The 129104-nt window shown below is 37.5% G+C and overlaps 1 long non-coding RNA gene and 1 pseudogene across 5 annotated transcripts; one reads left to right on the forward strand and one right to left on the reverse strand.

The window, feature by feature from the left end:
- Positions 1 to 44066: 44066 nt before the first annotated feature.
- LOC149912916 (uncharacterized) lies at positions 44067 to 45308 on the forward strand (annotated as a pseudogene).
- Positions 45309 to 74219: 28911 nt separating this feature from the next.
- LOC149912917 (uncharacterized) lies at positions 74220 to 110506 on the reverse strand. Of its 5 annotated transcripts, none has more exons than XR_016462191.1 (5): positions 110404 to 110506; positions 109660 to 109685; positions 76929 to 76993; positions 75451 to 75584; positions 74220 to 74928 (listed from the first exon to the last, which is right to left on the reverse strand). It is a non-coding gene; the product is annotated as an uncharacterized LOC149912917 (long non-coding RNA). The 5 variants fall into 5 exon arrangements; XR_016462189.1 differs by having other exon boundaries at positions 109594 to 109685; XR_016462190.1 differs by lacking the exon at positions 110404 to 110506 and adding an exon at positions 110003 to 110103 and having other exon boundaries at positions 109594 to 109685.
- Between the last annotated feature and the right edge of the window lie 18598 nt (positions 110507 to 129104).

Genomic DNA, 129104 nt, shown 5'->3' on the forward strand with positions numbered 1-129104 from the left:
GTCATATGTGCTAACTCTATGAAACACACAGTAAAATCAAGGATCTTTCTGATTAGTAATGTTATCTCTCTGAATTGCAAGATTCCCAAAACCAAGGCTCTTCTAAAAGTATGTTCATTTTTTTCTACAATATCTCTTGAAAATATGCAAGCAAATGGCACAGCTGTGTGAGCTCAGTCTAAGCTCAGTGCCTCCCTTTTGTTATTGTGAAAAATAACAAAAGAGGAAATTTCATACTTGCAGATGTGAAAGAAAAAAATAATTTCCTAATTTGTATTGAGATTATAGATACTTAAAGGGATGATCTTTTAAAATAATATAATAATTGAAAATATTTTGAAATAAGAAAATATTAATGTTTATCCTAGGATATATGTGTTCTTTGAACAAAAGCATTTATTGTAGATGGAGGAGTAAAAAAAAAAACTTTATAAGAGCTTATCTAATACTTCAAAATGCTTAATGTTTTTTCTTAACAGTTTATAGACATTACCTAAAGCAATTAAGGAAGACTTTCTGAGTCAGCTCAGTAAAAGCAGGGACCTGGCTAACATTTACAAAGAAGACCAAAATCTTTTTTCCTTGTTCTATAGACCTCTCTTGCTAGAACAAAATGTCAGGGAAAGAGGGTGCCCTGTTGTATTGAGACATCTATCAATAATTGAAAAAAAGCCCCATCTAACATTGTTCATAAATGAGTGGTGTATGTAAAGCCATAGTTTTAATGCAATCAAAAAACTAGTCATCCAGAATTTGAAAATGCTCACAAGTTAATATTTATTTAATTTACTTTTAAATTAATTTGGTCTCTAAGACAATTAGTGTAAAGAGTTAGAGGTACCACCCAGGACCTGTGAGTGTGGTATTTAAAATTCAGCAAGTTCTATAAAACCCCCAGGATAATACATCCACAAGTATACCACAGCCTGACTTAGCTGTTAGAGTAATTTTCCTGTATTCTCATGCACTGTGAACAGTTGATGACTTAGGGCTGAAATTAAAACATTGGTTTTTCATCGCTATGACTTTTATTCTTGTTTTTATTAATGGTTATTTTCTTTTAAATGATGTAACTGTTTAGAATTTTACAAGATTTTATTATCTGAGGCTAAAACTTCCATGCTCATTGGTTTTATTTTGCTGGTTCTAATAAATTAAATGATTTTTCCAACCTCTAAATCTAGCTCCAACTCGTCCCCAGTGCTGTCTGCCTCTGTAATAATCAGGAACAGAACAAGACAGTTTTATTTCCATTATGCTTTTGGTGTGGCTTCAGATCCCCCACATTTAATGCTATCCTGATCCCATATGCTGGGTTTTTAATAAAGACGATCAACAAGGATAAAACAGCATTTGTCAAAAAGGAAAAAAATCGCCAACACTGATGAAACTGGAGCTGTTTACAGAATGCTGCAATGTGCTATAAACTCACCAATAAAAAGGATTGGTGGAGGAAAGAAACATGAGAGTATTTTCTACATTTTTGTTTTTATTCAAAAATAAGGTTTTCATTTATATTTCTTGTAACAAGGAGATTTTTTTCCACTTCATGTTTTCACTGTCAACATATTGAAGCTCTAGCAGCATTTTCCCAATTACGCTCCTTTCTCAAGAACATAGGTTAAATACTGAAGGAAATATATCATGCTGGTATCTATAAATTTTTATCAAAAACATTTATACAGCTGTTTTTGAGGTATCATATTGGTTTGTTGACTACTTCAGTGGATAAAACTAAAGAAGAATATCCTCCCTTTGGTTTTCAGTTTGCTGCTTAGAGGAGTGGGTCCTTTACTTAGAAGTTATTATGATTCAATAAAAGTAAGACGTCACAGCGGCATCATTCCTTCAACTTTTAAATGTTGCTATTTTTTTTATCTCAACCCAGTCATATTCAAAATTAAAAAGAACTGCTGTGAAAGTAATGCCTCCTGTTTTGTATGTTCACTCATGATGTCAGAGGGGAGTGTCGTTGGAATAGCAATAAAGGCTGAACATTCCCACCAGTATTCTGTTCCATGTTGTTGCCATGGGACAGACAGCAGCAGAGCGTCAGTCTGACAGAATGGTGTCTGTCAGAACGGCATGGAAGTGTAGATGAAGCAAAGGTGTCTCAGTGAATTCCTACATTCAGAAAAATTTGCACCCATTTAAAACTATTTAAAAAATGAAGCAAGGCTGCTGCTATTTTTCATGTGTATTTTTGTTTTAACTTGATCATATTGCTACCATCTTGACATGTTCAGTTGCTAAAAAATAAGAATTTGTCTTTCTGAATCAGCACATCATCTGTATTTCAAACACTTGGAAAACTTTCATCACCATACAAATACATGGAAATATCAGTAGAGCTGTGACAATAACTAAACCACCTGTAACACTGTGATGACTTAGCTTTAATGTGCAAGTATAAGTTACACAACCAGAGAATACAGCTGTCTAACCAGCCTTCCCTCCCCCCCCCCTCCCACCCATATTTCTTGTTTCCAGTATTTGGTTTAGAAAATAAATGAATGTGAAATCTTGGAATAATTAAGAATGATTTACCAGCAACATATGAGATCTGTCTTAAGATAATAAACAGACAATGAGAGAACAGTTACTTACTATTTGTCTTCATTTTATAATGTCTCATTTTCTTCTATACAAAGCCTTCTTGCATACATCAAGATGAGAGAAATCTGTGTTTTACCACCTGGGTGTATGATGTGTATTTGACCTATGCAGAGGCCAGGTATTATATATCCAATATACTGATCTGTCTGAAAAAGACAACAAATTGAATTTTTCCTCTTAAAATTATTTCATTTATTCACCAGTTTTAATATTAAAAATACTCTGTTTCTTTGAAAGCTTGACCACAGTAAAAATCACATTGTTAGTATCAATGGTTTATTGATATTTCTTGGTAGTTGTGTCACAACTACCAGCTTTACAAAAATATTATATTTTTAGTTAAAAGACAAAGTAATTCAGTAGAAATATTAACTATTGCACTAGGATTCTTCTTCTTCTATTGCACATTCTGCAGATTACAAATATTTTTTCTCCTTGCACAGCTACAAAATGGCTTTCAAAAATATACATTTTTGTCAGCTCTCTATTTCAGAGCAATTTATAGTTAAGAAATAATGCTTAGTTTTTCTGCAAGTGAGACTAGCAGATGATTACAGCAAGTATGTAGGTCGCTCTGAATGTAATGCCTCCAATTTATTTCCATGGAAACTTCAACAGATATAAAGAGCACAATAACACTATTTGATAGAGAAAATTCTCCACTACAAAAAACTCATTAATATAGTCACCATTAGCTGTGCATTTTTGCCAGTGATGAACATGCTCAATAGTCCAGGCTCAGGCTGAATTCTCAATGAATCACAATCTATTTCACAGTTTTGCAGTAGCATGGTACCTAAGGACCAGGCACTTGGAGCAGAGAGACACAACAGTTTATATTTCCTACTTCCTGGAGTGAATTCCTTCCCATTTCCTCCTTGGTCGAGTACTCCAGAGTTCAGAGTCTATATGATGCTTCCAGTTCCCTCAGCAGATTCCCCTGTTTGCTGCTTGATTAACCCTCCCCTATTCTCATTCTATTCTTGTATAGTTTTTACCTAGTATGGTATGCTGGGATAACTTCTCGCAGTTAACATTCTCGTCTGGCTAGCATTCAAACCACAGAACAGGTTTGTACCAGTACATCTCCTGATGTTACACAAAAATGCAGGTCTTCTTTTTAGCAAGCAGAAACGAATCTTGTATCAGAGTTCCATGGCACCTCCTTGGATCTCTTTAAAGTCATGACATCTTATTGTTATGCAAAAACAGCATTGTTTTCCCCACACACATTCTCATGCCAGACACCATTCAGTCAGACTGCCCCTCCACTTCCATCTGTCGCACAGCAACAAAATGTAATGGAATAATCCTGGTACCACCAACATTCACCTCTGACATGATGGGTCAACATAATAAAATAGAAAGCATTACTTTCAGAGCAGCCCTCATATTTGAAATAATAAAATTGAAGATTTTCTGTTGATTAGAATGTATTGCCATCTATAAGTCCGCATTTGAAGTGCCAAACTATGCTTCAAGACTTGCTAGTGGACATAAAATGTACACATCTCCAACCTACAGAAAATGAATATAGGATATACAATTTCGATGCTGACAAAGATAGTGAGGCTATTAGTGTTCTCATAAGTGCTATCTGATGGAAATGCCTGCTCAAAAAAACCATGCCATATATCCATTTCAAATAAATTTTTTGTTGTTATTCTTCATCTTTTTCATCTTCCAGCCTTTGAATATTTCCAAGGATTGCAAATGCAGTCTGTCTGAGTAAAGATGATTACATGAAAAATTGCTTACAACAAAGGAGTAGTGTCATCCTATTAATAGAAACTTACCACAGTAAAGTATACATATGAAGATTACACAGAGGAGAAAAGCATCTTAAGTGACTCTTACTTAACTGGTACAATAAGTTATTCTGTATGGTTTGGGGATACGCTCAAAGGTCTCCAAATGTCTTTCTGTATTACTCTTTCCAATAGCTAAAAAGTAACTCAGACTAGCATTTTGATTTAAAATTTAATGTAAGCCCAAAAAAGTGGACCTTGAAAGATGATGGTATCTGGCTGTAAAACAGACAAAACCTTAGCACTTTTATCATTTAATTTCCTTTTAACTATTTCATCATCTATCTGTCAATCATATTCCTTGCACGGTAACAGGAAGCAATTTTTTTTCCATAACAGATATTAAAAGTGCAAAAGAACAGATTATTACTTTTTGCAGCACAGGAAGTTACCTACAAAAAGCAAGTAATAAAAAAGAAAACTTTAAATGTTGCTGTCTAGCATGCTAACAATGTTGCTGATTCTTTTTATAAACTGTAGTGCAAATAAAGCATGAAGGATCCAGAGATAAAGCAATGGGATTCGACAATAAGGTCACACTGTTGTTATCAATCTGAAGTCTAGCAAAGTTCAGTACTTCATCATAAGAGAGTCCGGTCTTTCATCATAAAATGGACATCCTAACTATAAATATTACAACCACAGGTATATTTGATTGGAAGTCTTGTTATCATTGTTGTTTTTTTTTTTTTTTTTTAATTTATTTTCTTCTTCAGCAGATCCAAATAGGTTTGTTCATGGCTTGGTGATCAGAAAGTATGCAACATAAAGCTAAATCTATGACATGGGTGGTCAAACAACATATGATTAAAGGGACAGCAAACAAATCTTTCAGATGTGCAAATCAAAGAGACGTGAATACCTGAAAAACACCAGTGAGACAGGAATACGTGCAAAATATTCTGTTTAACAGTGTCTTCTGGTTTCTTGTGGATACAGTTTCACTTACAAGCTGAAACATTAATAATTGATATAGATGCCACTCTTTGTTATCTGCTTGTTATAATTTTGAAAACACTTAGCAAAGATTTTATTGCATAAAATTATTTATCCAGAATAATTTCCAGACTTCAGTTATGTGATTGGAACAAGGCTACAATGGTCAGCAGTTAAACTAAATATGCAGGTAAAATGAGGGTTGGAATGGAATATTAAAATGAAAGAGAGGCTATGGGTGAAGGAGGAGACAATGGAGAAAATATTAGTAAAAAATAGCTTACAATAAAATTAATATTAGTGCTTTTTTCTAAGTATCTGCAGAAATACCAAGGAAAATATACAACTCCATGCCAAAGGGCAGCACACTGTAATGGTTAGTCTGAATTAAGCAACCTAACATGAAAACAGGAATAGCGTAAACCATAAAAAGCCATAGAAAAGAAGTATTCTGTAATTACTTTCCTAGAATAACACGAACTATTGTATAATGTGACTTTTACATGTGGTTTTTATGCTAGAGGTTGTATCCTGCTTTGGGGAAATGAGACAATTTTGTCTTTTTCAGATGTAAATATTTATTTAGAAATTTCCATTTTTTAGTAGAGGTAGTGATGTTTGTAGTACATTAAAACCCAGGAAATTCTCTCCATTTATGAAAACTTTATATGACAGGGGAAAGCCACAGATCTGATTATCAAATCAATTAGATAGATTGGTTTGCATTATCAAAAGCTATTTCTAGTATTCATCAGTCACATGAGTACAAAAGCTGTGCAGAGATAAAGAACAGTTTATTTCTGCACAAAGAAGAATAGAAATATGTCGTCTTGTTATGCTCAGCTGGACTCTCTCACAGTTGCCTGATGCCTTCTGAAACAGTATTTATATCACAAGTTTCTGAGCAGTATCAGTTGTATCCTAAGTAACATTCTTATTGTTACATCTCCAAAACACTTGCTGCCACTTCAGCATACCATGCCACAGGCAAAACATTACTTCAGCTCTTTTTTTCCCCATGTTTTTCTGGAAAAATTAAATAATCCTTCTTCTCACCTCCTCCTAAGCAACACTAACATGGAGAGAAAAATATTTAAAGTGGCTTGAAGTTAAACTAGACAGCAGCAACCTTGTTCTGAAAATATTAACAGGTTTAGCAGTCAGAATTCTGTCAGAAAATTCAGTGACAGGAGGCACTTGATATCAATATCAATGTAAACTTTCTAACAAATTAGAAGAAAAGTGTTTTGAGTGCTTGTTCTGGATAGGAAACATTGCTACTCTGCCTAGACTCCATATATCCCAGTGCCTTGGTTTGATATTACTAAATTATGTCACAATAGGAAAATATTTTCAAGTCATTCTGAAATTGCAGAAGTAAGAGTTTCTCATCGCAAGATCATTTTTAATCCAGATCATTTACATCTCGTTTGCAATATAATTCCAGAAACAATGGGAGAACAAAGAAACAACTGAAGAACAGGTAGCAAGTAGACGCAAGTCCCTTAATTCCACCTTCACAGAGTTAAATCCCTCAGCAGCTAAATCAACAACACTGATTGCAAAAGAGGATTCATTTCAGGCTGAAGCTTTAAATGTCCATTTACCTTTGAGGCATGAGTGTAGGAAAACAACAATAACACGGTCTTTGTTTCTGCTTTTTCTGTGGCCTGGCTAGGTTATCTCGGAGTGAAGGAAGAAGAGCAAAAAGTTCAGAGTGGGAAAAACCTAAAAATCAGAAAGATATTCCTGAGATCTTCTCCTGGTGTGACCAGGAGACAATGAACTATCAGGTATTTAGACCTTATCCCAAAATTCCTTTGGGATAGAAATGTATACCTATGGCAATAGGTCACGATCTTACACAAGGTTATCACTTATAATAGTAAATATCTGCTATTCTCTGTGAGAAATATTAGCTGTATAACAGTAAAGTGGTACCTTCATATAGCAATAAACTATAACAAAAGAAAATATGCATTCTTTGTGTCCTAAAATACTGCAGTCTATTAGAACACCAACAGTTCAAAACACCTGACAATTCAAAACAATTCAAAACAATTCAAAAATCCTGAATCTTAGGCAATGTACTGTTTCACAAAGGGCAGATCATTCTGACCAATCTGATGGGCAGCATCAGTGGACAAAGGAAGGGCAACTGATATCATCTGACTGGACTTGTGCAAGGCTTTTGATGTGGTCTCAAGCTTGTGTGCTTGAGCCAAGACAATCCCTGATATAAGTACAGACTAGGAGAAAAATTCTTTGAGCTCAACCCTTCAGAGAAGGACTTGGGTGTTCTGGAGATTGAGAAGAGAACGTGAGCAGTGTGTGCTTGCAGCCTGGAAGGAGAGGCCACCAGGGCAAGCTGACTGTCCCCCTCTGTTCTGCCCTCCTACGGCCCCATCTGGAACACTGTGTCCAGGCCTGGGGCCCCTAGCACAACAAGGATGTGTTGGAGCAGGCCTAGAAGTGGACCACAAAGACAATCAGAGGGCTGAGCAGCTCTCCTATGAAGAAAGGCTGAGGGAAATGTGCTTGTTCAGCCTGGAGAAGGTTTGGGGGAGATCTCATTGCAGTCTTCAAGTAATGGGGGGGAGAGGCCAACTCTTTATGCACTCTGAAGGTGATAAGAAAAGGGGGAATGGCTTTAAACCAATAGAGGTCACTTGCACTTAAAGGTCACTTCCAACCTAAGTCATTCTGCAATTCTGATTCTATACTGGGGGCAATGAAGTAGGCTATATAATAAACATAGGTGAAAATGTTTACTGGCATTTATTGTCAAATAATTCTCTCCAGAGTCATTTAGCCCTCACCATCCTGTTTTAAGGCTAAAGAATAGATTTGAGAAAGATCTGTCAGAAGATATACTATGCCACCTTATATTAACATTAGAAAAAGAGTAAATCTCTAGTTATTGAAGAACATAAGTGGAAGTATAAAGTATAAGGTGTTCTATAATTTCTAACAATAAAGTTTTTAAAAGTATTCAACTAGAGCTAGAGAGACAGATAGGTGTTGCTGAGGTAAACACAAAGGAAAAGTGCCCAGAAGATCCATATCAAACTTGAAGTATTAGGAAAGAAAATGACAACTCAGAGTCTCAACAAGGGGTGAAAATTAAGAAGGATTGGAAATAGAATTGTTATTATGCTAAAATACAACTAGTAGTAGACAAGAAATTCCAGAAATACCTCTTGGTTTCATAAGTCCATCATGAAATCCATAAAAAATTATTGCAATTAGATTTGCATGTTTTCTTTTATAATATTTTGTTTTGTTTTCTTCTCAAAATATCCCAGCAAAAGAAGAGAGTATCTTATGCGAGATGGAGATGACTGGAGACTCAGTAAGTCCAACTAGGGTGCCTAGTAACTTGCTATCTTTTCAAAGAGAAATTTGCTAGCAGCTGTCACAACTGTCTCCTCTTGACACTGGTAATATTCACTTGAAGGATAGAGTCCTGTAAGTTGTACTACTGCTATCAACACATCCCTAGATCTGAAATTTTCAAGAAAGGCAGAGGAAGGAATAATTGTATGGAGCTGAGTTACAGAATCTTTTCAGCAGTTCTACAAATGCATTTATTATTAAATGAAAAAAAAAGAAAAAAACAAACATATTAAATCCCAATGCATGCAATCCAGTTCACAGCAGCAATCCTGATTTTGAGTTCCTTTACACATCTTAATTTCATCCTGCACAGTGTGTATATTTCTGGCATGACTAGCATATGCTCTCAGGTAATCTGAGAGGCAAACACCTGGAAAAGTTCTTTTTCTGGACTGTATTTCTTTAAGTTCTAATCTAGTAAAATAGATGAGCACGAATAGTCACTGACTTCACTGACTTCAGACTGTCCATCCACCTACTCAAATGCTTTGTTATAATAGAAGCTGTGCACTTAAAAGGAAATTCTTAAAGATAAAGGAAAACAGATGATTGATAGGGTGGATTGTAACTTCTGTAAAGTTGTAATATGTCTAGTGCTTTATGAAGTGTGGCACATTGAATATTTTGTCCTTGATATGTACAAGTAGAATAGGAGTAGATTAACACTTTTGCTGAGATTAACATAACAAAATGGAGCACATTGTCAGATATTTTATTTCTTCATTCATTTCTATCATTGGCTTCCATTTTATTCTTTGTTGTAAAAACTTCACAATATGTGTGCAAATCTCAAGATCTGAAAATCCATAATATTACCTAGAAATTATAGAATGAACTGAAAACTTTAACAGTTACTAGGGGACTATTCCAGAATACAGTTTGTTGTTCTGGAGAGCTCTATAAATGGATTCCCTAATAGACATTGACCCAGATCACTGAAATATCAGCAAAGTTGAGTTAGAGTTCAAGGGAAAAAAAAAATTTTTTAGAAGTCATATGCCAGTGATGCATACTAATCTATTACTGGGCGTTTTTTTTATCTTATAAAACTGCTTTATCAACTTTGATGTTGATTTTTTTCTTCCCCTTCTTTGTTTTGACATGCTAAAATGTCTATAAATCTGACATTTGTAAATTCACATTTCATTAATATGCCGCTAACAGGACATAGAAGTTTTCTCTAAGAATAATTGCATCACCTTCCATTCTAATGAACAAAGCAGAGGAGTTCATCTCGAAACCTTCCTGTTTCTGAATTAATACAATCCCATTCACATTCTGAAGGTATTAAGCATGACAGTAGATGGATTATATTGCTTCTATACATAAGGCTTTTTTTTTTTTTTTTTTTTTCTCATTTATATGTTCAGCTGTAGTTGTCAGTTGATTTTGGTCACACATCTAATAGTATTCTATGGAAAAAGGCTGGATAATATCTCAGCAGTGAATGCTACAGACTTTTCTAAATATGATTATATTATACAGAGAGAGAATAAAAGAATAAAATAAAAACATAAATCAAACTTTATGAGGATGAATTCCATAGCAAAGTCTACACCTACCAAATTACACTGAAGAGAAGGCTTCATACATTGATTATCTTGGTTTCTGAAGCATTTTCTATTCATTTATTTAATATAATTAATATACTGTGTACTTAAAAAATGCTGAGCTGCTTCACCTTGTGAAGCAATATTTTGAATAGAAGTTCAGTTTAGAGGCATTTGTTTACCTGCGCAGAGGGATTCAGCTATTGAATTTATTGCACTCAGTATACTGGGAACATTTATCAACTTATTGAATGTTATCTCCTTCTACACTTGAGACTAACTGTCTCCAGCTGTTCTGATATAGATTGCAGAATTGTAGTTGGAAATTTCTCTCCTATTTTATTATTGTGGACTAGAAAATATGGAAACTTAATTTAAAGCATCTATATGATTCACCAAATATGTATACTTTATTAATTCAGTCAAGAGAATTTTAAGAATTGCATTTAGGAAAGAATGATCTTGATTTTGCCTCTCATTATTTATACTGCTGTGCAGACCTGCTGAGACACCAGATTCATCACCTAGGCCTGGATGACAAAAAATAATACCTGTATTTTAAAATAATAATAATAAAAAAATGTCACTCAAATTACACATTCAAGTACAAGGTAGCAAAAAGACTAAGGCTCAGCAACAGTTTGCATCCAGACTTTACATCAATATAAAACCTTTTTTCCTTTTACTACATGTTAGCAATCCTGGTATCACTGGTATGAAATAGTTTCCGAGAGGGAAGGACCATCTGTATGACTGCTAGAAATCCAGGTGCTTATCAAGATGAGTGATGTAGCTGAGGCTCATTGGCTAACATGGCACAAAATTTTTGGGAGCAAGCAAGAGAAGCACCGATTGCACACTTGGAGGGTGGTGGTTTGAGATTTTATTATTATCTTACCTAGCTCTAGATGTAGTAAATACAACAGGACGTTCTTCTTCTGTGAATTATTGCTTCACAAATTAGGCAAAACTGAGCTGATACAGGTCCAAAACCTCAGGTCACCCTTAATTCTGTTGTCTAAGAATCTTACTTTATTGGCACAAACACTTCACACATGTATACAAAATTATATTATTTTCCCCAAGGTTATTTTAGTCCACTTGCTTTTTCCTTCTCTTCTCTTCTCTTCTCTTCTCTTCTCTTCTCTTCTCTTCTCTTCTCTTCTCTTCTCTTCTCTTCTCTTCTCTTCTCTTCTCTTCTCTTCTCTCCTCTCCTCTTTTTTTTTTATACCTATTCTGTTCTTTTCTAGGCAGATGCATGCTGCAGTTTTATGATCCTGCATCTTGAGAAAGGCAAGTGTTTCAACTCCTTATTCTCACATTTCAAACCATACTGAATTGGAAAATGAACAGATTTTGATCCCTTGTTGCTTATATAGTACGTAAGACCACATTCCAACCATGGTATATGTGGCACACTAGGGATGACACAGCTGTACTCTATCATGATGAAGAGTCTGATGAACAAATCATACTACTTTCAACTGTTTTAATTCTATCATTGCAGCTGCTATGTCAGGTATGTTGAATTCTTCCACACAAATGCAAGACAGAAGATGAAACTTCAGAGGGAATCAAATTAGTAAGAGCACTTGCTAACACAGACATCTCTTGATATAATTCAAGAACTACAAAAGATTGGTGCACTGTTCAACATAATAATGGTTTTTACTGATATAAAGATACACATACATTGAAAGTATTTGACTTAATGGCATTACATTTATTTCTCCAGTAGGGTGTTTTACAGACTTTTCACTGGACCCTGGAAGCTAAATCAATATGGCCACAGTAAAGTTTTTTTTCAATTTCAAAGTACTGTACTATGGGTAGAATGGATGTGGTCAGTCTGTAGCTGTTCTCCAGAAATAATTGATCTCTTTGTTTTTCAAAAGAACAAAAATAAGATACTTGTGGGTAGTGAGAAGATAAATGGAATTTACACTCATTGTTCATTGCTGTAAGTGTTCTTAAGATCTTCTTCATAAGAAAACAGAAAATTCCAACCTCAAGAAACATTTTCAACTGTAAAAGTCTGCAGTATGCACTACAACTTGCATATTGTCAATGAGTGCAGCTGTATGCTATGATGCATTTATACATCTACTGGCAGAGTATAAATCTGTATTTTTGAGTTCTTCTACTCAGACGTTGACCTCATCTTCATCTATTTAGGTCTCGTGCATAAACATGTAAACCTACTAAAAATACAGGAGTAGGTAGAAGAGATGGCACTAGCAGGCTACAGATTCTGTAAGCTGTTGTGAAAGGCAATGTGGGAATAGGCTGTTGAGGACACCTGCTAACCCAGTGCCTGCAGAAGCATACAGTGTTGGAAGGAGGTAGGGCAACAACTGGGTGTGTAAGGTTCCTTGAATAATACCTTTCTTTCTCAGCAGTGTATCTTACCAGTCACCATCATCATTGTCATTACATGCAGCTCATGTTCTCTATCACTGTGAATGTATCTGATTATGAACTTACTTCTTGGAAATTGAGAGTACACAGCTCTCAGAGAAACAATGTGCAATCAGCAACCCCAAACAGGCCACCTTACTAGTTGTAATCCATGAACAAACAAGTCTTATAGGAGATAACCTGGGAATCCAAAGAGCACTAAACAACGCCAGTTTTTATGGATTACAAAGCCTTAATGCAGGATTATGCAGGATAAGTAAACAATTTCATGTCAAACTTAAATCTGCTTCAACACATTAACTCCAAGGGCCCATTAGGAAATAATTTCTGACTAACACGACCTCTGAAGCAAAAACGTGTTTAATGAGCATGGCTTAACAGAACAAAAAAAACTCATTTGATTCTCAGCCACTTAGTATAGAACCATAGAAATATAGAATAGTTTGATATTGTCCAGCTCACTTGCCATGAGCTAGAACATCTCTCACTAGATCAGGTTGTTCAAAGACCCATCTAGCCTAATCTTGAAACCTTCTCACAATTTCTCTGGACAACTTGTTCCACTGTCTCACCACCATCATCACGAAAGAATCCTTCCTTACGTCCCGTATAAATCTCTTTTAATTTAAAATCATTTCCTTTTGTCCTGTCAATGCTGACAGGTGAAAAGTCTTCCCCTATATTATAACACCCTGGTAAACATTGATTCCTGAGTAACACCACTAGTAACCAGTCACTACCTGGATTTAATTCTATACATCAGCACTCTCTGGGCCTAGTGAAGACTGCAGTGACACTGGCTATCCTTCAGCCTTCAGACACCTCTCCCATTCCCCAAGACCTTTCAAAGATCAAAGAGAGAAGTTTAGCAATCATTCCTGCCAGCTCTCTTAGCACATTTCAGTGAAAGCCATCAAGACCCACTAATAATTTTTGACTAGCTCCTGCTCAACCATGCAGAAATCATCCTTTCTCCAGACCCTCTCCCTTACCTCCAGAGTCTGAGATTTCCAAGGTGCAATCTCATCAGTAAAGACTGAAGCAAAGAAGGTTTTCAGCATCTCTGCCTTCTCAGCATCCCCAGTTCCCAGGACACCAACTTCATGAAGCAGTGAACCCACATTTTTGCTAGTCTTCCTTCTTTGTTGATGCACTTAAAGAAACATTTCTTATTATCCTTCTCCTTACTTGCCAAACTTAATTCTAAGTTGGCTTTAGCCTTCCTCTTTGCATAAATGTTCCAGTGGCTGAAGTCCCCCATAAGAACTAATTCTTGCAACTGTGAGGCTACTTTCAGCTATGTGTAGAAGGCCTTATCATCTTCCTACACCTGATCAGGTAGCCTGTGGTAAACACCCATTATGATGTCATGCACAATAGCCTGCTTCTAAATTCTCACCCAGAGCTCTCCACTCATTCATCCTTCATCCCTAAGTTGGTCTCAGTTAAAGAGCAACTCCACTACTTTGCCTTGCTGACCTGTCTTTCCTAAAAATGACATAGCCATCCATGACAGTGTTTCAGTCATGTGAGTAGTCCCACCATGTCTCTGTGATTACAATGAGATCATGGTTCTGCAATAGCACACAGATCTCTAGTCCCTCTGTTTTATTCCCCATATGGTGTGCATTGGTATACAGGTACTTTAGAGAAGAAAAGGAAGCAGAGATTGTTGGTATCCTTAAAGGCATGCAAGAGGACCCCCCCCTAGCTATACTCACTCATGAGCTCTCTGGCCTTCTGACTTCTGTCATGGGAAGCATCTATGAAACATTTATCCCTGTGCTGATTGCCCTGGCTCATTCACCTGTCAACTGCAATAGCATAAGTGTTGCCATTATGGACTATGCCCCACAAGACTTTCAGTTTAAAGCTCACTTTTTGAGGTTAGCTGGCCTGCTGCCAAAGATTGCCCTGTCTCTTCTAGACAGGGGGATTCTATCCTTTCCTAACAGACTACAATCTTCATAGAAAATTCTACCATTGTGAAAAGCAAAACACTCACGCAAGTACTAAATACATACTCAGGTGCTGATATTAAATATATGTCTGTTTCTAGTTTCCTTCTTTTTTCCACCTGGCAAAATTGAGGAGAAAATAACTTGAGCTCCAAAATTTTTCACTTGTGCCCCCAAGGCTTTGTAGTTTTCTTTGATTTGGCCTATGTTCTGCCTATCTGCCTCATTTGTGCCTACATGAAAGAGCACCAGAGATAGTAGTGCATGCACCTGACAATCTGTGGCATCCTCTCAGCAATGATCTTGGCTACTGGGAGGAAGTAGACCCTCTCAAGACTCCCTGTCAGGATGGCAGAGGGGAGCCTTGATACCCATTAATAGGGAGTGTCCCACTAGGAGCATGCAGCCTTTTTCTTTACAATATCCATGCAGGCTGCCAGTGTGATTTCTTCCTGAAGATGTAGGTCCTTGGTGTTAGGCATCCCTAAAGCTGCAAGAGTTTTGTATCTGTTTTTGATAGTGAAGCTGGAGGCTGGGGGCCAAAGCGGAGTCCTGCTTTTGTGCAATAACAGGGACCAATGTGGCTCCTTCTCAATATTCCACCCTACTGGAACGTAACTATTAAACAGCCTATTGATCTCTCTCTCACCATCTTGAATATTATGCAGCCTTTTAACTGCTTATTGTACCTCAGCAACACATCTTAAAAGATCATCCACATGCACACATCTGATGCAGGTACTTTGTCACTAGAATGTTCAAGGCACACAGTACAATCAATCACCTGAATCAAAGTCTCCTTTCTTTCCAGTTCTGTCTGGGTGGATGCATTAGACACCCCTGGGATTTCCCTGTAGAGCCACTGCTCTTAGCCCTCAGAGGAGTGTCCAGCACCATAGTGATAGAAGTGAAGGACACTTCCCCTGGTTCCAAATATGTAAGGTAGTTGCTGCAATGGAATCCTGCTTCCAACAGATCTGAAGCAGGATTCCTGTTCACCCTGTCTATGCAGACTGCCATGCAAACTGCTGCACCACTCTCTCATGAGAGTTTAATCTCTCCCAAGTCTGGCCAGCTTGTTGGTGAAGACCCTCCTGCTCCTGTTCATAAAGCTGTTCATGAATTCCATCAGCTCCCAGAAAACCTGGCTTTGCAAAGGTAGATCTGTGAATACAGATGCCAAAACTTTGAATTAGCACACAGCCAGACATTCACCTGATCAATGCATCTTCTCCTGATTCATTTCCGACTTCCCAAACTCATTCCTCTGACTAAGAAAATAGAAGAGAACACCATCTGTGCTCTTGATTCTTTTAGCAGTGTTTCAAGGAACATATAGTTGTCTTGTCACAGTATAATTACAACCTACATGGAAAAATAGGAGCAGATGATAATCTGCAGGACTCACTAGGCTGATGGCCTTTCAGATAATGTGGATATGAGCTCCTGGTAGACAGCAAGGTTCTCTAGACAAATTGTCTCACCAGTATGAAAGAGAACAAGCCACAAAAACAGAAAAACAAAGTCATACATTGACGTCACATTCTCAAATGTGTCCATCTGTTGCTGAATCCCTAAAGTCAGTCACTGAAGGCTTTGTTATCAGAAGTTCTCACTAGTCTGCAGTTCTAATTGGAGCTAAATATCAGTCCAAATTAAATCTTTGTAGAAGTCAGGTCTAGCTTTTAGAACACAGGGAATGAAAGGTGATGACAACTACTGAATATCTGCAAAAATAGAATAATTCAAAATATACTGAAATCCAAGCTTGTCTCCTTCTCTCATTTTCCTCATATGACCCTCTTCTGAAGGGTCATATGAGGAAAAAGAGAATTGTTGTGGAACAAAGCTTGTGATTTAACTACATGCCACATGTGTCTATCTCACTGATGGTGGAGATGCTTGCTTTCTCTGACCTTACCATTATTATTATTTTAACTATTTTTTTTTTTCCTTCTTTCTTAAGGAGTAAGAGGACAAGAAGCACAAGCAATTGTACCATGTTTGGACTTTTGGCCAGGATGGTAACACTTCTACTGTGCTATAGGGATTAATTTGGAGTACTCCGAGCAGTACAAATGACATACAGATATTTGAAAGAGTGAACACGCTTTTCATATCAGATGCACACATCAGTACTAGCTGAGCTTCAAATTTTGTCATGCTGTGCAGATTAAGTCTAACCCTTGCATAAACACATTGCTGCTACTTTCCAACTTCATATACTGTCATTTGACAACTTAATTTTGTTCTTTGAATACCATCTAATTCAGGCACTTCTAAAAGTCAGCAACATGGAGAGTGAAACACTGCCAGCAAGCTAGAGGAAACTAAACAACTCACAGGATACTTTAGTACATTATTTAAATTCAGCGTCTATGGAAATGTCACATTATTCCATGAGAAATTGCCATAGTGATAAGAAAGAGAAAGAGAAAAGAACATGGCATGCAATTAATTAAAATCTTATGAGATAAACTTCAGGAAATTAACTGAAAATGTTGGGAAAAAAAAAGGCAAAACAAGTCCATATTTTCTCTTTTTTTACCTAATAACTATGATCCTACAAAATGCATAAAAATCAGCCATGGAAGGGATTATCTATCCATCTGTAAAGTAAGTGCTATACTTGTAAGAGTCAAAAGCACTTATCACTACATGCAGTTTCAGCCAAGATTTCACAAAGGACCTCCCTGATGGATTGAGTTGCTTCTACAAGGAAGAGGAAACACTGTTAAGAAGAGTGCACATTATCTGCTAATAGATGGTTTAGAAATACATACAATCTGCATATTTCAATAGCAGTATATATTATTTCATTAACATAATTTTTGAAGTATTCAACTGCTCCTAAGAAAAATTTTTATTGATATTCTTTGCTTTTGTTTCTTTTCTTTTTCCATTAGAATCTTTGACCTGTAAGAACTGTGAAAATAAACTGTCATTCACAGAATCACAGAATTGCCAGGGTTGGAAGGGACCTCAAGGATCATGAATCTCCAACCCCCCTGCCACACGCAGGGCCACCAACCTTCTCATTTAATGCTAGACCAGGCTGCCCAGGGCTCCATCCAATCTGGCCTTGAACACCCCCAGGGATGGATGGTGCATCCACAACCTCTCTGGGCAACCTGTTCCAGCATCTCACCACTCTCTCTGTAAAGAATTTCCCCCTGACGTCCAACCTAAATCTCCCCTCCCTCAACTTAAAACCGTTTCCCCTCGTCCTGCAGTTATCAACCCTTTCAAAGTGTTGATTCCTCTCCTGTTTGTAGGCTCCCTTTAGGTACTGAAAGGCTGCAATGAGGTCACCCTGCAGCCTTCTTTTCTCCAGGCTGAACAAGCCCAGCTCCTTCAGCCTGTCCTCATAGGGGAGGTGCTCCAGTCCCCTGATCATCTTCGTGGCCCTCCTCTGGACCCTCTCCAACAGTTCCCTGTCTTTTTTTACCGGGGCTCCACACTTGGATGCAGCACTCCAGATGGAGCCTCACAAGAGCAGAGTAGAGGGGAACAATCACCTCCCTGTCCCTGCTGGCAACCCCTCTTTTTGATGGAGCTCAGGATACCATTTAAAATTATGAATAAATAATGTAATTTAAAAAAATTATAAATAATTTAAATATATGTACAGATATGACCACTTGATCTGAAATACATTTACAATTTTTCACATTAAATATTTAACAGAGAATCATATCATAGAATTATAGTGTCACAGAATGGCCTGGGTTGAAAGACACCTCAAGCCCCAACCTCCCTGCCACATGCAGGGCCAACAACCAACATCCACATTTAATACTAGACCAGGCTGCCCAAGGCCCCATTCAACCTGGCCTTGAACACCTCCAGGGACAGAGCATATATAAAGTTAATCTTATAAGATTGGTTTACCCTTTGTTTCATTTCATTTTATTTTTTATTTTTAACTTTGACTTCCAATTGAGAAAGAATCTGTAAAAGCCCAGATGAAATTTTTGCCAGTATATTTGATGTAAGTAACTGTTCCTCAATCTTTGTGGGATCAAGAGAAAGAAAACAAAATATGTGCAATGATTATCCACTATACTTAATTACCAAAATGTAGGTCTGTAACAAGCAGCATAAGGAAGCTAACCTTCCTCCTTTCAAGTAATATATTTCTTAAGAATGTGATGCATAACAGCCTTCTTATGAGTCTCCCTTTTCACTGTCAAGGAAAGGTTTTTCACTCACATAACCATTATTTAGATTCTGAGCTGTTAAAATCAGGTATCACTTCTATTTTATTTAGAACATCAGAAAATACAATGAAATCATAGTCACATTGGTAATGTTTTGCACTGATAAAGTAGATATACTATAAAGGAATTATAAGTGTTAAAATGCTTAATACCTTTACATTTTCACAAATTAATATATGTTATTAAATGCATTTATGGACGGGATGACTTGATCCAAAGCATATTTATGATTTAACATTACAAATTTCAAATGGAAATATATATAAAGTATAACATTTTTTACATATGTGCCGGTCCATTAAAAAGTTCCTTTAAATACCAGTAATTGGCAATTGAAATCAACATGTTCTACTAAGAAAATCAATGTGCCACTAAAGGCTTTATTAACCCTTTCTTAGCTCCAGTACCTTTTATATGATGCCAGATCTTTTTTGAAATGTGTAATGAATATTCTTCTACTTTTGAAATAAGTAACTGATTCAAGACAAGACTACTCCTCTAAATGCTTTTCCTGAAATATATTTTATGGCTTTGTCATACCTAGGCTGGATAAACAAATAAGTAAAGGCATATCATTCTTATGCTAAGAAATGACTCTGGGTTATTACAATATGATTTTCACTAGTTAAACCTATGCTACAAAACTTAAGCAAAACAGAAAAGAGGATATTTCTGGTTCAAAGATGTTAGCTACTGTATCAACAGACAGACAGATATTTCTCTTTCAACTTACAGATAACTTAGCATAGTTGTACATCAGACAGACATCAAAGAATCTAATCAGCTTTAACTTCAGTTACTCTTCACAGAAGAGACACTGTCCTGAATCAAGTCCATGTTATAAGTCAGGATACTTGAATCTAAAGAAAAGGAAACTATTTTGAAATGAGTTTGGCACCAATTCAATTATGTCTTAAAATCATGGTATGTACACTTAATAACAAAGCCAAAGAACTAAATGGCATGTTATTACAATTCAAATGACCTTTTATCTAGATTAATTTAATTACATTAACTCAAATAAGATTTTATTCTCCTTGGTTTAATTTCTCAAGTTTAGAAAGCTTACAAAAGGAGAAGAAATTGTACAATATAGTGAATTCTTCTTCAGAGACACCCCCAATCAAAGAAATATTTACTAGAATATTTATAGATAAAAATTTAATTTTACTATAAATGCAGTTAACAGCTCCAAAATCATGACCTGGATATCATGCATCCATCCTCAAAATTCCATTCCACAAAGACAGTTTTCTCTCATATTACTCATGTTTGAGTCCAAACTCAAAACAACTTTCTTTGTCATTGGTTTGCAGATATAAATTCACCTCCCCTCAACATTAAAGCAGCTCTTGACTAACATTTTCCTGCTGTGGTCTTACCAGCAGACTCACTCTGTAGGAAGATTTGCTCTGTGACCACTCTACTTCACTACCAACCAAAATCAATTTACCTTAGACATGACGGAATTTCCTAGTGGAGACTGTGATTTTTCTCTCTCTTTACGGTCAGGAACAGTGATGCTTCACCTCATTGTTCGAGATGACAACACAGTCATATGGGTCATGTCATATTAGAAATAAGGGAGGGAAAATGCAAGACGAGGCTGCCAGATGGCATGAGAAGAATAAAATACTTTTTCCTGCTGAAACACATAACTTTTAAGAATTGTTAACTTGTAAGTAACGCATTATGATATTGATATGAGGAAAAACTACACTCCCTTAAAATTATGGCACAAAGCACATTTTTCATTATATGGGAAACTGTGGCCTATTTTAATTTGTTTAAAGCTTACATAACCTGGGGGATATTCCTAATTGCGTGAAGGGACACACCTTATTTTGAACATATAAGATCATGACTTTACAGATAACATTTACCATCATTTTTCATGGAATCACAGAGTCACTAAGGTTAGAAAAGATCAGTCAGCTCATGTAGTCCAACCTCAGTGCATCACCACCATTGACTAATCCATGTCTCTCAATGCCACATCTGTATGCTTCTTGAATACCTTCAGAGACAATGACTGCACCACTTTCCTGAACAGCCTATTCCAATGTTTGACAACTCCTTCAGAGAAAAATTTTTTCCTAATATCCTACCTGAATTTCCCCTGATGCACATGGTAACAATGCATCCCATAAAGGGATGGCCCTCCTCTTCTGGCATATATATTTATAAAAAAATATTTTTTATTATTTTCAACAATGGTGGCCAGATTAAGTTATTGCTTTTGCCTTTCTAATTTTTCCTCTGAATATTCGGGTGACATCCTTGTACTCTTCCTGACTTGTCTGACCCTTCATCCAAAAATGATTTTTTTCTGGAATTTCAGTGGAAGTTCTCTGTTCATCCTCACTGCTTTTCTTCCTCACAGATTTATCTTATGGCAAAAGGGGTAGGCTGCTCCTGCACCTTTAATATTTCCTTCTTGAGGAATGTCCATACTTCTTAGACCCCATTACCTTTCAGGACTGACTTCCAAGGCACTTCCACTTTAAGATAGCTTCAAGGCAATTATTTCTGACTCTGGCTTGGCATAAAAAATAACACCATATCCCAAACTCTTGTTTTCCTCTTGAAAGAAATAGTCTAAGGCAAGTATAAGCCACTGAAGTGATAAATAGGGCAACAGGTAAATTAAGCTCCCCTTCATACAGACCTATTCATGTATGTTCTCTCCTATGTTTTAAAAGTCAAAGAATATCCGAAGTTGAAATGGACCCACAAGGATCACTGAGTCCAACTGCTAATTAATTTGATCTCTGTTGAGCTTGCTCAGAGCTTAAGCAATTACCCAGTACTGATGTTTCCTGTCTCAGTTCCAGCCATTGCAATTTTCCTGCAAGTCACTACAAATGGAAGCTGTTGACTTTCCTGACTAATTTTCACCCTTCGTAATTTCACTACAATGTTGTAGCTTAGTGATGTTCCACAGAACTTCCTGCTGCTTTAAGCACCAGGCTTCTTTTAATAACATGGAATTAAGCCAGCTGAAGAATATCAAGTGTCTTTACTTTTGTTCAAAATTCTGTGCTTGTTAAGAACTCTTTTCCTTTTTTTTTTCCTTTTTTTTTTTTTTTTTTTTTTTCCTCCTGAAGGCAAATTCAACCCATTCAGCTCAGAATATTAATCTTAGAGCAGTACATATTTTCTCACTTTTTAGTGAGGACCATGTTAATCTTTCACATGAATATGATCTCTTTGACTTTTATACTTTCTGAAAATTTTAAACTATCAATTAATCTCTATTTCCATTTAGATACAAATAAAAGGAACCATTTCCAGCATACATACATAAAAGATTTATTTTATCTATGTAAGACTTACTTTTACTGAAAGTAAAAGAATAAACATGTTTTAGTCTCCAAAGATCATTTTCTTGTCCCAGTGTCATAAATTCTGCAAAGGCAAATTACAAAATACTTCTTGTTTCTGATAGAGCACAGAAAAGCTTCTCATATCTTCCACTGTATCACTTTATTTTCCATACAGAAAGATATTGTAGAGAAAGATACAATTCTTAACCTCAAATATTTCAGAATCAATTTTCCTTCATAAAAGATTATGTACAACAATGCTTCTGCTTCATTAAATGATGTGTCTGTAGACATTGAAAGACTGCGTAGAAAATACATTTATTTGTGTTGTGATTTAACCCAGCAGGTGGCTATGTATCACACAGTCCTCCCACTTCCCAGTGGGATGGGGGACAGAACCCAGGTAAAAAAAAATCAACAGAGTAGAACTGCCAAGATGGAGAAAAAGAAAATAATAGTAGTTTTGACTATATTTATATCTATTATACATGTATGTATCTAATAAGTGCACTAGCAATTGCTTACCACCCTCCTCCCCCAGCCCACCCCTTGAGCAGTGGGAGAATGAGATGAACTCCCATCCCCTTCAAAACTTCTTCTGCATGATATCTTATTGTATGGAATAAAATCATTAATTGCAATAAGAATGCATTGATGCCCTACCGAATGGCAATGAAGGTTTAGATAGAAGAGTGTTATCATTTAATCCAAGTATTTTCTATTGCTACTTGGTACACTTTTTCAAGTACGTGAGGCTTAAAAGTTAGATTGTTCTTTACACAAAGTTGACAATAACATGACACAAAGAAGAAAAAGATTTCTCAGATCTACAAAGTGAAGTCTGACTCCACTTCTTTCAGAAGTCTGACTTCTTTCTTTCAGCATCAAAACCATTGTGATTTGGATCGCTTGTTTAACTACAAGCCTGTGCAAAGGATGCCAAGCAAGAAAAAGTGCATGTAACTTTTAACTGGAAAAATAACTTGTGAAATAATAGCCAGAAAAATAATCTGCAGAACATTATTTGAATGATGATGCCAATGTTCTATGAATACCTCTTTTGTAAATCATAAGAAATATTAGAAGTTACTAAGGAATTAATTCTCCCTATAGTTAATATAATGAAAGTTAAAATTATGTTCAATCTATACTCTCATTATGACCAAATTTGATGTAACAGAAACTTTAGGTCACATTAAAAGTGGTATTAACACAGAAAAAAAAAAATCTGAATATATTTATGACAGAGACTATTTAACATAGTTCCACTATGTATTTTATTCTTCAAAGTAAATTGATTTAGAAACAAAATCTTGCACCATGACTTCAGACTTACAAAGAAAGTAAGTGAGAAGATGTCAAAGAAGCACAGTTCATATATGTCCTTCTGAGATAAGACTTGGAAAACCCAGCATCTGAAGAAAGGAGGTAATATGCATACACATAAAGGAGATTTTGCCCATATGGTCTTGAAAGGACATTTAAAGTACGTTGCCATGAGCAAGTCAAAAGGAGATTTCTTAGATTGAAACATATATGGTTTGGGTTGGAAGAGATCCTTAAGATCATCTAGTTCCAATGCTCCTGCTGCACGGTTGACCTTCTGGGCTGCAAGTTCACATTGCTGGCTCGTGTTCAGGCTTTCATCAAATCCTTCTCCTCAGGGCTGCTTTCAAGCCATTCTCTGTCCAGCATGTATTTATGCTTGGGATTGCCCCCACCCAGGTGCAGGACCTTGCACATGGCATTGTTGAACTTCATGAGGGTGGTATAGATCCACCTCTCAATCCTATCCAGGACCCTCTGGATGACATCCCTTCCCTCTAGCATCTCAACTGCATCATTCAGCTTGGTGTAATCTGCAAGCTTGCTGAGGATGTACTTGATCCCACTGTCCATGTTGCCAATAGAGATGCTAAATAGCATCAGTCCCAGCACTGATCCCTGAGAAAAGTTACTCGTCATCAGTCTCAGTTTGGATGTTGAGCTGTTGACCGCAAACCTCTGAGTGCAGCTATCCAGCCAATTCTTTATCCAGTGAGTCCATCCATGAAATCCATTTTTCTCCAATTTGGTGACAGGGATGTCATGTGGAACAGTATCAAACACTTTGCTAGGTAGATGATGCCAGTTGCTCTTTATCCACTGATGATGTAACTTTTCATTATCAGGCTTTTTAAAATTTTAAGTCGGTGTTTATAGAGTTTGAAGCAAGATGCAATGAATTCAATAAGAAAATATTCATCTGTTAAATACATAAATTAAAATATTTTCAGTAGACTCCCTTCTTATTGGTGCCATTGTCAAACATATCATAGAAACATAGAATCATAGATTCATGGAATGGCTTTGGTTAGAAGGGACCTCAAAGATCATCTTGTTCCAAGACACCTGTCATATCAACTGCACTATTCAACTTGGTGTCGTCTGCAGTGTTGATGAGAGTGCAACTTTAACCCATCTCTATGTCACTGATAAAAGATGTTACAGACGTACACAGAGCCGTTGACAGCAGCAACCTTCTAACTAATTCCTTATTCACCAAATAGTCCACTCTATGAACCTGTATCTCTCCAATTTAGAGACAAGGGACCATATCAAAAGCTTTACAAAATTCTGCGTAGACAATAAAATTTGCCTTTCCTTTGTTCACCGATGCTGGTTCACCATAGAGAACCTTCAGATAACTCAGGCATGCTCTGCCCTTGGTGAAACCATGTTGGCTGCCTAGGATCATCTGCTCACTCATCACCTGCCTCAACATGTACCAGGAGGATTTGTTCCATGCTGTTCCCAGGCACAGACACAGTGCTCACTGGCCTGCAGTTTACCTGGTCTTACTTTCTCCCTTTCTTGAAAATGAGAATGATGTTTCCCATTTACCATTCACTGAGGACTTTGCCTGACAGCCATGACTTTTTGAGCATGATGGAGAGTGGCTTGGCAACCATATCAGCCAGCTCCTTAGGGACCCTGGGATGCATTGTCACTGGGCCCCATAAACTTGTACAAATTCATCCTCATGACGCTATCTCTGACTTTCTGTCAGTGAGAGGGATTTTCTTCCCCTGGCCTCTACCTAAAGGTTGAGGGTGTGAGGTTCAAGGAAGTGAGAGACAAAAGAAGTCTGACTGACAGTGACGACTGAGGCAAGAATTCCTTGAGCACTTCAGGAAGGAGTGATAATGAAATTAGAGAGTTTATCTTCCTTTATTTGTACGAAATGCAAAATAACTTCTTACAAACTTTCAGAAAAAAATGGTTTGTAACCAGGTATGAAACCTACATATGATCAACAGTAGGAAACCCAACACCACCAAAATAGCATCAAAAAGCACCCAAACACACAGGGCTTTACCTAAATATTTATAGGATAATTTTGCAAACTATATCAACATGACCTCAACAGGATAAATGTTTTTTCTTTAATTTTTTTTCTAAATTTTCCAGGGTCATTTCAAAGTTAGATCCAGTGTTCTTGCCCAAATTGGAAGTATTAGCAAGAAGAAAAAGAGCATTTGGAAATCACTTCAGCATCAAGTGCCTGAGTCACTATCCCTGGATGTGTTTAAAAACCATTTGGATGTGGTGCTCAGGGACATGATTTAGCTGAGGGTTGTTAGGGTAATATGGTTAGGTCATGGTTGGACTTGATGATCTGTAAAGTCTTTTCCAACTTCAGTGATTCTATGATTCTATAATTCTACTATGAGTAAAGATAATGGTGCTCTGGTTTCCTTCAGTAACAGAGCAGTGAAGCCTTTCAGGGAAAGACATGGAATCTCTCATGGATCTTCACATAGATGTTTGTTTATTCTTGCTCATCACAATTGGGGAACAACCACTCTGATTTTCTTTGCTAAAGGGCTGTAAGTGACTCAACATACTGACAAACAAGAATACAATTTTGTCAAATCCTCATTAGATGTTCAGCTGACCACTTTACCAAGAGATGAAGGAATTTGTTGCAGACCAGCCCTTAGAGAACTTCAGCCTTTTGGCTTTCAACCCTTTATAGGCAGGAGAATAGCAACTATATTTGCAACAATACTAGTTGCAAAAACTAGTCTTGCTAATAAGGAGAAGCTGGGAGGGGTTTTGTGTGGGATCTTTCAAGGTGAACTGTACTGTTGCCACAAACTGTGGAGCTGGTCTCACTTATTTTAAGTCATTGCTTCAGAGACTTTAATTGTCCGGTTCAAGGACAGATTATTTTTCCCTGTTTTAAAGCACAAATGAGAAAGGCCCTAGTGAAGACAACTCCTCCTTGGACAAAATAAAAATATGTATGAGCTCATTTATGAAGGAAAAGGAGGTACATAGTTCAAGCCCTGTTGGAACGAAATCGAAGATTCGGTTTCCTATGAAATCCTTATATGTCTCTCAACAATGAAAATATAGTGTAGCATACAGCCTTGTTCCAGTTTTTCATGTTTCTGTATCTTTTTTGTCTCTTTCCCCTTACACATTTTTGTTCTGGTAATGGAGGACATCGAGGAGTTACCAAATGCATTCTTTGCTTCAGTCTTTATTGCTAAAACTGCCCCTCTGTAATTCCAGACCCTGGAGATAAGAGAGAGAGTCTGGAGATGGCCTTTCTCTTGTCCATTGGGGGGTCAGAGATCCACTAGAACAACTTGATGCGCACAAATCCATGTGTGCCAATGGGATATACCCATGAGCACTGAGGGGGATGTCAGGATCAGCTGCTGAACAACTCTATCATCTGTGAAAGGACATGGGGAGCAGGAGAGGCACCTGAGGCTTGGAGGAAAACCAGGATCACTTCAGGAGGGACAACAAAGATGATGTGGGAAACTCCAAGGCATTCATCTTAACCCACTGTGCCCACTAACCACATCCCTTAGTGCCACATCCACACATTCCCTGAGCACCTCATGGTCATGGTATGGTGACTCCACCACCTCCCCATGCTTCCAGTTCTAATGCCTCACCTCTCTTCCTGGGAAGAAATTCTTCCTAATATCCATGATGCCATGCTCAGGGTTATGGATACTGTGATCCTGGACACAACTTCAAGATACTAGGCGTATTGATGTTGGATGAAATGCAGCTGAACAGAATGGGCAAGAATTCTGGGCAGCACTCCGGCTGTGTTGATTAATGGAGTTTCAAGCTGGATTTGGTGAGATAAGAGAGTCTATTTCCAAGCGATAGAGAAGAGCCTTCCACTGTCACCTTTGGAAACAGACAAGGGAAACCTCAGATTTATAGCAGAAAAATTCTTCACAGCTCCTCCAAGAATGTAACAGAGCTGATAGCCCAGCTGAAGAGTCTTCACACCAACGCATGCAGCATAGGAAATAAGCAGGAGTCAGAAGCTACAGTGCAATCAGAAAACTATGACTTAATTTCTACCAGTGTGGTGAGAAGAACCACCATGCTGGGACACTACGATGGAAGGTCACAAGGTTTTTTGAAGAAAGAAGGAAGGGAAGGAGAGGCAGGGGAACTGGCCTTGATGTTTAGAAACGGGATTGCAAAGAGCTGTCTCTGAAAAATAGCCAACATCATGTTGAGAGCTTATGGGTAAAAGCCAGGCTCTGACCGATGTTGTTATGTCAGCCCATAGCACCAGAGACAGATGCTGGAGGTAGGGTAGTAGAGGCTGACATGCACCCACATGGTGTGACAGTGTGCTTCTTCCTCTCCCTTCCCCCCTGCCAGCAGTTCATTCTCCAGCTTCCTCTATTGGCCTACCCAGTATAGATCCTCAGTAAGTGCTTCATGGTTTGCTCAGGCTTTGTTATCTTTGCTGAGATTTTAGCTTAGATTATTGTGCTCCTGTGATCCCACAGACACAAACTGATGACCAGCTCTGTGAGTAGGATTCAGCCAGACCTAGAGGCTTCTTGCCCTATGGTTCAAGGAGAAAGCAGCCTCGTGACTCAAAGGCAGTGTTAAAATCACTGCATGATACCTACACTGCATCAGTAATATAGACAATGTTTATTTTGTACCAGTAAATAGATGTAAATATAGTAAATACAAAAGCTTCCCTAATGCAGGTCCAAAAAAGGGCAACAAGGCTTGTGAAGGGCTTGGAGAATATGCCCTATGAGGAGAAATTGAAGAAACTGAGGCTGTTCAGTCTGGGGAAAAGGAGGCTGAGGGGTGACCATATTGCTCTCTTCTCTCTTGAAAGGTGCTTAGAGCAGAGAGGGGGTGGTGACACCTGGTGACAGGTGACAGAATGAGGGGAAATGGCCTCAAGTTGCACCAGGGTAAGTTTAGGTTGGATATCAGGAAACACTTCTTTACTGAAAGGGTTGTTAAGCACTGAAATGGGCTCCCCAGGGAGGTGGTTGAGTCACCATCCCTGGATGTGTTTAAAAATTGTTTGGATGTGGTGCACAGGGACATGATTTAGTAGAGGGTCGTTAGAGTTAGGGTAGTATGGTTAGGTTGTGGTTGGACCCGATGATCTTTAAAGTCTTTTCCAACCTGAGTGATTTTATGATTTTATGATTCTATGATCAAGTTCCACAGGATTTCTGTGATTTGTTGTTCATTTATCCCATGGTTATCAGAAAGTATCAGAATGAGGAGTTATATCTGTGCCAAGTGTGAAAAGAGGGGTGATGAAAACTCTGGAATGTGTGTTTGCTCTATGTGTAGGTTTTGAACAGAATTAAGTACATTTTACAGGAGGTTTTCTTGACAGTTTCCACATAGGTAACAGAAGTTTTAATTAGCGTTTCCCGTGTTGTGTTAGAAAAACACAACGTTTGGAGAAAACGGCTTATGTAGTTTCCAAACCAACATGATCTGGGCAGGGAGCAGAAGGTCAGAAAGCATTCCTGGGCTTCTTTGCTGATCTGGAACTTTCTGAATCCCATCCTGGGCTGGAAAAGCTGCCCAGAGAGGGTATGGATGCCCCATTCCTGGAGGTGTTCAAGGCCAGGTTGGATGGGCCACATGCTGGGCAGCCTGGTCTAGTATTAAATGGGGAGGTTGGTGGCCCTGCACGTGGGGGTTGGAGATTCATGATCCTTGAGGTCCCTTCCAACCCGGGCCATTCTGTGATTCTGTGATTCTGTATGATTCATGAGAATTCTTAGTTCTCATCTTTGTATCTTATTTAATCCCCGCTGTTTATCATAGTAGACCTACTCATAGAAAAATCATGTTTGTTTGTTTTGCTCTTAGATTACTGCAAGAGAACTATATAGTGTCAATTTGTCTACTACATAGTATTTCAAAATCAGTGAGACAGCTCAGAATACAAATGGAACTCATATTGGATAAATTTATTTGGCAGAATGAGGTGCTGTAAAACTAATTGGAGAGGAATACAATAAGTGCCAAGTGTAGTTCACTTACAGGACAAGATTTTCAATAGCCTTGAGTTCCGAAGGGAGCTTTTTATATTCAGATGGGTGCTAAAAATTACTGGATGGTCTTGAATAACCTATTTCATATTGATTATATAAGTCAGGAGGGAAAGATAATGGATTTTCTCAAATGCCATGCAGATCTGGATAACAAGATTATTGAAATGCCAGCCAGTCATATGAAAACCAAACCAGCACTAGCAAAGTCATGCCTGCCCTTCATATGCTTATAAAACAGAATTTATCTTTCTAGGAAAATAAATGGTGTAGGAACATCATAAATTGAAAATAAACAAAATTTTCACACAGCGTAAGTATTGCATCTTTAATTATCCTTGTGTGTTTAGAGAACCAACTCTAGCACATCTTCTCAGCTTCTTCTTTGTGTCGCTAAGACTCCCTGATAGAAGCCTGTGCCAGAATTTGGAGGTTAGTATATAAAAAATGTAGCAAAAACACATATATAAACATTTGTACTTCACATAAACACTTATAGTAGCCTGAGTAACTAATGTACAGCATTATAGGGGTAGACTTTGAAGCTTATCAGTTAAAGTAATTGTGGTCACAGAATTTTCAAAAAGCTAAGCACATACATTACTGTCCATCTGCTATTCCTTCCTGGAATTCAAGATTCACACAAATGTATGACAAACTATAAGTTCATGCTACTCTTGTCTTACTACATAAGTTATCAAAATTATCATATTGATTTCAATCAATTGTGCTAAATTTTGTTTTTGTTATAGCATGAATAGCATGAACAAGAAAATCAAGTAACGTATATTTTTTTAATAAAAATAAAACAGGACTGGAAGAGTACCAGACCTACCTTTTCTCCCTAAAACAAACTTATATTACTATTTTGGGTATTAAAGTAACATATAAGCCAGTAATTAAACTGGAATTTCTGTGATTACAGATCAGATTCATGCCTAAGGTGGAGCTGAGAAGTAAAAGATAGCACACCTAGTTCCTCAACATGAAATATCCACCTTATATTTGATTATCTTAATGTTCATGATTATAGATTCATGACATTACAGGGTTAGCAAATCTCTGGATTAAAATCTCACTTTTGAAAAGCACTGAAAATCCAGAAGTTGGAGGTCTTTTCCTAAATCATGATAAGACTTCTTTTTAATGGAGAAATAGATTAAACTCATTAGCACTTTCCATCCCGATGAAATGTAAAAGATGTAAAAGATCTCTATCCAGTCCAAATCTAACAGCATTATATCCAATATTCCAGAAGAATAGGATCTTAATCTCTTTTCACTTGGCCTATATTCCCTCAGCACTTGTCAGCTTTCCGTGGTCATCTCAGAAATGCAGTCTCAAAGTTAAGGAACCTTCAGGGCAATGTTTATTGTGACATAAAATAAATAAAAGAAATACAAAGCCAGCCCTGTAAGTGCTCTAACAATTCTAGCTGCTACATGGTTTGATGCAAATACAAAAGAGAATACAAATACAAAATGAAGATTTAATAGCTTCTGAATTTTATCTATCAGATATCAAGGCCAGTAATTCTTTCTGGCTGCAGTAAACTGTAAGACTTCCAACTCATGAGGTAGGTTTTGGTCAGCTTTATCCAATAGTGATGCTGTTTCTGTATTTGTCAATGGATTCTGATGAACAATTACTCTGAGCTTCTTATGGCTCTTGCTTTGTGTGAGAAGATACAGAATAGAAAACAAAGGCAAAACTATATATTTCAAAATATTATTTTAGTACAAAATCATAATATTTTAAAAATATCTTTTAAAAAAAATGTATTATTTTTTAAAGAGTATACAAAACAAATTATACATAACACAATTGCTCAACAGACAGCAAACAATGCCCAGCCAGTCCCCAAGTGCCCACTCCCACCACCAAGCACTAGCTAACTTCCTACACTTTTATTATTCAGCACGATGCCACATGGTATGGAACATCCCTTTGGACAGTCTGGGTCAGCAGACTGTCCCTTCCTAGCTCCTTGTGCATCATCCTCCAGTCTTCCCACTGACAGAGCACCTTGAGAATCAGAAATGTTCTTGACTTAGTGTAAGCACTGTTCAACAAAACTAAAATATCAGTGTTATCAACATTATTCTTAGACAAAGAACTCGTATGTCTTTGTAGAAAAGAAAGTACATAAAGGAACTTCATTCTGTTTTCTTCTGAAAAATATAGCCTGATATCTCAAGGTACATTTTCAGTAGGTAAAATCTTGATATAGTACATAGATTAAGAGCAGCAAATTTAGTTGTTTTTCTAATATTACTATTCTTTTGCCACTAACATATGTATATATCTTGGATGAAATCATTTTCTTACTGATTTCTGCATTAAAAAGTACTAGACAGAGAAAAGATCAAACACCATTATACTAGCAAGCAAGAATGTACACTACACCCAAGCGTAGTAGGGATATTTCTTATGGCAGGTGGACTATTCAAAGAATAATAAACTAGTAGCTCTTTTGTAAAGTTTTGTTTTATTCTATATTTTTTGTGACAAAAAAAAAAAAAAATCAGGCTAAAAGAATACAGGAAGAGAACGCAAAAAGTCAGAAGCTCAATCATAATTGTTTTATTATATAGTTCAGACTTAATAGTGGGGAAGCGAGGAAATAAAATTTCACCAGGTTAGAATGTAAGGGTGAACAACTCAAGTGCATTTTACTATTTTCCATGGCTGCTTGATAAATAAGCTAGTATTTTAGAAAACTTATGACTACTATGCCAACAAACTCCAAAGACACTATTCCCAAAAATACCATCTTGTCCATCGCAAAAATTGATTAATTGAACATAAAAATAAGAATATGTAAATGTCTTCCCTTCCCTTCCCTTCCTCTTCTGAAACCCATTTTAGAAAAGTGCTTTTTTAGTTAACAAAGCAAGAAAAATTGTGTAATGTTCAACTCATATATACTCATCACTTCATCCAATGGCGGCAGGATTCCCATTAACCAGTCTAAAAGACATTATAACAACTTGCTGACTTAAAGTTTAATATATTTGACAATGCCTAAGTATAACTATAATTATGTTTAATTAGATGCACAGCCCCAAGTATTTTCTCCATATGATATAGAAGAGAAATATTTTGCATAAGAGTAGCTTTCAGTTCCACAGAACAAAACCCACCACTACAGACAATTTTGGAAATCATAGTCTTTCAACAAGCAGGTTGAAGCCATTTTTTCTGTTCACTCTCCTAAGAGCAAATATCTGTTAATATTTAAAATTTCAAAAATATTAATGATTTATTGGATGAAGAAGACAGAGAATGACTCCAAAGCTTGATGCTTACAGTATTACCTAGGAGTCACAGCTTCAGTCCCAACACCAATAAATAAATCAAGATTTTACAGCAGGTAGAAATAGGTTAAGAAAAGAAAGTGACAGCCATTTTCCTGAACATATTGTAATTTATTGTGTTACGAACCTCCTCCAGGTGGTAGGAGACTGGCTTAAAACCCAGAAGAGACAGAAGAGATCTCAAGTCGGGGTACCTGCATACTAATAAATATAACAATATTCACAGTATCCACAGAAGGAGGCAAGGATCATCCTGCTAATATGGTGGTTTTGTTCCTTCGGAATATTTATTCCCTTTGTAAGAAAACACCTAGATATTCTGGAGAAACATTACTCCCTAAAAAATGTCATTCACACAACCCTGTAGCATACATAGATAATTTACATATAAATTTTACTTACATAGTTATTTATATTTTACATTTTTATATAAATAGTAAGATTTTTTTTTAAGTGATACCCCAAGATAAACATTCAAGATGGGAAACTTTGAATGGAGAGCTGCAGTTATAAACAAATGTTTTTAACTGAATACGAGCTGATCAGGATGAGGGTGGGGGAAGGAGGGAAGGAATAAAGGAGGGCAGGAAAGAAAAAAGGGAAGTCTTTTTGACAACAGAGAACACTTCTGCTCTGAGTGTATTCACTGCTGGGTTCAGTCTCCTGTTCTACCTTGATCTTCATAGAGTAGTATATAGCTCTGCTTGAAAACATACAAACAAAAGTAATATTTCTCTTCTAGATCACAAAATGCTATACAAAGAAAAGTCAAAGTCTTTCCAAGAGCCAAGAACCTAGTGATCAGATAAATCAAATAATTTCACTGAAATTTGAGGTGTCCATTCATGCTTTTGCAAAGAACGCTACATATTTAATCTACTTTTCATAGAATCATAGAATTGTAGGGGTTGGAAGGGATCTCTAGAAATCATCAAGCCTAATCGATCTGCTTAAGCAGGTTTCCTACAGCAGGATGTGCAGTTACCTTTCTCTTTTCAATGACTGGAGAAAGTGGTGCAGTTATATGTTCATCTTCAATTTATTTTTCATGTGAGCAGATGAGTAGCTGTCTGTGTGCTCAAATATCATGCAACATGTGCTGTGTTCTGAATGAAAAAGGAAAGTAGCTTGAAATGCACTTGCATTCTCCAGCACCAGATATAATACATTAAATATATGTCATACAATGCATAAATGAATAGCTGTTACATCAAAGAGAAAGATGGCCAAGCCTACAAATGCTAGAGATCTGTCTATATGAGTGTGCAGTAAAGACCAAGGGCCATACCACCTAGCTTGGTATGCTTGCTGGATTTCTAAAAAATGAGTGTTTTAAGAAGTATTAAATGTGGAAATATCATAATCAAGAGTCCAAACTGGATGCCTCTCTTTCTGTAAAAGAGGTAAACAATCATCTTTCCCCAGATATGGAATTTCTGTTTTGAAACCAGGCACAGATCATGCCAATGAAGCATGAAGCATCCTCTGAAGCTGCAGCTATTGCCAGCTATTTGGGGAGTAGTACTCCCAAAACAATGAACAGTGAGAGAACAGTGCAGCCGATTCTGTGGTTCTGTGATTTTGTGAATATCCTGTGACTTAGGAAACAGGATCACATTTTATAAATAAAAGCAACTATAAATCACCATCGTAGAACCATAGTATATCCTCAATTGGAAGGGACACTCAAAGATTACAGAATGACAGAACTGTCAACAGTTTACGGGCTGGTTCAGCCCAGTTCCGTGACTAGCGGGACGGAGGGATCCGCAAGATCCGCGCCTCCGGAAAAAGGGAACAGGGGACCCCAAAATAATTAAAAACAGCGGCAACGATCTGAGGAGAAACAAACTAATTTACTAAATATACTATCAGAATGCAAGATAACACACTATAATACAATATAATTAAATTTGAAGCTAATAAGTCAAATACAATGAGAGAGAGAATGTCCGAAAGGTGGGTAGGCCTCACCACAACACAGAGAGCTGAGGTGAGATGCGCAGTCCAGTTGAGCAGCAGGGAGAAAAAGAGGGAGGAGAGCCGACGAAGAGCAGGCTAAGAAGAGCACATCAGGTGACCTTGCCAGGAGTTGTATCTCGAGACTCTCTGTGACCGCAAAGTCCCCTGGGGAATGTAGTTCTTCTTCTCTTCCAGGCAGGCACCCAGAGCTTGAGCACCAACAGTTGAACTCCCATTGGCCCACGTGATGTTATGATGTGGAATACCGAAAACCAAAAATCACAAAACCATGACAAGAACTGTAGGGGTTGGAAGGGGCCTCCAGAGATCATCGATTCCAACTCCCTGCAAAGCAGGCTCCCTACAATAGGTCACATAGCTAGGCAGATCTTGAACATTTCAAGAGGAGACTCCACAACTGCTCTGAGCAGCCCACTCCAGTATCATGAATTCCAACTCCTGGTTCCAGAAAGGACCACACAAAATCCAAACCCTATGCCTGAGAGTTCAACACTCCTTGAACTCTAGCAGCTTGATGCTGTGAGCACAGCCCTGGACAATCTGCTTCATGCCCACCTTCCTTTGGTGAAGAACCTCTTCCTAGCTCCTAACCTGCTCTTCCCCTGAAACAGCTCCCTGTGGATATTTTCCTTACAGCTGGGGATGTATACTGTGGTACCTGAGTACAGACTGTTTAAAATGTTCTGTGTAATAATCAACAGCAAAAAATAATCACCTTAATACATAATCACCTTAATATACTACATATTACATAATATTTATGTCATTTAATAATAAAAAGTGAAATTCTAAGTAGAATCAACAGACTATATTTGAACGTACAAAGACATATATGTGGTGTATATATTTCAAGTTTCATTGTTGAGCCTTAAAATGTCTTGACTTCAAGTTCCAAATTTATTATCTTTCCATAATCTGCCAGTCTCTGTAAGATAACAAAGTTTTGTTTCTTCTTTGTCTGAAGACTAGCCATTTCTTCTTCTTTTTTTTCTGCATGTGGGATTCACCATAATTTTTATTCATTATCTTGCTTTGTCATCCATAGTCTCAGTGATCTCAGTGATTTATCACATATAATGTAGTCTATTTCTTCAAAATCTTTGCAAATATATGGCATTTCTTACTTCTTCTAGTAATACACTTCTATCATAAAAATATACTGCAGTTCCTTGATACTCAGTTTAATTACCAAAGTGGAATATTTGATATTTCTTGAGGACTGCTAACTGAACAAGGAAAACTTTATATTAAAGGTGTCAAATTGTTAATTTCTGTTGACAATTAAACCCCCCCAAAAAAGAACAAATAATCATACCAAGATAATTATTATTTTAATGCTTTTAAAATAATTATTAAAGTTTTGTAAAAAATCTCCTTAACAGTATTGATTTTGGTGAGTTTGCATTCAGCATAGTGTTGGCTTTCACAGTGAAGCAGGTATTTTCACTCTTGAAGCAGGTATTCCAGGGAAGTGATATGAAATACATCAAGAGATTAAAAAATTGCATTATCCTTGAGACATCTATAGTAATTCATACTGGATACCCTACACTTCTATCTCTCTATGTCTTATTATAGATTTTGACTACACAATTTTATAGTATACACCATCTGAAATAAAACGTCTTGGAGTGATTAATTGAATTAATCTCCTCTACCATTATTCCAGGAGGGAAAGTCATCCATATTTCTTCAAGATCTCCTTTGGATGTCTGTCAAAATACTGCTCTGCTTATAAACTCCAACACTTTGATTTTCATACAAAAGAAAATGCTTTTTGTTTAGATATTGAATGACAATCAGTGTAGAAATTACAGAATAATTGGGAATTGTACAATACACTGTGGAGGACTTCTCCAAGGCTTAGTGCCTCAGGAGGCACTTGACAAGACTGGGCTGAAAGCATCACACACAAGTGGGGAAAAAATCCCTAAGACTTCTATATGGCAGAAGTACATAACTGTAAAATAATAAATATGTTCAGAAGATCTGGGTTCAAAATGAAAGTACAGAAGGTAAAATCAGGCTGTACTTATGCTTTCAGTGAAAATATCTTCCCAGACAAACCTCCTGCATATAGGAAGAGGAAGCGCTTTGGTTCATTTTTTGTTGTTTTATAGAAGTAGAGGTCTTATGAGAAACAACAGGGAAATGGGATTGTATAGTCTGGAGAATAGGGGGATCAGAAAAGACCTTATCACTCTCTACAAATACCTGGAGGAGGTGGTAGTGATGTGGGGGTCAGCCTCTTCTCCCAGGTAACTTATGATACAATGAGAGGTAATGCCCCCAGGTTGTGCCAGGGGAAATTCAGATTGGATATTAGGAAAAATTTCTTCTCTGAAAGAGTGGTGAAGCATTGGAGTAGACTGCCCTGGGAGGTGATGCACTTAACATCCGTGGAGGTGTTCAATAAACATGTAAATATGGTGAGGGACGTGGTTTTGTAGGCATGGTTGTGATGGCCTGAGGGTTGGACAAGATGATGTCAGAGGTCTTTTCCAACCTTGGTGATTATATGATTCTATGAGAAAAGGGGTAAATATTATCTGTAAGTTCATGGTTGTCTATGGTCAGAAGATTTATGTCCCATTACACTCTTTGGGATCATCCCCACAGGTTATGTAAGCTTTAAAAGTGTTTGAAATACAGAAGTCACACAAACTTCAGAATTAAAGTTTCATCATTTCTACATCAGGACATACATGGGAAAGGCTGTTTGCAGCAAATTCTTTTTTCCTTATAGCATTTTGTTTTCTGTTGTTGAGCAAAGAACCTGTTTTCTCTGCAGCATCCTTGAGCACCCATATACTTACCATAAGGACAGATGTCTTTGCTGCCTTTTCAGATACTGAGATGTACACTGTCAAAATGGTAAGCATGATCTGAAAATTGTCTAAATATTAATAAATTTCTGATTTGTAAAACTATATAATTTGGTATCTGATTATAAATCAAATCAATTTAATCAATTTAACTTTTAAAAATTTTGAATGTTATTTCTACAAAATTTTTTCATATTAGTTATATTGTAATTTAACACAAACAGAATCAAATATGTTGTTTTAAACAGGGAGTAAGTGAGTAGGAAAATACATAAAGATGTAACTGATGGCAGAGAAAAAATAACAGCCAAGTGGAAAAACATCTATTTTAAAGAGAAATCTGCACTTCCAGAAAGTGCTGCTTTTGTTTCTGTATCTAAGATAATACAAAACAAGTATTGACTGACTTCAGCTGGGATAGAATTAATTTTCTTCCTGATAACTGGTATGGTTCTGTGTTTTAGAGTGAAGATGAGAACAACTTTGATTACTGTGATGGTGTGCTCCTCTCTGGCCGCAAACTTGCACCTTTGATCTGGCCATTATGCCCAAGCCTTGCTCAGGGCTAGTAACACTCTCTTACTAAGAGAGATAATGACCACAAATCTGTCTCAGAATGAGGATGCTGGGAGAACTAATAGCAAACACCCGAGAACCAATTTAGCATGCACTAAATATTATGATCTTATATATCATTTTATCCATAAATGGTGAGCAACCCAAGAGCCCTTTGAGCTCTTCCGCATAGCAGTGGGCTGCATGACAAGATGTCCCTATGAGAAGGGACACTTCTCAATGTTATGCTTGTGCAGAGATTCTTCATGTCTTGACATCAAGATGCCTGGCTGATATAAATTACTGGTAAGTAACTAATAGTTTGTTTTAATCTATGTTTGAATTGCTAAGGTAATTTCTTGGATTGGCTGTGCATATATGATCCCTTAGAGATCCATGTTGACTAAGTCTGGGACTAACGGATCCAGTGGCACCTAGGCTCCTTACCTCTCTGCTTCAAGGGGTTTAGAAAGCAAGGAAGTCCACTCTGAACCTCATGACTCAGTGAGAGGGTCTCCTGGATGCTCTATGCTGTAAATAGTCAAGTGTAACTTACCATCTCAAATCTTGCTACACTGTTTAATTTATGATTAAAGTTAGTTAAATCACTGTATTCTATCAATAAATACATTCCTAACTCTCACTTACATGTGAAATGTAGTTTCTATCCATGACAATAACACACTGATTCTGATCATGTCTTCACACTGTCATAGTGTAGAATAGTGCCCTGAGTCAGATACATTTCTCTTTTTGCATTGCCCTGACAGTGATTAAGATGGAGGTCTACAAGAAGCTGGAAGAGAACAGCTAGCAGAGCTGAACAAAACTGACCAATGAGACATCCCAAGGCATATGGTGTCATGCTGAAAAATGAAACTGGGGGGAGCTGGTAAGGAGGGGCTGCTATTGCTTAGGAATTGGCTGAGCATCAGTTGGTAGGTACATCACTTTGTGCATCACTTGTTTTCGTTTATTTATTCATTTATTTATTCATTTATTTATTTATTTTATTCTTGGGTTCTGGGCTTTTTCTCCCTTTCTTATTAAACTGCCCATATCTCAAAACATAAATTCTTGTACTTTTTCCTTTTTTGTTTTTTTCTATGCTACATTCCATGGATTTCTCTTGAGAATTTGCTATATTTAATTAATTAAACATGAACTGGATATGATACACAAGGTGAGAGAAAAGCACAATTCTGGCAAGATCTAGCTGGGCTGAAGTGCTCCTATCCCACTAGACAAGCATAAGACATTGTCGTAAGATGTTTTCCCAGTTGTGAACAAGACAACCTTCCCTAACAGCAGCAAAAGGTAAAGCTGAGTTTTGATGTGGAATTGGTCTGGTGGCAGATAAGCCAGCTGCAAATCACGCTTATATATAACTTACAATGGTTACTGTGTGAGAAGGAGATAGCAGACAAACTTAGGAGATAAGATTTTGTACTAAAAATCAGATACTTTCATTTGGACAGATGAAGAAAAGCCAAGACCATGATAACAATACAGAAGACAATTCCCTCTAAGAAGAACATGGAAAATGAGACAATTTCCTTTGTTCTTATTACTAGTAAGATTCTCTTTAAAGTTGTAGCAGCAACAAACAACATAACTGAAAGTCTTTCCAGTAAAGATCCTTTAAATTCCTGCCCTAGTGACGCAACATTTAGCATATGTCCAGTTCTGGGATCCCTGGTTCAAAAAAGACAAGAATCCTCTAGACAAGTCTACTGAAGGGCCACAAAAATGATTAAGGGCCTGGAGCATATCCTGTATGAAAAAAGGCTGAGTGACCTGAGTGTGTTCACCCTGAGGAAGGCTGAGGAAGGATCTCATTAATGTTTATGAATACCTAAAGGGAGGTAGAAGATAAATGGATGAGGCCAGGCTCTTCTTGGTAGTGCATAGTGATAAGCCAAGGAGCAACTTGAACATAGGAAGTTCCATACAGACATTTGGAAGAACTTCTTTACAGTAAGGTTGATGGAGCACTACAACAGACTGCCCAGAGAGTTTGCAGCCTCCTTCTATGGAGATATTTGAGACCCATCTGGACATCTATCTTTGTGACCTATTGTAGGGAACCTGTCTTAGCAGAAGAGTTGAACTTGATGACCTCTTGAGGTCTCTTCCAATTCCAGCAATTCTGTGATTCTACGATGACTAATTCTTTCAGCTCCCTGCATCTCTTACAGGCCTCAGGTGAGACCATGAAGCTGTTAGTTTCTGAGTATTGCTTCACTTCAGAAAAACAATGCATCTGCAGCTTTGCAACTGCCTCCTAGGCCTCCTGCTGCAAGATATGTGCTGAGGATGTAGAAAATACCTGTTCATCTTGTCTTTTGATACTGGTAACTTCTCCTTGTGACTTACATAGCGGGGAAAATAGCAGTGTTAGGAAATCTAGTGCCATGAGGGCTACAACAGCAGAAACAGTCCAGTTATCTTATAGAAGAAGATACTGATCCTAGACCTTATAAAAAGGAATCATTATGCTGATATTTCTGGGAGAGAGACTACAAGAGGAAAGTACAACAGTGCAGAAAATAAAAACCATTTCAGTATTGTTCTCTAACACTCACCTGCAAAAATGTCTCTTTTACAAATTGAGTAACAACATTTTTGTTGAACTTGAGCATAACTGAGATTTCATTTGGATGCTGTAAAATAAAATACAGGAACAGATGTATGTTCATATGTGTTCATCTAGCATGGGCAATTGGTTGGCAACAAAGACTTAATACATTTATTCTGACATTTAATAAGATCTCTTTGTATTTGCCATTTTCCACTGAGATTATATCGTCCCAAAAATGTTCCTTCAAGACATGAAGAACACAATCTCTTCCTCAAACAGCAGCAAGATCTTCAGTTATCTATACAACAAAAAAAGATGTTCAGGAAGCTAACTGCAATGCAGATGCACTTGGTCCTCCAAAACTTCCACCACTTCCCCAAATGTTTTATCATCTTATGTATTTTCCCACACTTTTCTTTCCTACTTCCTCCTGTTTTCTTGCTGTGAAAATGCTTCCACAGTCAAAGACACAAAGGTTAAGGACAATTACTTTGCTTCCAGTTCCATTTAAAACCCTTAGGCACATTGGTATTTTTTCTTGCACACTGAATATGGTGCAATCCATCAAATACTACCCATAAAAATATAGTGCTATTTATTTTCCTAAACATTAAAACACTAAAACATATATGTTAAGTGGCAATGGTTTCTAAATTCCAGTAAAACAGAAAGAAATCAAGTGCAAAAAATCTCACTGGGTTTAATGCAATTTTTTTTTAATTGAACCTGAATTCTAATGCTTCTCAGCACTTTCAGGAAAAAAAAAAAAAAAAAAAAAAAGGATGCAGACTTCCTTTAAGAACTGTAATACAAAATAAAAATATATATTAATGAAATCAGAAGGGAAAAAACATGATATTCTATCTATGCCAAATAATAAATAATATTTAAATACATTGTTATCTCACAGAGCAAAAGCCTTCCTAGTGTCAAAAGGAAAGCTGAATAAAGTGGTTTTGCCACCACTTCACTCACTTGAAAAATCTATGTCTGTTTCATAGAATAATCACTTGCCTTAATTTTTTCATTTTAAAGAACTAGCCAGGAAACCTATGTCATTTGCGGTGTAGTATACCACTTTATATATGTAGCTAATATATGCTTTCAGTTGAGTACCAATGAAGACAGATTCCAAGGAAGGGTTTGTTTAACTTCATACATTTTTCAGGGAAAATGTGCAATCATTATATCAGCTGCTACTGGTACTAATAGGAAGATGGATAAATACACTTTTAAAAAAGAAATTAGAAGTTCTCAATTTTCTGTTCACAAATTACCAATTAAGTTAGAATTTCTTCGTTTTTTTATTTCAAAATCTTTTTTGATTCAGAAATTCTGAGATTTAAGCAACAAGTCTAATGCTCTGTCTCTTTGGCCTTACAGAAATGCTGATAGTTCATGGGAAAAAAGGTCACTGAGAATAAGAAACAACTCCAATGGCTTGAATGTACTCTGAGTACATCCATTTCTGTTTGAATGTGTCCTTTCAGCACTGATAGACAAGATCTTACAAACTTGCAAGAAAATTTAAATATTCCACATTCCCTTTCAAACTTTTACAACTTTTATTTTCACATGTGTTTGTAACCCAACGATTTGGCCAGTTTTTTCGGAAAATATCAGACTCTTTGAATTATCACTGATTGGAAATGGTGGTAGAATCACTGGGAGACATAAGGAGTGGAATGTCATGGTTTTATGTTTTTTGGTTTTCAGTATTCCACATCAGAACATCATGTACTGGAATTAAAGTGATAATGCTCCAATTCCAGGTACCTATCCCTATACATTACGGAAGTCATGGGATCTGACCCTTCTGGGTGGGGCGGTCTCTTACTGCCTCGCAGTGGGTGCTGGAGGGTACTTTCCTAGCTGTTCCAAGCTTTTCAGGTTTGACTCGGTCTCAGGAACTCTCTCTCTCCTATCTTATTTGATTTATTAGTCTCAATCTCAATTAGATTGTATTATATTGTGTTATCTTGCATTCCGATATCATACTTAGTAAAATAAGTTTTCCTTCATAGATTGTTGCTGTTGGTTTTTTTTCCTCCCTTCCTTCCTTCCCATTTTGTGGGGCCAGGGGTGGGTGGGGGGACAGGGGCCTACTGCCCCTGTCACAGGCATAGATTGATCTAGTTAACTCCGTGACAGTTTTTGGTGGAGGATGCAGGCATAGCTGCTTTTTAGCTTTTGGAATGAATCTCTCTCTCTGCTCTTAGAGAGCTTCAGTAGGGAGCATTGTCAGTAGTTCAAGTTTTTGTGCTGGAAAACTTGACCTTGAAAGACTAGGTGTACTGCTGGTATTCTGGGATATTTGTAAACTTTGTGCACTGCTTACTCTGGGTAGTGCCTTTTTTTGATTTTCCCCCTCCTCTTGTTAGCTTCAATTCATTAACACCTTTTTAGCAGATAGCAGCTATGAACCCACCCTTTATTGTGGGGGTGCTGTGTAAGGGATTAAAAGTTATGGTGTTACTCACGACCTACTGGCCAACCTTCAGTGTCTTAATTACTTGTTGTGGAATTGTGTTCATATATAACCACATAAGGGCACTGATGGAGACACCTGTATGGTACCTATATTGGTACCTGTATGCAATGTGGTATAATATGAATTTTGACACTTGCATCCCAGATGGAATGGCTAATTTTACAAACAACTACATCCCAAATGGAATAACTAATTTTACAAACAACATGATGTTCAGACCTGTTTCCAGGCTTTCCTCTCGGTTTATCAGATGTTTTTTGAATACTGAGTTAATGCTCATGTTTGTGGGCGTAGCCCTGTTCATATCAATCTCCCTGAATGTATTCCTATACAGGCGTAAGTGGAAGGAGTCTCCTCCAAAACCAGAGAATGCTGACTGGCAGGGAATATGGAGAGGTTTAGGAAACATCTTAGAAGCATGGGGACCCGCAGTGTCATGGAATTTCACTCTTGAACACCTGTGGGATCCCAAGAAATTTGAGTCAGGGATGGTGCGGCTTACATAAATCTAAGGAGGTACAACTTATTTGGAGTTTAGATTGTGCTTACCGCGCCCTATATAATACTATTCTGGAGAGAGAGGGAGTTTCCGAGCTGAGGTTCAAGCCAAAGGGGAGAATCTCCAAGTCAAATCTGATCAATTACAGGAGACACCAGTAACAATATCAGTTGCCCCTGTGGAAGGCAAGAAATGGAAACGAGTGTCCTCGCATCTAGAATGGAGAAAAGAAGAAGCAGAGAAGGAGGTGGAGGAAGATCCAGGTGAGGGGCCCTCCTCAGAACCACCATCATTGGGAAAGGCAAAAGGAAAAACTAAGAGACATGCAGAAGAGAATGATGAAGAGGAAGTCTCTATTACTACTCGTCAGCCTCTGAAGATGACAGAAATCCAGGGCTCAAGAAAGGAGTTTACACGGCACCCAAATGAAACTCTCGTTTCCTGGTTAGTTCGCTGTTGGGATGGTGGGACCAGTAGCTTGTCTCTAGATGGTAATGAAGCTCACCAACTAGGAGCCATTGCCAGAGATCCAGCTATTGACGGAGGAATTAGTTGATGTTTGGATGGGGCTGCCTCCCTCTGGGAACGAGTGTTAATAGCTGTGAAGGAAAGGTACCCCTTCAAGGATGGCTTGAAGCCTGTGATGAAAAGGTGGGATACAGTTGAAAAGAATATCCAGTATTTGAGGGAAACAGCCGTGGTGGAAATGTTGTATCACCCTAACTTTGTTCCTAACCACCCACGCCAAGACCATGACCCTGAGAGAGTGAGGATGATGCCTGATATATGGCAGAAACAACAACAGCACCAGACAAATACGCCAGTACACTAATGGCAACGTTTAACAGATACCAGGACCAACAGAGAAGACCCTTAGTTTTTGAATTGATTCTTACACTCCAAAGCTATGAACAACAGCTACCCCCAACTCATGCTTCCATTTCCGCCATCTCACAAATAACGGACCAACTGAATGAAATGCAAGAGCAAGTGTCTTTACTGATTAATCGTGACAAACCTGTAGAAGTATCAGAAATGCTTGATGAAGATCAGGATAATCAAAAGAGTCTAATGAAGGAGCTGATAAAACTAATGCAGATCCAACTAATTAAAGATGATGAGCCCTTTTTCTCACGTGCGCCATCAAAAACCTCAGCTGTTAGAGGCAAATACTTTCCAGCTCCAGTAAGGAATCCTACATTGTGAATTGCCTTGTGGCGTTACTTACATGACCATGGAGAAGACATGAGGAAGTGGCATGACCAAGCTACTCCTATACTACGAGCATGGCTGAGAGAATTACAAAGCAGATCAACCACCAGTGCAGTTGCTCTGGTTACCACAGGTAATGAATAGAGGGGCCCTGCCCTCAGTCAGGGGGGGAAAGGGATAATAGAGTTTATTGGACTGTGTGGATTCGATGGCCTGGCACATCAGAATCACAGAAATATAAGGCATTGGTGGATACCGGTGCACAGTGCACTCTGATGCCCTCGAGTTATGAAGAGACAGAATCAATCCGTATTTCTGGAGTGACTGGGGGCTCTCAAGAATTGACTGTGTTGGAGGCCGAGATAAGCCTCACTGGTAAGGATTGGCAAAAGCACCCTATTGTGACTGGTCCAGGGGCTTCATGTATACTAGATATTGATTACCTCAGAAGGGGGCATTTCAAGGATCCTAAGGGGTACTGATGGGCCATTGGAATAGCTGCTGTAGACACAGAAACTGTTAAGCAGCTGTCTGTTTTGCCTGGCCTGTCAGAAGATCCTTCTGTTGTGGGGTTGCTACGAGTAAAAGAGCAACGGGTACCAATTGCTATAAAAACAGTGCACAGACGGCAGTACCGCACAGAGATTCCTTGCTCCCCATTCATAAGTTGATTCGTCAACTAGAGAGTCAGGGAGTGATCAGCAAAACTCACTTGCCTTTTAACAGCCCCATATGGCCAGTGCGTAAAGCCAGTGGAGAATGGAGGCTGACGGTGGACTACCGTGGCCTGAATGAAGTCACACCCCCATGAGTGCTGCTGTGCCAGACATGTTAGAACTCCAGTATGAACTGGAATCAAAAGCAGCCAAATGGTATGCCACCATTGACATTGCTAACACTTTTTTTCCATTCCTTTGGCCAAAGAATGTAGGCCACAGTTTGCTTTCACCTGGAGGGGCATTCAGGTGGAGGCCTCACCACCCTTTCAGAGAAGAAATTTTTCCTAATATTCAACCTGAATCTCCCTTGATGCATCTTGAGGCTATTACCTGTAGTCTTGTTTCAATAACAACTACATTTTTCTTATTATTTTAAGAAAATCATATGCCATTGAGAAAGGTAGATTACTATCAGAGACAGATGAGGAACAGAAAATATACAGACCATGTGAAAAATCTTTACTTTCAGATAATACTATTTAGTTCTGTCTAAGAGTACTCTATGTGTTGGATACAAGTAGTAAGAGGAACAGACTAATTTTGTTAAAATTAGTAGTGCCTTTCATCATAATAATTATGTCTAAAGTTATATTCCTCAAGGTTATTAAAACTCAAGTGTTTTTTTTCTCCATTACTAGCAAAAGAAGTCCTACTAACCTGCCTACTTATGTTTAAATTACATTGACTCTCCTTATTCTGATCTTCAATCAAAGTGGAAGTTCTTTCATGATTTCTCCATTGTCACTCTTGTTTGTAAATGGAGGGAATTTGACATTCTTTCATTTCTCCAAATCTCTTCACTTTCTTCCACATTCAGTTTATTGATGGGAATATCCTGAACATCCTGACATAATTTCTACTACTTTGACCTCCACTTTCTCCATGCTATTGTGAAGCACTTTCTATTTCTTTGTTACAGGAACAGTCAAAGAGGATTTTTTCCTTCCTTCCTTTACCGTTGCAAACCTCAGATGTTCTTGGCTTCTGTAGAGCAATTAAAATCATTATGTACAATTCTGATGAAGTCATCTGATAGCTGAGACTTCATACAAGTATTTTGGTTAACCTTGATGTTGCAGCTTTCACTAGCAGAGTAACTAGCAACATCAGTAACACACCAAAATTTTGTTCGAGTACAATGAGGCAGGAGAGGTTTATGTCATTCTTATATCTGAAAAATTATGCTATGAAAAATATTCCCTGTTCTTTCATATTGCCTGCTAACACTTAGAAGACTTGTCTCAAACAGGTCCTCAGAATCTAACACCACGTTTCTGTTGATAGAAACAGTTCAGAATACAATTGCATTCTCATAGAGTTTGTTTCCTGTGCTTTTATTTCTTACAGTGAGACATGTATGGGGTATAGTGAAGCTTCATCCTAATCATTTACGGCTTTTTATCATTTGGTATTATTAATACTAGCAAATATTATATTCAAATAATTCCACATGGTGTCTGAGGATTGCATTGAAATTATATTCCCAAATTAGTGATATCTATTCCATACTTGCTGTTTCTTTTCCAGTGATAAAAGATATAAAAGATATAAAGAACTTAATTTCACAATATGTTAAATTTAATGGAAAGATGCAGTAGGAGCACTCTTCCAGTTAATTAAACAATAATGCCTATAATTAGATTTCATTTTGATGCTGATAATTATCACATTTTCTTAGGCAGAAAAATGCAAAGTTCATTTGAATCTTAATACAGTATTCTGCAAACATAGATCAAGGTAAGATGAAATATTTGAAGTAATATGAAATATTCAATGTAATAAAAATGAAAGGGGAAACTGTTGTGTTACGTCTTTTAATCTCCCATCAGTTAATCAAATTGAGTAATAGAGACAAATTACAGCAGAATATCTACTCAAATAAATATGAAGCCAGTGGATAAAAGTCATTATGCTGAGCATAAGACTGAATGCCTTCTTGAAACACAGTGACAGGCTACAAAAAAAAAAAAAAAGTGTATTAGAACTCTTTATAGAGACTGACACTCACATTTTGGCTCTAAGTATATAAAATAAAGAAGGCTTGACAAATGTCACACTCAAAAGTACTCTGAATCTTCCTCACTCAGGAAATACCAAATGTAGTAGTCCCCAAACCTCATTTTAATACTGCATGGTAATGGTTTACTTCCCTCCCAATAGTCTGATATGCATAGCCCAAAAGGAATAAGAAGTACTTAGCTATTCTCAAAATGACTTCATATAGCTTTTCAGACTAATATAAGGGCATAAGGTAGATAACCAAGTGTACTTGCCTGGTAATTGCAGAGGGGGAGATGTAGAGTCAAATATCGCAATTTGAGCAGAGGCTGAATGAATTAAGGGGAGCAAAGCTTAATGGTAGCAAACAGAAACCACCAAATATTTCAATGGTTGACCAAATTCTGTTTATATGTTTGTATACTTAGAAGAGATAGAAAAGTACTAAACCAGCCTCAGAAATGCCATTTTACTCCTAGTATGTCAAGTAGCATATGAATAAAGCTGGGAATTTAAGAATGCAAAATGAGTTTGGTTTGGTACAATTACAGTAAATTTTAGAAAACTGTTTGCTTTACCAGATAATTACAGCCTCTTAAAATGTCTACGTACATTCCTTTTCATATTAATGAGTACTGACATGACTTTTGTAGCTGCTTGTGCGATTAATTTTCCCAAAAATTCACAGTATGAAGAAAAGCTAAACTCCTGTGGCAATCCATTTTTTTTTCTGGTGTTCCCCAGTGATGGCAAATATTGCCTAAAGAGAAAGGAAGTTATTTTCATTGAGAAGTAAGTAAAATTGAAGAAAGCAGACTCAGAAGTGTTGGATCTAGTATTGGGAATATAAGTACATCAGCCGTGGACTCTGCAGAGGAGGGAGTTGATCATCAAAAGAATCAGAAACTTAGAAGTAGAATATAAGAAAGCATTTTAATTTTCAATATATTTATTAAAACATTTTTTAAAGGCGCAACAACAACACTGGTGGCATATTTGATCTTGTTTTTGTGACTCTAATGCATCCATCTGTTTTGATGGCTGCATTTCTTAGTGAGGTCTCACTGTATTCATCAGAGATTTTTGATGAAATTTCCTTTTTGTGTACTTCACCCCTGAAAAAAATTGTTGACAAATGTGCATACCGCAAAAAAATCAATGACATTTTTCTCTGGTAAGAGGGTTCCTATGAAAGTGGTGACGAGACGCGATCAGATTTTTGAGCTGAACATCTTCTTGCAGCTCTACAGCTTTTATTTGAAAAATTGTGGGCAATATATTTATACTAACTGAAAGTGGAGTCACATATATAAATTCATGATTTTTTTTGGCAATCTTGCAGCCTGTTCTCAAATTCCAGTAACAAAATGGAAAGCAAGGCTGCATCTTTTTGGCTGCTCACAGGACTGTGTTTAGGCAATGCATCAAAATGCACACAATTATTAGCCATAACTTGAATTAGTACTGCACTGCACGGTCCCCATGCCCTGGTTTCAGCCCAGACAGAGTTGACAGGACACCAATGTGTGGTTGCTGTTGAGCTATGGTTGTGAGCCTGGGGCCAGGCCAAGCCGCAGAGCAGAGGAGCCACCACTTTTACAGGGGACAGCTGCATTGCAGCGCAGCCCATGGCCATGATTTGGACACACCTGACCTAATCTTTGCATTACATGAAGAATACTAACCAGAAAAGTTTAACTTTTTACTTCACTTTATCTATTGACTTCAGCTTTCTGAACTGAGATTGTTACTGAGTAGTTCACAGGCTTCTTTTCTGACTTATTAGAATTCAGAGCTAAAGAACTTTAAAAAGTTTGTTATGTTTTCCCCACTCTACATGCAAATGGAGGTATTTGCTAGTGATAGATTTCATCTGCCATAGTTAGTTGTAACTTCTAACTTTTTTTGTATACTGATTTACTTGTACTGTTTAGCTGAATAATAAAAGTAGCCCAGCGACAAAAAATTCTGGTCTGAAGGCATTAAAAAAGCAAAAGGAGCCAGAATGTGCTCACAGCCAAAGTATGGTTAACTCCTACTCAGAATCAGTAATATGGCATAGAGTGTAAAAAATCTACATGGTGTGACTATACTCATATCATAGATATACTCCGTAATTACAAACAATAAAACATTGAAATAAATCATCTCTTCACCTAAAAGAAAATAGAATTCTAACAAGACTAATATCCTATGAGGTTACAAATTACTTCTTAAAGTAATTGCTACAATAGAATTCTGATAGTATTTACTTGATATCCAGAAAATGTATTTGCTCACTCCAATGGAAACAGTAGTTTATTTAGGAAATGCTTTTTATATGAATTATTTTCCTGTATCTACAGAGAAGCATATCATTTTCATTATCTGAAACTGCTTCCAGAAGTTAACAGCTTCTGGAATTTATTTCCAAACACACATGCTGTGACAGCTAAGAAGAAAAGGAAAAAGTAAAAAAGCACCGGGCAGTAAATACCGCCCCCAATCACCTTCCAGCTCTTCATGTTTTTGTTAGCAATCTCATATATGCAGCCATACTTCAAGTCCACAGCTTTAACATCCCACCAGTTTGTGCCTGCTCCTCTGTCCTCCTCTGCTACACAAATAGAAAGTGATGTTCTCCAACAGCTTGGTCATGGAAAACCTTACTCTTGACTCTGTTGTTCCATTCTACAACCTTTGTGATAACTTCTGGCAAATTACATACAGGAAAAAGAAAGCATTTCAATAAGCAGTTCAATAATAGATTGTTACTCTTTGAGACCAAATAAACCTACTCCAAAATCTGGATATCATACAAAAAATTAGTCCAAAGCTTAAAACTTTACAGACTTCCTTATCAGGAAAAGCAATGATCCACATGCATTTAGGAGTTAGGCTTTGACAAAGAAAAGTGCTAGAGGTAAAAATATTTCACTTTTGTTGTGATGTTTTTTAATTCTTAGTACTAAAGGAAAAGTCTGAAATACAAGGAGTCACCCAGAACCTAACAGAACAACAGTACCTAAGCTTTAATGCCACTGTTTTAATCAAAATTAATTTAATCTTAAATCTGATCTAGTGAAATCAAGTCAATAGCTGGCTGTCATTTGTATTCAAAAACTATGTATTGCTTCACACAGTGTTTGTCAGAATAAGTCATGTCAATGAAAACTGCCCTTTTCACGTGTAGCTGCAAAAATATAAAAGGTTGCAGGGAAGAAATCATGTGGCATATTATACTCATCATCTGAAAGGTCCTAATAATCCTTGAGGTTATTGAATAATTAGGGTTCATCAATCCTAATCAACTTCATCACTAAAAACCCCCAAAGTCAGAATGGATGAGAGCAAGGTAAGGTTGCTTCATCAGAAAGATATTTCAGGGAAAGAATAAGAGCAACTATATGTGAGGAGCAGTGGTAGGTTGACATGCCATAGGCTATCACACAGGCTGAGAAATACATAATCAAGAGACACAAGTTTGCCATAGCTTGGAGGCATCACATTGCTGGAACGGAGGTGGAGGGCAAAGGGATCCTCCTCTATGTCCACGTGAATTGTACTACTGCTACAGAACATGCCCTAGAATGAGCAGTAGAGTGCTAGCTGGAAGGCTGGAGTACTCAGCTATGTCTCACAAAAAGGAGAAGGATTAAGGCTGCTTCCTTCTGCCTGGAAACACTGGCAGCCAGTATTTATGTGTCTCCTTTTTTGACCTGAGGCAGTGTTTCTCCTGGCTCCTGAGCTCAACAAGGCATAGCTAAGGTCAGGATTTTAAAAGGTCATGTTTAATAGAATTTGAAACATGCGTAGCATTGAGCACTGGCTCAGTTATTATGTGCTCTAGAGATATTTCTAGTGCAATATCCAAAGGAACAATTCCAGAAAAGAGAGTGAACAGGCCCAATAGAGTAGAATATTTTGCACAACTCTAAATGCTGGGCACACAAGAGGAAAATTGGCTTTCAGTGGTTGTTTGTAAACACCAATTTGCATTTGCACTCAACCAATTACCCTGGAAATAGGAAGAGAAAGTAGATATGATGCAAAGATATTCAAGAATGTTAATTTTGTGGGATTTTGCAAAATAACCTAACATGCTCACACTAAATAATTTCTAAATAATTTTTATATTTTAGAAGCAACATCAAAACCTAATAAATCTAAAGCTGGTGTTTGAAATCAGAGACTACCTTACACCATGTTATCTCTAGAGGCAGCACAGGGAGAGAAAGTGAGAGGTAGTATAATTCTTTATTCCTTTTTTTCTTAAGTAAAAGGAGTTCCTTTTCCATGTCATACTTCCACAGCTTCACTTCCAGAGTTGTACTAATGAATCAAAGAATAGAAAATCAGGGCCCTCTTCGACATAAATGATTCAAATGAAAAGAACATGTTCATTTTACTTAAGAAATTTACTTTCAGACTGGCAAGTCTAAAAAAGTTTACAAACTGATAAGTACTTCTTGCCAGTTAGAAGCTATGAAAAATGTTTAGAAATTAGCTTTTATTTAAGGCTGGCCTTTTGTAGCATACCAAGGCTAATGTTCATCTCACTAAAAAATGGATCTTGGAAAAGTATTTATTTGATAATAAATAATGTATCCCTTGAGACTTATTCTTCTTTCATTTTTTTAATGTGCATGTGCTGTCATTTTCTACAGATCAATGACATTTTGGTCTGATTATCACTCAAAATTATCTATCCATTTTCTGCTTTAACATTTATTTGTCACTTTACAGGTCTTTTAACTAAGACTCACTTTCTGCAAGTGTTCTAATGCAGACAGTATTTCAAGCAGATTGTAAACCCTTGTAAAACTATTTGTAAACCCTTCATTAACACACTTCCTGTCTAGCACACACTTAAGACACTTAAGAAAAGCACATGCATATAAATGTGCTTTTCTCCTTTACGTATATGGTGAGAAGCATAACATTTGTGTGTAAATGCAGAGTGTTAAGCTGCTGCAAGACAGGGGACTTCTGGTGATTTTGGATGCATATAAGGCAGGAGCAGAGAGCAAACATTCCCATAGCTATCCCTGCTCCATAGTAGGGGGCAAGGGTAAGACTTCACATAATTTCCACATCTGATACCTCATGGATGATGCAGGCACATTTGGCTACAGCTTAGCCAAAGGATCAGGGATAGCTCTTTGTTTTGAAAATCACAATTGAAGACATAACACATTTTGCAGATGAGCAATTTAATCTTGTACAGAGTAATTTTGTGTTTCCATGACTCTGAACAGTTCATTTGACATTCAGAAGAGGAGCATAGAGTAGAGACTGTATTTGAAGGCCCAGCAGTCTAGATGTTCATTCTGCCCTCAGGTGCACTGGCACTGCAGTCCTCACATGTAAAAGCCAGGTTCTCCCAGCCATCCCAGCTCAGCTGGCCATCATCCTCTTTCACTGCCAGGACAACACTGCTGGCCAAACCTCTCTGCAAAGAAACAGCACTGATTGCATTGCCCTTCCTCTTCTGGTGTTCAGTGACATGGCGAATGCATGGTATATGCTATGTGGCATAATTACAGCTTCATTTCTTCCAGGATTTTATATTTTTATTAGTTGTTTCATGACTTATTTTGCAAACAGCAAGCATCAAAAAATTACAGTGCTAATTCTCCTGATACTCAGAACAGTCTCTAATGATTACTCTTTGATTTAGATAATGCAGATTATAACATACAAATAAGATGATAAGATAAATCTGTAACACAGTAAAACATTGTGTAAAAGTGCTTATTTTTATAAAAATAGGCTTGCCTGAATAGACTTTAAAGAACAAGACTTTCAGTTTCTTACGGAATGTGGAACAATGAGTTTCATGATTGCTTCTTGTTGCAGTTCTGTGTTGAACTTGTGGAAAAATTATTGAAATTTTATCAAATCAAAGCACCCTTGCTTAAAAAATAAAAAGAAAAAGAAAGAAAAAGCAAAAAGTGAACTTCCTCAAAGAAATCACAGATGCAAGAAGCTCCCAATAGCAAATAATGAATAAGATGGAATAGGCTGACCAGGGAGGTGGTGGAGTCACTGTCCTTGGAAGGGTTCAAGAAATGTTTAGATGTTGTTCTGAGGGACAAGGTTAGTGGGAAATATTGGTGATAGGTGGGTGGTTGGACTGGATGACCTCAGAGGTCTTTCCCAGTTTTAGTGATTCTATGATTCCGTGAAAGAAGGTATCCACACCATAAAGAAACAAGAAAGAAAGATGTCAGTTGCAGGAAACTGGAAGAAACACCTCTTATTCTTACCAGATGCCTTGCATTGAGAGCTCCCTCCAACAGAATCTATAAGGACATGCACTTTTATTATCACAGAAGTACCCTCAGCTAGTGCACATTATTCTGGCAAACTAATCTCAGTGTAAAATCTCCTTGAGCTACACTTTATGTAGGAAACTGAGTATTTTAGCTTAAAAATAAACACTTAGCAGATTAACACATTGAAACCTGCATCTCCAGCAACTGTAGAGAAATTATCTGGTCAAATATCCCATTTTGATGAGACTGCTTTCTACCACAGAACTACACCATAAGCTCTGCCCCACTTCGGTCACCCACTCTTGAAAAGCTGAACACAAAAGGCATAAGTAATCTGAAATTTGCTGTTAAATTTCATCCTTGCACTGACTGTAGTGTTAGTTCACTTTATTTTGAAATCATTCAGACTACCCATCTTCAGGAGGAATGTGAAGCACCAAGAAAATAAAAACACTGGAATATATATCTTTATATTTATTATACAGGGATATTTTGACTCATTTAGAAATCCAGCATAAATTCTCCCTTCTTTCAATATTTGAAAGAGTTGTCATAATGCTTTACTCAAGAGCATCAGCTCTGACAAGCATTCTGCATCCATCTTGATACTGTGTTATAAGAACTGAGCTTGTTTAAATGTAATCAGACAGTATTCTTTCCACAACTTTAAATAAAACATGGTTAGTATTTACTGCTTTTTTTTTTCAAGAAGTGAAACATGTTTATAGTCAGAAACATCCATTAGAATGTTTTATGCTAAAAAGTGTGTAGATTTCACTAACCAATAATCAGAACTGATTTGTCAATTAGCAACTAAGTTACTAATTATATAGCAGCACATTTGCATGGAAATCTTAGCTGCATTACTGATAAGACTGACTGGCTTAATTTTCCCCTTCACATTTGATCCATTCTTAGACATTCACAATAGGCATTAGCTTAGTGCCATAAGGAGTATTGGAATAGATTTTATAAGGTACAAACAGTATTCTTACACAAGAATTTGATTTATTCTTTTATATGTTAAAGCTGTAACAACATTATAAGTTCAAATGGGAAACTAGTTCAGGTTTCATACATGAAAAAAAGATTAAGCTATGTTAGCTATATACATAGACTTGTATTTCAGATGGCTTTTTGAAATAAACAGGGAAAACTTTTTTACTCCTTCAGCTCATCCATGGTCAACTGACACTGTAAATGATTCCTACTTCTGCGTCCATATTAAAACCACTAATGATTTCTGATGATCTTTTAGAACTCAAATCAATCATGCTCACACATACAGCTTTGAAAAAACAAGCTCTTAGGAAATTCAGACTTCTTTATCATAGGTTATGAACTTGGATTGAAAGACAAATGTTTTTCACACAGTATCTGAACTGATAATGGATACAGAGGGATGCTATTTACGAGCATTTTAGCTCTGAGTTAGTGAGAAACAGAATGGCCATGTATATGCCATTCTGTTATATATTTGCCTCATTAATGTTTGTTTTGACTGTGCAAGACCAGAATAACCTTGAGTTCAGGACCTGAGCCCTTTTTCCATTATCAAAGCTCTGTACAGAGTGTTAAAATTTTTGAGCTTTGGCCATCTGCAAATATTGGGTCGATACCCACAGTCAGACACTTCGCTCAGTCTAATACTTCCAGAAAAACAAAATTCTGAAACTCTTACAAGCATTGTTTTTGAAAGCCAGAGGCTGTTGCAGACATTCACTCACTGTTCTGTACTAATTCAGGTATTTGCAGGCAGAGAAGACCTGCCTTTGAACTTAGAGCAGCTTGGTACTTTTTTATAGCTGCAATGCTAAGATAATTATCTTCCAGTGTAACCTCTGGGGACAAGCTTGACATCGCAATAAAATTTCATCAGTCTAAACTAGCTCCTGGAAGCATACAGCTAAGGTGGCATAATTGTTTAACTCCAATCCAGTGAGCAATTCAAAATTTATCATCAACAGTGTCAAACTGGAACAAAAAGCTTTCCACAGAAATATTTATTATTATTATTATTATTACTGAAATATTTTTCAGAAATAGCAGAAATATTACTAGTCTCATTATAAATTCTGTCACCAGAGGAAAAAAAAAGTGTATATCACATACATAAGTAACTCCTGATGTTTTGTTGCCAAGATCACCCATTTTCTTCTCTTTTCTTTTAACCCTCTACTCCATCTGCTTTACTTACATAATAATAGCTCATTGCTCTCCACTCCTCTGGGGCCTCTTGCATATCTGCTTAACCAAGAACATATTTATTCTTTAAATGGTCCAAATCTGTCACTCTCTTGTGTCACTCCAGCTTTCACAAGTTGTTATTTGTGAAATGTATGTTCTCAAATACAATTCACAGCCTTATGGTATATTCCCAACAGCCAGAAATGTTTCTGCAAACTGTGGTCCTGGCTTAATTCTTGAACATGAAATTACATTCTACTATTTAATCCATTGTTACTTATGGAGGTTTCTGGGACAAGTTTGTTTTTGTTTAACCAAATGAAAATGCTTCTAAATGACTTGTTCTGCTGTATATGGTTTCCTGGATTGCTTTCTTCTGCTCACCCTATACCACCACCTACTTCATTCATTTGCCCCTTGTTTAAAAATTTTAAAAAATGTATTTAAGAGTAAGCTTAAGTTCCTTAGAGTAGCAAATCACAGAATCACAGAATGGCCAGGGTTGGAAGGGACCTCAAGGATCATGAATCTCCAACCCCCCTGCCATATGCAGGGCCACCAACCTTCCCACCTAATGCTAGACCAGGCTGCCCAGGGCCCATCCAATCTGGCCTTGAACACCTCCAGGGATGGACGGTGCATCTACAACCTCTCTGGGCAGCCTGTTCCAGCACCTCATCACTCTCTCTGTAAAAAACTTCCCCCTCACATCCAACCTAAATCTTCCCTCCCTCAACTTCATTTGCTCTTGTTCTGTTGTTATCTGCCCTTTCAAAGAGTTGATTCCCCTCCTGTTTGTAGGCTCCCTTTAGGTACTGAAAGGCTGCAATGAGGTCTCAGCCTTCTTTTCTCCAGCAAGCCCAGCTCCCTCAGCCTGTCTTCATAGGAGAGGTGCTCCAGCCCTCTGATCATCTTTGTGGCTCTCCTCTGGACCCTTTCCAACAGCTCTTTGTCTTTCTTGTACTGGAGGCCCCAGACCTGGACACAGTACTGTAGATGGAGCCTCACAAAAGCAAAGTAGAGAGGGACAATCACCTCCATGTCCCTGCTGGCCACCCCTCTGCTGATGGAGTCCAAGATACCATACCAATACGTCTACTTACATGATTGTTCATATTTGCTTTACCTATATGCTCTTTCAAAGGTGATTAAAATTTTAAGCCTTTAGATATTAAAAGAATAGAAGCGTAACATCAAAGCTCTGTTTTGTTTTCTCACAGTAGTGCTTGATAAGCTGATCATGAAACTGAATGATTTTTCAGAGCTTCTGGCAATGTTATGAGTCATCTGTTTGTTCTCCTCTTGTTCTTTTTCCAAGAGTAGCAATTCACCATTTGTGAATCACCAGTCAGGATTTAGATGTTTCTGATGAGTCATACTTAACCTAATAGAAAGAAGGATGTTTAGAATACACAAATTGTGCACTTTAACCATGGTATGTTTAGACATTCTTGATTGGAACACAAAATTACATACTTCAGTGACAGAAGAAAATCAAACGCTGAACTATTTCCTCTACTTTAAACTCTGCACAAGCAAATTCATCCCCATCCTCTTGATTCATTTAAAAAACAGTGGTCAAAGAATATGCTAACAATCTGCCTTCCGTTCCAGAAATTCCCTGTGAGGAAAAGATATTCATGATCAGCATTCACTCCCACCTGACTGCACAGAGTACCTGTAGTAAATGGGAAAACAGAATTGTCTTCTGTGCTCCTAAAATTCCACTCAGATGTGGGAAAAGGTCTTGCTTTTCTGAACAGTGAGTGTCAAAGAGCCTGAAATGTGCAAATTGAAAAAAAGTTGCTTTGCTGGAAGCATGTTCTCAAAATCATTTGTTAGCTCCAAGGGGCATGCTGGTGGAGATACTGAATCTAAATCTATGTACAACAAACACAATCTTGATTTGTCAGCAGGAGGACTACGGCTGCTCTCAGAAGCTCCTGACATTTTATCTAACTGGATTTCTGATGAACCTTTCTTCTCCAGTACTGACACATCAACAGAAATTTCTGTCTAGGTCTTCAGTCACTGAGAAAGGGACACCTGAAAATCCACAGAATCATAAAATCATAGAATGGCTTTGGTTGGAAAGAACCTTAAAGACAATGTAGTTCCAACCCAGTACTGTTGGCAGGATTGCCTTCCACTTGTTGAGGCTACCCAGGACTGCATTCACACTGGCCTTTTATGAAAAAAAGAATGCCATAAAAAAAGCAATGTGAGGGGTGGGTAAGCTTTAGTTTCATTTGTTGTAATAAAACTTTGAAGAGAACTGACAAATACTATGTAAGGTATCACTAATAAAAGCAATTTATAGTTACATTAAAATGTACTTTTCTTCCTTTAAATCTCTTCAGGGGTGTAAAGAGAGGGCACTGAATTTTGTTCACATACTGCTGGATGTCTGAATTAGCAAAGCACAGAATGAGTAAGGTTCAAGCACATTCCTATCAAATAACTGATAATCTATCTTATTAAATCATGAATTAGTTACTTTAAAAATTTTAGATCCCTTTATTAAGACTTGGCTGAAAGAAAACCTTATGCATTTATGTGAGGTGAAATTTACCACTAAAAAAGTAAAAATGAATAGAGGTTTCAGGTATGTCTGATGCAAAATACCAGTAAAGACTCTATAAAAACACTTAATTTGCTCATTTAGATTCTAAAATGAATATGGACAGAATGGCAACATGTTGTACCTTAAACTGCTGTATATGAGCACGTCTGCAAAATGAACAAAGCAAAAATGGAATTAGTAAATCCTTTGTATTCAAATCTAAGTCTACTAACAGTTTTAACTATTGGGTAGATCACCACATGCATGAAGATGCATAATTTATTGTCATTGCATGAAACAATGTTTTCTAATTCCACAATATTTCAACCTCAAGTAGCATACAGTCATTCCAAGGTTGGTAGGGTCCATGCTGATAGGTCACTATTCACTGTGTTGGGTACTGCAATGTACACCTTAAATAAGAGGAAAGAAAAAGAAAGATTAAGAGTTACACCAGAAATTGATGTGACAGCTGGAAGTGCTCCTGTTTCAGAATACACTCCTGCAGAAAAGCATTCTTCTCACTATTATATCTAACAAGTGAAAGACTGACTCTAAACCAAAGGATGGCCAGCAACAAAACTTGGGCTGTGAACTATGTCTGCCATGTTTTGCTTTCATGCCCAAAGCCCTTAGAAAATCATCCTCAACCTGAAAAACCAAGAGAAGTGATCATCAGAAGTACTTTTAAGAAGATAAATCTTGTGTAATTGAGAAGTGTGGCCACAATGACTGTGATAATTATGCAATCTACATAATCATACATGCATCATAAACTAAATAATCTGGAAAATATCTCCAATTATCTTTCGAGCCAAATAACAACAAAGAAAGCAGAGGTTTATTACTTGACAGGAAATGCTCCAATGCGCTCCATATCTATTCCATGTCACTATGGTATTATAGCTTAATTTGCTTCTTGTAAATATATCCAGATTTATAACAGAAGTAAATGGCATTGAATTGTGGCACTATTTCACATTACCATATGATACAAACTGGGGCATTACCACTGAACATATGATATCCAAAGACCTGCCTCCTCTCCATATTTCATCCCTTTATTTATTGAATGTGGTTCCAGAGGGCAAATCTACTCTGAGTTGCTTTTCATCTCTAAAATAAGACGGTGATATGGGTCCCACAAAATAATTCCTAAGTTACATCCATTTTCAGAACACTTTTAGGACCAAATACTGGAGATACTGAAAAGAAAACTCAGCCACTGCATAACTATGCTCTAATCTTCTATCATTAGACACACAAAATAATAGTGTGTCAAGAAAAATAAATAGAAATCGAACAGAAGAACTCACACAGTATTTCAAGCATACTCAAAGATGGATACATTCCTCGAGCACACTGAATTTGAATGGTTTTTAAGTCAAAAGACAATAACAAGCCCCATTTTAATATACTATCTATCTCTATTCATATTATTATAGTTGTAATTAGATCATTCAACATAATACAGATGGCTTTCTGTTCTCACGACTTTAATTAGAAGAAATGAAACAAAGAACAAAGAAATTACTGCATCTTACCTCCATTACAGACTTCAATATAAGAACATCAGCAAAGAAAAGAGTAAGGAAAAGCAAATGCACAAGTTAAAGCCAAGACCAAAGCAAGAAAAAACATGAAGGAAAAGACAAACAGACTGGGAGGAAAACAGTAGCTTTTGTTGTCAGTTTATCTATCTAAAACAACACACTGACATAATGCAAAATCAACCACTTAAAAAACATACCAAACCATGAATATAGCTTGAAAAAAAATGTTTTCTTCCCATTCAACTAACATAACAGCAATATCTGTTTTGTTTTGTTTTGTTTTTTTAAGATAAATAACCAAATGATTTTCTGATTAAGCTCAGCAGCTGCAGAAGGGCTCTGTACACTCAGGGGACTGCCACCTCCTCATCTGCCACACTTACAGTGGGCAGTCAGAGCAGAACTGCACCACTGGGACAATCTTGAGATCCACCTGCCAGACAGGACAGAGGTTCCTGTCCTGTGACACTCTGGGCACTCACCCCAGCCTACTGTCAACCCTCCCAGTCTGCTGGCTAAGTCATGCCAGCACCACGGGCATGCTGAACCACACAGGTGTTCGCCCCAGGCTGCAAGAGGCTGTTGTTTTCAGTGTTTTAACTGGGTTTTGTTTTTTGATGGGAATGGTCCACATAAACTAGCGATAGTCCTAGACCCAGGTTTTGATGTTCTCCATTTGTAAAGCTAATTAGCAGCTGTTACCTGAGTTACTTTATTAGTGCTTGCTGGCTTCCTCCCCAAACATGTTTCAAAGACGTTAAGTAGTTAAAAGTTAACTGGTGTGTCACTGTTTTTTATTTGTTTTTTTCCCCTGAAATCCCTTAGATTTTAAACAGAGCTGGGTCCCAGTCGAAGCTAGGAGTGATTTCACATAGGTTTCCATTCTGCCAAGTGTCATTGCTTTGTTTTTCTAGTACATTCCAGAACTAGGTTATCACTGACAAGAATAGTTCAAGATGTATCCAGCTTGAGATGCGCTTTCAGGTAGGATCTTTCAAACCATGATACTTAGAAAAATCTGAAATGACAATCTTTCTCTTCTTGAAATGAGTTGAACACTGCAGCTGAAAACTATTTTTCTTTTCCATCACATAAGCCTCCTTGTTTACTTGTCATAGACTCTCCGACTGATTTCATTTCCTATATCAAGCAAATCAGCTGTATTGCAGAAGGACTTAGTCATCTAATGCTGGGAGAGAAGTCACAGCCATGAATTCCTTTGTTGCTTACTAGTCACATGCCACCATGGGAACTGACCTTGCACTGATCTCCGAGCTGGAATTTCAGGGTCAGTTTCACACTGAGACAATGAAGTGGCTTCTAGTGCTGTATGAACTCAGTTGCCAACACCTGAGAGCTTTACATGCAATTTTCTGCTGGGCTGCATTAAAGCATTCTAAGGTTGGAAGGGGCAGAGTGTAAGCAACACGTGACACCTATTGGCCGTTCTTGTGCTGAGGTCCCATGTATGCTAACTGATGAATTCTTATAGAAAAGGATTTGTAGTTTAGTTTTCATTTCAAATCAATTAATTGTAATGCTTACTACAGGAAGACTTTGGGCTATGGGTTTTACTGGTTAAAAAGGTGCCTCAGATTACATATGTCATGTTGCTATCTGTAAATCTCTTCTTGATCCTAGTACCTTTTGTCCCCATAAGGACATATTTCACGGTATTCTGCTCTTTATTTCTTCTGAGATTTTACATGCCTGTAAGGAAACAATTCTTCAAACAGATACAGAGCTTTCCCCCTATATCTTAGTCCCCTTCTGGCTGAACAATTATTGTTCCCTGCATGTAGCACTTCTAAGTTAATAATCACAATGCACAGCTCAAAATACCATTACCCAAAGCACTGAATTCTAACCTGCAAGACTTGGAACAATTATCGGTAATATGAAACCTTTAATTTTACAATTGCCTAGCTAAATACTCTAAAATGATAAGTTTCTTTTTGCAAAGGATTCTGAAATGCATTCTGTTGTGGTTGTTAATGTTTAAGGTTGTGGGGCCCATTAGCACTAATAACCACTCACAGAATGAGTGGTTGTGTGTTTACAGTTTTTTTTATTTGAAGTTATTTGTAAGTAACAATGAAAATTTTTTGGACAGAGCTCTGTAATTTTATTTTCTCCAATTTAGTTGAATTCTGTTGCTCATAAATAGTACTACAATTAGAGTATTAGAATCTCTAGACTGTTATAAAAAATATGCAAAGCCTTTCATTTTCTTGCCCATTAAATAAAGTCAAAGGAGGAGCTCGCCAGTGTTGAAAGAGAAAAACTGCTTAGCTCATGTATTTTCCTAAACCTGCTAACTAGAATCCAGGTAAAGCAAGCTGTGATTCAGAGACATGTGCATACTTTGTATGATGACCAATTTTTTTTTTTTTTTCATCATAAAGCATTTGACATCTTCAGGAAATACTGGACAGTGGCCATCTGAAATCAGCTTAATGATGAGAAGTTTTCTCATCCCATGAGGATATTCTTCTGGACAGATTTCCTTGGTATTTGAATACTTTAGATCACAAGGTTACTGGGAGTCTTCATTCAAAATTTTATCTTTCACAAGCCCGTACGCTACAAAATGAGCAAATAGTATGAGAGCAGTAAGTTCTCCTCTGAGCCTCCTCTTCTCCAAACTGAACAATCCCAGCTCCCTCAGCTGCTCCTCATAAGAATTGTGCTCCAGACCCCTCAAAGCTCCACTGCCCTTCTCTGGACATGTTCTATGGCCTCCAAGTCTTTCTTGTAGTGAGGGGCCCAAAAGTGAACGCAGCACTGGAGGTGCGGCCTCATAAGAGCTGAGTAGAGATGGATGATCACTTCCCTGCTCCTGCTGGCTGAGCTATTTCTTTTAGAAGCCAGGATGCCATTGGCCTTCCTGGCCACCTGGGCACACTGCTGGGTTATGTTCAGCTGAGCATTGACCAATACTCCCGGGTTTGTTTCCTCTACACAGTCTTCCAGCCAGTCTGCCCCAAGACTGTAGTGCTGTCTGGGGTTGTTGTGGCCAAAGTGCAGGACCTGGCACTTGGTCTTGTTGAACTGCATCCTATTGGCCTCAGCCAAATGACTCAGTGTGTCCAAATTGCTCTGTAGGGCTTTTCTACTCCCAGGCAGCTCAACGCTTCCTCCCAATTTGGTGTCATCAGCAAATTTACTAAGGATGCATTCAGTGCCTTCATTCAGGTCAGCAATGAAGGTATTGAACAGGCCAGACCCCAGAACTGACCCCTGGGGAACAGCATTTGTGATTTGTAAAGTTAGATAACTTCTTATTGAAGAAGCACTACAGAATCCAACACAGAGAGATGGGAAGGCTCATGCTCCAGCTACCCAGTAGCCTGCTTCTTCATCAGCCAGCTTCAGAGAAACTAGTAGCTATGAATACCTTCATAATGACAGCTTCAGTCTCCTTTTAGAGCTTGGAGAGCATAGACAAGTGTATTTCAGTTGAACAACTGCTCAGAGTTTGCCTCTGCAGGGAAAAGTGACAGGGGCATCTTCTAATGGACGGCAGGCAGTTCTCACCTTCTGCCTGCACAACTGGAGGAGAATTCCTAACGAGTCAGGTGACAGGGCATCAACTGCAGTTCCAGAACTTGTTCTCAAGTTTGGCTAACTCTGAGCATTATGGATTGCACTTCAGAAATACTGTGAGCTGCAAGTTGCTGTTTAGAAACACATTTTGACTTGAAAAAAGTCTAAAAATCAGAAGATTTTTAAGAACAGTAACTTATAACCATGATAACGTAAAGATTACTAGTTTAATGTTTATTTTTTTCTTCACTATAAAAAGTAAAATGCTGAATGATAAAGTGAATTATATCTCTTCTCCCTAAGAAGTGAGAAATTAGTGAATGAAAGCAATGCTGTAGATTTAATAAATTTTAATTTTAATAGAGCAATTAGCTTCTATTAAAAATATCTTACAGCATTAGCATGAAAACCTCCGACCAGCATCTGCATGCATTACATATTGCTTATAGTGCCGAAGCATTTTAATGGTTTTTCATCTCAATTTTTACAAATGAAAATTCTTCCCTAAAATTACAGTGGCCTATATTGCTGCCACCTGCTTTTTTTTTTCTCTGTGCACTATGCCATCAGGATTAGCAATTCAGTAGTCCACCTTTGGGATCCTTCTTGGGATATTCACAGAAGAGCAATCATGGTCCAGCTACGGTTTTCAGTTTTCCTTAGTTCTTCAGTTATTACATAATCCTCAGGGTTGAGTTACTGCATTTCCCCTGTTCATCAGGCTCTCTTCTGAGGTTTTCTCCTCTACAACATAGCAAATTCCTTTGTGACCTGCAATCCACACAATATGCCTGAAGCATTTTGCTTCATCTCCTGTTAATTTCCAGCTTTCTGACTGCCACATCTATCTATCTCATCTCCGTCATGCTGGATAGGGAGTATCTGCTCTGCTGCTGGGTACAGAAAGCTGCTCACGCTGCTCCCTCAGGCAAGGTCCCCTTAGGCCCAGGTGCTGCCTAAAAATTCTCCTAGATCTTGCCTGCAATACAGATAAGAGAGAGAAAAAAAAAGAGAGAGGGAAAAAGCAAACAATGTTTTGAAAAGTGAAGATTAAACAGATGTAATTTACAACCATTAAAACGAACATAGCTGTATTCTGGAAATAGCTGTGAATTTCCTCCATGAACAAAGTAAACTCCAAACCCGGACACTAGATGTCATATGTTCAGAGATCCCCACAGGTGGTAGCAAATATACAATCAACCTTACTGTCACAAACCTCTGTATTAAAGAGATCTGGAGGCAGTAAAAAATCCCTAAAGCAGCAAGTAACATGGAATAAAATAAATAAAGTTGGTTAAATGAGGTTTCAGCAGAAGAAAATGCAGGATTAGGATGATGGATAATTAGAATTTTCTTTAATTATTGTAGGGTACAAAGCTTCTCAACAATGAAATAAATGAGCAATTGTAAATTAAAAAAAATAATAAAATACAAAAAGATGAGCAGTCTACAAATATTAAGAGCGCTGTGTTGCTACAATAATGACTCCAGTGAGCATGTGCATAAATACAGATGTGTTCTAATCAAGGCAACACAGCTACAGTAACATGCTGGGCATTTCATTACTCATACAATGGAAGAGCATCTTTCCATCAGGAGTTTTTTCCACATTGCCCAAGCATTTCATTCACGTGCAGTGAAATTCCAGCAATGGCTAGATTTTTTGGAACAAATAAGAAAGAAATGGAGCACTGTTTGCTACATATTCCCACATCTAGCAGCCAAATTAAGTGGAAAGAAGAATTAAAACTTTCTACAACTAAATTTTCCATTTTGGGCTGAGCTGCCTGAAAATTCCCTCAGAATACTCTCACAATGTTGATTCTACGAAGCTGAAAAAATTTTTCAGGAAAATGTGGGCTTCATTGAAGTGTTCACTGAATAGTCACTGGAATATTTGCCCTTTCCACAGTGGCAATGCCCCATCCCTGGAGGTGTTCAAGGCCAGGTTGGATGGGGCCATGGGCAGCGTGGTCTAGTATTAAATGTGGAGGTTGGTAGCCCTTTCTGTGGTGAGGGGTTGGAGCTTGATGATCCTTGTGTTGCCTTCCAACCCAAACTGTTCTGATTCGATATGATTCTGTAATTCTATCATAGTCACTTCAGAATGAAATAGTATCAGAACATAATATTGATGCTTTTCCGGAGGCAAATATTAGACATTAAAGAAATAGAACATTTTGATAGGGTTAGAAATAATTTTTGGTACATTTTATTTCATACTGTATGTCAAAAACTTTTCATCCCTACTAATGTAAAACTGAGTGTATTTCTCTCCAGACAAAAAGAAATAATTCATTGGGCTCATAATGTGGAGGACTAATAAGAATGGACAATACAAGATCTCTCAAAAAAGATGAATCTACAGCAAATCAGGGCAAAAGAAACATTTTCTGGAAGCTCTTCTGCAATCGGACCTGTCAAACATGACAAGAAAGGTTGTCCTACTGACAACAGGAAGCTATTAGGGAGAGGGGAAAATAAATTACCTGAAAATATGCTAATGGTGGTATACCCACCTAGAAAGTATACAGGAAAACCTGGTTAATAAGAAGCAGTTACTTCCAAGGTAGTAGAAATTCAGCTGAAGTGGGATACACTGATATCAAGGCACAAATCTTCTTCACTCTTTTGAGGGACTGAGGAGATCTGAGGCAGTCATCTCTTCCTTCAATGCAAGGGGAACTCTATGTCAAGAAACAGTGCTCTGCAAACTCTGGAAAAAAAGTATAGCTGCCGTAATGGTCATCTAAGCTGATGTTTTTCTACACTCCAAAGTTGTGTAACTACTTGTTTCTCTGTGCTGATGTCTAGATAAAGAAACACAAATCAGGACTGGAAAATAAAATGTCCAGTAAGTAACTATTACAAAGCAATAGTAAAGGAACAGATTTGAACTATAAAAATGTTTATTGTATAAGAATGTAACAACTGAGTAAACAAGCAAGACAACAGTAAAGGTTTTAATTGTGAGGAATGAATATAAATGAATTCTCTTGTTTATCTTCCCACTGTCTCTTTGTGAATTATTAAGTTACAGATTATAATAGAGAGGAAAGGAGGAGGAAGGTAGATGGTGACATTTTATACACAGTATAATAGGATATGTGTAAATAACTTTCTGTTGTTTCTTGAATCATTGTCATAAGATTTCATACAGTGATAAATTGGTAATCAACTCAGAGGAAAAGAAGCTATCAGGGACTGTAGGAGGCAGAAAAAAAAAATGCAAATGAAGTAGTGGGTTGGAAAGCAGAAAGACAAAAAGTCAGTATTGAAGGTAACGTCAGAGGAGTCTTTCCTGATGAAGGGACAGGCTTGCAAAGTTACACCTGAAGGATACAAAGTATTAGAAGAATCCAGGTAAACAAGCTACTAGTAGGTCATATCCTTTCATATATAAATCACATGAAAGGTCTTGGGTTCTGGACAAGATAAAAAATTAATATTGGTAATATGCAAAGAAATATTAATAGCAAAATCAAATGTTGATTGATAGTACTCATCCATAAGGGTAATGTGGATATGTATAATAAATAAAACTTTACAATCTCTGGGACTTTCTAATTATATTTTAAATTAAATGTGGTATTTGAATCAGTACATATGTATGCTTTCTTTGTCTTGTTTTCTTTTTATAGATTTTTTTTATTGCTCTGAGTTATCTATAAGGTGATGGAAAATATCAAGAAAAACATAATTTGTGATTGATCTGTGATCCTCTCTTTGTGTTTTATATAGCTTGAAATGCAGAGGTGAGATCAAATCAGGGGAAAACTCCTGATCTGGAGATCCTATTAGAGTTCCTAAAGGACAACCCAAATTGCAGAGGCTTTCCTAATAGCCAGGTTTACCTCTGGGAGGGAATTTACAACTCATTGCAGATTTGCTCTTTTGGATACCTAAATATTACTGTACTCGCATAAAATCTATTTACCTTTTCATCAGCACCATATAAACAGCCTCCTAAATGGACCTCATAATTCCCCTAGCTAAATGAAGGCTTGTCCTGTGGAGACATCTGCATCTGTCTTTCTCTCCTAAGGCTCCTCAGCAATCAGTGGAGATCTATTCAGGCTGATCAACAGGAATTGGGATACTTTCATTTTAAAAAAAGACGTGTGAAACGGATCAACTAAATTAAAATTACTTTAATAAAGCAAGCAATTACACGATGACAAGTCTATTTGCAAACATCTACATAGCAGAATTGGCTGAATCCATGAGATGTTCTGAGTTCAAGAAAATGCTAATTTGCAGCACAAAACACTTCTGCTTTGTTATCTGGAACAATCAGACATCTCAAAAATTGTTAATGTTTTTTCCCCACCTGAGCTCTCTGTCCTGCTCCAAGGCAGACTTGTTTGTTTGCAGTTCTATACAGGCAGAAGGCTAGAAAGCAGAGTTGAGTCTTTCACCCCATTAACATTAACTGTATTCTTCTTATTTGTTGGCCATTTTCCTCAGTAATTTCAATAAATGAACAGTTGTGTTTGTCATTTTACTGCTGACAAACATGCAGACAGACTGTATGTAAGCATACCTCAACATCTCCTTGGTACTGCTGTAGCAACTTTTTGTAAAATTTAATAACTGACATAGTTGCACAGCAAATATATAGGAAAATATCACCAAGTTCCTTAAAATTCAATTTGCAAGATAAAACATTTGAAATATACAGTAAGGAAAAAAAAAGTAAACTGGAGATAACTTAAAAAAACAATACAATAAATGAAGAAATTCTATATAGCCACTTGTTAGCATACTAATGTCACACTTCATCTGTTCTTGTATTACTATGCAAGCTAAATAAAATCTGCTTCATAAATTCTGCTTCATCTGTTTTTTTTTTTTTTTAACTTTTCTGCTTTAACACTGATGTGAGTTGTCTATAAAGGGAAAAAGGAAAGTTCTAAGGTTGTAAGAAAAAGGAAACCCCTTTTATGCTTCAACATTTTTATCGGGGGCATAGGCAGTAAGACTGAGTGCATCTTCAACAAGTTTATGAGTGACACCAAGCTGAGTGGTGCAGTTGCGACAATAGAAAGAAGTGATGGCATCCAAAGGAACCTTGATGAGCTCAAGAAGTGGGCTGAAGTGGACCTAATGAGGTGCAATATGCCCAAGTGAAAGATCTTGCCCCTGGATTGGAGTAATCCTAGATATATGTATGGACTGGGAGTCCAGATCTGAGGAGAAGGATGTGGGGTCCTGGTGGGCAAAAAGCTGGACAAGAGCCAGCAGCATGCTCTTGCAGCCCAGAAGGCCAACAGTATCCTGTGCTGTAACAGAAGAGGGGTGGCCAGCAGGAACAGGGAGGTGATTGTTCCTCTCTGTTCTGCCCTTGTGAGGCCCCATCTGCAGTACTGTGTCCAGGTCTGGGGCTCCCAATACAGGAAAGATGTGGAGCTCTTGGAGAGAGTCCAGAGGAGGGCCACTAAGATTATCAGAGGGCTGGAGCACCTCTCCTATAAAGAAAAGTTGATGGAGCTGGGCTTGTTCAGCCTGGAGATCAGAAGGCTGTGAGGTGACCTTATAGTGGACTTCCAGTACATAAAATGTGTTTCTGAACAAGATGGAGAGTAACATTTTACATGGTCTGATGGCGATATGACAAGGTAAAATAGTTTTAAACTAAAAGAAGGCAGATTTAGATTGCATGTTAATGTTAGAAGAAAATTCTTTACTCAGTGGGTGATGAGGCACTGGAACAGGTTGCTGGGAGAAGCTGTGTATATCCCATCCTTAGAGGCATTCAAGGCCAGGCTGGATGGGGGCCTAGGCAGCACAGTCTAATGCTCAGTAACATTTTCCATGGCAGGAGAGTAGAACCAGATGATCTTTAATGTCCATTTCAACTGGCGCAATTTTATAGTCATGTGACTTAATGACACACGAAGAAAATAAAAATGTTGGATTTCTGAAAAAAATTTGTCTAACAGTCAAATATTTTTCATGACATGGAGTAAACCACAGTGTTGAAAAAATGTAATTACTGATGGTTTCGGTATCTCCAGTCATTATTGATACCATGTGGGACAAATTAATAGTTAATAGTTGCAGTACCTCTCCCCATTGCTGCTGAGAATTTCAGTAGTTTGACAGTGCTCAAAAATGCTCCCACCGTGAAGGTTAAGTACACTATAGCCATCAAGTTGAGAAAAAATTATGGTTTGACTGCATATGCAAGAGCAGATGATCTGTTCATGAGCTGAAACCATTGAAGAACAACTCATGAAAGAGCTGATCCTGTAGCAGAAAATGCTAACTGTTCATTTCCATACACGATTTTTTTTTCTCTTATTTTTTCTTTTTTTCATGAGATTATGGAAAAATGAAGCAAGGAGTAGTTAAGCCTGAACTGAACAACAGAGCATACTCACCACTCTGGTTCATATTATGACTTTAAACTTTGTAGGTTAGGATCTGCTCAGATTGGCTTGGCACCACACTGCGTCTCTTCCCGTGCACCTTGATTTCACCCCCAAGAGCTGTTAAAATTACATCATCACCATCTATCATGATCAGAATGGGTACTGAATGTGCACACTGCTTAATTCTCCATTTACACAGCCCTCAAAAGACTTCTGAAATAGAGGCTGAGCTTGCTATGTGTGTTGAGGGAAAGAACAAAACATCCTAGCAATGCAGGTAGTTTCCAGAGACATTTTTAATGTTATATGCTGTCCATAAAGGTTTATTTATTAACATCAGTGATAACTATGTTCTTCAAATCTATGTATACACTCTCACATTTTCTTTCTGGTGACTATGCTTAGGACTAATATCAGTTCTCATGAATAACTAACTAGTCCATTCTTAACCAAATTGTTTTTGCTGCTTTTTTTATTATTGACAATCTCACTAAAAAGTGAAACCTTACAAGTATTCCAAGACTAAGTGAAAAAGAGCCAGCCAAACCTCAGCCATTTCTTTTAGAATATCCTCTAAATTCACATACATCAAGTGAAAACAGTATTCAATGACTTCTAAGATACCAGGGACTAGAAGTTACAGATATCCTCTGATCTTTTTCAAGCAGAAAAGACATATTTGATGAGACCTTTTAATTTTTTTTTGCCTGGAAACACAGGAGGGCAAAATTTTTATGTCGTATAAACTTATTAAATCCAATTCCATCATTAAGGTAAATATATCACAGTCTTACATAACAGTTCTTCCACATTATTAGAGTGAATGTTTGTAGATGCTTACTGTTCCTGCCATTTCTTTTGAGCACCTATATATTTTTTCTTCCTTTTTCCTTCTTTCTTCCTTTTCTGGCCTCTGGTCATATCCTATCTGATGTCCATTTTCTCTTTTATTAACCAGCTTCCTTGAAATTTCTTTCTTTTCTCCTTAGCTCCTTACTCTTATTCTGAAGGACATCATCTCACCTGTTGTTCCCTCTACTATCCTTTGTAAGACAATAGTTCTACTGTTTTCTCTCTTTGACAAATTTTTCCTGCCAAAAGCTTTGGGGAATTTTGTGTCCTTCCTTTTCACAGAGCTATTAAAGGAAGCAATCCCAGTAAAAACAAATGAATAAAAACCTGAGCACTTATACTTTAACTACCTTTCCTCTTTTTCTGTTTGGAAGTAGGAAGGTCATAAAGGTTTATCTTGCAAGTCTTTCAAATTTCTACTAATGTAAAATGACATAGTCTTTTATAATCCTGCCAAAACTTAAATTCTTCAGTCTATTAAAGGCTGAGAATTTCATCTGCATAAAAATGACAAAATACATCACGCTGAAATTGACAGAAGAGCTATAATGCAAAGGAGATGTGGCGTAATTAGAGTTCTCTCTAGATAGACTGAGATTGCCTATGTAATTTTAATTATTTCTCTCCATTAAATCTATGATAATCTATTATTATTGCTATGTAACACATCAGAAAAGTACTCCCTCAAGGAATACATTGTCATCTTTAACAAGAAAATACTGCAATTTCAGCATACATTTCCTTGTCATTTAAATGGCTGTCAATAAGTTAAATTTAAAATTTTTTACCATGCAGGAATTTATATCCAGTAGAGTGTCAGAAATGATTAAGGTAAGGAATAACTAGCTTCTGGAAGTGACAGATCAGATGCTCTGTGCTCCCGAGAAAAAAATTGTGTTGTCTATACTTTTAACCACTGAAGTGTCTGACTCAGTGCCTTTGTTTTCTGGCTCATCTTTCATGTGGAAGGCGATGCCTTCGTGTAAGATCATAGGTAGATGATACCACTTTATACATTTCCTTTTCTGCTAATTTAATAGGCATATTTTAAAATCAGTTTGTTTGCTGTTTCTACACTTCTAACTGCAAATATATTCATACACTATTAAACTTTATAAATAAAATCAGTGCCAAAGATTACTATTAAGGACAGTCAAATTCATTTTAAATGATTGTAACTCAAAGGACTGAGAGAATTTGTGCTTCATAAATGCCTTGTTTGTTTTGTGTCCCATAATCAAGCAATGCTTAAGTGTTATTTCAGTCCTCTATTTACACAATCATCTGGATGTGCACACCTTTTTTCAAGTTGCCATATATTTGTCAAAAATTCAAATGTGAAAGAGAGAGTGAAAGAGAGAGACAGAGACAGGAAAGACGGGAGGAAGGGAGGAAGGGAGGAAGGAATATTCCAAGGCTATGTTAAAATGTTAAAAATGCTCTGAAGAAAAAGCATCCATAATCATGAACCATTTTATAGAAGGCTGAGTAGATTAAATAGTTGTTTTTTAAGGATCTTTTAAAGTCTTAATTAAATCCCATAGTAAAACTCAACTAAAACTTAAAGATCCTCCTAACATCCAATTACTAATTGATGGTCAAGACTGGGAAAGTATAGAAAAGCTGAGGAAGAACTGTGTGTTCTAAAATGGTAATTGATACTTGCCAATAGTAGTGTACAACATCTATCTTGATAACATCTAACAGGATCCATAATCCTGGATTTCTGCAAAGGTTTAAATAGAATTTAGACACAGGAAGTTAGCATCTGCACATGTAAGTTTAATTGTGTTCCTTGTAAAGCTTCTTCTGATGTAATATAAAATCATATCTCGGAGACACGGGGCGTGCTATTATTTATAAATACCACACATTCGTAGCCAATATACTGCAATGATTTCTTACCCCAAGAAATACAGAGCATAAATACAGGCTTTTTTATTAAGTGGCTTGAGGTGCCACTACCATGCTTTGTGAGAAATGTATTTTCTCATACAGTTGAACCATTACTTGCCACGTAAAATTTTATTTTTCAGAAATGCATATTATCAAGAATTTTGATCTCCTACATTGCTTCTGGTCAGTGCGAACAGCTCTCACTCACTCAAGGAAAGAAAATTGTTTGTCCTTCCCTATGTGGAAGCTACTTTACAAACTTTCAGAGGCACAAGAAGATTAATAGTTTAATTATACCATAAACATCATACGTTTTTAAGACCTGATCAAGTACCTCCAGAGGTGGCTGTAGAAAGTATTAAGGCAGAGGGGAAATAGGCAGAATCATTAAAACTAGAAACCTCTGGCATGATAGATAATACAAGACCTAAAGGACCTTACTAAGGAGAGGACTGTGTGAAATTGTGTCATTTACAGCTGCATACACCACATTAATTTTAATTGAATAAGTCATATCAATTAAATAGTTACATTAATTTCATGTTTCTTAAGTGCAATTCTGATTTTCAGTCTCAGATGTTCTGTCTGTCTGTACAGAAATACTCTTCATATTAAAAACAGCAGCTTTTTGGGAAACACGCACCAGAGCAGATGGGTTGGAAGAGGATAAGCTTCTATTGCTGATTTTTTTGGAATTATACTTCCAGATATTAACGATGCATTCTGGGCAACTGAATTTAAACTACAAATACAAAGTACATTAGAGCAGATTTTACTAAATGAACCTGTGTATAGATCTGCAGTGATATAAGGATGGAAAATACTGAACACCAGAAATGACATTTTAATGTCCACAAGTAATTGAAACTGAACGCCACAGGTGCATACACACACAAATATTTCCCAGCCCAGCAGTCATGCAGCTTTCTGCTTAGCAAATATTATACAACTAATATTTCATTTTTTAAAAAGAGATTTACTTGTTAGCATTTAATATTACAAAAAAAAAAAAAAGAAAAAAAGAAAGATTTGATGATGTCTTGATATCTACTTAATGTAATCACAGAAATTGCAGCAGAAACATAGAGAATTTTGATCTCAATTTTTCCAAAAAGAAAAAAAAAAAATTTTTTTTCATTTGCAACCGACTTTTTCCAAGAAGGTGTAGATCCATTTTTTTCTGAACAGTGGTTGATTTATAAAGCATTTTTTTCCTAGAAAAACTGGGCAAAAATGCATGATTATCATATTAATATCCGTATGAGCTATATTGTCAGATAGATTGCAAAAACTCTTTGAAAATAATGGCATGACAAGTAAATCAGAGATTCCATGATGGCATGACAGGTAAATCAGATGTTCCATCTTCCCATATACATACATCAAAGAACCAGTAGTAGTTCAGATAAGTTTTTCCAACAGCCATACAGAAAACATTAAATTAAAACCCAGCTGTATGTTGATGCTGTGGTGTAACCCAGCAGACTGCTCAGCACACCAAGCCACTGACTTACACTCTTCACATGGGATGAGGGAGAAAATACAAAAGGTAATGGCTTGAGAACTTGTGGTTTGAGATAAAGAGAGGTTACTGGGTAAACCAAAACCTGTATGCACAAACCAAAGCAGAACAGGAATTCATTCTCTGCTTCCCAGCAGCAACCATGTGTTCAGCTACTCTCAGGAAAACAGGGCTCATCACACATAGTGGTTTCTGGGGAAGACAAATATTGTAATGCTAAACATATCTTCACTTCTCCTTCTTTACTGTGGTTTCTATTGCTGAGGATGCCATTCCATTGCATGGGGCATTCCTTTTACACCAGTCTGTCAGCTGTCCTGGGTCTGCCTCCTCCTAGCTGCTCATGCACCTCCAGCTCCTTGAAGGCAGGGCTGAGTGAGAAGCTGAAATGTCCTTGGTTCTGTGCAGCACTGCTCTGCAACAACCAAAACAGTTGTGTTTTATTACTGCTGTTTCATCACAGATCTGGAATACAGCATCATACAAAACTCTATGAAGGTTAACTCAATCTCAGCCAAACCTTGATAGTGCACTGTGATGTAAACCTCCTATTTCAGTCAGCTGTACTGATCATGGCCATCAGATGTGGCTGACAATCTCCATACATTAAAAAAATATATATAATAATAAGTTGGAAATCTCTTAGAGATTCAAGTGATAATTCTCTAAAATGTTACTGTAATTCCAGGTACATAAGATAACAACTGTTTGAGCTAAAATTATCTAAGTATTATGGCAAGATGTTCATCCAGACCAAAGCAATTAAACTTAGCCTAGGTCTGAAGATTTAAAACAGGTGTTTTTTTTTAACATTAGGAGCAACATAACCCTGACCAACTTGGCTTTGCATTATTTATTCTTCCAGTTTAGATATGTAAAATACTGTAAGCTAACTGACTTGAAAATTTTCCAGATCTGCTTTATACCTCATTCTCACCATTGTTTTCCAGTTGTCAGAGGCAATTGCAGGTATGAATACATAGTCCCAACTGTTCCATTTTTTCAAGTTGCTGCTGCCTCATCACTTGTGCAATCCAGAGTTGAGCTTTTTCCACAGAAGGACTGCAGTGTCTGCAGATCACAATATTTACACAGACAAAAAGTACCAGCACCAGTACCCAAATAAGCATAATTATTAAAACTGCAAGCATAATGCTGACAGTAGCTACTGATAATTCAGCACATACTATTGCCACAGATACCTAAATCAAAGAAACAAACTTCATAATAAATGAAAGTAAAAACATTAATAATTTACAAGCATTGTGAAATAAACAAATCTCCAAAGACAGTATCTTCATTTAAATTACCATAACAGGAATGGAGATATTGTAAGTAAGCAGAATGGTACTGTTGCTGCACAGGTGCTGGTGCTTTCCTAGCAGGTGAAAGCAAATGGGCTGCTCTCTTCACATGCTCTATAGAAGAATGGGGTGAGCATGCACAACCACTTCTGGAACCATTCTGTGAAATATTAGCACACTAAGGTGAAAACAGCCCATGCTCTCTGCCACCAGATTGCCAATATTGTGCAACAGCAAGTATTGCTGGCCGTGTGTTTTGAAGTGTGGCAGTCTCTTCACACTGAGTTCCTAGCTGCTATGCTGCAATGAATGCTGTTTCTACATGTATGGTCTCCAGTATGAATGCAGTAATCCTACCAGTTTGGGTACTAGATCCGATTCATTTGTACATCATAGAAAAGCACAAACTCTTTCTAACACTCATTTCCAATTACAAGACTGCTCAGTAAGTTGACAGTGCAAATAAGGCATTTTATGGGATAAAGGGGATTCAGCAGCAATTTCTGAAGTTAACTCTTTGAAAAATGTTAATGAATTCCTGGTGTGATATATCTACTAAGACTATACAATGTCCAAAGGGCATCAGCAATGCATGCATCAGCTAAAATTTATGGGAATATAAAAGAGAGAGCAATAACAGTAAGCAAAGACTGTAAGAATGAATGAAAGTGGTGATCTTACCATGCCAGATAGTAAAGATTAAAAAACATGTGGAGAAGCAGTGGGTAAGGAAGTGAGGAAAAAAAAACAGCGGCAACAATCTATGGAGGTAAACTTATTTTACTAATTATGATATCGGAATGCAAGATAACACAATATAATACAATCTAATTGAGATTGAGACTAATAAATCAAATAAGATAGGAGAGAGAGAATTCCTGAGACCGAGTCAAACCTGAAAAGCTTGGAACGGCTATGAAAGCACCCTCCAGCACCCACTGCCAGGCAGTAAGTGACTGCCCCACCCAGAAGGGTCAGATCCCATGACTTCTGAAATGTATAGGGATAGATACCTGGAATTGGAGCATTATCACTTTAATTCCAATACATGATGTTTTGATGTGGAATACTGAAAACCAAAAAACATAAAACCATGACAACTGTGTACCACCTTGGCTGAAATGGTTGTCTGCTTCACTTCAGTCTTGGGGCTATGGATGTTTTCCAATGCATCTCCTAAAAGAAAAAATAAAAATGGGCATATCTTCAGCATTAACATGCAACAAAGAACCAATTTATATCAGTTCATAGAGAAGCAATATCTCAGCTTCTAGTTCATTAGGGACAACCATGCTCTGACTCAGAATATTATCAAGGACAGAAAACTGTAAGGCACCTATTGGTAAAGTATTATTTAAATACAAAGATAGGAATAATAACTGTATTTAATGTCTAGAATTATTTAACTTTAGAGCTGAGGTTTTTCTTGTACCTGTATAAATATAATGCACATATATATTTCATGTCCCATTTTAAGAGAAAATTCATCTTCTTCCAGCACCTACGTTCTTCGGTGACATACTGGGATACAAGCTCTTTCTTATCTCAGAGATCCACAACTTTTAATATTCTGCAACCCAAATGAGATATGATAATAAAACTTCCAGTTATACTTTTCACACTTTTTGCGCTGCCAGAGCAATTATTGGAGTTTAGAATTAATAAGCAATGTTCTAGGTGTACAGTCACTTCAGTGAAGAGTTCTGTTAGCATAACAAAATGCAAAGCAGCCATTTCATCAGAAAACACCTGTACGACTCCAACCACTCAGGCTGTCAATTAAAACATTGTTTTACTGCATAAATGACACCGAGTTCATAGCAAAGAATTCAGATTCATTCTATTAAAACAGAAAAAAAAAGTTGCTGAGTGATACCACAACAAAGAGAATAATCTGGCAACTGTATATTATCATCTTCAATAGCTAATTGCAAAGTACTGCACCAAAGGTGCTGATACATTCTGGTCACAATAAAAAAAAACAAGAGGTGCTCACTGCTCAGCTTAGACAGAGTTCTTGTGCTTGATAAATGTAATAGTGCCTAAGCACATCTGAAAATATAGCCCACGTTCAATACCTCACTTTCTCACAAGAAACAACAAGGATGTGAATTTATTAGACTAATCCTGCTCTAAATCATACAAACCTCCTGTATGACTTCTCTCTGAGCTAGGAATGCCTGGCTAAATAAATTGAACAATGGCTTTGTCCTTACTTTAACACTTGGGATGAACAGGAGGTAAACTGCTGTCAGTTTTGTTGGGATAAAAGACTTCTTGTTTTGCCTAGCTATCAATCGCAACCATTTTACCCCAAAGAATTTGCCTTCTCAAAGACATTTCAGGAAAAAAACATTGACCGGATAAAAAAATCAGATATGCATCAAGTAATTATGCAGTAATTCCTTAACAATTTTTTATGAAAGTTTCCTGCCTCTTTGTTAGTAGACTTTTTCCAAGTAACTTAAGCTCAGTAGTGGCTGCAGATGAAGTCATTAACACACACAAAAGTCATTTAGAGTATGCACCTACCTGAACTTTAGAGTATGCTGCAAAAATACATATTCAGAAAATGATGCTCAGAGATCAGTACATCAGATGCTCAAGATGAGTACATGCTAATATAGGGAAGGCAATTTAGCTAATTAGGCACTATGGTGTTCTGGGAAAAGCTCTCTGGTGGAAGTTCATTCAGTGGAGATATTATCTCCTAAAGCACCAAGGTTTTGATTTAAACAATGATAAGAAATGCCAAGATCCATCATTCAGAAAGAATGGAACCAGAAAGGCTCCTTTTCTTAAGGTTTTTCTGCAAGATGTAAAAACCTGCAATTGCAGAAGGATGAGATGTGTAAATTTTAACCTAAAGGAAAATGATTTTCACTACAAGATAATAAGACTACTACACATGATGGATTTCACAGGTGACTAATAGTAGAAACTGTAAAAAAAATGCTATACGTGTGGACAGCAATGAAAATTTTTGGGATGCAAAATCCAGTCAATACAACCTAAATTTCAAAAAGGAGAAAAACGTTTCTCAAACATAAGCCACTGAGATTTTCTATTGAGAAGCTCAAAAAAGTGCCTTCAAAATGCATGAAGATCTGGGCCTTGCTAATTGAAAACAATGTCACAAAAACAAGAAATAAAAGTTCTCCTTTCTGTCTCATATGTCTTCTCTAGAGAGAAATCAATATTCTTGACATGAGTGCATTGATGTAATTGAAAAAAGGTTAAGCTGGTGTACTTCACCATATGTGCTACTTGGATCTGGTCCAGTTACATCTGAAATGAAACTATAAAAGACATATTCTGCCAGGGCTGCAGTGGGCTGGCAAGTTCTAGGGCACTCTGCAGAGTTCTTTTGGAGAATCTCTGTATGACTGTGAGCCAAAAATTTACACTGTAACACTGAGTGTTTCCTCCGAGCTCTGTCAGCAGCAGAGTTTATGGCATCCAGCAAAGAAGTAGGGAGTAACACATTCTCACTTCTGAGCACTAAGTACCATGGGTGCTGACAGAAAGGATCTTATCATAAATTACCCATACAGCTGAGGGGAAAAAATAAAGTTAGTCCATAATCTGCCAGAAAACATTATTCTCAGTCCATCTCTGCAAACCACCAGTGATGATTTGACTTCTTACTTCCTTACCATCCCATATGCTCTTGGTACTTCATGGTACAGTGATGATTGTTAACAAGGATAGGAATAAAAGTAAAGAGTAGTTTGAACAGAACAGGGCAAGTAGATAATTACTGGTGTGTATTCCTTGACTGAGTACACTGTACAGGTTGTAATAAATCCTAACCAGTCTACCAATTGTGACTAACTATACTTCACAGGAAAAAAAATGTTGGAAAAAGAAAATAGAAATCCAGTACCATTTAATTCATTTAAAACAAGGAGTTGTTCTGCATGTTGCCATGTAAGTGAAGAAACAGAACACAGTTTCCCTGCATATTCTTCCTTTTCAATTCCTTGTTTCAAGTGCAGCTAGCCAGTCTCTTGGCTCTATTTATCTCAGTCTCAATTAAAATGAAGAAGCTCAACATTTCTGCTTCCTTCCACCAACTTATTACCATATTATCTGTTTTCTCCAATCTGCCATCAGTAAACATCATTTCCCTGTTTAGTTGTTAATACACCTCTGATTTAGCTGATGGGATTATAGAGTAACCTAGAATGCTAACCAGAATTTTTTTAAAAAAGCAATTGATTGTAGTTTCCTCTTTTATGTTTTGAATTAAAAATGACACATCTTCACTGCCAGTTCTGCCAGAGAACGAGACAATGCCAAAAGCAGTGCTCTATTATTTAGGCAATGATCAGCTTTTAATTAGGAGAATCTGAGTAAGTTTGTGTCAATAGCACAATCGTCATGGAAACCCGCTGTTGTTCTTTTTTAAAGATATAAATCTGCCCTAATTTTAAATAAGAGTTTGAATATCTATTTTGAGGATTTTATATAACTTCTCATGAACAATAAATAACTCACGTCCAGCAGAACATGTTAACAAGAGAGTCAGCTAAGGCTGAGTCAAATAACTACCCATCGTATTTGTATCATGCAATGTTCCTAACAATATACCCGCTGCCAGAAATGTATCTTACTTTGTACCAATCACATTTCCACACACAGACAGCTGTGATGCATTCAGCAGATAATGCAGTGCTGAAGACAATGTCAAATGTTGTGTCTAGAAATTTTGCTTGACTAGCCTATTATAGTATATTAATGCTATAATAATACTATGTGCAATTGCTGTTCTGAAATTGATACTTTACTTTGAATTGAGAAATAGTATAACTTCTAAGAGTAAAATGAAACCTGATGCCTCACTAAAGTTTATGAAATTCTGTTTAATCACACTTGCATTGATTTTGATTCTCTTATTTATGCAGAATCAATACTTAGCACAGAGAAATAGGAGTTTAAAACAGTTGGATTTAAAATTAAAGAGTGGATTTGTATATTTAAAGAGAAAATGTTTCTAAGTTTTTAATGGAAGCTGAGCTCTCTTCTCCTCATACTACATGAACCCTATTATCCTTTCTTATTGGGTTATTTAACAAACAAGGACTACAGCATATAGGAAGATGCAATGTCATGGATTTCACTCAAAAGGAAATGCTGTGCAATTCACATTTCAGCAAGTATTGCAGATGATCTGTTAATAACCAAAATATTCTTCTGTAGCTTCAACAGAATAACTGTGCCTCTTTCTCCATTGCAGCTTAGTTCCTCTTTCCTGTCAAGTTCTGGATGAGGGTGAAGATAAACAAGAACAGCTCCACAGGCTGTTTCTGATCTCAGCTCCCTTTCCTCTTAACTGCAGAGTTGTGTCAGCAGCTGCAGATTCTTCCTAGAAACAAGTGCTGATACTCTGGATGGCCCAAATTGCACTCTAGGGATGAGAATAGCATCCTTTATCTTGGAAGGGTCAGTGAAACAAAATATTCCCTTTGACTGCATTTTTCTATTTCCTGGGCTTCATGTCATATGAACAGAGCAACCAAGACCTCTAGAAAAGGAACAGAACAGAAGGAAATAGGGAAAAAAATATTTTCCTGAGACTTCATTGATCTAACATATTCTAACCTTATTTTCCTTGTCTACTTTACTGTCTTTACTACTGTAAAGATGAGCATACTGAAAAATAAATTACTTCCAATGAATTTTTGTACTAGATAAGACAGAGTAAATATACTAGATCGATGACCCCCCCCTCCCCCCCCACCATCTCTCTCTTAGAAAACAGATGGCTGAAGTTCACTAGGACAGGAAAAGCCAGTTTTTCTCAAAGTAGCTCCTTGAAGTTTATAGACTTCCTGAGCCAAAAGTCATGTAGTACTGTGTTAATAGATCTTAATGAACTGACTATCTTATCAGTAGAAATAAGAATCCATTTTTTAGTTTGGTTTGTTTTCATTTATTTTCCTTTATAAATCAGCATAACTCAGCATCTTGGTCTTCTGGAATACTTTGAAAAACCATTCTCACTCAACTTTCTAGGTCTTCTCAAAAACTGAGCTTTTCCTCCATTTTAATTTCTTTTTTTTAATCATCCCTGTTGAACAATTTAATTTTGCATCAATACATAAACTGAATTGCTAGCAACATGTGTTAAAAAAAGGAAGCAAATTTAGTGCCAACCTGTGACATTGTAATGGGTTGGCCCCAGCCTGCAGCCAAGCACCCAAACAAATGGGACAAGGAGAAAATGAGAACAAGGACCAAAAAAAGTAATGAGTTTTGCAATCATAGACAAAACAGACTCTGTTTCAGGGATTAAACTTAATTTTAAGCATTTAACTACTGAACTGGATATTGAGGGACAAGACAAGCATTCCTAAGGAAGACACCTTACCTTCTTCTTTCCCAGTCTTAGTCTCAATCCGTGCAGTTCCTTGGGATTCCTTGCCTATTCTACCACTCCCTGGTCTTGCAGTTCCTTTTTTGGTGTTTATCTGCATTCCTTGAATGAGTTTTCACAGAGGTGCTACACATCTAGCTGATGGCAGTAAAAGCTGTGTCCTGTGCAGATCTCTTGCTGGGCCAGCTGGAATGGGATGTTTCATAAACACAGAACTGGAGGAGGACATCTCAAAAATGACCTCCATCATACTTAAATTATTGCAGCACCTAACTAATTAAATAATTATTCCTCCTTGGTCAGGGAATTTTTACCAGTATATTTTCAGGTAGTCTCTAAATCAAATGTTCTGAGCTATAACTGCAACTTCACCTTGTTGCAACAGCTTTGTGGGCTCTGGTGGTAACCATCCAAATTTTGACAACATTCTGACTAAAACAACCTTTTGATTTTCCCATAGCCATATACTTTAAATAATGCAAATGAAAAGAAAGACATCTTTGGAACAAATGATTCTGTCTTCATAGCAATGATCTGTATGACAATCTATCTTTTAGATATGCAAACTCCAAGCATACAAAACACAGGAGACTGTGTAAAAAATTAAACTAAATTACATACAGACTTCAGCAAGATATTTCAGCAGATGCTGGCTTTTTTCTAGAACATATATACAATGCTGAAGAACACATCAGATGGACTGTCAGATTCCCAACATGCCTACATTCCATTCTGTATTTGACAAGATGTCATGAAAAATACTACATTTTTGCAACATGATGTTTCTTAGATCTTTTATACTACCAGCATGCATTTTCATTATTTCCTATTATCAAACAGGTACCATCAATACCGACTGCAGCCTAACCATCTGGTCTTTCAACCACTAAGAATGAAGATAGGCAACCTTGGTCTCAGAATATACCAAACAAATCACTGAAGGCCTGTTTTGTGGGGTGAATTTGGACTACAGCATATTTAAGCACAACCTGAAACTCTACAACACACCATGAAAACAAGAGTTCAACTTGGTTATTGTTTGTGCCCACTGAAACTTTGATTTTAGAGCAACTGGGTAGTTATGACTGGAAGGTTATTACAGTCCACCTGTGCTTTACTTCTTAACAACTTTGTGTGTCATGATGATCAGTAACTGGTGTTTATGTTGCTCAGCATAGCATCTTTAGATAATAATTGTTATTATATGATTTTTTCACACAGCTTGTTATTTCTCAAGGGGAATGAAGCATGTTTCATTTTTAAACTAAAACCGAATAGAATGCAACTGCTTATGCTTGTCTATTTTTTTTTTTTTTTGTCTATGAGTTTATTCTAATCCTTGCTTGTCATATACAATTCGTAGAAGGAGGAAAATTGACTGCACTGTTGCTACAGCATAAGAACGCCTGTGCTTAAGATAACACAGCCCTAGACTTTAGTGAGAGCACAGTACAGAGTTATTACTTATTTTAAATTTAATATAAAATATTATTAATCACAGTGTTTTCTTATGAAAATTAACATCAGCAGACAGTATTATTATAAGAAAATTTAAAATATGTAGGGATTAAAAGATTAAAAGACAAATTGTTACTAATTTTACAAACTTAAAATCAAACTATTATTGTTACAGGTATTGATATTCTAGAAGGCCTTTAATTGCATATATACATTTGAACACTGGAATAGGAGAGTTTGTTCATTTTTCCTCTGTCTGAACCAAGTTTTCTCATTCTGGTAAATATTTAAGGAATCTTGCCAGCACTATACATAGCAAGGTAAAATATATTTGTGGCCTGTAGGGTATCCAGGTTAGTGGAATTATACAGTATTTACCAGGAAGAACATACAGAGGAGGGCCACTAAGATGATCAGAGGGCTGGAGCACCTCTCCTATGAGGAAAGCTTGAGGAAACTGGTCTTGCTTAGCTTGGAGAAGAGAAGGCTCCAAGAAGAACTCACTATGGCCTTCCAGTACTTGAAGGGAGTATATAAACAGGAGGGGGAATGACTGTTTACAAGGGTGGATAGTGATAGGACAAGGGGGAATGGTCTTAAACTGAGACGGGGAGGTTTAGGTTAGATATTAGGGGGAAGTTTTTCACTCAGAGGGTGGTGAGGCACTGGAACAGGTTGCCCAAGGAGGTTATGGATGCCCTATCCCTGGAGGCATTCAAGGCCAGGCTGGATGTGCCTCTGTGCAGCCAGTTCTGCACATAGCAAAGGGATTGAAACTAGATGATCATTATGGTCCTTTTCAACCCCGGCCATTCTATGATTGTATGATTCTTTGATATGGTCAATTTAACTACAGCAAAACTAACAAATTTGAATATCCAAAATAAATCAACCCAAAGCAATTATTGTAAAATAGCCTATACATCATTAAGAAGCTCCTTAACATTGCTTATTAAGCAAAGCCTCATCTTACAGAATTTGATTTGGGAAATACTGTAAATGCTTCCAACTTTCTCACTCACTGCAGATATTCTCCAAGTAACAGAACATAAACAATGATGAATGATGCAGCTATCCCCATAGTTAAATGTCTATCTATCTTAATCATAAACAAAGTTCTTGCCGTATTTACATTTATCAGAAAATGAGCTCCATGAGCATGATCTCACATGAAGGCATCTTCATGCCTTTCTTCAGTATTTGCTGTGCAAATCCTTCTCACTGGAAACTTTCATGGCATATACTTTTGCTTTCAAACAAACAGTTCTTTAAACAAAGCCTTGCTTATTGAGCTCACTGAAGTAACTGCATACAAAACACCCAAATCCTGGGCTTGAGCAAGCTAAGAGCTGGAAAGTAGATCTAAAAAAGTGAGGACAGTGCATCAAATAAATGTTTACTTTTAAAAATCAAAGTCTTTCCAACATTCTTTTTTTCACTACACAACCTCATGCCCCAAAAATTAATTCCTTCAAAGAACACTATTCACTTCCTCTACATGTATTTCAGCCACTCTGATTCTTTTAGTTTGTAACACTCGTAACAGTCATTTCCCTTTACAACCAAATCAGCGAAAGAAGACATGAAGGGAAAATCTTAAATATTGCATTTAAAGGATCAGTGTATATTTTGGAGGGAGGATAGTAGGGGTCTTCTGGTGATTTTATTGGTTGGTTGATTCTTCTACATTCTGTTATGATTTGGTCAATCAAAAATGTAAAAATATGCATATTTTTGACAAGAAAAAATTTATTCTATTTCAGATTGTAAAGGTAAAATGGAGATCAAGGACAAGGGGAACAAATCAGGATTTTTGAAAAAAAAAAATGAAATCTTCCACTTTGAACGTATTAAAAGTATCTTTTAGATGACTAAAACATACTCTAATTATACTTATTTTTACATATGTTTTTGTGCTTTTTCATGGAATATTTTAAAATCTGTATATCCCCCTTAGATAAAATCTTTAATTCCTTGAATATGTAGTTGCCAACTACTTTTTTTCTGTGTCTAATTTCTCTAGTTTTCTCATTAATATTAGCCAGCACATCTTCAGTTGCCTGCTCATATTTCAACAGCTTTTATTTTTGAATAGGTGAAAACTATCACTCACAATGATTTATTTCATCAAGTCCTTAAATATCTGATTAGAGCAAGCCAAGAAAATCTGTCCTAAGCAATCTAATTAAATACTTCCTCATTTCTCCATTAAAGTCATGTCAACATATCGAGGTCATATTACTTTATGGTTGCCCAATAATGTAAATAAATTTTCAATCATATAAATATTGTATATATTTCTAAAGACGTAAATGTTTGTAGTCCATAAGATATACTTGTGGTCATATGGTGAAGTCAGCCAGTGTTATCAATGATGAAGCACCTGGAAGTCTAAAATTAACAAAACATATCTGTTTCCTCTCTCTATTGAGATATCTGGAATTACACCCCAGAGAAAGTTTTTTTACACCAAATTTCACACTAGAAAGACATATTTTGCTGATGATAAACAGTTATAAATGTAAGTTAGAAAGTGAAATAATGAACAGGAATCAAACCAAGAATATTCATACCACAGCTCACATTCCCACAAGAAACAAATAGTTTTGAAAAACAAAAACATGTCAAGAAAGCAAATGAATTATTGTTTTAACACAGTTCATCAATTTCTGCCCTACAGAGGTCATTACCAAAAATTGCAATATGTGAATATCATTTTCCTATTATTAAATTTCTCTTTATGCAGAATATGACAAAATACATACTGTGATTAACAAGTATTTAATTTTACAGACTAGAAGCTCAGATTTAATTGCTCTGCATCAGACTTATATTTTTATTATTGATGTTGAATTTTTAATAATGAGAAAATATTTGTCACGTGAGTTACATTAAAATCTATGACCTTCATCAGTAAATGAATGCAACTGCTGCTCTAATTTCCTAAGTATCAGAAACTTAATAAATATAATGGAAAGAGTGCAAACTTCAAAAAATAAGGTTAAAATTATAACACTTGTCATGCAAAGAAGATACTCAAAAATAAAACTTCACAGTTATTCATGGTGTCTTTATGACATAAATTTGTTGAACATAGAGTGTGTTTATAAAAAAGAACCTTCAGAAAGCTTGCACTCTGTCTTTATATCTCTGTATCTGCAAACCACATACTTTGTTTGAACAAGTTATTCTTTCACTTCATTTCAGATGACTATAAGATGCCTGCAAGATTCTTTCTACTACTATTTTCTCTACAGAAGACCTCATTGTTGTTTTCTGTTGACTTTACTGTCAATGTTTTAACTTTCATACAAACATTTGTATTTTCCCATCTTTTTACTAGCTGTACCATATCTCTTAACATTTTACATGCAATTACTTGAATAGATCAATAGTTTAAAAGCAGGGCTCAGTACTGGGGCCGCTTCTATTTAACAATCTTTATTAATTTTAATAAATATTCCCCTCTTGATGAGGGGATTGAGTGAACCCTCAGGAAGATTGCAGATAGCATCAAGCTGGGAAGGAGTGTTGATCTATCCTGAGGGGAAAAGAACACTACAGAGGGACCTGGCTAGACGAGATTGATGGGCCAAGGTTAACTATATGAGTTTCAATAAGACCAAGTATCTGGTCTTTCATTTTGGTCACAACAAAAACCCCAGGCAACCCTACAGACTTGGGAAGGAGTGTCTGGAAAGCTACCTGATGGAAAGGGACTTTGGTGTAGTGATGGACAATCAGCTGAATGTGAGCCAGCAATGTGCCCAAGTGGCCAAGAAGGCCAATGGCTTGTATCAGGAACTGCTGTGGTGAGCAGGACTAGGGAAGTCATCCTGCCCTACCACAGTGAGGCCTCACATTGAGTACTGTGTTCAGTTTTGGGCACCTCAGTACAGAAAGGACACTGAGGTGCTGGAGCAGGTCCGAAGAAAAGCAACAAGGCTTGTGAAGGGATTGGAGAATGTGCCCTACGAGGAGAGACTGCAGGAACTGGGGACGTTCAGTCTGGGGAAAAGGAGGCTGAGGGGAGACCTTGCTCTCTTCAAGTACTTGAAAGGTGCTTACCGCAGAAAGGGGTTGGTCTCTTCTCACTGGTGACAGGTGACAGGATGAGGGGAAATGGCCTCAAGTTGCACCAGGGTAAGTTTAGGCTGGATATCAGGAAACACTTTACTGAAAGGGTTGTTAAGCGCTGGAATAAGCTCCTCAGGGAGGTGGTTGAGTCACCATCCCTTGATGTGTTTAAAAACTGTTTGGATGTGATGCACGGGGACATGATTTAGCAGAGGGTTGTTAGAGTTAGGGTAGTATAGTTAGGTTGTGGTTGGACTCGATGATATTTAAGGTCTTTTCCAACCTGAGTGATTTTATGATTCTATATCTCCAATGGGTCTACGAGTTCCATCATCAAAAACTGACTTAGAATTTTTAAAGCCTAAAAAAATTCCTATAAAGTATAAAATAATTTGCTATATGTTTTTAACTAGTTATGTGATATGTATTTGATTAATGCTAACGAACTGGGGTCAAAATTGTCTAAAGAACACATGCCAATTTGCTAATCCAGGAATGACAAAAGTGGGATTATAGAGGATACACACATTATAGCTACATTTATCCACTTTGAGAATCTGTAAAGATGACAAATTTTGCATTTAACAGCCTCTTTTTTTCATGTAAAAATAATGTAAATTAAATGCCACATGATAAAATCAAAAAAAAAAAAACAGACAAAAGTATGTATTTCAAAATGTTAGAATTAGAATTGTTATATTTCAAAATTAGGAATAATTTCAATACGTTTTTCTCTAAGATCAGCTTTATAGTCATGAAGGTGGTAGCAAATATAAAATTGTCAAAAAAATAAATTATCGATAAGATTTCTGAAGGGAAACTAATAAAGTATTGTCTACATATAACAAATGAAATGCATGGTGTGCAGCATGAGAATTTTTAAACATAATTCTTGGAGAGGCAAATCTGTCCATAACGTCTGCAGTGTCTGCACCTCAGTACAGAAGTGACTGCAATGGTTATAGTCTCTGCAGTCAACAACTTAAAATAGGTTTTCAACAGCTATGGTAAAATACCCCACTACTTTTATGTTTTCATTGATTTTTTTTTCTAATGTTTTTAATAAAAAGATATTAAAACATAAAAGGAATTTTGTTTCAAAAATAAAAGAATTTTTTTTTATCTAGATACATTAGCTATACTATATACTGTATGTGCAACCCAAGACAACTGCTCTTCATTCACTGTGGCCCTGCTAAGCAGACATGCCAAAGTCTGGATCGCCTTGCTTACAGCCTTGAAAACTTAGCAATCATCTACTCATCATCACCATCATCATCATCACTGTCATCATTCCTACTAATGTATTTCAGTTTTTGTTCACTTGAGCCTTTCCCTTCCAAGTCCAGAAAAAAGTTACCAGTGTTACCCTTTAAACACAGACAACTGAACACATTTTCCATTTGGAAGGTATAAATAACGATCAGAGAAGATCTGATCAAAATTTGCTTCTAGAAAGAAGTCTGCCTCTAAGCATTCAGCTGTTAAATGAAGAACAGACATTAGAAGTATTGTAGCCCTTTTAGTATTGAAAAAAAAAATTATTACAAGTGACCCCAAAATGCTATTGAAATTCTTTGAATATATCTTAATAGATTAAAAAACCTATTTAAAAAAAGATTTAAAATTCCACATCTTTCCCTATTTTATTGCATTCGAAGAAGAACCTGTATTCCCTCATTATGTCAGCCACCACAGAACATCATTTTTCAAGAGATAAACGACTAATCAAAAGTACTAATATGTTATCAGCTCCACGCTGAGGAAATACTTGCAAGCTTCCAAAGACAGAATACATTAAAGATGAATACGAGATGAGGATGTTTTCCAGATGAGCACATATGAACTTTTATTTTATTTACATGTTAAGATCTACTTGTGATGTTCTTAATCTTTCTAGCATGATTCTTTCAGGCACAAACTCAAAATGTTGTCTAACACCTGCAACATTGAGGATAGTAAATTATGATGTCTCAAAATGTTTGCAGATTATAAATAAACCCAGATTACAGGTAAACCTAGATTTTATTACAAAGATATTCATTCAACTGAATTCTTGAAATGGTAGAATGAAAATGAAAAAAATGAAGTTTATATGGAAACCTCTTTGTCCTGAATAAAAGGAATTATCAAGTTTTTAACAGAGTGTTGAAATCCAATTTTTCTTGGGCTTCATACATATTCAGCAAAATTATCTATTACTTTAGTTCCTTGTAAGTCAGCCTCTCTTTTGAGATAGCTATAAAGCTGGCATTGTAGGCTCTTACATCTATGTTTTCATATGTTCTTATTTCAACGTCAAGTAAACAGTATCATAACTGGAAAACTGTTTTCTTCTGCCAGCACAGCAAACACAACCAGCTAACCTGCTTTTCCTCACTATGGGTACTAATATCCTACATGAAACACGTTGCCTTGCTGACAGGACGGCCATAGCCAGGCTGTGCACATGCCATGATCTTGCAGAAGTACAAACAGTCCCTTTGTGTTCCGAGCATGGTCATAACAGATGAAAACCTAGAAAAAAAAAAAACTCTAAACTGCTGGGAATGTGCAAAGTTATGGGCCAGAATCCAACTTATTTTCTCCTGGCAGTGCTTGGTCTGTCTTATCAGTTTGAGTAAATGCAGTAAACTTTACTCTCATAACTCAGATTGGCAGATATGTCAGTGAATACACAAAAAGACACATTTGTTAAATAATAAAAGTGCATCTCCTATAGTCACTGTACACAGTTGTGCCACGTGTTAAGTACAGATACTGAACTTGAAGGTAAAAATCAGCCATGAAGGGTGTTGAAGTTGAAGGATGTGGTTACTAATTCAAAGCCAGAACACATAGACTCAGGAACACCTTCAGGATTTTGTATTTGAACCCAAATTAAAACCTGTTTTTTTCTTGTTTCTCTTTTGTCTACACTTCTTGCTTGTCATTTCTTAGATAACTCATCATCACTAAGAGGAAAATAACTCTCAGTATGGAAATATTCAGTATAGGCCATGTAATATAATCCTGTCTTTCAACTGCAAGTTCCTGTTACAGGAATACTACAGTGAAAAACTGCCTTTGGGAAAAGGATGAATACATAAAACTATGACCAATGAAGCTCGAAAAGGTCAGGTGTGCTGAAAAAATGAGTACATATCAGTAAAATGACCAGCTACAAATCAACAGCAACTGCTGCAAATGGGTTAAAAACTCAGCTCTCTCTTTTATCTATCAACAATTAGACAGCCAAAGTTAGCAGCCTTCACAGGGTCATGAGGGAATCTCATAGATGTGTAAGTTCTATACTGACATACCAAATCTTACACATCAGGAAAACATTGAGAGAAGCATTTCATACTGTGAAGGTTCTATTTAGCATGACTTCCATTCTTTTCCACTTCCAATTTTCAGTGTGCAAACAAGCTACATCAAAGCCTGCAATAAAAACAAGTAACTTCCAAAGACATAACTGAGACATTACTAACTTGTTCAAGCATATTTTCTTACCTTCTAAAAATGGGTAACTGAAGAAAACAATAACCATAACACTGCATATATTACATGTACATCACATTATACATACATCATAATAATATTCAAGTGATAGCAAAAATGTGAAGAATTGATCATTACTAACAAATTGTAAGTGTATAAATTGTACATATATAGTTTGCACAGAGAATGAAGTTTTACATAATTGCTTGTATTTACATATTTTCATTGAATGAAGTCAGAAATGGAAAGGATGCTATAACCAATAGGAACAGAAGTCAGATTTTCAAAATCTAACTCAAGTAAAAATGCTAAAGTAACTAACAGAAAACTTTCAAGTGGTAGTAAAAAAATTTAAATATGCAGGATATATATATATATTCACATATTAAAGAGGAATGGAAATATAAAGAGAAAATGCAGAGAGGGTTAAGATACAAAGTCACTCCTTTCTTCTTTTTTTCCCCTACAATGTGAATTGCAACCTAGATTTAGAAATTAAATCTGGGTGTAAGTCTGACTTTTATTTAAAAACTGATGTTTACAGTAAAGAACAATGGCTATTAAGGAAATACAGCATCAACTTTATGAATAAACATTCATAGAGATTAGAGAATGTTGCACTTCTTGAGGTTTCAAAACTGCAGCAAATAAAATCGAGTGGTAGTTATTGCAGGAATTATTAGAAGATACTTAATTACATATTAGATGTTGGAGATATTTGGTGGTGAGATCTCCAAGAAATATCACTTGCCTTTACCTCTTCTAGCCCCTTAACCTTCCTGCTAAAATAAATGATCTGCAGGGAGCTAGTTAGCCAATATTGGCTAGTCAGTCTGTCTTAAAACATAGCTTGATTGATAACCAAAGTTAATCCCATGAAATGTCATACTTTGTAGTGGTAAGTTAATATACATATATGTGTAAACACAATTAAAACATTTTTGTGGCATCAGTTTTTGTTGTTTCCTAACACTAAATTTTCTGACTCAAACAAACAAACAAACAAACAAAAACTATTTGAGGAAGATGAAAATGAAAAAATGAACAGTTTAGCATGCCATGAGCATCAACAAACCTAGACAGAATTAATCCTGTGTTTTCCACGTCCCTTTTTTAACATGAACATCCTAACACCTCTGAAACTAAGAACTGTAGGAGCAAGAAATTTGTCCAGACTTAACTGAAGACATGTTGAGACAATCGCCAAAGTTTAGAATTACAGTCATGTATAGGGATTTGTTTTATTTTTAAATATTTCAGAAACAAGAATGAGCAAGAGTTTGGTTGCTGTTTTTTTAAATCTGAAGGATTTACAGATTTTTGTGTGATGCTCTTGTCAAGTCCCCAAAGATCCCACAAAGTCAGAAGTTATTCCTAGTGTCTCTGGAAACTTCAAGGGTCTAAAATCATTTTGCTCTCTATCTGTCTCTGAGATGTCATCTGGGATACTATGTACTTCCTTTATGCTTTTGTGCCTCTCAGTAAGCACCAGCTGAGCCAATTGGATTTTATTAATCACCAGGCTGACAGCATCCTTCCACTTTTCATCCTGCCCTAACAAAAAATAAAAAATGCATGCTTGAGCATATTCCAGGATAAAGCAATTTTCTGGTCCATCAGCAATAAAGATGTGGTTAGCTGCAGTAGATCCTACTCTGGGGAGAACTGCTGCAAACTGCTGCACAAATCAAAGAAAAAGAAACACACCTGACTGCTTCAACCAAGTCTCAGCAGGCAGTACAGACTTCTTCAGTAAAGACAAAGTTACTGAGGAGCACTCTTCAGGATGGTTCTGCAACAGGAAGACATTTAGAAGTGTTTCCTGGGGCGTTGCAGCTAACTGGGAACTGTCTTCAAAAGAAGTCTGAAATTATGGATGGGTCTCAGACCAAAATGCCTGCCTGCCAGTCCCACCTAAACTACATCAAACACACTGATAAAGGCTAAATGTCAAAGTGTGGCATACACTCTAGACAGAAAGAGGAGAGGCAAAAAAACAAAGAAAGAAAAGGACACCTACAACAATCAAAATAACAATACTAACCTATAATGAGAGCCCTCAGTATCTTATTTAGGAGAACCATCTGCTTTTGTATCAAATTCCCACTGAAAGAGTAGGGATGGGAGAAGGAAGAGGACAAAGGACAAACATATCATAAAATTTCTCATGGTGGGTACTAACATTTACACAATACCAATATGAATTCTCTTTAAATATAAAAATTATATTGTTATCTAACCACAGAAGAACAGAGATTTAATTCACTTCAGAGTACAGAATAGTACAGAAGCAACAGAAGTAATGCAGTCTGCCTTTCAGGACAGGAATAAATCGCCCAACTCAACTTTGTGCAAAATGAGGAGGTGATCTGAGACCAGATCCTCTTCACCAAGAGCAGACCATGCCTGATCAATCTGATGGCCTTCTGTGATGGAGGGGCAGCTCTGGTGGACAAAGGAAGGGCAACTGATGTTGTTTATCTGGACTTATGCAAGGCCTTTGACATTGTCCTGCTCCACATCCTTATGACTAAATTGTAGTGATTTGGATTTGATGGATGGACCATTCATGAATAAATAACTGGTTGCATGGTCACAGCCAGAGGGTTATTGTCAATGGCCCTATGTCCAGGTGGAAGCCAGTGATGAAATTCCCCAAGGTTCATCTTGGGATCAGTGCCCTTCAACACAATTATCAATGAACTAGACACTGGGTTCAAGTATACCCTCAGCAAGTATGAAGATGACACTAAGCTGATAAAACAGAAGGAAGGAATGCCATACAGAAGGACCTGTACAGGATTGAACCCACAAGGCTAACTGCAAGATGGTACTGCATCCCGGTCTGGTACTCCCAGAAAGATGTGGAGCTGTTGGAGTGGGTACAGAGGAGGGCCACAAAGATGATCAGTGGGCTGGAGAACTTCTTCGGTGAAGAAAGGCCAAGTGAGCTGGGCTTGCTCAGCCTGGAGAACAGAAAGCTCTGGGGAGACCTCATTGCAGCCTTCCAGTACTTAAAGGAAGCTTACAAACAAAAAGGAGACCTTTTTTACGTGATCTAATTGTGATAGGATGGAAGGGTGTATGGGAGGGTAAGGGAGTTTTTTTGAAGGAGGGGAGACTTTTGTTAGACGTTGGGTAGAAATTCTTTACTCAGAGAGTGGTGAGGCATAGGCATAGCTGCTCAGAGAAGCTGTGGATGCCCTATCCCTGGTGGTGGTCGAGGCCAGGTTGGGTGGGACCCTGGGCAGACTGAGCTGGCAACCCTGTCCATGGCAGAGGATTGGAACTAGTCTTTATGGTCTTTTCCAATCCAAGACATTCTATGATTCTCACAATAACTGCAAAGTACTTACTTTCCACTTATGGAGATAGTTCTCAATAACTGTGATACAATTTTTTTATGATGCGATTGCGACTGCTATAAAAATGTGAACAGGACTTCTTTTTGCATTCTCAACCCTTAACCTGTTTTATAATCCTATTATGGGGCAGCACCTGGCAAGCCCTGAGCATAGGGAACCTGACCCCGTCACATACCGTTTCCTCGCCACGCCTACTACACCTTCCTGATGAAAATACATCATCTTCTCCATGTCAGTAATGTGAGGAAACAGTCCAACTGGAACTTATGTTCAATCAATATTAAGAATAATGAATTTATTCAGAATAAATTGGTAACATAATAGTTCCTGTTTTAATTGTCCTCTCCAAGAATTACAGATTTAAGATGTATTTGACATGTTGAAATTTCCTAAATCCAATACTTAAAGTACTAAATAACAAGTAAGGTTTCTTTAGACTGATTCAAACTCTTATTTTTAGGGGGAATCAGTGTATATACAGAATATGTGTTTCAGTGGCATTTATAACTAAGAAGGAGCCAAATCTTAACCAAAACCATTAAACCATTTCTTGGAGAGCAGAAAACTTGTAAAACTTTTTTTTTTTTTTTTAAATAAGAAAGCTACTGGGAAAAAAAAAAAATGCTAAGCAATATGCTAAGCAATAGTACAATGAATATGCCTTCAAAACACAGTGAACTTAAAAGAAATCATACACTCATCTCTTTCACATAGTATATAAGAGTAAACTTCACTCAGGTCTTGGCATGAGGGAAAGGTAGTGAGCATGCCAGTTATTTTTTCAGGCTATACAGGACAAGATGAAGATTTATTGTTGTTTTCAGATTTGATAAAAATGATCTGAACTGCCCAGAATATTCATGGGTGAGCTGTCTTCTTGAATCGACATTCTCTGTCAGAAAAGTTCAATTTCAGTACAGAAATGGTATGTGAGAAATTTCAGGCCATATCCCAGAGAATATACATCATCATTCTAGCTTAGAGGAAGTAATGTGAAAACAAACCACATACAGGTTGTATAATTCATTAAATACCTTGACCATGATAAGAAACAGCGTAATCACTTAGTAGTTGTATATTTGATCTTAACCTGCAGAATAATGAATGGCAGGTCCAAAAAACAGCCTACCACAGAGATTAACTCCTAGGATACAAGGGCTGCTCTGAAAGTTATGAGTTATGACTCCTATTCTATTATGTTGGTCCATGAACTCAAGAGGTGGATGCCGGAGGTTGAGGTTGAACCTTCTAACTATTATCCCATTCATTTTGTTGCCATGTGCCAGAGGGACAGTGACAGAATGACATCAGATATGGAAGTGTATATGGAGCAAAGGTGTGGAATTGAATTCTTCCATGCAGAAAAAAAATGGCACCTATTGACATTAATTGATGGTTGTCAAACATCTATAGGCACCAAAGAGTGGATGTGAGGTGGTCAGTGTTGCATTCAGCAGTAGTGACAGCAATGTGAAAAACAAGCCACATCCCATATGGCCATGCAGATTTTTAAGAGAAGGGTGAAAAATAGTGTGTTACAGCTGAGAATTTGCTCTGTGAAATAGTGTTATTGTGCTCTTTGTATCTGTTGTAGTTTATATGGAAATAAATAGGAGGCATTACTTTCTGAGTGACCTATCTATATGAAAATCCACTTTCTGGTGAGTTGGTATTTTCCTTGATTTTCTGCACAATTTTCTAAACACAAACAGTAAATATGTTCCTAGTAAGTCCCACACTAATTAAACAAGGCTCATCAGTACTTTAAAAATACAATCCAACATCCTGCAGCATATTGATTTTTCTTTCTTGGCACTTCTGTTATAAAACAATGGAACATAATCACTTAATTATGTCAGTTATGTAGAAAAAAAGTTGTAATTGTCAGCAGAGTAAGATTATGAAGATTTCTATAATGCAAACTGATTAGCTTCTTTTAAACACAGCACTAACATTTTTACTGAACGCCACAACAGTGACCCAACATAAATGGATTTCCTGTAACATTCCAAGAACAAATGTAAGAACTAAAAAAACTGGGCTTTGATAGGTTGGCTTTCACAAATTTTTTCACCAGGTAGAAACTTGCTACTGACACAAGGCTGCACCTACTCTGGTAGATAGGTAGTAAGCAGATAGATAGACATATGTCGTAATTCCAGGAAAATTAAAGTCTTATCTGTTTATTTACTCCAACTCCAATGAACCACAAAGCTTCAGGCTGCACAGGTTTTAGATGCTATGATTTATATTGGCTGGACAGAGGGCAGAGGAAAAAGGAAGCAGATTGAGAAATCTGTTGATGAAAAAAAGAAAACTGGTAAATTTTGTTTCATTTTTTAAAATGTAATAGAACGTCTTTATATCATGTGACTTTCTCAGGGCAGATCAAACATGCAACTCCCAGCCAGTGTTATTTTCAGGAATAAGATGTTGAAACAATAATTTAATTGTTTCATTAATTTGGTCTTCATTTGATGTCCAGAAAACCACAATGACAGGCACTGTTCGTCCAAGGTTTGGAGTCAAGATTTTACCAAATATTCAGATCACTGATAAACACTAAAACAGGAGCAAATTACAGCTTCTTCAGCAGCAGTCATTCTACAAAATGCAAAATGCTCTGTGAGTTGGGTAAATCTCAAGTGGCTACTAACAACATACCCAAAAGTGCCTTGGCCAGAACATGGAAACCTTATTTTAATGTTAGAAGGATTTTTCAGTAGCTTCAAATATGACCCAGCATCTGATGGCACAAAGCTTCTTCAGTTCACCAAATGTTGTAGAACTCAAAATGCAAACACAGAATGTAATAAGCATACATTAATTCTAACAGATAAACAAATCTATATATCTTCATGGCTCTTATGTTTTCTACTCTTTCTAAAGTAACAGTCTGTCCTTTCCCCAAGCAGATTGTATTACAGACTTCCATTTTACTCACTAATGATTTCTCTTTTTCCTTCCATTTTCATGATTGCTTTTTGAAATCACCATTTTTCTTCAAATGTCACTGAATCTAGTGACATTAGTTTCATTCTATCTGTTAGGGAGAGCTTATAAGTGTCACAAGCTTTTTCCTGATTTTTCCATGACTTTTCACCAGAATGTTAACAAAATAAGACTTTCCAATTATGTTCAGTTGCAGTGTAGAGCAGAATATAAAAGAGCAGAAATGTTATATTATTCAATTTTCAATAGGCTGTAATATTAGAGAATAGAAGAGGATATAATAAATACATAGTCCAACCCTGGAAAAGAGCACAACACTTAAGAGTGATAGCAGGTTCTGCAAAAGGACATTCTCCTCCTTTCAGCAGAGGAGGAGCAAGCATTTGTTCACAACAACTACCCAGAGACTTGATCATTTTGTGCCAGAACATTGAAAATGGATCAGCTCTACTTTTATATCTGTAATTTTACTCCCCGTGGAATCATCAGTGACTGATTTTCACTAAAATGGCTTTTCTTTTACTGACTACCAGGGTAAAGAAAACTCCCCTTAAATTGAATTTACTTCCCTGCTTCTTCAGGACCCTGCACAAATTGTTAACAAAGTAAATTCTCTGTGTTGGTGGGGGGGGAAGGGGGACTGATGTCTAAGATACCAGTCTTAAATCCTTTCTTTCTCCTTTGCAGCACAGCAAGCCGCCAGTTTCACATAGAAGTGGGAGATCTGAATTTGAACAGTGTTGTGCTCAGAGCAGCTGAGTCCTCCACTTCAAATGTTCTCAAGCTAAATCTACTTCTTTTCATATCACCATTTCCACAGCTGTTTTTTCTCCCTGCAGAATATATACTCTTTTGTACCCAGTCTGAAATGTGGAGTATATTCCCAAATGTCTCCAGGTTGGTTTTCTTCCTAATTGTCCTAAGTACCTTTAACTTAGACAACAGTTTTTTTTTCCTTTCTACACCAGTCTCTAGATTCTTTACTCTAGCCTGCTCCTTTCTTAGCAATAATTTTCTTCCCTTTGTTTCCTTCTCTTTTGAGCCTGGATACCAAACCTGGTTTCACCTTGTGCAGTAGGTTTTTGATAAGGTCCCAGTTCTCTTTATTCTGGTAGTTGTTTTAAGGAAAAGCACTTCAATGAAAATCAGTCATAGTTTGTTGACAGCAATAAGACTCTCTAGAAAAACAAGGAAAATTGTTCAGCAAACAAAATTTCCAAGTCAATGTTGAAAAAGTTAATTTGTGGTTTTTAAGATAAATCTGGACAGATTTTTATAACTATGGTACACAACGTCTGCAAATTTGTGATGCCTGGTAAATGGCATACATTTATGCCTGACAAAGCCACACGAACACAGTTCAGATTACCAGCACAAGGTCTGGAGGTTCGGTATCATTTTCATCTGCATTGTGAAATGAAAACAAAACATACCAACAACAAATGCATTTGTTTATGTTTAAATGTAGAATGACAAACAGTATTTATTTCTGTTTTCTGGTATGAAACAATATGATCATCTGGGTTTTCCAGAACAAACCAAAAACAAACACATATATAGCATACAAAGCCATAGTCTAACCAATACAGATAAGAAAATTCTAAGCAAACAAAACAGTTTTGCAAGATGCTAAGCAGTTATAATGATTCTAAGAATTTTCATTCTCATATGCAAATGCAGTGAGCTACAAGATGGAGTCCTAACAGACACGTTTCATACCTTGAAAGAGCTCAAATGGCATATCAGGATACTTCCATACTGAGACTAGATTCTGAGATAAAAAAGCTGAACCAACAAAACACTCAAACTTCTGCACTGCTTTCATGAATCATGTACTGAGGTTTCCTCAAGCACTGTTCCCACACTGCCACTAGTACACCCAACCACAGCCATCTAGTTCATCTGGAAGTTGATACAATGCATAGAATCATAGAATTGGAAAAGACCTCTAAGATCATCCAGTTCGACCATTTATGTATCACCAATATTTATATGTTTGTGTATGCTCCCTAGCTTAGTGCTGAAGCTATATCAGTTTGTCCAAAGTGACTGGGACTTCATATATGGAAAGACAGATAATGACAGCCAGCTGGTGGCAGCCTCCTGGCCTCCCCATTCCTCCGGTGGGCAACCAGATGCCCTGGCTGCCAGCAGAACAAGTCGTTATCTACCATTGTGCCTGCCTCTTTATCAGCAACATAGCATAATGGCATTGTTTATAACTGGTTCTCCTCTGAGACAGTTCTCAGTCCTCTTAATCATCTTGCTTAAAAGCTCAGACTTTCCCCAGGCTAGAGTACCGTGGACTCAAAGGCTGGTAGGAGGGCATGATGTAGCTCCAGAAAGCTTGATTCACCACCAGCCTCCTCTTCCAACATGACACAGCAGGCTAGCAGAGTCCTCTCACACCTGTCTGCTCATTTTCAGTAACATAAAAACAGAACAAATTCCTTCATTAATCATTATGTCTTTAAAATTTCATTTCTTGTATCAGTTTATTACGAGTTGTTTCCTATGTTCTAAGCATATAGCAAAAAAACATGGTTATATAAAATTAGTTATTTCCATTAATGAAAAAAATAATAAAACAGCTGTTTTATATGCTTTGTTAGATATGAGCATTAAAAAAAAACTAAAACAAAATGAGGTAACAGACTAAAGCAGCACAATGCATTGACAAATTTGCTAGACAATAATGACAATGAATATTAACTTGACATTTTAGCTTTTTTAAGCAATTTAATTAGTGTTCTAAACTACACTAAAATGTTTGCATTAGCATAATATTTATTAGAGAAAGAAATCTCAGTAACAGTAAAAGCATGCAGTTTCACACTATTATCAAGGTTCTCAAGTTCAGTAAATTTTAGCATCCGAAGAAGACGCTCTGTCCTTTGGTCTTCAAAAATGAAGTAGTTCATGTTTATAAGAGTATTCTGGCTTTATATATATATATTTTTTAATTAGGATAAAACTGTGTGGCTACTGGGCAGTGTCTGCTAAGCTGCTTATCAGCGCAGTTTGTAATGAGCACACTATCCAAGGGCAGTGCAAACTAACCTACAGTTACTCGATTTTTTCAGGAAGCTTTTCAGCATGAAACTGACCTGAGCAGGTTTCTAAAGAAGAGGAAGAAATACATTTTCTACAACCTCATCCAGGGTGAAGTAAAAATTATTTCTTGCATACCTTTTAATGAGTGCCCTTTGATAGCTCAGTAAATGCATAAAATGTTAGGTGTTATTCAGAGAACCTGATTTAGCATAAGTAAAATTTCCTAAAATTATATGTAGGAAAACCATATGCTATAATTAGAACTCAAGTTGTGCGGAACTATCACACAGCACCAGCAATTTTCTGTGCATATATGCGGTTTAAGAGGAAATTTTCAGCAAGTAATACAGTAATTGAGCTCATCTGAGAATCTCGTTTCTTTTCGTGGTTTAAATTTCCTTCTTATGCTGAACATTCACTCAAATCCATCTCATTCCATTCTTGGATTAGCAGCTAAGAATTCATAACCTTCCACTAAACAAAACCATTTTTTGTTCTTAGTTTATTTAGAGTTTCTTACTCCTTAGTTTTCTTAGAACTGGAAAATAAAACAGTACTGAAGAAGTGCTCTCCCCAAGATGCTTTTTCTTTCTTAAAAGTCACATGCATACATACATGTCACTTCAATCTTTGCACAACAGCTGTATAACCAGCACTGCCCGTTCAACTCTCAAACTTCAGTTTTAAAAATTACTGATAGTAACAGTATTGTGACTGGGAGAAACCATAGTGAAGCTGATAAACAGAGAAACCTTTCATCCGAACCCAAGAGAGCAGTGAGGTGTCCCTCTGATTAGAGATGTTGAAACAATAATTGCTGCCACAAAAACTGCATGCTACCCTGGAAGTCCTTCAGAAATTTGAACTATACAGGCTAATATTAAATGCCAAAGTGAGAGAACCAAATTGGCAGCAATTTCAATACTTGTGCACGTGCTCAAAGCAAGTAAAAGAGCTGTGGTAAGGAAAGAATAAAGCTCAAAACCTGTCAGAAATATGAAGAGAGAGAGAGAAATAGAGATCTGCTGTTGAATATCATTTGATTTAGATGTGAATGTATGAGAGAAAGTAAACTAGTAATTTATTCCTGACATTCAATTGCCATGTATGTGGAGGTATTTAACTGTTCCTTTGTTGTTTCATTCATCTATTTATTTTTTTTTAATTCTTGAATGAGATTTTGTTAAATACCCAAGTACATCACCAATTACTCTTAGCCAGGAAAGTGTTTGATCACAGCATCTAAACCACATGTAAGATAAAAAAGCCATTCCCCATCATCTTTAAGAACCTCTCTGTGACAAAGTGAAGGTCAGGTCATACAAAGCATCCACGGCAAAGCAGCCGGCTCTATCGTGTTTATGAGACAGAAGCAACAGTGTGAAGAACATGGGAGTAAGTACCAATGTGGAAAGGTGAAACTCTCTAGAGAGAAGAGTGCTTCTCCACAATAACTGGCTGGAATTAACAAACTGGAAGTAACAAGATGTGATTTTTCACTTTTTCACATTCTCACAAATCCAAAAGTATGAAATTATCCCATTAGGAAAAAAAAAAAAAAAAAAAAAAAAGCAATTTAATCCAAAGAGAAAATCAAACCAAGTCTCCATGGGTGATCTGGGTCAGAGCATTTAGCTAATGGCACATGGTCTTTGTGGTCTCTGTAATCTTTCTCACCAGGATCATTGCTCAGTTCTCCTCTATATCTTCTCTACACTGCAGGCTTTTGTCTGTCTGTGTTTTCGACACAGTCTGTCGGTATGTTTTTTTCCCTTTTGCTGATGTCTGTCCTTCATCAGGAGCTCCTCCACTCTGCTGATTTCCAGCCATCTCACTCCCACATACACACAGCATATACTTTTCCAGAAAATGACAGTAATATGACACAAGCAGCCTCCTCCCCACCAGACCTTCCTCTTTGAAACAGAAATGCTGAATACTCTTCATAAAGGGACAGTAAATCCTAAGTGATGAGTTCTTAAGTACATGGAAAAAAAATACGGTTGTGGAATGTATGTCTGATGATCTCCAGGCTGTGGCTATGTCTAAGATAAAAAGCAGATAATCACTTGTGATTCTGTTAGCGTGACATAAGAAGGCCATTATTTGACAAAAATCATATATTGTTGACTTAATCAAAATAAAACAAGTGCTAAATTGGTGTGAACTCTTCATATGCCTATTTGATCAGAACTTTTTGAAGGAGTTTCAACAGAATGGTTTCTTGACAAGTGCTTTCTTTCCATCACTTTCCTCCCACAAGTGTCTTGGTGTTACTGGCATTCCTGAATGTCTGACAGGAAGGAAGACATGGTCTTATGGTGCCTGACAGCAACTTAGTTGTGACAGCAGGTGGATTACTTCTGTACATTTATAAGCATTACCAAAAAATAAGATACCTTCAATTTTGCACTGTAAATAGAGCAAAAACATATGTTTTGAAAGAAGATTAGAAAAATGTGCTGAGACTAAACATTTTGGTTCACTTGCTCGTGTCAGATTGCATCCAGAGCAGCAGCAGAACACGACACACAGCACCTGATCCATCCCAGAATGTTGGCCACCTTTGCTTATCATTTTCTATCAGATCAGGCACATCTCCTCCTCAGTTCTGTGCCTATGCTCACTTCTTGCTGGCATAGCATCACCTCAGCTATTCATTTGGACCACTCTTTCTCTATCAGTATATGAGGAAAAGAAGAAAACAGAACAAAAGTATTGTATTCCCTAATGAAGTTTTGATGAGTCTTGCTTTATACATTGCAGAGCTTTGTATGCTTTACGATCAGCAAGAACTGTAAATGGAACAAATAGTATTCAGCCCTATGAATGTATACATTAATTAAGTGTGGCTGTGAGAAAGTAAATGGGCAAAATATGCTTTGATGAACTGGCATAACGTAACATCCTCAAGAAAATGTTTTATGAGGATTCTTGAAACAAATAGCTTTTTTCTTAGCATATGTTTTCACTTTGGAAGGATTTTAAACAAAGTTCCAAAGCTGCCATGTGATTAATATGGAGAATTTACCATCTGAAGAACATTGGGAAATTTGATTTTTTAATCACTATTGTCCAAAATAATCTTCTGATTTAGAATTTAAGTATTAGGTTAAAAGGCCTGCTGCTGATTTAAAAATTGCCAATTGTGGAGTTTCTGCTATGATTTGTTACTTAGTTTTACTTCAGCTTACATACACTTGATGCTATTACACCAATGTCTCTTGGAGATTATGCAAGTTTTGGTATGTATTGCACTTTTCTGTTTCAGATGTTGTACAGTTGTGCAGACTGAAGTTTCCCATACAGCGTGCTTTAAAATTGTATTGTTTTTTTATAGCTTTTTCAGTTTCTCATTGATCCATCAATTTTCATCCCAAGGTGTTGGAACCGAACTTAAGGTGTTTGCCAATTGTCATCTCAAAGTATTGGCACTGAATTTAATGTAATTTTAGAATGTTAGTGGTAAGTGATAAAAGTCCCCAGTTAAGATTTCTCTGTTAAATTGGTCAGAAAGAGTACATCTCCTCTTAAACAGAGAACTGATGTTCAACATTTTGCCTACCATGATGCCCAAGTTTTTTCTGAACCTGCATCTTCCCAGGACAACAAATCAGTGTTAAATTGTTAACTGGCTTTAGTTAGACCAGGTTGACTTTTTACAAACCTTGGTAAATTAGACTTACTGTTCTTCCTTCTTCCTTTTGCTAAATCAGTTTAAGTGAGTCTAAATTTAGCCAGTCTATAACTTTTTACTTCAGTAACATTTCTAACCTGTCTGAAGTGTAATGTGCTTTCAAACTTGCAGAAGAATATATATAATCAGAACATTTGAGTCCATTTGGGAGAATAAAAACAGATGTTGTATTTTGGAGGTTTATCCTCCTGTCTTCATCCTTATCTTCAGAGCTGCTTGGCATCCCCTGTCTAAGCCATTTTACTACTATCATCTATGCATTTTCAGTAATCATTTCAGATGATTTATATTATCACATTATCACCTTAACAGCCATCTATTTTTCTGCTCTATTTTGTCTGAACTCTGTGATGAATACTCAGGCCACAATTTGTACTAGGAGCATGAAAATCTATATGTATTTTAATAGTCTGGTACTGACGACTTATACTTGATATAGAAGCAGAACAATTTGTTCCTTTGGTTCCCTGTTAGTAGTGCACAGTGAATTCCTTCAAATTTGTTCGTTACTTTCCTGAATACATATACATTTTTTTCATCTAAGGGTAGATAAAACACTGCAATTTAAATGAAAAGAAATACAACCTAACAGTATTCACCTCTAGTATCAACCTATGCATCAATGAGTCTTCTCTGCAAGGCATTTTCCTTGCTTTTTAAAGAAATGTTGAGTTCCTTTAGTTCCTTTTTCATACTTTTATTTTGCTTAAATTTCCATCATAAGCCCCTTCAATCTTCATTTAAAGCTACGATGTAAATTATGAATGCCTTCCCAGTAGAAGAGAATCCTTAGGGGAATTTGGTGTTAGATCTTGCAGTTAAGCAAAAGGCAAATTTATAATGGCTCTCCTAATGTTAGAGTTAGCATACAAAACGAAACAAGTTCTGCTTAATCTCAGGAGTTTTGAAGATAAATATCACAAAGATAAAAACACTTGTAGTTCAGACCTCTGCCCAACTTCTACCCCCTTCTGACCTTCTGCTGATGGTTAGATGATCCTCAAAGCTCTGCTAGGATCACAGTACACAATATCTTACTGTGTAGTGTAAGGATTTTTTTTTCTGCTTTGTTATACTGATATTATATTTATGTCATCTGGAGGGAACACGTTATAAACTTACTAATGCTAACAAATCAACTTTGAACAAACTATTTACATGAATAAGAATATTCACAAGCACTGCAAGATATGGCAGAAAGTAAGCACTGAAACAGGAGAAATCTTAAGCTGATGAAGGATACAGTTGTTATAGAAAAGCTAGAAGATAACAGAGATTGCACAGAGAGAAGACTAATACTACTGACTAAAAATGAAAACTGAAGAAAATTTTAAGTGTAAGCAAGAAACCCTGACTAAAGTAAATTTTAAGTTAAGATTCCAAAGAGCCAGTAGAACACAGATTAAAATGTTTGAAAGGAGATCAAATTTCATTTGCAACACAATGAAGTCACTTTCATTTTAGCTCCAAAGGAAAAAAGAACAAAATAGAATAAAATAAAATAAAATCATGGAGGCTCTAGACTCCTAAAATATTTTTTTTGTAGTTCAGGGAGGTTGCTTCCTGCAGTCTCCCATTCTGCCATTGATCAAAAGCTGTATACACATCTACAGTTAAATTTTAGATGTAGAGGGTCACTGGGCTACAACTGATATTCCTCACTCTCTCCTCTAAATCTCTCCAGAAAAATATGGCTGACATTTAGAGTATACACTTGCAGTGGTATTTGCTAAAGCTTTAAAGAGTTTTAAATTTAAATTTAAATTTAAATGAGTCTTAAATTTAGAGATGGCTTTCTCCTGAATGCTTGATTAGTAAGAGATGAAAAGTCATACTCTGAAAATTTCTGGACACACTTGACATGACATTCCAGGCCTCATCTGCTTTACAAAGAAAACTCATTCCTTCAGACTTCAAGCTTGGAGCCACCTCTTTCCTAGTCTACACAGCAGCCTGAAAAGGCAGTTACTGAGACGTAATTTTCACCCGGGGACTTGATTGGAAAATCTAAGATATGCTAGGCAGCCAGCCTAGTGGTAAAGTGGAAAGACACTGCATGTTTAAGGTTACTACTTACGTTTTAAGGAAAATTGTTTTTTCTTTCATGTAACTTTGAGTACCTCCCATGTAGGATGCATGCAATAGAAAGTTCAGAGTTTCTCTTACAGCATTTGCATTCATAAAAATATATTTAGACAGTAAAATTTGTTTTCCTTCAGGGCATATATATTTTATATAGCACAGAAGGCATCTTAAATCTATTTAAAGAAAATCTTCAATAAGAAGATTTCAAGCTGCACAAATCACAAATGATGTTCCCCATAGGTTGGTACTGGGACCTTTCCTGTTCAATACTATTGCTGATTACCTGGATGAGGGCATTGAGTGCACCCTCAGTAAGTTTGTGAATGACACCAAGTTGGCTGGAAGTGGCAATCTGCCTGGGGGTAGGAAGACCCTACAGAGGGATCTGGACAGGCTGGATAGCTGGGCTGAAGCTAATGTGATGAGGTTCAACAAGCCCAAATGCTGGATCCTGCACTTTGGCCACAACAACCCCAGGCAATACTACTTGGGCTGGAGTGGCTGGAGGACTGTGGAGGAAATGGACCTGGAGGTCTTTGTCAACACTTATCTGAGCATGAGCCAGCAGTGTGCCGAAGTAGCTAAGAAGGCCAATGGCATCCTGGCTTGTATCAGCCAGCAGGAGCAGGGAAGTGATCATCCATCCAGTACAGACTCAGCACTTGTGAGGCTGCACTTTGAGTGCTATGTTCAGTGTTGGGCCCCTCACTACCAGAAAAATATGGAGACCATGGAATGTGTCCAGAGAAGGGCAGCAGAGCTTTGAGGGATCTGGAGCACAGTTCTTATGAGGAGCAGTTGAGGGAGCTGGGATTATTCAGCCTGGAGAAGAGGAGGCTCAGGGAAGACTTTCTCTACAACTATATCTGAAGGGAGGTTGTGGCAAGGTGGGGATTGGCCTCTTCTTCCATGTAACTAGTGAGAAGACTAGAGGAAATTGCGCCAAGGGAGATTCAGGCTGAACGTTAAGAAATACTTCTCTGAGAGAGTGGTCAGGCACTGGAATGGGCTGCCCAAGGAGGTCGTGGAGTCATCATCCCTGGAGGTCTTCAAGAAATGTTCAGATGTTGTAATGAGGAACATGTTTTAGAGGGAAATACTGGTGAGAGGTGAATGGTTGGACTGTATGACTTCTGATGTCTTTTCTAACCTTGGTAATTTTATGGCTCTAATCAGTGCCCTTTGTTAAGCTGAGCCACATGAAACTAGCTATTGAAACATAAGTAACTGTCAATGTGAAGCAGTAAGTGATGTAAATTTAACCTAAGTGTGAAAGGTAGGAGGTACTGTACTACCTGCTTTGGTTCTGCTTAGAGTACAGCAAACACAGCATTGCAGGGAGACATCAGAGAGAGATCTTGTTTCTGAATGAATAAATGTGGTCATTTTTCTTCTCCAAACTCTTCAACAGTTTTCCTCTTTGTCCCATCTGTTTTTTTACTATTCTTTTTAACCATTTTACTATCTCTCATGCCACTTTCAACCATATTTCCTATCTACTTATTCTGATTATTTTGTTTCAGATTATTTAAATAAAAGGCTATCGCTGCACCATAGACATGGAGCTCCTCATTAAAAAGCTGCAAACTAAAATGGATTCACAACCTTCTACTTATAAATCTAAGGAAATATTTGTTTAACATCCCCAAATAGTTTTGCAATAATTTCAGCAATTGCAGAACAGAATTAAGAACATATACATCAAGACTCTAAACCTTCTGCTGAATTATAGGTTGAAATTGATCAAGGAATGTCTAAAACCTGAAGACAGTTTCTGATTTACAACATTTCTGAAGCTGTGCTGAATTCCCTGTCTTACACATGTTCCTTTACAGAATGATTATTTATACAGAATGCAAGAACAGAGACATCTTGTGGTGTAATAACTAGAGGTATGCAAACAAAAGACTTTCAAATACTGAAAACACTATTTAGATAAATGGGATACAAGTAGTAAATTCATGAACTCAAATTAAATTAAATTAAAAATATTCAAATACTTCACTGATTTTAAAACATATATTACTTTTTTGAAGGATTTTTGTGGTTGAAACAATGCTATTCAAATTTTATCTGTGGTTAAAAACAAATCCAATTTAAAAAGATTTAGCTCTGATTGCTGTAAACATAAAAGCATAGTATAATTTACATTTACAGGCAAAATAAATTTAAGAAAACAAATATAAGTGAAATCACTGTGAATTCAGCTGAACCAACAGGTCCCAGATCAGCTATGCCTGTCTCTTGCCTTACTTTCCCTACTTGCTGCACCTGGAGATGAAGAGCTCTAGCTCCCTGAGGAAAGCTTCCTTAAACATCTACCAGCTCTTCTCTGCACCCTTGCCCATGAGGACTGTTTCTCAGGAAGTTTTGTTCAGTAACTCCCTGAAGAGTTGGACATTAGCTTTCCTAAAATTTAGCTCCACTTGATTAGGTGGCCTGCAGTAGACACTGATCACAAGGCTCCCTTTGCTGTCTTGGTCTCTAACTACCACCCACAGGCTTTGAACTTGCTCATGGGTATTCACTAGGGACATCTCTCAACAATTTGCTTCTTTCCTGATGTAGATAGCAACACACCCTCCCCTCTTTCCTTGCCTATCCCTTCTGAACTGCTTGTAGCTGTCAATAGCCACACTCCAGTCATGGGAATCGTTCCACCCGCTTTCAGTGATGACAACTATATTGTGGTCTTGTAGCACAGTAGCTTCCAGTTCCTTCTGTTTCTTTCCAAGCTGTGTGCATTGATGTAGAGGAACTTCAGCTGGGCAGCTGGTCTTGTCACTTTCTTAGAGGACAATTCCTTCACTCCTTTCAAATGTTTCCCTTAGGTTTCCCCATTGCCCTCTCCTATTGCCCCTGCAGCCACTGCATCACCATCATAGAGTTTTGTATGTGCTGCAGTGTTGCCAGTACCTCTCAGAGCAGAAGGTCCTTCAAAGCCCCTGTCAGCACCCTGTCCCTCAATTCTAGCTATGCCTTATCATGGGAAGGCTCACTATCCCCTCCATCCCCTTCAAACCTACTTTAAAGTCCTCCCAATGAGCCCCACCAGCTTTTCCCCAAGGACCCCTCAGCCTCTTTGAGAAAAGCGAACCCCATCCAGTGTCCATAAACCTAGTGCCATATAGGTCATTTTGTTGTGAAAAAAAAACCCAAAGTTCTGGTGACAGCAGAAGACAGGTATTTAAAGATATGATCCTGTGATTTGTTCCCATGTCCTTACCCAACACAGGCTGCATAGAAGAAAAGACAATCTGCACATCAATTCCTTCAGATGTCATTCATTTACCTTCATCATAAACGGTATCCAGGTCACTACAAAAAACATAATAATCCAATGATAATTCAAGGAGGTTTATCAGATAATACTGGAGAAATTAAAAATTTTACAGACTGATTCACAACGACATTGATTACCCTAGTAATGGGAATGATCCTTATAGGAAGTATTTATACAGGAATCCAGATGAGCACATCTGGTTGGTAAATAAACTCTGTTGATCAGTATTCTACTATATTTATTCTTTCCTTTCAAGTAAATCTACAACATTGCTGGGAAACACTTCACTTCAGAGCTACAAACATTGCTCAGTGCTGACTGACTGACATTTGGTAATGTTAAACATATTGACCTTGGTCACAGAAGTCAGATGCCAAATTTGGTAAAACATCTCTCATCCTAGATTCTGGTTTTAACAGCTGCTGACAGTCTTTCACCAGCATACCATTCACGTTTTTGTTCATTGGCATGACATGGCAGGATAAGCTGATTTTTACAAGTTATCATTAAAATAGATAGGACCAGATCCAAAGAAAGAATTGGAAAACATTGGACTATGTTGACTGCTGGAATGTAATAAAAAATGCATAGTTTTTTCAAACAGAACACTAAATTCCTGAAAGTGGGTTAACCACATCCTGCCAAAAACTAGAGGAGCTCATGCATAATAACAGATTAGTGTAGAACTGGATTGGGTGTGAACTGATATATCGGATTGAAGAATATTAACAGAGGAGATTGCTATTAACTGACCTGTAAGACAGCACAGGCTATTTTGACAGCTGTTGCAGTAGGTGCTAACGAGGTATCAGATTGTGACGCGATAGGACCCCCTGCTGTGTTGTAGTAAGCGATAACGGGGTATCAGGTTGTGACACGATAGGACCTCCCTCGCTCTGTGAGTAAGGTGTGAGTAACACGTGATGCATGTTTAAGGGGCTTAGGCGAAACGGGATGTGTATTTAAGGGGTTGTCGTGCCTTAATAAATTGCCATTTGCTTCTCCATCATATTGGTGTCAGTGTTGCTATGGCCCTAGCAAATGCTGATTGCTAGCCCCCTGGCGGTGCGGCCTTGGACACGGTGGTTGCCGGAGGTAACAGACAGCCTTCTAGGCAGTCACACCTTTATAGGAGAGGCAAGATGTTGCTGAGGAAGCATGCTGCTCCTATTGCCATTTTTTATTAGTAATATTTCCTTTATTTCTGAAGACCTAACATTTCAGTTCAGTTCAGCCTGTGTGCTTCCCACAGGCTGCAGAGCAGGAAGAAAACAGATAAGATCAAGATCACTTATTTTTGTTTTCTTTAATTTTTCATATCTACAACTTGATAGTTTAAATCCAGCTCCCAGTGATGAGTACAGCTTCAAGTCAGAACACACACAGATTGTTTTAAAACCAGATGTAGCATCTTTAAAACAGGTAAAACTTTGTAAAGGAGAGGCAATCATCCTGTCAGGAGGCAGTCAGTTTCACACTGTCAGTTGCAGTAACAAGAAGAATAAAACATGACAAAATGCTCTGCGATCCACCATTGAAGAGATAAGGCATGTTTAGAGCTAAGCCCTCCTTTTCTCTCACAGTTCTTTTCAGCTAAACCACTTAAGGAGGGGATAGGGTAAGGCAGAAATCTCTGGGCAGCCCTGACTGTAATTGCTGTCCATGGATGAGGAAACTGGAAGGATTCAAAGCTTTAACAAGGGAGCTCTGAAAGAGTGATTGATGAGTGATAACGAGCTTTTCAACCAGCACAAGTCTAAGTCAAAGCAAAGTTTCAGTTAAGCAGAACAAGAATAACCATGCTGCTGCTAGAGATAGATGCAGTAGAAGTGTGCCACATGCACACCTGACCACCCTTCTAGCACAGAGTTGGTGGCCTGAACATGGTACCCTGAGGGCAGCTGAGGCATGGAAATCCCACCTCTCACTGGAAAGGCCCTTTTCTTTGCCTTCTTTGGGATCGTGTAAATTAACCAGAGGAATAGATGTTCCTTCAGCAGCACAACAGCAGAATACAAATTCTCAGCCTGCAAGAGATCAGACCTGAACAGGGAACACTGTGGTGAATATTCTTCTCAGCAGAGAAGACATTGCTGCCCATCCCTGCATGCACCATCCTCTACTGCTGCACCATGTGAGCAGAGCCTGCAGCCCCTGCAGGTGTGCTCCCCTGCAATGCTGGAGGACCATTGGCTGTGCCAGAACACCAGGAATGATGAAATGACATTTCTTGCCCTCACTTGCCAGGGTCATTCTGTAAAGCAAAGGATGATTGTGTATTCTGTCACTTCTAGATAAGACAGGGATTCTGAATGACTCTGTGCATGAAATAGATCGATTCTAACAATCCATAATGATTTTGGAGGGTGAGCAGTGAGAAGACAATAACAATCAGAGTAGATTTCATATGCAGCAGATGTGCAGCTGGAGAGAGCTACAAATGTACCTGCTAGCTCAGTTGCAACTCATTGTAAATAACTCCTTCTGCCTCAGCAACTGCTCTGTAACTCCAATATTTTGCTGAAGTTACACTACCTGAGCTTTGAATGTGCTGCTCTGAATCTCAGAAAAGGAAGAGCAATTGCTCAGGAAAGCACCTTGCTCCATACTTGATCTATCTTGTGATCTGAAACGTTTTGCTTCACTGTTGGCTGCATATATTGAAAGAGATTTGGTACAGAACTGAACTAGAAAAACTACCTCTCGGACTGTGAATGTAGTGATACACTGACAGCAGGCTCCAAGCTGACTTTCCTCCACTAATGACATTTCTCCTGCCCCTAAACGTTGAATCTTTTGCATAGTGTATCAACTATTCACTGTGAGATACTATTTATTAAAGAAAAAATCTTGAGAGAATCATGTCTATAAAAACTGCCTATTCTCATGTGAGAAAATTAAAGGATAACAGCAGAAATTCTTCCTGGTCATTTGAACTGGTTTTGAGAAGTTCACATTAGCCACCAGAAGTTAGCATTAGCCAGTGTTCATCACTCCAAATTTCTTTTCAAGTACTTTGAAAACATCAGTTGCCTAACAAATGCATTTGCCTTGTAAACAATTACCACATTCCAGGCAATTCTTACGTATTTTTGTCAGAGCAGCAAAGTATCTGTCTCAGTTGACATATTCTTACAGGTTCCCCTATAGTCAAGAACCTATATTAAACTGCTGTTTAAACCTTACACTGTCAAAAAGCATGAGTTCACTGTGGGTTTTTAATACACTTATGCACAGAGTAATGTATGATAAATTACAATCCCATGCATAAATACATTTATTTTTTACCCAGGCAAACATAACAGATAAAGTATTTAGTTCTCTTTTATCAGAAAATGTTCATATTGTTCTGCATACACCATTGAGATGTTGCATGTTATACTTAATTGTATGAAGTAAGGAGTTGCACATGAATACTCAATTGTTCACTGGGCTTTATTTTCAAGGATTATTTGAAGTGATTTTTATTGTTTGTTTAACTCCAAGAACAGAGGTCTGTGATCTAAATTATCTACAATGCCTTTCTCCAAATGAACAAAGAGGCATGATGGGAGAACACCAGTTTGGAAAACCAGAAGAGAAAGCAAACAACTGCATCAGAACTTTCAAAATGAAGCAGGAGATGACTTCGGGTTGTGTTGAGTTTCAAGAAGTCCCAGAGTATGTGCAACAGTTGCTATATGCAGAGGTATTCAGAAGTCTCTAGAGAACAAAATAACCTAATACTATAACCACATCTGAGGCTCAGTCATGAGGTTTATCTGGACTTACCCAGGAGTAAGATAGGACCACATAGGCAATGGATAGCAAACAGATCCTGTAAAAATGAGTGGAGAGGAACTGGCAGTCCTACTGAGGAGATGGGATGGCACCAGCTGTGACTGCCAGCTCTCTGCTCTACTTCTCACACGTGGAAGTGGATGAGGTCTTTGATCAGACTACCTGCAGGGCAGTAGTCTGTCTGTAAACTAAGATGTCACTTAGATTCTTAACTTGCTCTTTGGTTATGTGAGCAAGCGCAGTCTAATTCAGTTCATCAATTAAAAAGCAATAAAATAGGTGTATTATTGCAGCTGTTATATGAAATGTTTTTAATTGTTTCTAAAACAAGATAGTGTGTAAGTTTATGAAAAAGTAAGATTAATGCATGCTGCTTGCTATTATTAAGTATTTTCAACCTAAATACATTAAACTCACTATGCTTTCATTTGTTTAATCTGGAGGAAAAACTTAGCCAAACATAATTGACACAGACCTGCATTAATCTGAGTAATATTGAATAGGCAGTGTCCATAGCCCGACCAGTGGTGAGTTGGTCATTATGTCTGCTTGGCATGCTCGAGATCACTTGACAGTTGCATTGGTTGCTCTGAAAGTAATACTTCCTATTTATTTGCATGGAAACTGCAACAGAGCACAACAACACTTGCTTGACAGGACAAATTCATACTCACAAAAACACAGTGTTACATGTTTTGCTTCTAAAAATCTGCATGGCTCTCTTACCTTTCTTACTGCTGAAACACAGCACCCACCACTCACTGTGATCACACCCACTCTTTGGTTCTCCATAAATGTTCTGCAAGCATCAGTGAATGTCAATGGGTATAATTTTTCCTCATGAAGGAATTCATTTCCACACCTTTGCTTCATTCTGACTTCCATGCCAGGCATCATTCTGTCAGTCTGCCCTTCTGCCATCTGTCACACAGCAACAACATGGAATGGAATGCTGTCAGGAAGGTCCAACCTCTACTGCCATACCATTAGCATCTCTGATGCTGTGGGCCAACAAAATAAACTAAGAGGCATTAATTTCAGAGTAGCCCTCATATATCAGCATCTCGCAGAGCGTTATGCCAGTGTTAGACATTTTCCTTCTTGACAGTGCTCTGGGTTTGTAAGACTTCTCTCATCAGCAGTGCTGTTGGAACATTTTATAAATACTGGTCTGTCTTTAAGAAGTGGTCACTCTGTGGAGGCTCAGTAACAGAGCTCAGACTGTTCCTGGTCCTTCTGTAAGCATAGTAGTACAAACATAATGGTATCAAAACACATAAAGAGGCCTAGGACAGCCTGTTCCACTTACTAAGGCCCTCCCGTAATATCAAATAGAATTAACATTTCAAAGAGATTCCCGACCGCAAATTCCAAAGTTTCCTCCTTTCTAGTGAGTTAACTGAGACTGAAGTAATTCACTCTGAGTCATCTTTGATGCAAATACCAACAACCAGACTCCCTGGCAGAAATTAGATACGAGAGAAATGCATTTCACAGGCTGAGATGTCTCTTCAGATTTAGACAGAAGATGAAACATGAAAGTCACTCAGAATGCTGGTTGTACATACAGAGCTACAATGGCAGGCAGGAAGGAGACACAGAAGGCAGCACTAAATGAGCAGAGCAGGGCAGGTTCCTTTGTGGTGGGTCTAGCTCAGCAAGGACTGTGGAACTGCAGAGGTTGGTGCTAGACCTTGACATAAGTGCCCTGAAAAGAAAGAACAGCAGAAATTGGCACCAATTGCTGCTGGATGTCAGATGTTATTTCCAGATAGCTGCCAGTGATGCTAGGTTAGCATTGCATTTCTTTTGCCTCTCTGTTAATTCATCTGCTTCCACTTCAGTGTTGAGATCACATGGGTGCGTGTAAGAAACTCATTTTTAAAATGAATTCTCAGTTGGTTTTAAGTCAACCTTTCCCACATCCAGAAAATGTAATAATGAAGAAAGAAAGCAAGCTTACTAAAGAAGAGAGACTTTGTTATCTTACAAAGCTGGGAACTTTCAACTTGCAATAAGATTTTAAAATATCTGTTGATTTTAACACAATCACTAAAATTGATAGGCCTGATTTCTTCACATTAAAATGTGAACACAATCATAAAACATTGAATAAGTGTCATTAAAAAAACAATGCATAATTCAGGTCAATATGTCAAAAAATTGTGTTAACTTCCAAATTTCTCACCAAGCCAGTTCTCAGATGCTGGAAATGTCTCTTTGCATTTGGAAATGATTCCCTTATAAAGACAATCACTTTATATATTTTAAAAGATTCTGGCACTGAGTACAAAAGATCTATTATTCACAAGTTTTGAAAAAACAGCACAGAAGAATAAGTGTATCTAAAAACTTTAAGATCCTCTTCATGGCTTCCTGGATTTTCACAGATGTGATGAATTGCACCCATTCTCTAAAACCAAAAGCAGAAAATGTTCCTTTAGCTGTTAGGAGCAGAGACATACCTGCTATCAAACTAGCCAGTACATGATGCACAAACAAATCTGACTTTGTCTTGTGTAAATATGTTCACCATGACTATCCAGGGTGCACCTTGTGTAATCCTTCACATAAAAAGTTCAAATCCCTAATGAAAGTTTTTAAGATATGAAGGGGAGGGACATTGAAACAAAGAGCATAATTTTCAGTGTTTCTTACTACTTCACGTAAGTACCTTTTCTTTCAAGCAAGGATGATTCAAATAATTTAATATTTAACTTAAAAGTAAGATTCCATACATCACTTTAGAAAGGAGATGGAAAAGTATAACTGTTTATCTTCCTGTATGATTGGATGTGGGAACTGTGTTTCTGTAGTAAATTTGATTATAACAAAACAGGGTATGATAATAGCACAGGTATCGTTTGTACAAAGCCACACAAAGGTTTTAACTTGTTTTCATTTGCTCCATAGATAAATCAATTCAATGGATGTTACTGGAGCCTGATAATATGAATACCTGCTGAGTCAGAAGAAAAGCACTGTTTGCAGGCAGAAACAGCAGGATGTGGCTCACCTGACCACCAAATACCACCAGAAGACAGCTTATTTTGTTATATTCTGCTTCATTTCATTTTGTGATTTTACTAATTTGAGGGAAAATTGTAATTTCCTTCCCTTCTTATTTAATGCCTTGGTTTGGCACAGACCTTTGGAAGGCATGAACTTTCATCAACATATTACTTAAAAATATAAGTACTCAAAAGGTTAAATGCAGCTTTGTAAGTCTGAGAATTACCAGCCCAGGTTTTGCTCTGAAAACACCTCAATAGGTCAGAAAAGTGCATCATCATCTCTCTCATTTAAAAAAAAAAAAAAAAAAAGAAGAAGAAGAAAAAGGAAAAAAAGAATAAATATCACTTCAAAGGGCAAGGTTAAATGTTATTAAGATTACATTCAAGTGGTGAAGCTTCTCAGGAGAGGCAAAGAACCAGTGTGTGCAACATTCCCTCTCGGAATAAGCATAAGCATTCCTCTAGTTCCTGGATAGGCAGCAAAAGAGGGAAGAACTCAGTCCTACTTTGCAGTTTAAAATACAGTATGTCTTCAGTAAGAGATTCATGATTCTGCAACAGAAAGGAAAGTAGTTATTTACACTGAATATTTGAAAAAGCGTAAGGTTAGATGGTTGGTTGTTTTCAGGGCAACATTACTTACTCCTCAGTGAAGCCTTTACCTCGCTCAATTTAGTGCAATAAAATTATAGGCTGGTTACAAGCAGATTTCTCTCATGCAGATACTGATTCTTAAATAAGCAAAATCAGATGCCTAAAAAGACAAGATGGAATGCCATGGATTTTGGGAATATCTTCCCTCTGACTCACAGAGCCCTTATGTTGATGCTAATCAACTTTTACCAAAATGTAACAAGGAATTTTCCTGAGTTCAGAAACATACTAGCTTCAGATTGTTCGGGTGATCTGGTTTTTATTTGACTGACTTGTGGATATGGGCAGTGGCAGCACACTGCTTTTGTTCTCTGAAGTCTGAGTTAATGTTTGGAAATGTCAAATTTCCTACTAATATACATGGAATTTGCAGATCGAGATAAAATTTGACGAGCACGTCTGAGTGCACCATTTTAATATTTCAGGTTCATTTACCTAATGGAAAAAGAAAAAAAAAAAGATTGCTTCAGTGAGAAATTAATAATAAAATAGAATAAGCTGTCCTTGCTGTGATTGGCACCTGTGACTCTACTTGTGTACAAAGGACAATTCAGCATTATGCATGCAGCAGGATTAAATTCCAGAGCATGTCAGCACCAAGACAGATGAGACATCTGTACCAATACATATAGGTTACTGCACATTTATTTGTCATTTGAACTACCCCAATGTTTTTAACAAATTGATTTTTCCAACAATGTATCTGTCATCTTTTCTATTGCTAAATAATAAGGGAATTCCCATTTTAGATCTTTGAGATCTAATATATTTGTCTTACTGGTGATTTATTAAGCTTTCCATCAGATTTCATTCATTCCTGCTGAAGATTTGTTTTTAAATTAGTTCTTCTGTGACATAGATATATCTATGCATGACTTTAAAGACATACTTATGCTGAGACTGTGGCCAGTGTATTGGGGAAATATTTGAAATACTCAAAAGAATGTTATTAATGGAGCAAAGAAGATCACAGAAGATCACAGAAGAAACAATTTGAAGACACTGAACCTATAACTATATATATGTTTTATTATCAGAAAGAAAACACTGCTCAAAAATTTCTGATTTCTGCAGCTTTTTAGAACTTATTACAGCTTACAGTGAATAAAAGACTGAAAATTTTATACAGTTCTGATTTGGACATTCTTAGACAACATCTCTCCATCAGGAGAAAATGGAAATGGGAGAGAAACTCAAAATTGTTTGCACACTGTGTTAGGATTTTGGAGAATTATCTTAATATCCCACTCCATGTAGTGACTGTGAGCAATTTAGATAGCTCCCATGTGTGAAATATGCCCATTAACCTGATGAGTTTAAAAATTACAGAAGTGGAGACTATGTAAGCAATACCAGCAGAAAAATATAATCTGGGTAAGTACTGTCCAACAAAAGTTTCAGTACCAAAACAAAAGCAAAATCCTTATGCGAGTTTTCCAAAAAGATTTGCCATGAAGCAAAAAAAAAACTGTAGAAAACTTAGGATGAAAAACAATTGTAGTCATCAATAATAGGTTTACTCTAGAAAAATTACTAATATTGTGGAGTTTCTTTTAATTAATGTAATGTTTTTTCTTGCCACATGTTTCAATTAAAATGAAATTTAGCATAATTACATATAGAAGTACTGCAGAAAGATTGTAGAGTTTGAACATGACAAGGAAAGCACTCCATGTGACCGTTCTGCCAGAATGGAAATAGTGTTCACCCACAAACTTGTAAGAAGCATTCTACAGCACTGCTAATGATTTCAGTCTCCTTCCTGGCTGGATTTTTAATTAAAGAAAATATTTCAGGGAATATTTCAGAGCCTACTCTTCTTTTTCAATCTGGAATGATTGATTAGCATCACTCCACCTGTTTTAACAATACTGGCAATCAATAAAAGTAATTATGCTTATAATAGAGTACACGGAGAAACAAAAGATACAATGAAACTTTAAAACTTCAGTTATTTCTCTAGCTAAATGGTATCACTAAGTCACTATCTATACTAATGATTTACCCTGCTAGCCAATCCTACTGTCCTTAACCACTTTCCATGCTAATTAGACAGGCTACCTGGGGTTTCTGGATTTTTCCTTGTTCTCTATCACAAAACATTGAGCACACACAATACTGGTGGGTAAGAGCACATGTATATGCCTGTTATCATAACTTTCTTTTCATTATCTGGCCTTAAAGAATACCACAAAAGCAATATTGATCTTCAAATCACACAAGAAATAACGTTTCTGCACAAGTAACCATCTGTCCTCATCTAAATGCAAACAAATGGTTCCAGAGAATGTAGAATGGAGATAAACGTTCATCTAAAAGATCTACACTTTTTAATTCTCTTTTTGTGGTTTCTACTATACAATCTCAGAAGTAAGTGTTCATTCCATACAACACAGACCTGCAGCAGGACCATAGGAGATGCGCTGAATTTCCCACAACCATTAGACTGACATGCAAAACATCTAAACCTCTCTCCTCATCTGATGGAAGAGCATGCCCTCCTTCTCTCCACCCCTCTTACCTCAGCTACCCAGAAGAGATCCCACACTACTAAACAGAGGAACTAAAATGGGTTTTAACCAGATTGCCCTCTCAGGTTGACAGGATCTCTTGTATCCACACCTAAATGTTGTAAGTGAAGTGGGAATTAATCTTTGTACAAGCTTTTGTATAGGTAACCTTAAGTATTGCAAACACATACTTTTGTCTAGGACAGGTTGAGCATCCCTGAAACTGCTGAAAGTGTTTCAGTAAAAGAGTTCCTGATCATGATTAGTGTACAGATCTTGTCTTCAAAGATGGGAACCTCCTAGAAACACATAAACTAGACATATATTTAATCAGTATGACTAGATTAGTCAGAAGAAAGAAAGATTAGCCCCATCCTTAACAGGACTATCCTCATTATAATACTAAAAATCACACTCACTGGCTTGAAGACCCAGTGACCATCTGGAGATCCTTCCCAATGAGCATGTGAAATATTAAAAGATACTGTGCATTAACATGAAAATTAGAGAATGAATCATAGAGCTGGATAGTGGTCAAGTTATAAGAGTATGTATGAAAAACACTGTGGAGGATCCCTGTATGTGCTAGCTTGAGAGACAACCTTGCACCCAAACTTGCACACGTTTGTAATAAACAGGTATCTTATCTTGTTTGTTAGATGATCTTATTGGACAACCTATATATGTTTGAATGGCACTCCTTTGTATTCTAAGCTTCAAAGGAATAATTACAGTTTCAAGAAGTAGGATGCACACAAAATTAATATAGTATGCAATTACTTACATTCCACATAAGGATAATTGATAATCAACTTAGAATTTCAAGCTGTGTGTACATTTGTGTATTTCTTAAAGACCACAGAGATAGAGCAATAGTTTCAAAAGTGCATTGTTTCTTAAACTTGGAGAGTGATACTACAGATTTTGTGAGCAAAACTGATCAATGTTTATAGCACTGAGTTTACTAACTACTGATAACATGCAACTTTCTATGGTCAGAATTTTGCTAAATGCTAGTTACCTTACAGAATTGTTTGTCAACTGAGAAGTTTTAAATTGGCAAGTGCAGTTTGCATGACAGTGACTTCAGCTATGTGACACAATATTTATCTTGCTTTGAGAAGAACTTGAAAGAAGGTGAAAGCACACTGCCAAGTAGTGAATTTTAGATTTCCTGGCAAAGAGCTTTTGAAGCTAACAATGAAACCCTACACACCACTGTCTGTCCCAAACAGACCAGCAGGAGGTGAAGGAAGAATACAGAGCTCCAGCTCAGACAGTGTGGCTGAAGAGAGCCCTACAATTCTGTAGAACAGAGGAACACATCTTAGAGGCAGCCACAAGAACATAGAATTATATTCCAGATCTACAGGAAGGCAAAATTCCACTTGTCACAAACTAGCTGAAAAATAATAAAATAAAATAAAAGTGGCAAGGACTCTAAGTAATGTGCATCCTAGAAATACAAACAACAAGCATTAGGAACTTCAGCCAACTTTTTCAAATTTTTAAATACCCTCATCAGGCCAAGGGCATCCTGGTTTGCAACAGAAATAGCACAGCCAGGTGGACCAGGGTTGTGACTGTCTGCTAGTACTCAGCACTGGTGAGACTGCATCCTGAGTACCGTGTTCAGTTTTGAGCCCCTCTTTACCAGAAGGGTATTGAGTTGATCAAGTGTGCAGGCAAGAGCAACAGAGCTGATGATGGGATGAGAAAACATGAGTTACATGGAGTGGCTGAGGGAACTGGGTCTATTTAGTCTGGAGAAAGGGAAGGAAGATCTCATCACTCTGTGCAGCTGAAAGGAGGTTGTAGTGAGGAGGGGGTAAGTCTATATCGTCAGGTGACAAGTAATAAGGTACAAGGAAATGGCCTTAGGTTGTGTCAGGGGAGGATTAAGTTCGACATCAGGAAGAATTTCTTCACAGGGAGTGTTCAGGCTTTAGAACAGGCTGCCAGAGAGGTGATGGAGTCTCAGTCGTAGAATCATAGAATCATAGAATCACCAAGGCTGGAAAAGACCTAAAAGATCATCCAATCCAACTGTTCACCTATTACCAATAGCTCCCACTAAACCATGTTCCTCAACACAACAACCAGTCTTTCCTTGAACACCCCCAGTGTCGGTGACTCCACCACCTCCCTGGGCAGCCCATTGCAGTGCCTCACCACCCTTTCTGAAAAGTAATACTTCCTAATGTCCAGCTTGAATCTCCCCTGCCATAGCTTGATATCATTCCCTCTGGTCCTATCACTAATAACACGAGAGAAGAGGCCGACCCCCAGCTCACTACAACCATTCAGGAAGTTATAGAGAGCAATAAGGTCTCCCCTGAGCCTCCTCTTCTCCAAGCTGAACATTCCCAGCTCCTTCAGCCTCTCCTCACATGGCCTGTGTTCCAGACCCCTCACCAGCTTTGTTGCCCTCCTCTGAACACGTACCAGGGCTTCAATGTCTTTCTTGCAGTGAGGGGCCCAAAACTGGACACAGTACTCGAGGTGCAGCCTCAAGTTCCTCCTGAGTACAGGGGAACAATCATCTCTCTGCTCCTGCTGGCAACACTGTTTCTGATGCAAGCCAGGATGCCATTGGCCTTCTCGGCTACCTGGGCACACTGATAGCTCATGTTCAGCCGAGCATCAATCAATACCCCTAGGTCCATTTCCTCTACGCAGTCCTCCAGCCACTCCGCCCCAAGCCTGTAGCATCGCCTGGGGTTGTTGTAGCCGAAGTGCAGGACCCAGCATTTGGTCTTGTTGAACCTCATCCCATTGGCTTCCGCCCAGCTATCTAGCCTGTCCGGGTCCCTCTGTATGGCCTCGCTACCCCCAGGCAGATCCACACTTCCAGCCAATTTGGTGTCATCTGCAAATTTACTGAGGGTGCACTCAATGCCCTCATCCAGGTCATCAATAAAGATATTGAAAAGGACAGGCCCCAACACCGACCTCTGGGGAACTCCACTCATGACCAGTCACCAGCTGGATTTAACTCCATTCACCACCACTCTCTGAGCCCAGTCCTCCAGTCAGCTCCTTACCCAGCCAAGAGTGTACCCATCCAAGCCTCCGGCTGCCAGCTTCTGCAGGAGAGTACTGTGGGAAACAGTGTCAAAGGCTTTGCTGAAGTCTAGGTAGACCACATCAGCAGTCTTTCCCTCATCCACCAGATGGGTTCACTAGATCATAGAAGGAGATCAGGTTACTCAAACAGGACCTGCCCTTCATGAACCCATGCTGGCTAGGCCTGATCCCCTGGTCATCCCGCACATGCCGCATGATCTCCCTCAAGACAATCTGCTCTGTAACCTTCCCTGGCACCGAGGTCAGGCTAACAGGCCTGTAGGATCCTCCTTACGACCTTTCCTGTAAATGGGAGTCACATTGTCAAGCCTCCAGTCTTCTGGGACCTCACCAGTCAACAAGGAGCGCCAATAGATGATGGAAAGCGGCTCGACTATCACCTCCGCCAGTTCCCTCAGCACCCTCGGGTGGATCTCATCTGGTCCCATTGACTTGTGGCAGTCCAGTTGGAGTAGTAGGTCTCTGACTGTTTCTTCCAGAATCACAGGGGGGTTAGTGTGCTCCCCAGCTGAGACTACCAGGTCAGAGAGAGGAGTACTCTGAGGACTGGTCTGACTTTTAAAGACAGACATAAAGAAGGCATTCTGAACCTCCGCCTTTCCTTATCCTCAGTGGTCACATTCCCAGCCTCATCTAGCAAAGAGTGGATATTCTCCTTTGTCCTCATCTTACTGTTAATGTATTTATAAAAGAGTTTGTTATTCCTTTTCACCCCAGTGGCCAGGTTAAATTCAAGCTGGGCTTTTGCCTTTCTGATTTCACCTCTACACATCCTAATGACTTCCTTGTATTCATTCTGAGTTGCCTGTCCCTCTTTCCACAGTCCCTGGAGGCATTTAGGAGACATGTGGATGAGGTGCCTAGGGACATGATTTAACAGTGTTATTGGCAGTGCTCGGTGGATGGTTGGACCTGATGACCTCTTTTCCAACCTAAAAAATTATATGATTCTGGGATTCTAGGAAGATTCCCATGGGAAGAACTGAAATTTCAATATGACATTATCATGAAGAAATCCAACAGGACAACTTGTATGCCTGCTAGAATCTCCGAATACAGTGGAGAAAAAAAGAAAGTTTAACAGTGGCCAAAGAAGAACAAAACTAGTTTTGAGAAAGCATGGTTCCTAGCAGTTACACCAGGGATGCTGGAAAGCAGACACAACACATTTGAGGGCAGAGCATTATTGGCCACACAAGTGCCTTCTAAGTATTCAAATAACTCAATTGAATTTCTGGTGTTAGTCACAGAGCACAGCAGAAAGCTATTCCTTATTATTTAGGTATTTTTTTCCTTAGAAAATGAGAAATAGCAAGAAAAGTTTGCCTGTTTGTTTTGGTTTCTGTTGTTTTCTTTTTCCTTTTTTTTCTTTCTTTTTTTTTTTTTTTTTTTTTTTGTGTGTGTGTGTGTGTGTGTGTTACTTTCTAAATGTGTAGATTTCCCTGCTCTGCTTAGTGACAAACATAAAAAGCTACACTGAAAACCCACTAGAAATACATTCTAAATATGCGTTGGGATAAGAAAGCTATATTTTCTCTGATATAATACACAAGCATCTCTATTAAAAAAAAGAAGCACCTAAAAACCCACATGTATTACATTCAGTCAAAGTCTGCTACCCTTTTATCATCTTTTTCTAACAGGATTATGATGCTCTCAGCATCACAGCTATTATGACCTCTGATAAGGTTACAGTAAATACACAGAACTGCATTGTCTGTTCATAAAAATTAGGCTGAGTTTCACACGAGTCAGAACAGTGCAGAACTCAGGCTAGTTTTGACCAGAAAAGAAAGAGACATATGGGATCTAAAACCAAGGGAATCAGGCAGCTTCGCAAAAAGGTCAGGCAGCTCTGTGAGTCACATGCGCTTCATCTTAAAGGACAGACCAGCACAACTGAATAGCAACAACAACAACAAAAATCAACAAAAAAAATCCCTGTAAGAGGAATCTGCTTTGAGACTTAATCCAGCCATGTTGATTGACACCAGTAGCAATTCAGATTCTGTTTTCTATAAGGAAAGTGTTGTGCTAATAACATTGGTACTAGACTGCAGACTCCAGCATCATTCTAATGCATTCTTTTTTTATCCCTCCCCTCTAACCCTGTAAGTAGAGGCAATTATTTGGGTAAAATAAGACAAATTGACTGACTGTCTCCCTAACTCTTAGAGTTGATGGTTTTTTGAATGGGCCCTGGATAGGAACAGAAAGTTATAGACTTAGTTCATTTTTAATTTTGTCCACAGAAATCCTGCCATCCCATTTCTGGCAGCATCATGTCCATCCAAACTCAAGATTCAGGGGGATTCAGGTGAAATCTAGGTGCAACAGAAGATTGTTCCTTCCCATTCCAAATTCTTGATTAACTACAGACACTGCTATGCACATCTATACAAAAAGTCATTTAAGTGCAACCAAAGCCACGTCCATAGTCTGCTACATTTCTCCTGACCTCAGATCATCTGATGTCTGATGCTTTTCATGTCACTATTCTGGAGCTACAGCTGAGTGCAGCCCTGCAGAGAAGGACTTGGTGTGCGAGAAGTTGGTCAAGAGCCAGCAGTGTATGCTTACAGTCCAGAAGGCCAACTGTGTTCTGGGCTGCATTAAAAAAGGGATGGCCAGCAGGGAGAGGGAGGTGATTGTCCCTCTCTGCTCAGCTCTTGTGAGGCCCCGTCTGCAGTACTGCATCCAGGCCTGGAGCCCCCAGTACAGGAAGGATGTGAAGCTCTTGGAGTGGGTCCAGAGGAGGGCACTAAGATGATGAGAGGGCTGGAGCACCTCTCCTATGAGGAAAGGTTGAGGGAACTGGGATTGTTAAGCTTGGAGAAGAGAAAGAAGAGAAGGTCTGGGGAGACCTCATTGTGGCCTTCCAATACTTGAAGGGAGTGTATAAACAAGAGGGGGAATGGCTGTTTATAAGGGTGGATAGTGAATGTGGAATGGGTTTAAACTAAGATAGGGAAAGTTTAGGTTAGATATTAGGAGGAAGTTTTTCACTCAGAGGGTGGTGAAGCACTGAAATAGGTTGCCCAAGGAGGTTGTGGATGCCCCATCCCCGGAGGTATTCAAGGCCAAACTGGATGTGGCTCTGGGCAGCCTGTTCTGGTGGTTGGCGACCCTGCACGTAGCATTGGATGATCATTGTGGTCCTTTTCAATCCAGGCCATTCTATGATTCTAAATGATTCTCCATTGCAGACTAAACATTGTGGAGAACTCATTTTCATATGAATAAACATGAGTAAGAAAAATACCTGCAGCAACTGAAGTAGAAGAAAATAGTGCAGGAACTGGGGGATATTAATATTTCCTCTTCCTTTAACCCTTTCAGGTATCATGAACAGAAAATTTCAGTATCAGGTTGAATGGGGCTGATCTGGGGGGTGGCAGACGCGGCCATGGCAGGGGGCTGGCTCTGGGTGGACTTTAAGATCCCTTCCAACAAAAGCCATTCTGTGAATCTATGAATATTGAAATAAGCATTAATTTTAAAAGTTAATTTATCTAGATTAGGAGAATTCATTGGTTGCAGCACTGAGTTGTTCTATTCCACAAGGCATTTTAATTTCTCAGGATAACACTTGAACAATGTGCAGCTGTTTTTACAAGCAATTCAGTCTACCTGACAAACACAAATTGCTCGTAAGAGCATACTGCTCATGCAGAAGGTGGGAATAAGCATCAGAAAGGGCTATAGGACATGGAATTAAGTTTCTCCATGTGAAATTCCTCAAGCTTACCTCTTTCATGACTCCCACCCTCCCTCATTTTATTTATTTTAATCTTCTCTGATTATGAATGCACACATCAACATTTAAAGAGCTGTTACCTGTAATCATAGATGACACTTGGAGAAGGTATTGAACTCCACTGCAGTAAACAGATTAAAAACAGCTGTGGGGACTGGAAAGCATAAAATTCAGCACAGGCTTACTTGAAGCAAATAGCAGTCAGAAAGATTATAACTTTCCTTATCTGTGCTCATTGTTCTCTTTTCAGTCAGTAGCCTCATGAACAAGTGAAGAGGACACACATCTGTAGAACTGCAATTTAAGATTTGAATGACGAACATAATTGCAAGCCAGCAGGAAAATTGTAATGAATGTATGGAGAGGAAAAAGAGGAATAATAAAAAATGGGCCAAAACTAAAAAACACAGCAATTCATGCAGCCAGATTTCACTCTAACACAACTATTCCTGGAAGGCAAACAACTAAATTCTTACCTGGAAAGCCTACAATCCAGACTTCACATGGATGTCCAGACAGATTATTATTCACCTACATATAGGATTTATCAAAACATGGTAAAACATATATTATGATGAACAGCAGACAGCCTTGTTCTTGTCTGTATTAAATAGAATGTATGTATGTGCCATTAAAACTTTTACAGCTAAGGTGCTTGTAAAGGCCTCTTCATCTCCTAGAGAACATTGCTTTATCATAGTATCACAGAATGGCCTGGGTTGAAAAGGACCACAATGATCATCTAGTTTCAATCGCCCTGCTATGTATAGTCGCCAACCACCACTTAGAGAGCTGGGACATTTGAGAAACAAGAAGGTTTTGCAATCCAAGGTAACAGCATTTATCCTTGACAGTGCAAAAGCATTTAAAACAACAGCTACCCTGAGCACACGCACAAAGAAAGTGATAAGGTGACTAGTTCTCTCATGTCTTTATGTCTTGTGTGGAAATGGATGCAACAGCATATGTTACTGCAGCCTCCAAAAGATGAGAAAGTCCCCAAAAACTGCTCCAAGTGAAAAATGCCAAAAGGTTCGAAACACAAACTCGAAAATCAGAATGATACCATCCAAATGAAAGCTGAAAACCTTTGAAACAACAGCCTATCAAACTGGCTGTCATTTCCTTGAATATATTCTTTTAAATATACTTCTTTATTTGTTTCTGACTGTTTCTGTCACCTACAGAGAACATCTCATTAAGAAATATAACTGCTTTCCTGGACGCATAACTATTTTCTCTTTTATTTCTTTAAACACATTTTAAAGACATATATTTACACAGGAAAGGCATAGAAATATGTAGAAAATTGTTTCTCATGTATGTGACATGCACAGCCAACAGAGCTGCAATAAATCAGCTTCTCTAATACATTTTTTTTTAGAAAAAAAATGTTTTAGTCATAAAAGACAATTTTTTGTACATGTTACAAAGTTGCTGCATCAGGTGAAGCTCTGCAGTTACAGACAATGATGACAATGATTAGAATCAACATAAATGTACTCAGTGGCTTTGGATGGCCCCTCTGAGGTGGCACACGTCACACTTGTTCTGTTTCCTATCTACTGATGATACAATTTATGAGAGAGACTCTAGTTGATGTGTCAGTTTCATACTTCTCTATCTGAAATAAAAAATGGCTGGTAGTTTAGCCAAGAAGAAATAAATTTGTGGAAAATTGAATCCAGTGTTACAATCATAACATCTGTCCTCAAAAATTTCATTCATTTACAGTCTCAACAGGCTCTTTGATAGCTACAGCCCACTCAGACAGCTGGGCTGGTGTCACTTCTCCTAGTTCAGGCTCAAAAATATGTATCTTCCATTTCCAGTTCATGCGACAAGCAGCATACACAAGCATGCTTTCTTCAGGAAAACATGTGGCTGCAGATATCCCAGTTCTGCCTTATGAGTGAATTATTCATTTTACACTTATCTGCTATCCTGATAACAGCCTTTATGAGAATGCATCTACACAAAGAATAATCTGGATGTAGTGATAACCTTTGATGCTGTGTAATACACTTCTCAGATGAAAATGACCTTCAGCATCTTCATGGTCCTTTGTTGGACTCTCTTGAGTATGTCCATGTCTCTTTTGCACTGTGGCACCTCACCAGTGCTGCATAGAGGGGAAAGATAACCTCTCTCCACCTGCTGGCAACTTTACTTTACCTAACACACACCAGAAAACTCAACCTTCTCTGTGGCAAGGGCACACTGCTGGCTCAATTTGGTGCCTACCAGGATGACCTAGTTCTTTCCTGTCAAGTTGTCATTGGCAGTCCCCCAGCATACACAGGGGTAATCCAGGTTCAAGAGTTTGCACTTTTCCTTGTTGAACTTCGCAAGCTTCCTGCTGTCTCACCTCCCCAACCCATCCTGGTCCCTCTGGATGTATCTTATGATTCCTTCCATTTGGTCTCATCATTCATTTCCTACTAATTCAAAGAGAGAGAAAAAATGAATTATAAAGGCAGGAAAAAAACCTAACACAAGAAAAACCCACCACATAAATATTTGTGCTCAGCCCGTCTGAAAAAAGGCTCTGGACTCCTGTCATTACTCAGCAGTTCTTACAGGAATTAAGCATAAGTGATACCAGTGGTAAATACGCACATGAAAGTGAGAAACACACGCCATGAGCAGTAC

The sequence above is a fragment of the Phasianus colchicus genome, chromosome Z (genome assembly GCF_987193195.1).
Source record: "Phasianus colchicus chromosome Z, bPhaCol1.hap1.1, whole genome shotgun sequence".
NCBI lineage: Eukaryota > Metazoa > Chordata > Aves > Galliformes > Phasianidae > Phasianus > Phasianus colchicus.